This window comes from Haplochromis burtoni, unplaced genomic scaffold (genome assembly GCF_018398535.1).
Source record: "Haplochromis burtoni strain Fernald_Lab_line unplaced genomic scaffold, NCSU_Asbu1 Contig_91, whole genome shotgun sequence".
Taxonomy (NCBI): domain Eukaryota; kingdom Metazoa; phylum Chordata; class Actinopteri; order Cichliformes; family Cichlidae; genus Haplochromis; species Haplochromis burtoni.
Genome location: NW_024582452.1, coordinates 17416 through 130171, shown reverse-complemented (window position 1 = coordinate 130171; position 112756 = coordinate 17416). Strand labels below are relative to the sequence as shown.

Here is a 112756-nt window from a genome sequence, read left to right as displayed (position 1 = left end):
GGGAGCTTTAGTCTCTGTTTTATGTTACTTAAATACCCAAAACATTTCACAGAGGGACCAGACGCTGGCTACAGATAGAAAGGTTTAATCTTTCCTTATCTTCCAAGTGCAAATTAAAACGCTTCTCAGTGGTGGCTCGTTTGAGCTCCATGTGAACTGACCAGATCGTCTATAAATAATGATTATAATGACTGCTTCGTGGAAATATCAGTAACAGTCACATTCACATGATATGACAAGAAGTCCTTCTTGCTGCTGCTTTTCAGTTCTTCACCTGGTCGGTTTAAACAGATTAAATATACAGTATAAGTATAAACGTGAAAAGTGATGACATAGAAAAAGTAAGTATGCTCTCAGAATGGATGTACGAAAGTTGACTTGTGATGAGATAAATGTATTTTTTATGCAAACTGAACAGAAGTTAAAACGTTCATTTTCAACTATGAACAGGGAAAGCAGCATCTATAAGTGTAATTAATAAGGCGAACAGGGTAACAATCTCTTAAAATTAGGTAGTTGTAGGTCAAACCTTGCATTGTAAAGCCAGAAAGTGGCGATGTTCAGCGCAGCTCTCAGCTCAGACATGAGAAACAGAGTGGTTCCCCCAGCTTACAGCTGGATAAGCTCTTATCTTTCCGACTGCTCCTCAGCCTCCAGAATATCTACACAAAATAAACACAGCTGTTACTTTCTGCTATTTGTGATTATTTCTGACATAAGTGTTGTATATACGGAACATTTTTATACACTTGATGACATGATTTACCTGTTTCCGTGCAGTCTTTGCATTTCCTTTCACCGTAGTTTTGTTTAAAACAAATACCTGGCAAACTATATTTCACAAAAAGCCATGTGCATTTAAAAGAATCTGTAGGATTCTGTAAGAGCTTACAGCCATACTCGTGTCGCTGTTCAACTTTTGCTTCATTTTTAGCAAAAAGGCTCCACTTAAAACCAACTTGTACAGTCTATACTAGCACACACTCACTCCTCTAGGCCTTACTGTATATATGTGAGTGTTCTATAATATATGAGCCCGTTCAGCGTTGTTTTAATCCAGCAGTAAAGCTGCGACTTTGCTGATGACCATCCAGTGTTCGTAGAATAAAGACATGCTTCACAGACTACTCGTACTTTCTTATTGGACATTCAGACCAGATTCAGGGCCAGACGAAACACGAGGCCCCACTTTAGACAACCTAACTGACCTTTAGAACCGCGTTGTTTAGATAACGCAATGACATTACAATACTGAATGTTAATGACTCACAGTTACACAGCAGCAAATATATCAGTGGTTTGCATCAGACTTGGCTCCCCATTAAAATGCAGTTTATTTGGGGAAATAAAGGGGCTTTGGCCATTAATTGTTACCTGGTCCACTTGTCTTGTCCCTCTATTAAATGGAGGGAAAACATTAACAAACAAGATTGAAGGAAGAAAGAAGTATTGCACTGCTGTAGTCCGACCCTGATTTCTGTTTTGGTTAAGGGACATTTAATCTCACTCTGGACACTGCCTGACCATGGACACATGCGTGACGGGACGCTCCGACAGAAGCCAAACTATTGTCCTGCAAAGGCTAGAAACACAAAGATGAGAAGCAGTGTTTCATAAGAGTTATCCTAATGCTATTCAAGTCCAAGTGTACATAATGTAGTATTTGCTTGAAGCTAAAGAGACAAAGTTAGCCAAACTGTAACTGTACAATTGGAGCTTTTTGCATGTGTCTTTTTTATAATGGACAGATGAGTTCTATTACAGTAACCATACTACATTTCAAAAAGTGTTGCAGCCCGCATGACAGGCGCTGCAGTCCAGAAGGCATTCTGGTGTACCATAGTCACATTGTTTCAAATGGAGGAGATTAAAGAAAAAAACTTAAAAAAAATTGCACAGTTATTGAGTCAAAAGACTTCTTTTGTAAATTGTCAACAGCACAAATATTTTGTATTGTTGTTTGTACCATTTTGTAAAAAAAAAAATGAAGAAAAAAAACAACAACCAAAAAAAAACCAAAAGGGAACGAGTCTGTTGTTTCAAGCGTGTGTTTATAGTGCCACTGCAATCTTGGTTTCCAAATACCTTACAGTACATGCGCAGCCTTGCAGATCAACCTTGTAATATAGACGCTGAGCTGGAGATTCCCTGTCAGCACCATGTGTTATAAATAAAATTTCCCCTCCTTGTAAGAACACTGCCTGTTGTCTTTTCTTTGTCACCCGCTGATTCCTGCACAGGTCGCCTTTCCTCGCACTCATCTTGTTTTTAAAGTGCTAATGTGCTGTGAAAAGACCTTTATTTTTTTGTCTTAAATAGTACAGTGAAAAGTTTTTCTCGTACGCATTTTTTCCACGACAATAAATTGTCACTCTTGATTGTTTGTGCAGATAAGAAAGCTATATAATTTACACTAAACATTAGGACAGTGATATTCCTTAATGTGCATATTTTCACGTAAATGACAGTAAAGTCTTTTTACAAAGCCTTTAATGTAATTTTGAAAGAAGAAAAAATAAACTTTGCATGTTATTTGCATGGAAAACTACTGGAAACAATTCAACAGACTAAGAATTAGAATCAAAGAGAATTAGAAATGATGATGTGCCTCGCCTCACATCCCTTTATACGTTGATGATTGAATGTTGTGTTTCAAATTAGGTTTAGTGCCAGCGCTGAAAAAAATGTAAGCTAAAATGATCAACACAACTGAGGCTGTTCATTTGTCAGCTGCGCCTGACAGAGCCATCTTCCAAGGTGAAATAATGAAGTATTTCCAAGCAGAAGGGAGATGAAATGCGGACAGGAAAAACACAAAGAGCTTCATTTCATTTCCTTTATTTCTGGCATTGCATCTTGAAGTAATTATTAATATTTCCATTGTAAAAAAATCTGCAATGATGAAGTCTATCAGGCCAATCGGAGGTAACGTAAAAATAGAAATACAAATCGGTTAGCAATCAATCCGAGCAGTCAAAGCAGCATGAGGAACGGGATGAGATGACCCTTACTTGCTCTCCTTTTACCACAGCAGTTCAATGAACCAACAGCAGACTGCATCTCCTCATTGATTGACCTGTCAGAGCACGCCAATGCACACGCAGACAGAATAAACCCTGCTGTTACACACTGCTTACACAACAACGCACGAACACACAAATCTTCTCTGCAAACTACGAGAAAACTGATGGAAAAGCGAAACCCGCTCCTGCTCTCCCACCAGTCAGGCTGCTGGGCTGACAGGTTGACTTATCTGACTTTCTGACAGGTAAGTCAGAATGGATTAATTCAGGCAGGAGTCACAACACTATCAGAATTGCCTCATGCTGAATTTTTACCCTGTTTGGATTTATACATGTGTGTGGTTTACATGTGATATGGATCGGAGCTGCAACTTGCTTTTACATCCTTAGCTATTATTTTTTTCCAGTCAGCACATTCCCCGTGTCTCAAAAGAGATTAAATGTTCATAATGTTACACTTGACCAAAAGAGATCTTATCTCAAATTAGTTCAACATTTCAGGAAATGTCCTTATTTGCTTTATTATCAAGAGTCAGATGAGAAGATTGATCCCAGTCTGATATCTGCTCTTCAGTATGCTGGTGGTTAGATTGGCTTGCCCAAAGACTGCAAGCTCTCCTGGCTGAGATAATAGATTCTGTATATGAATATGTAGCACAAGCAAATAACATGTTCCAATACTTTTTAAAGAAATTCTCTACTAACATATTAATAAGTAAAAATATAAAACTTTGTCCCTCCCTGTTAGTAGCAGAGAGAACATTTGTATGGTGAGCATCATCACCTCCAAGCAACAGGTTTCTGTGTTCAACTTGCTGCTGGAGCTTGCATTGGATTTTCTCTGGGTACCTGAACAGGCGTGTTAGGTTTGAATGCTTGTCTGTCTTGTAAAATCAGAATATTGCTTAAATTATCAGTCACAACTTTTGGAATTTAAAGTGCTATTTAACGTGATCAAAATACGTGGAAGGTATAGATAAACTGTCAGGTCCTCAATATATCTGTAATTTTATCATACAGTAAATAGCTGTGTAACACATTGAGGAGAACTGTGGGCAATGAATGGCGCCTTATTAAAATACTATAGTTAATTACATAGAAAAAATGTGATATCCTACACTCAATATTCAGCCAGGGGATCTATTTTAAGTCTTAACTCATGTGTGAGAATATATGTATGCTTAGGTATGCTAGATAAAGTAACAAAAAAAAGCAACAGGCGCAAGGCTCAAAGAGATGGAAATAAAATCTAGTGTGAAACTAAGAAGACAAAGAAATGTAGAGCTAGGCGGAAAACTTTGGTTCCCTGAGTCTCTAAAATGAACCTTTTGTATAAACTTTCTTCTAAGGCCAAGATCAAAGCGAGGCATGCAAAGTCAGATGTGAAACCTTTTCACACAGCATGGAAAACTCACTTGTTGACGTTCAACTGAAACACAAGTGGGTCCGCAGTGAAAATGCTTCGAAGCATACAGTACTGAAATTAGGGTTGCCAACTCCCTGAAAAAAAAACAAGGGACACCTTGTGGCCAGGGCTGGGCGACCCAGTTGTCTTAACCCTTCCCAGTGTGGTGAATTTTCTAGCTCTTTTTTTGTGTATGTATTAGTCATCTATTTGTTGTAATCATCTATCCTTGCAGTTGTTTATTACACAAAATAAATTATATTATCACACTTCTGGCCACATAGCGCTGATATTCACTGCACACGCCCATATTAACCTTAACCAGAGGGTTTAAAAAAGCAAACCAGTGTTTACATACCATATCTGCTTCTGGTTAAGGGTTCCCCAAGCTTTGACGCCCCTCATGTTCTTCATGTGCCCACCATTAGAAGCATGCCTATGGAAAAAGTGCGCCGGCACACAGTGCAGTGCGCTTTATAGGTGTTATCGTGCATTTTCCCAGCCAGGTGTTTTCCTTTTCCCATTCCTCCCTGTACTTTTGCAGCCTTTTTTTTCTTTCTCTGAGCGAACAAACATTGCTGCTCTGATGCTGGGCTTACACTGTGCGATTTTTGGCCCATTTTGAGACGTTTTTTGAGTCGTGCGACCGATTTGGTGATCGGCCCGATTTTGGCCCTCATCGTGCATCGTGTAGTATACGTGGGGTAACGAGAAGCGATTAACACCTCACGACCAGCTCCCGATCATCAATCGCTCGTGAGGGTGTCACCGCAGCCGCTCACACTGCTCACGCGCAAACACGTAAACGTCGGTGAAAAACACGGAGCAGCACGGCTGTGCAGCGTGTGATCTGGACACAAGCGATGGAGGCACAACTTGACTTTGGAAAGATCATCCGAGCCTTTTCGATGTGGCCTCACAAAATTATCACGACCACAACAACCGTGAAAATAGTTGGATTTACATGCTGCTCAATCACAGCTGCCTGATCAATGTTTTTCATTAGCAGTTTAGCAAAGTTGATGGTGGTGGTGTGTCTGTGTGAGTGAAAGACAGAGAGAGAGAGAGAGAGTGACAGAATTTCTGTTATAACCTTCATGTTATGGAAGCACAGTGTGAGCACTCAGGTCGCATCAGAGCATCGGGCGGTATAGTGTGAGACCCTGCATCGTGACCTACCAACTTCTAAGCCCTGCGAGTCAATCGTGCAGTTTGAGCAGGAGCTGAATAACGTGACTGAAAAAATCGCACAGTGTCTGCCCTGCTTTAGGTGTACTGTCGTCCGAGACTTGCACCGCAGTGTCGGCGTTTGTTTCCCTGTTGGCCATGCTTCTTGTTGTGGTCATCTGTTGTCTTCCGGTATTTTCTCCATAAGCGACCTTTCCTCGACCAATGAGATGAGCGGTAATCTGAATTGTCATACTCGAATTGTCATAAGTGTGCTGTCAGCTCATTGGTCACAAAGCAGGAGAGGGGCTGGGAATTATGTTTTCCAACAAAGCGTTAATTCCATAAACATTTATAGACTACTTTTGATTCTCACTGTATTACGGGACAAAGTGCGTCCCTTATTAGCTCAATACGGGACGTGTACTTTTGTTTCTAAATACGGGACGATTCCGTTTTTTAAGGGACGGTTGGCCCTAACTGAAATAAAAGCACTTAGCCTCTTAATTGCACACGCTTTTTTTTGTGGTCATAGCTTATGGGTTAAACTGATTTGTTTCCTATCAGATAGCCTTATTGTTTACAAAAATGCAGATAGCAGTTTACACCACCTAGCAAATTATTCAGCCATTAATTTTCCTCCCACTTGTCAAATCCAGGCTAACCAAGAGGTCGGGCATACTGGACACGTTGCCAGTTTGTTGGAGGCCTTATTCAGAGAAAGACAGGCAACTATTCACATCTACTAGTTAAGAATCACCAGTTAAACTAACGTGCATGTTTTTAGTCTGTAGGAGGAAGCCAAAGCAGGCACAGGCAGCCAATGGATTTACAATCAGGGCTCTTTTGCTAGGAGGCTAACCACAGCAGTGCTAACCACTACACAACACAAATATCAAATTATGATTTTGAAAAAAGTCAACTAAGTAATGTAATCTATATTTAGGAAAAGGTAAAATATAGAATGAACAAGATGAATTATCTGGTCCAGTTTTATTCTGTTAGGCAGATTTCTGTTAACTTTAGCGCGAGCTAGGCTATGCTCTTTCTTCCCATTCCCATTTCTGCCTTCATTTAACAGAGAAGCACTAGATGCATGTTTTACCATATCTTTTATTAAAAATACCTTAAATGAACAGCAGATTCTCTCTCTCTTGATACCACCAGAAGCTTGATTTCATTCATTAACAACATACATGTAAATATAAGTCCCTGTCTGGTTGGATTTCTTTTTTGGCTTCCGTCCTCCAGCTCATTTGAGGGAGACACACACATAGACACACACAACTGCTAATGGAACTGTTGCCAGGAGGAAACATGTCGTCATAAAAAAATGTGGATGAGATTAAGCACTGTATGTTCCACCACTGATCACAGCATCTCATGACGTTAATGCGACTGACATCAACAGTAAATGCAACCTTTTAAAAACAGAGTACCTGTATGCTGGACTTAGAGGTCGCAATGAGCTAATCTTAACACTCCATAAAAGCACGAATGAATCATCTCAGGTGCTTGTTCAGCAAATAGGCATAAAAACACTGGAAAAGCAATTTATTGCTAAACAAATATTGCTTTGAAACACTTTTGTTTTTATGAAAGCAACAAATATACAAAGAATCCAAAGCAGTGTTTGGTGATGAGTCTGAGAAACCATGCAGTCTGTAAAAGTATCAAATAAATTGCCTCAAATTGGTATATGACTCATCTATTTTTTAACCTTCTCTCATCCCTGTGAGTAAAATGTTTTGGTGTGTTGATGACCATTATAAATGTCATCTGCAATTATTCTTCAGAGATTTGTCAGAAACCATGAATGCTTTGATTAAAAAACCCTGTTACCATGAATCAAAATGAAAATTCAAAGCAAAACAACGTTGAATTTGAGATATTTGATGTCCTACCATAATCCCAGTGATAGGCCAATTAGACATAATTTATACTAGCATTATAGTTATACTAATGGCATCATAAATTAAGGTAATTAATGCCCTAGCATTCCTGCCAAAATACTTATCTTCATAAAACACTTGGATGGCTCTTTTTAAACTTCATATTTAAAAGTTGTGACACTAAACTTTGTTGACTCACACTTTGTTGACTTATTAATTTAAGGTTTTATGTGTCAGGACAATAAAAATCATCTGGTTCTTAGCAGGTCTTAAAATTGTTCAAATACAACCTCAGATGAACAACAACGCATGATATATTACTTTGTGTCATTGTTTATTTATCAAAAATGAAGCCAAAACATCGAAGGTGTGTGTTACTACTTCCATAGAAATTAAGTGGGTAAGTAGCAGCCAAGCATTGCGAATCACAAGCACTTGATTAAATAATCATCAGCAACAGGAGCACAGCTATAAAAGTGAAGGGTTATAGGATGGTTTCCAGACAAGCTGAAGTCCATCATTCTGCAGTGAGAAACATTATTCACAAGTGGGAAACGTTCAAGACAGTTGCCAATCTTCCTATGAATGAATAGCCCACCAAATTCACCCCAGGGTCACATCGTGCAATGCTTAGAGAAACTGATGAAATTTGTCAAGGTGTTTATAAAGCTGAATATGAAATTACCATGTAAAACAGGTTATTCTGTTTATGCCCTTTCCTAGCTAGTTAGATGCTGAAGCACCACCCAGAAAAACCTTATTTACATCTGCACCGTAAATGCATCACAGGGTTCAGAAGGAAAAGTGTTGGAGATGTCATTTTTATTATTACTGAGCAAGTATCTACATCCTGTCACTGGAAGCAACACCAGGCTGCAGCACAAGAAAAATCAACTCATTCAATAGTACTATGCATTAACCTGTCTATCCGATTTAATTACTCATTAACTGAAGGCGTGCCAAAAAGTAACTGCCAGTATTTGCCAAAAAGTGATTGCTGGGTTTTAAACTGCTGTAAATGACTTGTTGGCGGCCTATAATCAGTCAAACATATCTCTTATGAATGATATCAAGTCATTTTTAGCTTCCTGTCACAAGGTAGAAGCTGCAATCAGTTTTTGGCAAAGTGACTTTTATATATCCTTTATTTAACCAGGTTAAAAGGGTCACCGAGATTAAAAAAATATAATCTTCAAGAGAGGCCAAGAACACAGCATAAAACGTAAATGGTGTGACATAAGCCAGAAAAGGATTGGAACACAGAAATAATGCAAAGTCATACAGATACTTGCAAAACAGATCATTTCTTTATTTCCTTTTGATTACAGTTTATCACATAAAAACAACCAGATAGAAACATCAGCAGTCAAGTTTTGTCACGTCACGTAGGTGAATTTAATTTTTCACACGCTATTCATGCTATCTTGTGATAGCATGAATTTATATGGTGCCCTAACCACGATGGCTGATAACCCACTAAGCTACGGAAATAATGGACTCACTAAAGGTTTTGGTGAACTAACAAATCCTAAATGGCCGAACAACAACCGTTATGATTGAAATTTTAATTTCCTGAGCAGCACCGCAGGGGATTTTCCATTAGAAATTAGATTAGAAAGCACATTTCTGCGACATTTCAGATTGTCCATAAAATCTACTTTAAAAAAAAAATCTTCTTTAGATCTCAATAAACCATCAAGCGCCCAACAGCATCACAGGTATGCACAAAGTGTCAAGTTTTTTGATCTAACGTTCAAAGAAGCTGCCGTTTGCCTTGATGATAGCACTGGAAATATCTTACTGAGCTGCTGTTTGTCACTTGGAATGGTTTTCCACTGATGCTGCTTTCTCACAGACCTTATTATGGTCACAGCTGATCATGATTTAGAAGTAATAACCCATGAAACAGCATTACCAACGTGGCATCATGAAGACAAAGAGCCCGTTGATCAATCAAAAATAAATCTGTCGCCAGTAATTGCATGAAATTTGTCCTTTGTGAAATTAAAGAAACATCCTGTATCATCACAGACCCTAGCGTTCATGCCTGTGGCTTCGGTTCATCTTGGATTTCCGCTACTCAGCTCACACTGGAGGCAAAAGGGGAGGAGAGAGGAGGTCCCTCAGGACAGAGAATCAACCGTTGCCTATATTCTCTGCGCATAATTGAACAAATTAGCAATGAACAGCTGTTACCTGTTAAAATGACCCGCTTTCATTTTATCACCATGGACAAGAGGTCTGATAGCATCTGCATGCTGCAGCTGTCAGCCATTCTGATTAGGTTGCCAATTCCGGCTTTCAATATATCATGACAAACATAATTACCTCAACATCTCTTTTTATGGATTCTACAAATCGCCTGGCGCACAGAGCATGCCAAGTGACCATCAATTACAGCCACGGTCTGCTGGTAGCACGTCCACTTGGCTGCTTCGACTTTGTCAACCTCTTTCCTTTCGGAGAAAAGATGGTCTTTAATGTTACTGTAGCTGAAAGCCTATTTCACGTTTTTAAATTAAGATAATAGCGGGTGCACGAACTTAATAGTCTGACCTCAAAGCCTCCCTGCTATGGACTTACCAGTGGTACCACCTCTTGCAACCCCATGAAGTAGAAAGAAACTACTTGCTGTGACGTCATCCTTTTGCTATTCAGGGAGTTCAAGATAGAAGACCTGAGCAATAATAGCCATTTATAAAGTTTTGGCATTTATACTGTTGCAGTTAAGTGGCTGTAAAAGAGTAGTTAGAATCAAAAGAGTACAGGTTAATTGCCTTAAAGTGAATGAAAAAAACGACCCCATGGTGATGGATTTTAAATGAGGGTGGAAATATCTGTTGATTGTACAAAAAGAAAGAGCAAAGTGAAATAAAAAACAAAGAAAGTTATAGTCACGATTAGATTCAAGTTCTAAAGAAACAAAAAGGTAATCCTCTTAAATATTATACTGCGAGAAAAGACAAAAAGGCGCTAATTTCTTTCATTATAAAATGAAGAAAAGATTGTGGAGGCTGATGTTAAAGGAGTCACTTGGTCACATGGGTATTATCAACGCAAGCTCCCCCTCTGTCTGTTACAGTATTTACTCTATGTTAGCTTTAGGTCTTTTTGGCTTGTCAGGAGTTGCTAGAGAATCAGCCCTTTTATACACGAGTATCAATATGAAGTAGCCGATGCTGATTCAGTTCAGAAAATGGAATAACGTGTTATTTTCCACACTGGCATCATTTTAACCCTTGGATGCACAACCTACCAATACCTACACTCTTCCACGAGTGGGGTCAAAAATGACCCCAAATAAAATCAATGCATTTTGCTATAAACTCGGTTGTTATTTTTCAAAATCTTTAAAACAAAGAGTTGTAATATTTTCATATTTGAGGTAGCTATTCCTCATAAAACATGTTTGTGCCATGAGGCCCTTTGCATTTTTATTGATTTATTTCGTTAATTTTAAGAAATTGCAGTTTTGTATCACTTTTCTATGCTTGCTCGGCATATACTGCAGAAGCTGGGTCTTCCCTCTGAAAGGCACAAGTTGTTCATCCACTGTAAAACAATCACTGAGGATGAATTTCTGCCTGCAGTTGACCAGGAACAGGCCCCATATGTAGCAGAAAGCTGCCATGTGGTTTGTTTTCAGTCTGTAGGTTCTGGTCCTCTTGTCATCAAAGTGCAAGAAACGGCGAATATCTTCAAATCTTTGAATTGACATAGTGGCCTTGTACAATGGGTTATGCAGAGGACTCCCGAAAAACACACCAACTGGTACATCCCAGTTCTTCTCACTTCCTGCAAGAGTGGTCAATCAAATGAAGGCCAGGAGCTTATGTTCGATTACATTTTTCCACTCTTTTCCCCTGTCTGTGGCTACTCTTTGTGCCTCCATGTTTGTGCATGTCAGCACCTCTTCCATTATATTATCAGACATGAACATCTTCCATGCATCTATTGGGGAGACAGTACTAAACCCAGGTGCAAGCCCTGGCCGACTAATTCAGAATATTGTGGCTAGAGCAGTAAGAGGGGCTCATTGTGTTAGACTCAATATCCATTTCCTCTTCAGAGGACTCATCAGAGGACTCCTCTGTATCTGACTGGCCTTGTTCAGAGGGGGGGACAATAGTCTGGGTCCTGTATATCTTAGATGTCAGATTCTGAGTCAATGCCTCCGATGGGCTCTTCATCCCATCCGTCCTGGATCATTTGTAGGGCAAGGTCCACAGGGATCCTAGCTGGCCTCATAGCAGCCATGTTACTTTAGATATTTAAAGAAAAAAAACATCAGAAAGAACAATATTTGAAATGCACCGAAAACTATAAACAGGGCTGCACATAAGTGGTCCACAGGTGTGCAATCGCTGTTAAAATAAAAGACGCGCACCAGATAAGAAGTTGGAACGTGCGTTTGCGTACATTAAATGTTCTGGAGGAGGACAGACATTTCTTCAGAACTCTTAAAGATGTCGAAGAACCAAGCTCTGTAAGCAATTACTTTGGTGTTCTTCCACGGCAAAAGAAGCGCGTGTTCTCAGAATTTCCGGGAATACTTTTATTTTGACAGCAAATGCACACCTGCGGACCACTTATGTGCAGCCCTGACTATAAATCATGTATGTTAATGTGTAAAAATTAATTCCTGATCCATCAGAAGTGTAAGTGGGACAGTCAGAGTTGCTAAGAATGAAAGTTTCATAGAAGATTCCATAGGAACTGCTTGGGGTCATTTTTGACCCCACTTGTGGAAGAGTGGGGTAGTGATACAAAAACTGGATATTTTTTAATTAATGAAAACATAAATAAAAATGCAAATGGCCTCATGTTACAAACTCATTTTATGAGGAATACCTGGAATATGAATATATTGAAACTTTTCATTTTAAAGATTTTGAAGAAAAACAACCCCAAGGGTGCATCTAAGGGTTAAAAAAGATCTTTGCGACACATTCAGTGATGGAAATACAAAGAACACTTGTCTTTGTTTTAACTCTGCATTTCCTCTGAATTCACATTAAATGTCGAACACCTGCCTGTTCAGCATTATTACTGCAATTTGTAGTTTACAATTAGCTCGACAAAAGCTTTAGACAAATTCCTACAGACCTCAGCGGGTGTTATTTTGTGGGTACAAAGACATCAAAATGTGACATTTCTAATTAGTTTCTGTATGAATATATTTTAAGTAACACCTTTATCGTTAGTTTTCCTTGACGACAGCACAAGAAACATCCTATGAAGGGGAAAAAAACATGCGCTGCAGTCAGCTTCAACCTTTGAAATACTGGACATTATTCCACGAGCCAAACGATGTCTCATCTTAGAGGCATCTTAAATCCTCCTCCTCCTCGATTATGTGGTCACACAGTACACCAATCAACAGCTGACCTTTTACTGTAGGAACAGACATAAACACAGCAGGAGGAATGTGGGTGTGATATGTAGGCTAAGCAGTCAGGGAGAAATGATGAAGTAGAGAGGATTGGTTATCTACAGATTGTCTCATTTGTGCAGAATAGTGATTTGGAATAGATCTCTTTTGGATCACAAGCCTTTACTTGGAAACTTCCAGCTCTGGACGGCAGCGATTACACAAAGCATCAAGAAATTTAGTTAGAAGAGCTAAGTGGTAACATAAAACAAGCCAAAGGAAGATAGAGACTCAATTAGCTAAGTCCCCAATAAGGTACACTGTAAACTCTTGAGACCCTATTTTTGCGGAAATGAAGAAGATAGAAGATTTTCAACCGAGCAAGCGAGCGCTAAGGGGATTTAAATGTAAGGCATTTCACACCCACCAAAACCATACAAACACTTTTTCTGTCGAGGGTTTTCTCAGACAGCCTAGTGTAGCTACTTCCCCAATTCCCAGTGCAGCATCTTCAGATTAATACTTCATATTTTAGTTATGAAAGCAAAGTGTTTATTGTTTCATAAAAAAATAAAGAAATTTCCTGAACATGGATTTTTTTATTTTATGTTATTGTGCAGATGTACAAAAGGATTTCATCTGAAGATTTTATCATAGGATGCACAAATAACTGCTGTCCATGGATATTAAAATATTTGGGTTTGTGTGTATGTGTTGTGAATGCAATTTCAAACAAAGCATGCACAGAGAAAAAAAAAAATACACCACAGCAGTAGTTAATACAGCAGCTCCATCCAGGGCCATATCTTGAACCTGAGTGTAGGTAAGTGCTGACAGGCGGTCAGATTGTGTTGACAGTGTGTGTATGTGAGTGATAGATAGCTACTCAGTGAGGAGCTGTGGAGCATAATATGATTTAAATGTAAGAATGGAATCTAAATCTGATTTCAGATAGTACTATGGGCCCAGAGCTTCTCTCCTTTACCCCCGTCCCTCGCCAGCCATAATGCGGTCAGCTGCAGCTGTTTTCTCCGAGGTGTGGTCTCACTGACCCGGGAGGACAGATTATCAGTTTCAATCTCAGCCTTTAGATGCCTCTTTGAAATGAATCAAAACACTCCACCTGCCAATGGTGTGTGATCTCGGGTTCTTAGAAAGCGTGAAGCGACTACATTCTGTCGATGCGGTGACTTGTGGAAAGGAGTGGAAACTTTCGTGATTGTTTCCCCTGCGTGGTTTGACTGTTTGAACCCGCTCTCATTTCTCTGGAGATCCCACTCCTCCCCTATGGTGCATTCATTCTCTGAAAGGATTAGATGAGGAGTTCACTTCAGGGGCATCAGGCAATCTGCATACAATAGTCCACCAGAACTGTGAATAAATCAACATTGATGTAAGACAATAAAGTCAATGCGGTGTGGCTATTTGTTTATTCTTATTACACTATTACACAGAGCTATGCACTTTGGATCATTCGGAGTAAATGCATTACTTAAAGAGGATTCAGAACACAGACTGCCTATGCCATCTCTATTTCACTCAATGCGTGCTCCATCTGTGTCCCCAGAGGTGGTCCGGCAGTCCACTAAAGCAGCCATTAGACGGATATCCAATCAGACTTGGGCCATTCGCTTCTTCCAGCATCTTCTTCTGTCTGCCACATCCTCGGGCTATCATAGAGGAAATGAAAGTCACTGATGGAGAATCTGAGGTAATGGTATGGATAGATAGATGACTGGTCTGAGTGTGTTTTCAAAGCTCTCTTGGTGTATATATATATAAACACTGACATGACTGAAAAACCACAGGATAATCACGCCTGCTTTGCGAGGAGTAATGTCATCGAGTGTATAGGAAAATTGCATCGCGGGAGGATGGTTATCAGTCAAGGTTGTAATGTTATTGTTAGTGATGAGAGCTTGTCTAGGTTTGGATTGATTTAATGCCGGAAAGTTTCCCAGCACAGGCTCACCCTGACCTTTCAGGGGAAAAATTAGATTTTGGAACTTGCCTCCCATGTAGCTGCCAAGTCACTGAGGTACTGTTAGTCCAGACCCACAAAACCACTCCAACCAGTCAGTCATGAGGGGAAACAGTCAATTCAATGCTAATAGGTTCAACGCTAATGCTAAATTCTATTTTTGTCAGAAAAATCATAACAGAAGCCATAACAGTTTTCTTGTCTTCAGCTAGCACTTTGATATGTGCAGTGGAAACTTATTTGTCGAAATCTGCTGCAGATAAATTGGTGCTGTAAAACAATGCACATACACCTGCAATTAGAGTAGATAATTATGGCTGCTGCTTGTTTCACCTCTTTGAATTCTTTTTTCCAAGATAACTTTGAGATAGCAGAGAAACTTGAAAGCAAAATTACCTCTGACAAGCAACTTTCTCGTGTTGCCATTCATAGACATGCATTTGTATGCATGCACAGTCACACATTCGCACACACTGTACTGTAAAAAAGAAAGAAAGAAAAAAGCAGTAAACAGTGCAAGTATTTAAAAACCTGAATGTCTCTGATAATAATCCTAAACCAAACCTTTCAGATCTGACAGCTGGAAAATGTCAAGACAGACGAGATTCCCCCCCCCCCTAAATTATTAACATAGAAATGGAACTGGCATTTCCGATTCTGCAAGATAATATGTAATCTTGACATTTATCTGTTTATAGATTCAACATCCAAATCCAATCTTTGATATTTGCAGGCTTTTGTCTTTTTTAGTCCCCATAGGAAAAACATTTCACTGCTGTGTTAGAATAGACACAGCGGGTAGCTTTAAGTGGAGTCCCATTTTCAACAATTGGGATGCTGTGAAAAATATAAATAACAGAATTCAATAATGTGAAAATCTTTTATACCATATGTTTAATTAAAAAATTGTACAAAGAAAAGATATCAGATGTCCAAATCAAAAAAAAAGGGAAAAATGTTGAATTTAATTCCAAGATTGAACAGATTGTCAGTTGGACATGTCTCTAACAGTCTTTTCAGCTCATGTGCCGAATGTTATCAAGAATCGTGTCCTAACCTGGAAATAAATAAAAATTGCATAGCCTTTGATTTTCTGACCTTTTAACTTAAAATCTAATAATAATAATAGTATCATAGGCTTTGATTCCAGACCTTTTAACTATAATTTTGCTTTATTGTTGGTGTCTTGATGTTTTAGAGGCCCATAAAAAAGCTCCTCTCCTATTGCTTGAACACCTCAGCATCTCCTCCAGTGATGGGAGCAGGGTTCAAAATAAAAAGCAACTCACAGTTGTAAGACCCAAACGTCCGTCAGGCAATGCCTCTCAAAAACACAAACAAACTCTGGCATCAGACTTGTTGGAGTTTTTAACTCATGGTGAGTTTCAACTAAGCAGGTGCACATGTTGCTGTTTTTCCACTGTTGCTGTGGGGCATGCTTATTTATCTGCTCCGATCCCTGTGGTAAAGTTGGTAGCCAGCTGTTTAACAGTGGCCCATCACGCTAGTTATTTATTTATTTATTTTTTGTATTGTTCTGAAAGCACACTGTTGAGCAGACCAGCAAGGGAGGACTACAAGGAAGAATTAGCTTTAAAGGCTGCTGCTACTGATGATGAAGTTTGGTGACAGAGTTTTACAGACGTATGACGATATGCTGGGAAGAAGTATTTTTTCCCTCAATTCTTCCCCCCCCCCCCCCCCCCCCCCCCATTTGTTACACTTACATGTTTCCAATCGCCAAACATAATTTTAAAAGGAAGTTGTATAATGATCTAATTTATTAGCAGAAAAATGGTATCCAAACCTAACTGGTCTTACGTGAAAAAGTAATTGCTCTGCCATGTTAAATCATGAATTAACTGTGATTAACTACATTTTTTGGAAAGCAACTCAAATTCACTGGCCACACCCAGGTCCGATTACTGCCAGACCTGTTCAATCAGGAAATCATCTAAATAGAACCTGTGTGACAGAGGTGCAGCGCAACACATCATACCACAATCTCAAGAACAGAGGAGGAACAATAGTCACTGACATCTATCTGTCTACAAAGCCATTTTTAAGCCTTTGGGACTGCAGCGAACCACAGTGAAAGCCATTATCTACAAATGGAGTAAACTAGCGGCAGTTGTGAACCTTCCCAGGAGTGGATGGCCTACCAGAATTACTACAAGAGTAGCATCAATGACTCGTCCAGGAGGTCACAAAAACCCCAGAATAGCATCTAAAGGTCTAACTTGTTTCATTTAAAGTCAGTGTTCATAATTCAACAACAAAAAAGAGACTGCCCCAGTGTCCGTGGCAAAGTAGCCAAAAAACATCTTGATGATCCACATAACTTGTATGCCGTGGACTGACGAGACAAAAGTTGAAATTTATGGAATGTTTGAGTCCCGTTACATGTGGCATAAAACTAACACACCATTTTATAAAAAGAACATCATACCATCACACCTGGTGGTAGTGGGGCAGATATGTAGGGGGGGGGAAGCAGAAAGAGGGGGAAATACTTTTTTCACAGCCTTGTGGCTTTTAATTTATTTTCCAGGTTTGTTGAAGAAACACGATACATGTTAAGAAACCGTTTATTTAACAGAAGCTGTTTAGCCGCAGCGTCTGACTCGAGGAATGGCAGTGTCAGCACTGAGCCTGTCTGCCTGTCCGCTGTTTTGGCCACAAATAAAATGTCCAACGCTCACTGCAAAGGTTCCCATGAAATTTGGAACTGATTGTCCCCCGAGGATATTCCTCATATTTTTCCCATTCCCTCTTTCACGATAAAGCTCACATCAGTGGTTTTAAGTAAATTGTCTCACCAACTATGAAAAGGGAGACATTTGAGGCACAATTTAATGCCCCTACTAGAGTTACCTAAATTTAGCACTTTTATGACTTTTTGCCACATGTCATCAACAGGTCAAAACTTGCTTTGCAGCTGATTACAAACTAAACTGGTGTCACCCCTTCATCCTTGGCTATACCTTACTTTAAGTGCTAAGTAGCAAATATTAGCAAGGTGGCACCCTGTTAAACATTAGTATGTTAATACATCATTACAGTATGAGTATGTTAGCATGCTGACATTAACAATGAAACGCACACGTGCTCATTCTTGATGAAGTTTCAAAGTACATGTGAAAGTCATGCATAATCACCTCGGACAGGTGTCCACTATATTTAAACCATATGCAAGCAAGTTCTACTGGGGATCAAAGGAGCCCTGCTCACCACATTTTTAAGTATGTATACTGCACTTCTAGAATATATCAAAATATGTGAAATATATTCGCTCATCTTCATAACTGTCAGTCAAAGACATTATCCTGTGAGCAGCCAGCAGCCTCTCATTATGCAAAATCAAACAAGGCAGTGGAATTGAGTTTGGTGTCCCAGAGTAACATAAGCAAATATAGCCTGACAACTCATATTGGAGAAGACTTAGAAGTCTGCCTATGCCTGGATATCAATACAACAAAGACAATGGTTTGGGCACCTACAGGCATGAGATACCTTGTCTGCAGAGGGAACAGAACAAACAACTCTGTAAGCCCCAAATCCACCAAATCTGAAGGAATACGGGGAAGTGCTTTGGTATGATCCTTCTACGGAAATGTCCATCTGTGTGCGAGTGTGTGTTTTTGTGTATAAATATCCTTAGATCTTCTAAACAGCTAAAGTTATGAAGTCAGTGCTTGTATACAATGATAATACAGCTGTTATCCTTACAGACCAATGTTACACAGAAACGCATTCCCAACTTCCTGTTTTGATGGGTAAGAGTCTCTTTCATTTATTTATTTTTTAAGTAACATGTGGTGATAAAAGATATATATTTAATTAGCGATCAAACAAATTCTCAGGTTCTGCAGCTGTCAGAGATCTCAGTTCTAATGTGGTGCACCAGTGCCCTCCTGTGGAGCTCTGCGCTGCACCTCGGCTACAGCTTGTATCTGCTCTCTTCACTGCTACTTGCTAAAAAGAAAAAGGAATGCTGAGGCATTAAAGTAAGAAAAGAAACAGTGTCCTGGCTTAATAAAGTGCCATAAAGTGAGGAAATGGATGTACGAAAGAGAACGGTAAACAGAATTTTAAGGGGCGAAAAATGTAAATCAGTTTGTGAATCCATTTTCTTTTCTTTTTAAAATAGATTTTAATTAGTGTAATTACTTATTTAGCTCTCAGCTCTTTTTTTTTTTTTTTAAAAAAAGGTTTTTTATTAAATGTTTCATGTTATTTCTATATGTCATTTTTATTGATAAACAGTTCATTTTGGAAATTATTGTTTTTGTTAAAATATCAAATAATGAATTTTTTTTACAAAGAAATTTTTAGATAATTTATTATATTTGTTTAGACATTAATAAAGTAAAGTTTGTAAATGAATTGACTATTGCATAATATTATTGTCCAATAAATCATTAATTCATGAAAAGCATTATTACAATTACTTTTCCCAAGGGGCTACTTAAGTAAGATGAACTCCACTTAGTATTCATTTTATCTCTTTATGAGCTAAATGGTATGGACTTCCACAACAATACCAGTTTTCCATGTGGCCCCTTGGGTTTAATTATTCCCCACATCTGCTCTAGGTCCTCAATACACAAGGACAGCTTCAGGACTGTGGACTGTAAATAAAAGATGGCTGCAACCAAGCAACATAAAAAGAAGACATTTTCCTTTTTTTCGCACATCTATTTATGTGAAATAAAAAAGGAGTCAAGAAAAATGTTGAAGCTTTTTTTATATGAAGGTACATCACAGTGAAATGGTGTAGCATGTAACTTCAAGTGTCAAAGGTTTGTAAACCGTACTGTATCACTTCAAAGTTTGCATGATGTAACAAAACTTTTCTTTAGTTTTCCTGTTGTGGTGAATGAATAGACATTTTGGACTGAAAAATAAGATTACAGTGATGGATCACTAAACCTAAACCTCTTCATGACTTCTGGTCTTAACTTAATCTAAAGACTGGCATTACCTTTACTGTAGTTCTTTAAAGAAGTCAGCAAGAGGTTGGGAGATTAAAAGTTGAAGTTTTATTCTGAGCAAAACATCTTTTGATAACATTTCAAGGTTGGAGGGGAAATTAATTCTTAGTGTTCTACTGTAACAGGCTTCTATTTATGTGATTTTGTGGACCAGGACTCGTCATTCTTGTGCCTAATGGGTGCAGAATATTAGAATTTTTTTAACGTGGAAAGAGAGAAACCACTAAAGGCATGTTATCCTTTTACATCACATTTGTCTTTTTCTGAGAGGACATTTTCCTACCTATTGAAAAGCATGAACAAAAAGCACTGTGAGGAATCATTTTAGAAATATAAAAGCTCCTTCTTGAGTTGAGCACGTATTTTATAATTTCTACTTCATGGTCTACTTCTTTGATGTATCTGAATAGTTTGAAAGCTATTTACTATGAGCTGTACACTTTCACACCCAGAAGATGGAAAATTCAGATGTTATGATTGGACAAGACATAATGTAGTTTGTCAAATCAATATTATGAATTACAATCAGACAATGAAACAGTCCACCTTCTAACTTCATTAGGACTTGACCACGAAGCTCCCAGCACCAGTGTTTGTGCTGACGTTAATGCCAGAGAAGATTTGGAAGTCTGCAGTCTTGAATCAGCAGAGGGTTGCTAATGTTTTCAAATTTGGATAGGGGCTTGATTTTATGCCTCTTTGGTAATGGGACTGAAAATGTCTGAATTCCAATTCCACATTGTGAACCTGTCAGAAATTAAGACCATTAAGACAGAAATAGTTGTTTATGTTTTATTTGGAGAACTTTTTCTCTCAATCCATTATAAAATAGCAATTAAAAACCTTTTTGTTTGAAAATCCTCTATTTACATATAAACAAGTAGCTGTGCAAATTTTACAAGATATTGGCAAGAAAGCATAATATTTTTGTCTCCTTTTGTCACATAATTGTACAAGAAAAATAAGACATTTTTTCGTAATTCAAAATTGTCAAGTAAATCTACAAAGAGCAACTTAAGTATATACAGTAATAAAACTTGCTGATAAACATCTTGTCATAAAATGCTAAAGGTATAAAGACAAAAATTAGTATGTGCACAAAAATATAAACAATTTATAGAAGGTATGTTCATTTGATTGATTAGTTTTAGAAAACTGATCTGTCAAAGTGCAGTTGTTGCTCTGCATTTCACGTTTACCCAAAATAACCTCTATCATTCATAAATAAAAAAAAGTGTGGACATTCAACTTATTGAAAAAAATGTAATTCACTTAAATCGCTGAAATTAGTAATAATATTAGAATCGATTTTAAAATTGACTTTAAAAATCACATTACAGTAAAAATACCCCCAACCTGGCTATGTTAAATTATTAAGAGCCATTTCATTTCCAAAATCATAACAACCTAGTCTTACTTGGTAAGTCTTTAGTTCTGTGGGTGATATTAAATAAAGGCATCATAAAAAACAAAAACAAACAAAACCCGGCTTATTTATTTGCGACAATTTTCAAGAAAAGGAGTAAAATTACCATTTTTGTTTTCAGAATTTAAATTTTTCATTTTTCTCTGCTCTTCTAAATATGTGGACCGTGAGCTCGCTTCCACTGCAGAAAATCTGCCGCTAAAAGTTTACACCGATGACTGCAATCACACTGTGATGAATAACAATTTCTTTGGAGAGGATTTTCACTGTGATTCAGTTCTTGACGTAAATGTCATACTGACATCAGTGAAGAAATGTATTAACGCTACTAGCAGCTGGAGATGGGAAAGGAAATCTCAGTACTAAACAGTTGCAGTCAAAGTTTTGCAGCTCCACCCATAACAGCGTATACCCTCAGTATGCTTTGTTTATCATTTCTACATGCACAAGTGCAACAGAAGTCACATTCTGTTGTTCAGACAAACTACAGATGACGGTGGCAACCTGCTAGCAACTGCAAGGAGATGTTCAGTGCAGCACCATATACTTCTAGGGAACCAACTTCACATTAGAAACAGCAACAACCTCAAGCAAACATTCACCAATCATTGGCAGAATACATCCTTTTCCCTGGCAACAAGTGGTTACCAAGGGTCACTGACCAGCCTAACTGCTGCCTGAATGGACCATAAGAAATTTATTTCACAGTAGTTGCCAGCAACCTACAGTAACTACTTGCAACTGGTTGGAAAAATGCGCATTTCCCCCTTCTGACTGGCGATTACCAGATGGTTGCCAACCGATCTCTAGGCTTGTATGTGGTGGAGCGCTCCAGAGGTTTAAAAGGAGATGGCACAAATTTAAGTCAGGTAAAGCTGACAGGTAAAGGGTGGAGTCACGATACCTTATGAGTACATCTTACCTAGTTGCTTTTAATTACTGACGAGCGACATAAAGTATTTAAATTCTCTGTAGAAAATACAAGACCCTAATTAAAAAGACTTCAAAATTTGTGCAAGAACTCTCACCATAAATCAGAAATCCTATGACAGTGAGCTCTAATACCACCTCTACACTGCACACAATACATGACACATAAAATATCATTGATTCCAATCACAGACAAAGATAAAAAAGAAATAAAACAAAACAACAGCCAACCAACAACAACAACTGTATCCCTAAAAAATCCTCTCATTCTACAAATCTGGAGAGAAGTGTTGGATATATAAAATTCCTTGATCAACACATTCTAATCCATATGGCTTAAACTGTTAAGAAGGCAACTCAGCAGATGATAAGACCGGTTAAGATTAATCTCTGTAAAACGATCCACAGGCATTGCTAAAATATAGTATAAATGTACGATAAATTAAAATCTCTGTTAACGACTTAAATAAACAAGAGTGTCTGCCAAGCACTTCAAAGAGATTTGCTGCTACAGCACAGACGCCACTGACACACGTTTTAAATCTGAAGTGTTCGGTTTGGTAAAGACATTGTTCTTTTGTGTAGCATGAGGCAGTGCATCTTCATCGAGTGTGGTTGGTTGTAACTGCAGAGCTGAGAGGCGCACTGAATTCAGGGCCAAGTTCCAATATTTGCTCCATTTCTCCACTGAAAATACAAAAGTCCTTTTCTTTAAGAGGCTTTTGAAAGCCAAGGTCTCTTCAGCATGACTCCCACAGACAGATGCCTCATAATTCAACAGTGGGTGATCAAAGGAAGTACCGGCAGGAAGGGTCGGAGCCGATGGTCCACTCTGCCTCCTTAATGCCACTGAGTGAAACTAGTCATTTTAATGCGGGTGCTATTTGAGGAAGCCTTTATAGAGCAGGTGTGAGTGACTGGTTCCTCTTTCATTCTCCAGACAGAAGAGCAGGTCCCTGAGGTTGACTCTAGTGATGCGCTGTCGCATAAACTGTCTGGAGCCTGTTCCACCTGAGCCTCCAGTCTGAGAGGGACACGACCCTGATCCCTGGAGGGTGAAACAAAGCAAGGACATTCAATTTTTCATCAACTGCTTTTGTGAATCCAGAAAACTTCAAAATAAGCACATCCCTACTTTGGGTTAATCACACCTCACCTCTGCATTGGCACCTCTACCCGGTGAGTCCATTTTCCGCTTTTTCCTTGGGCCGATTGCTGCCAGCGCTGTTAGGTTGGCTTCTCTCTGCCTGATTTGAGCCAGCTCCTGCTGCTGCATCTGAAATACAAGTAGTAACACATACATTCAACGTACAGGCAAACTCATAACAATGCTTCAAAAAGAAAGCAATCACCCAGGATATTATTTTAGCATATACTTACTTCTTTGGCCTTCTGTTTCAGTCGGAGTTGCTCCGGGTCTTCTTGCCGTGACCGAGACTGAAATAATATCGAGGACATTTTAATATTTCAAAAAGGATATGTAGAATTTATTAAATGACTTGTTTTATTCATTCACTCTCTCAGTTTCCATGTCTGGCATTTGGTGATGGCAGGGAAAATGTATATTAATGACAATGACCCAAGAGCACTCACTTGCCTTCTCTGTATAATTATGCATACAAGATTGTTTCTGTCAGTGATACCGTGTGTCCTTGTTCGAATGCTGTTACCTTGGCAGCTTTCAAGAGGATCTCTCTCTCCTGCTCTTCCTTCCTTTGCTTCTCCATTTGATCCAGCTGCTCAAAGAATTTGAGCTGGGTTCGCACATCGCTCGCCTGCTCATACTGTTCATCTTCCTGGAGTTGGCATGAAAAGCGAGGACAGACAGGAAAATGAAACAAGAGATCTTAAAACACAGTAGTGAGTGGGTCTCCCCTACTCTACAATTGCAATCAATTATCACCTTAAAAGTCAAGTTCTTCTGCTGTGCAACATGCGACACCTTTTCCAGTATGTCTTGCAGGCGTTGCTGTGTGGCATGGGAAATGTAGTTGATCACATCTGTGCCCAACTCACTGACACTGAACTTCTTACCTGTCGCAACAGGAGTGAGTATGGATAAAGCTTTAGACGGTGTCAGCATACTGAGGAACATGCTGTGCATTTTCTCGACAGTGTACATCTCTCACCAATGTCCAGAACTATCCGGGTGAGTAAAGAGGTGGAAAGGAAGGTCTCGTCCTTACAGGAACGAGTCACCATGCCAACAAGCTCGGAGTTGGTTGCTAAGATACGGGCACTCTCTTCTGACAAGTTGACTCCTGCCATTGAGGCCACATCGTTGATATCGTCATCGTCCCTGGAGAAGAGACAAAAACAGTTTTCTTACTTTTTGTGTCTTAAGCACATTTATACAGAATAAATACAACATTAAAAAAAACCAACACAACACACACAGAGTACTTGGCACTGTATGATGACAAAGAGAGGTGTTATCCTTAATATGAGTATCACAGGTGTACAGCTCTGGCTGTGGTCCCAATCACCTGTAATTATAACCTTCTATTCATGAGGCAACCAATTGGAAGCACTTGTTTAACACAGTTAATGAACTAAGGAGCTGCACAAAGGATAATAAAGTAAATAAATTCAGTTCTGAATTGTGAAAAGCTACTCTAATAGAGGCCAAGACTGAAAATATGGTGCTGGAAGTCAGTATGACAGGTAAACTTTAAGATAAAAGTAACAACAGCAATAAACTGCATCAATTTATCTTACGGTTGGCACATAAAAAGTTATGACATCACGTAAGTTTCTATTAGAGATGGACCGATCCGATATTACGTATCGGTATCGGTCCGATACTGACCTAAATTACTGGATCGGATATCGGAGAAAAATAAAAAATGTAATCCGATCCATTAAATATCACGAAAGCACCTCACATACGCCGTAACTCACCTCAGAACGTTAGCACGTCGGAGCAGTATGCATCACGTGATAGAGGGCTGTGGCATGCGGGACCTGTCGGTGGTCTGGATAGCATTTGGAGCTTCGCTAGCAACCTGGCATTTCATCTCCGACAAAGTTATCCCCGAGAGAAGTAAAGCAAGTGTGTAAGTCCATCTCTGAATGTTTGTAAAGCATTCCTGCGTTAAGCTTAACGAGCGACTGCCTCTCGCTCTCCGGCTGCTACTTCAATCGTGAAACTGCTAATGATCAGCTGATCGGCTTTTCTGTCGCGAGTCTCTCTTGTTTGTTTTTGGTCCACTTTGCGCCAGAAAGAGGAAACCAGCGGCTGAACAACAGCAGCACGTTTAAGCTTGATAAGCTGTTGTTAAATTTATTTAATATTACTTTCTACACCAGGATCGTTTTCTACGTAGCTGACGGCTGGTAACTGTGCAGGGGCGGATCTAGCAAAGTTTAGCCAGGGGGGCCGATAGGGCATTAACGGGAAAAGGGGGCACAAAGACATACTTTTCTTTCTTATTCTCATTTAAAATGTCTAGCTTTTAATAAATAATTATCTGACACCCAAAGTTTTAATTTGATGTAAAATGAATAGAAGTCAATTACTGTATATAGTGACTATTAAGTCTAATATATATACCCTAGTAAGCTATAGTACTTTTTCCTTTGGGAAGGTACCATCTGTGCAGTCTGCAATTTTGTTGAAGAAAGATGTTGAATCTATTTAATATTTCTTGAAAAATAATTGATTTCTGTGCATTTTTTTCACACTGCATCAAATTAAGGTTGATTACGTCGATTAAGCATCATGAGGTGGAGCGTGAGGGGTGGTTCCCTATTTTTTATTTATTTATTTTTGTTGTTGCTGGGAGTTGGAACCCTATTAGTTAGGTTGCTTAATATTTACGCTAAGTACTCTTTAAAATACCAGAATAGGGAGGATGGTGTAGGTTAAGTTTATTAGATTGATCAGTATTGCTGAACTATGAAATTTTTTTTTGTATACAGGTATAACAGAATAGCTTTAGTGTAGTTGTTGTTTTAAACTTGAGTATGAACTTGCAGACTTGCAAAATGCAGCAAGATATTTTAAAAAAACAGTTTTGTTGATTAAAAAACACTATATCGGATTCATATCGGTATCGGCAGATATCCAAATTTATGATATCGGTATCGGTATCGGACATAAAAAAGTGGTATCGTGCCATCTCTAGTTTCTATGGATACTTAATTATCTGTGAACGCATATACAGATACTGGTATTTAACAGTGAGTTGGATTTCTTTTTTTTTTTGGTCTCTCGTACCTGAAAGTGCCTCCTCCTTCCTTCAGCTTGTTCTTCTGAGCTGCACCGAAGGAAGGCTGACTGAAAGCTTGTATTCCTTTGGGTGCTGGAGCCAATGTCTGCTTCACTGCTGGTACTAAAAATCATAAACAGGAGCAAAAACAGGTTTTCTGTAGTGAATTTAGACTAATGAAAGGCAGCTGCACCTAAAACTATTAGAGCACGCACTTTGGACTTTGTGTCTTGCAATTACAAACAGTAGCCACAAGGTGGTAGCGCTTCCATAGACGTGTTAAATGCATTAAAGAAAGAAGCTAAACTGAAGCAAAACAGCTGCAATTTAGTGGATTTTAGTGATGCTATTGCATTAGTGGACCATGGGGATGTTTTCATGGATATCCATTTGAAACTGTATGAGGTACTAAAGTAATGAAATACAACACTGAGACTGAACATTGAAACTAACTGTACATTGATCAGTGATAAACCAGTAATAAATATCAGTTAAGCATTAAACAAATATTAATATGACCCACTTGTTTGTAGCTGTTTGATAACCTGTGGCTGGCCCACGATGATGCGACTGTGAGCTTGTCCTCTCAGTGTTACCACGGCAGACTGAGCCAGCGTCACCGGTGGCCTCACAATGGTCCCCTGTTGCTGGGGTACTATCTGTGCACATTCAGAAAAAGACTAAGAATGAGAAACCTAAAAGAAAGCACACAAATGAAAGAAGTAGAGACAGGCATATATTCAGAAGCGTCCACTTGTTCATACATGTTCATCAATATATTCCGATACACGTAATAGCAAAAAAACCCAAAACATTACCAGTCCCGGTTTACTGTGAGGCGTCTGTGTAAGGCTGATAACTGTGGTTTTGGTTGTGGCAGGGCTGGTGGTTGTAGTGATGGTGGTGGAGAGAGGAGGTCGCAGCACCACAGCAGTGAGTGCTGTGGAGGCTGCTGCTGCAGGCTGAGGGCTCAGCTGAGGCAGCAGGCTTTGTTGGATGAAGGCCTCTGAATCTGGGGTCATCTGGCGCAGCGCTGGAAGACTTCTCTACAGTCAGAATGAATGAAGTGTGTATGTATTCAGTTCATAATGTGAATGAGTCAGTTAGTTGTGGTTATTGTGCTGGAGTCTTGGCCAGAGTACTCTTTAAAAAGAGAGGTTTTTACCTGGATAAGTAAAGAATATAATAGAAAGAAATCTAACAGAAGCAGCTCTTAGTGATAAATGATTAAATTTCTATCATTTCTACACATCACATAGTACTCTAAAGAAACTGCAGTGCATAGAATTTAGTTTATGATGTAAGTGAAGTTCATTATGTAAGTGGAGTTCAGAAAAGTTTTTTTCTTTTTCATTTCTGTTCTTTGACTTTTCAACAAGAAACTATTGCAGAAGCTATATGAAACAACATGCTTTAGAGATTTTTAAATATTATGAAATAGCTTTATTGATTTGATTATGAAAGAGAAATGCAGAGAGAATAAATTTGCCCCATCCTTTCTAGATTTTTAAAGCTACCTGTCTGGCTACTACATCACCATGTCAGCCAGCAGAGCAGATATTTCCTCTAGTTTTTCAGTAGCATTTAAGTCCATGTGTGACAAATTGCTATAGCTTTTGGCCTGGTCCTGATTAAGGCTGCAAATCCTCCGCTCACCTGCACTCTAATCTCTGTCATGGAGTGGTACATGTGTGCGAATGCACACCTAGCAGTAGAAGTCACCAACCACTGGCTTCTTTTTGATACAGTGAATTTTAGGATTAGCGTTAACTGCTGCCTACAAAACAGGTAAAAGATGGCTTGCAAATTTTACTTTCCAAAATGCTGTTAAAAAATTGGTCAAGGTGAAGACCAACACAACCTTCAGATAAAGTTGCATTTGTTTGGCAGGAATGCAAATTAAAGTCCCATGTGACCACAAAGGAGCTTACCTTTATATTGTGGAGCATCTACATTATCAGCTTTCAGCCCAAAATCACATGATAACAATTGACAACACTGAGTAAACTGTTAAGGGGGAAAATATTCTGCTTTGAGGCTAGAAATAAGGTTTCCATGAAATATTAATCAATTTAAGCAAAAATGCTGCAGTGATCCTAAGCATGCCTCAGAACCATTATTGAAAATCTGTGGGCAGATCCTAAACATAGCCAATGGACAAGATGTGCAATAATGTGAGAAAATTCTCTAATCAAAGACAAGAGTCTTGATGGCTTTTAAGTTTGTGAGTAATACAGTGTTCAAATGTAAGTCCCAAAGTTACAGAACAATGTAATAACTTTGGTTTTGTCTGCAGGTGTGTCACTAATCTCACCTTGAGAAAAGGTACAAGGTATGGCTGCGGTGATGAGTTGAGCTCCTGGTATAACCTACTGGTAAAATCTTCTGGCTCTATCTTTGCTTCCTGTTACAAGGAAAAGAGAAAAAAAAAAACATGATGGATGAGAATACATCATACATAAATAAACTTTGAAGGAATTTCACCAGGAGAAAGATTAAGTGTCAACCCAGAGAAGGTAAGAGGGAGAGAGAAGTACCAGTAGGTTCTTGACGAGCTCCTTAACATTGGCTGTGGTCTCAGACGACTGTTTCCCGCTGGATGCCAGCTTGATCAGTGTCGACAGAAAATTTCTACATTTTTTCACATTCTCCAGCGTCTCCTGCAAGCACACACAAATATTTTCTCTCAAATATTTACATAATACATGAAAAAAAAACATTAAATAGGGTGTAGGGAAAAAGGTATTTTTTGCTGTTCATCAATCATGGTTAGCAATTCTCTCTTACAGCTGTGACAGGTGTCGGAGTGACAGGGGTTGCAGTAGCTCCAACGGGCCCCACCCTCTGTGCTACTGCTGTGGAGGCGGATCCGGGCTGCACTGTGGTGGCGGTTCCTAGCGGCTGTCCTGCGGTGGTAGCAACCCCTCCCAGCATGATGGTGTTCTGTATGTGTCAGTGAATATGCACTTGAAATTAGACCCAAGAAAAATGATGAGGTCAGAAACAGCTTTAACACGAGCAGGCCTGTTGAACAGTGCATTTCCTTTTTTTCACATAACACTGGTGTTCTATGAATTTTACTTTTTATATACACAAACGCTTTAGAGCTTACTCTAAAAGCATGATCTGGGAAAAAAAAACTAACAAGGTTTAGCAAAAATATATTTAAGGAATTTCCATGGCAATAAGGACAAAAAAGATGAATAGAAGCAGCAATGTTTTTAAAAGTGAGCAAACAAGCCAGCCAGAGAGGAACTGAAAACAACTGTGTTGACCTTGTTGCAAAATCCCATCCTTTCATGCCACCGTTTGGCAGAAAAATTGACCATATAATCTATGAAACAGATTCTGTGCTTGTTTTTTTAAAAACCATCTCACAGTAGGAAATCAGTCTTAACGAGTTCATGGAGGATACATTCAGCTTTTACTTGAGCAACAGTAATAAGAGTCTTACTTTAATATTCTCATATACCAAGAACCTTCTGCACAGCTGTTCTCAGCAGGTGTACAGTAACAGGCACACATTCCCTGACAAATAGAAAAATTATGAAGTGTAATTCATTTCGAATAACAACACTCTGCAGACACTTCAGACACACCGCTGGCAATTCTAACTGAAGCAAATGTCATGTAAGTAGCAGCATGAGTTAGACTAATTTGGGTCAACTGTGTGAGATTAATGGAAACAGGATGTGACCGAGATCATAGTGAGGACCACTTGTCCAGATGTGGAAGATGAGAGAGTAGTGGTTTTAATCCAGGTCACAAGGGGGTATGAGAAACAATGACAATGAGATTTGTTTGTTTTTTTTCCTAAAAAAAATTCCTTAATGTTAAAGATGATTGGAAAGATGCCTGGGTATGGCTATATGTAGGAACTGTTGAAAACAAATTGGGAATGATTCAAAAACTACACAGGAGTTTACGACCAAAATTACATGAAACCATTCAAGGTTCAGAGAACTTGGAAAAATCTCTTCACACAAGGAATGAGGCCAAAATCCAGCACTGAATAGATGTTATGTTTGGGCTGTTAGGCAGACCTACATTAAAAACAGAGATGATTCTGTAGTGAAAAATCACATGAGCATGAGATTGGAAAAGCTTTAAAAACTACAGTTCATAAGTGCATCTACAGGGGCAATTTAAGAAAACTTTTTAAGATACTCTTTCCCTTGGTTTTAGTCTATTGTAGGGTCTCAGATCTATACATTTTTCTAAAAAAAAAAAAAAACTTTTTGAAATTTGATCATTTGATTTACAGGTGATTCTATTCCTATTTTAATAATGTTTTACACAGCTTCGCTCTGGACAAGCGTATGCAATGCCTGGGTTCAAACCAGGCCAGGATGTTTAACTTAATCCATTATGAAAAAACAAAGCTTCCCCAGGTAAACCGCAAGAGCATAGGGGGAAAATGCAAACTGAGCCTATGGGTTACACTTGGTGTTATGGAAATGAATCATTTGATTTAAATATAGTGAGAGTTTACCTGCAGAACAGGAGGCCTCTGTAGTGCGGTGGTAGCTGTCACAGTGGTCTGAACTGTGGAACACTGTTTAATAATGGTGGTGGGAGTAACAGGACGAGCCAGCAGTGGTGCACCTGGTGCCTGCAAGGACATATAAAAGAAGATGTTACGCTTTTGGCAGACAGTGGAGCAGCAAGGGTTTTTCGGACACATGCTATATTGCTTAATAATAAATAAATAAATAACAAAAATCAGAAAATATTCAAAAAGTTACATATTAGTAGTAGTATATAGTATATGTTTTTAAGTTGGATGCAACAGTTACTCTGTGGAATGAAAATTAAATCAGAAATACTTGTTTTGTAAATGTTTACCAAGCAGAGGCACAGTATTTATGTTGAAGCAGTAACCAAAACTTAATTATAAACAGAAAGTAAAATAGTGATTAAGTTTATCCTTACTTTGAAGTTACAAGAGAGGTGTAATGTGAAAGAAGTTCAGCACAGCTTTCTTTGCATTACCTGGCATGTCAAAAACTACAACCCCTGCTAGAAGTGAATGGGTATCACTTCAGTGGTTATCTACTTCCAGTGTTAACGCAGGCTTTCTGCCTCAGGCTCTGTGGACGCTCACAAAAAAAGGGGGCATTTTACGCATCACGAGTGCCGCCTACTTCGATCAGATGACGATAAAACGTGATAAAAATCTATAAAGAGCATAAAAATTTAACATGCAATATAAAAGAAAGGAAAATGCAACCCCATTACAAGTAAGATAGGAAATTAATGCAGCAGAAAATTATTAATCTCGGGATTTAGCGCACTGAGGTGTAAAATAAACATTTCTATTTGAGTTAATCATTTTAATGCCGAGTGCACTCTCAGTCCTGCTTAGTTCTAAAATGACAGCTGCATGTTAGAGCTCTGAAACTTTCAACTGGACACATTTAAACATTAAATGGTACTGTCCCAAAGCCTGATAAGGGGACTGAAAATCACTTTAGTGAAAATTCAGTGAAAATGTGACAATTTACAGGTGACTTTAAATTAAAAACCCTGAGCACGGCCTGCTTCCAACCAGGTTATGTGTTTAGCATAAGTTATCACTGTGAAAACCAGATAAAAAGGAACATATTTATGTATATGTAGCTTTAAAAATGATATGTTAATGTTACTGGTATAGACAGCATTGAATATGTCTATGAGTCACTGTAGATGGGATGTGGATGACCAGAGAAGAAAAAAAAAAATCAATAAAAGACAACTAATTTGAATTAATATAACTGATGTTGGGAATATAAACAAGTTTACTGGTTTTGCCAGACTGAACTTTATTTCAGTAAAAATTCACTTGTACTCTTTTACTGTCAAAGACTAATAAATCAAATGTGAATTGGGAGGAATTACCTTTTTTGGGTTCTGAGAAAAAGTCTGAGAACCAACTGTTACAGAAGGCTTACAGAACTGTACAGGTATCTGAGTCATATTTTCTGCGTTTGACTGTATCTAGCAGATCTGTACCTGTAGGGATGTGATCTGGACAGGTGGAGTGCTTGTGGGAGCTGGAGGTCGTGGAGTCATGGCGCTTTGTGACTGCGACTGAGCTTGCATTTGAGCCAAAGCCTGCTGGGGAATCATCAGCAGTTGCCCACTCTCACTGCGAACCAAGACCATTCCTGTACGTGCCAAATATCCAAGGAGTTAAAATATTAAAAGGTCATTATCTTCCTGTCCCAATGAGTCACCAAAAAAAAGGATGTATGCACGCATGTATGCATCAATAGTGAGCCCTATTTAGTCCTAAGCCACTCAGCAACTTGTCAAACCAAAAAGAGCCACAAGCATGTTAGCAGAGTCTGACTGACATATGTGACAATATTAAAACATTTATTTTGTTAGGAGTATAATGCAGGAGAGAGAGACTTGGGGCAATAAAGGAATAGTTTATACAGAAGAACAGCCCCATTTCAGTCTTTACAAAACTCTGTCTGCAAAAGAGCAGAGCAATCAATGATGCAGGGATGAGCGGCGTCTTCAAAGTAAATAGAACTAATAGTAAAGTTAATAAACAATTACCCCACCATTTTCCTGTCTCAACATAACTCTTAAATGCTTAAATACGTATGCCAGTATACCCATATTTATTATTATTGGAATTTTATATTTATAAAAAATTGATATTACCAGAAAAAAACATTATCAGTCAGGGTCTATATGGCAGCCTAAATAAAAAACATAAAACATTCTTGTTTCTGCTCAAAATAACATGTCTTCTTGCCACCAATTTATTTTTATTGTATGGCAGTGTAATACTATGCACCACAGCCTTATGTCAACAGTGTCTGTTAAAGAGGTGACAACATGACTCTACTACATAATAATAACACAGACATTCTAAGACTGGCCAAATAAATGGCCAGAGGTGTTTCAGCAAGGCTACAAAGTGGGAATACCTTGGAATCAGAATCAGAATCAGAAGACTTTATTTATCCCCAAGGGGCAATTAAATCTGCCATGGAAGAAATCTGCCATTAATACAGTGGCCTACAACAAAGAACTATATCCTACAGAGAGGCCACAAAGGGGATTTTCCATTCTAAATTGCAAATAGATGCATTTGTCAAAAATGATGTTGTTTGTTTTAGGTCTGTATTTGATCTGGATTCATTTTCTAATATAATAATTCTTTATTTTATGCTATACTGAGCACAAAATAGAATCACTGCACTTCTACAAAACCCTGAAATAACAGTTCACAACTGAGACAAAAATGCTAACCTGAAGACTTTGCATACTCAACACATGCATCCCAGAAAGTTGATTCAGTTCATTTGAACGTGGCATTATCAATCGGAGAAATGTTTCATTATGCATTCAAGTGACTTTATCAGTCAGTCACTTGGATAAGTGATGAAATATTTCTCCCACTGAAAACAGTGCATTCAGATAGAGGGAATCAACTTTCTGGGACTTCCTTACATGCATTATTGAGCATGCATCAATACATTTTAACACATGCATCCAAACACACATAATGCTTGAGCGATATCCTGTATATTTTATCCAGCTGGTGCTATTATAATAGGATGTAATCGTCTCAGACAAGACAAACTAAAAAGAATCAATAGACTGGAATGGACAGCTACATTGATAAACTATATGAAGAATGTGTTGGCTGAGTTCCACTGAATCCTGCTTTTAATCTGCTACAGAACCCTGGCCACCTCTAAAGTTGCTACTAAGCTACTACAATGTGTTTCAAATCATCTATTGCCTGCAAAGGCATCTCGGGAAACCGTTAAAGTTAATAATAATCTTCCACATGCTCTCAGACTTTACAACTCAATTACCTGGAGGCAGCTGAATGTTTTGGATATTTGGGGCGTTTTGTTGAGGCTGAGCGAGTCGAGGAGCTAACACCTGTGGAACAATAGTTCGTATTCCACCGGGAGGAGTTGCAGCAACTGTTGAAGGTACTGAAGTCCTCAAGCCCTGCAAAACAGTCGGACTCCTCACTGTCGCTGTCGTCCCTGTAGCAACAACTGAAGCCACGACGTGGGCACCAGTAGGCAAGATAACTTTTGGGCAGTCAGTTTTGCTAGCAGGAGAGCCAGTTGTGCTGGTAACACTGACAGACGGTGATGTTAAAACTGTGGTTGGACTGCCTGTACTTTGTGAAGGGTTCATGGATGTTTGCATAGGTGGCCTCACCAGCGTGATTGTGGGAACAGTTTTCACAGAAGGCTGGGACGAGATAACAGACGAAGTCACAACATTTTGCGCGTTCAAAGTAGCTCGGATAATAGTACTAGGTGTTCCAGGCAGACCTGCTGCGCTTGGTTTGCTCACAGAAACAGGTCCGTTGTTGAAGAGTGTGACAGCACCGGGCTGCGAGTTGTTGCTGTCAGCGGGTCCGCCTGCGGTTATTTGACAGTTCATCACCACGGCACCTCCATTCAGTGTTTGCGCATCGGTCGCTCCAGGTCTGCCAGCGCCAGCTGTTGCATCTAGTGTAACCATAACAACTCCGCTGGCTGCGTCCGACTTGGACTGACTCTGAGTGGCTGTCACACTCGGTCCTGCCGTCGATGTGATCCCTGCTGCCCCATCCATGCTTGAACCCAGGGACCCCGTACTGTTACTGACACCTCCTTGCGCTCCTGTCCCTGCAGCAGCGGAAACACATGAAAACAAGAGGAGTGTCGAGCAACTCTCCGATTCGCTTTAGTTTCGGGACACAGACAAGTGAAGCCAAATAAGCTATAACCAGCTGAGTAACGTGACCAAAATTAGCTAATGTTAGCTAACCGGAGTGCGCAGCTATCTTACCTGCTTTAGCAAGCTCTTGTTGTGAAAGTCCCATTTTGCTACCCTGAACATTTAAACTACTACCTAGAGCTGAGTTTCCGCCATGATTTTCTGCAGACGGGGCCCTAGCGGTTGTGTTATCGCGCCTTGTTTCTGTTAGTTCAGACTCCAGGGATCCATCTAGGTCACTAACTACTTTTTCGTCCACCTCTGTGCTCAAGAAAACATCACCCAGCAAATCGGAGCCCGCCGCCATCTTTTCCCAGCTACGCTCGTTCGTGAGACGCATGCGCCGATTGGATGCATCCTCCGTGACGCGACCTTAACTCGCCTCATGATTGGCTGTTGGATAAAAATAAAACCTGGAACAAATGTTTGCGAGCTGCAGTGTAAAGTGCCACCGCAGTCGGACTATTTCGTTGGAAACAAGCGACACCGCTCACAGAGCGGTGCCTTGTGGAGCATTAGCACATCGAATAAACTGTCAGATAGTTCTCATGCACTATCACATGATTTCAAAGATGTTTGCATTACACTATTTTACTCTCTGAACAATCCAAAATGGCTGCGTTGATGCTATTTTTCCAGGACACCCGCAGTAACCGCCTAGTGCTCACAGACAGTAGTGATGTGAAACTACCTGGATAGTAAACTTTTGAGAGTGCAGATCAGCACTTAGGCAGCCAGTTTGCACGGTTGTTTGTGCATCACAGGACTCAGCCTTTTAACGCCGTGACTGTGACTTTTGTTGCAACTTATAAAAATTATCTAAAAAATGTTTTTATGAAAAAAATATGTACCATAAGCACAATCATAATTATTGATCGAATTCGTAACAAATAATAGATTACGAAAAAATTCAAACGAATGGGTCACAAGTGAGTTAAATCAAGCCGTGGTGATTGGCATTCATTTTATTGCCATCAATGATTGCCAGGTGCTTCAATCAGGTCAGCTGTGTACGCCTATAAATTGTTTCCGGTTTTACTAGGACTCGAAATGTGCCGTGTGATGAGTCTTTATAGAAGTTTATAGCAACGGCCCCGGATATTCTCGAGCCATGGCTTCGAAGCCATACATTGGCTGTAAAGTATCACTCCTCTCAAAAGCCCAAAATCGTTATGAAGGGATTTTGTATACTATTGATGCAGCGAACAGCACAGTAGTTCTGGCAGAAGGTGAGTTATTTAGCTATCAGTGTTCTTGAAAATCTGTCAGCGTTTCAAAAACTTGCTTTTTAATTTTTTTCTCCATTTCTAGTTATTGTTATTTAATCTTAGCTGCTGGCAAAGTTTCTGGGCTGCCTTTCCTCATAACAGCCATCCCTCAAGAGTCTCTCCATCTAAAGCAATGCATTATCAGGGACTGTAACATCTAGTCATTTTAACTGAATTGGAAAGAAACTGGGCAAGTGAAATATGGGTGGAACTTTCCTAACTTTATCCATTGTTTTTCTTTTCACTAGTCAAGTGTTTTGGAACTGAGGGACGGCCAACAGATAGGCCAACGTCACCCAAAGATGATGTCTATGAGTACATTACTTTCCGGGGAAGTGATATTAAGGATATTACACTGGGTGACCCTCCAAGGTATCACCATGGCCTGCCTCAGGATCCTGCAATAATACAGGTGTACAAAAACTGCTTGGTTACACCCTCCTTCTAAAAACAGACTAAGTATGTATATGTGTGTTTAAACATTAACATATTTGGTTCATCCAGACCTCCAGTTCAGGCGCTTCAAGCATCCAATCTACCGTTGGATCACTCAGCCCTTTAAGGATGCCTGCCTACAACCAGGTTGCTGCTAGCTCTCTGCTTAATCAGCAGTATGTTGCAGCTCTCGGCCTTGGTAAATCAATGACAGCAAGTTTCTAACAAGTTAATTGACTAAAAAAAAAAATTTAAATGGGTTCTTTCTATACTACACACTTCATATCCTTTACCCAGGGCCTTTACTTCAAGGCTTACTTGCTCAAAGAGGTCCCATGGTGGAAAAGGCTGTTCAAACCGTCAGTGTAAAGACATTTAGGCAGAGAAGAGGTGCGAGTGGATCCCAGCAGCAGGAGCAACAAGAAGAACAAGGACAGCAGCAGCGGAATAGGAGGCAGCCCAAGGGGACGAGAGGAACAAATATTCAAACCACAAGGGTCACTGAAGCCACCAGTGAGTAAACAATGTTGCAGCAATGAGAAGGAAATGCTGTTAAAGTACTGTGATGTTTCCCAAGTGAAACAGGTTGATTAACTGTGGAGGAGTATGTATGTTTCGGGGAAAATAATGGGGTATTTTTCTAGGCAGCTACATGCACTTAAAACTAAGTGTAGCTGTTGTGGGTGTCTTTGCAGTGCAATCAGACCCAAGTGGATCCACTTCTCAAGACAGTCAGCAGCAAAATGCTGAAACCAGGCCACCTGCTAGAAAAAGACAAGGTATTAAACATGCAAGTTTCCAGTAGACTTGAAAATCAGAAAGGACATCCTTGTATACAAAACAAACTTGAGGTGCACTTAATAAAAAATAAATAATAATAATCTTAGGACCTCGACGGCGCAGGAACCGCAGAAGAGGCCAGCTGATGGTGGCTAATGCTCTATCTCCCACCCTTAAATTTGACACAGACTTTGATTTTGATTCCTCAAACGCGCAATTCATTAAGGAGGCGCTTGAGGAGAAGTTCCAGGAGAGGCTGACTCTAAAAGGTTGGTTTATCAGCTGGAGTTGCCAACAATGCACCACTTTTTTTTTTTTTTTTTTAAATCACCTGCTTTGTCAGTTAATTCTCTTTGAAGGAATGCTGTCAATTTAAAGATAGATAGATATCTATCATACTTTTTTTTTTTTTTTTTTTTTTTTTGTTTTTTTGTGTGGGGTTTTTTTTTTTTTTTTTTTTTTTTTCTTTTTTGTAAATAAATGCAATAGCTGAAAACCAGGGAATTGGTCTGTCCTTCCTTCCACTGTCAGTACTTTTTTCTGTTTTCAGATGGGAATTCTGACGGAAGGGAAACGGAGGGGTTGCAGCTGAGTTCAGGGGAGGATTGTTTTGGTCCAAAGTGCTACTATGACAAAGCAAAGTCTTTCTTTGACAACATCTCATCTGATAATGGGCTCAGGTAATCAACTGACTGTCTTTGTCTTATATAAAAGCTGGTCTTTGTACAGATATGTGCTCATGGCTATTTATGTACATCAATGGTTTCAGACTGACGTGGGCAGAGGAGCGAAAGCGCAATCTGGAGACTTTTGGTGTCCCTGGGCGTTTCCTGAGGGGCCAAGGATTCAGAGGTGGATATACCAGAAGAGGACGAGGTGCTGCTCGAGTCTAACTCAAAGAAATGCAACTGGGCGGCTGTACAGATCAGTTTCATACAAAGGCAGTAGAGTAAAGCCACCTTGACTGATTTCATACCCTATTTCTGGAAGGTACTGGATCCCCTGTAAGAATCTTGCCCCCCTTTTCTTGACAGACCTTTTGATGTTTAGCACAGTGAAGAAATCACAAGAGCAATAATGAAGGCTGTATTGCATTTGGAAGAGGTGCTATGCTGTGCATGTTTGTTTACAGTCTGTTTACTGGGATACATGATGGAACTAAGCCATCATTATTACAGCTGTGCTGTAACCAGTCAAAACGTCTGTCATTAAAAAGTTTAACATTATTTCTTTGACATTTGACCTTGTTTTTATGTGGGTAAAATTTACTCCAGCTTTTTTTTTTTTTTTGTTTAAAAGGGGGAAACCATGAATGCTTGAGTTTCTACTTTTGTTTGCTACTTGCACATTTGTAAATTCTTGCTTTTGCCTTTTGGGAGTATTAATCAGATTTGTCCATTCAATGTTGCATAGTATTAATATAATGAACTAAAGGAGCTTTCAGACTTAAGACTTAATTTGGTATAATCAAGGGAATGAGTTGAATGTAAATAAAATGGATGTGCTGATACACCTGTTATGAGACTAAAAGACATTTTGTTGCACAAGTAAGCATTTAAAAATTCTTAGTTGTACAATCCCAATTCTAAATCTGGGATAGTATCTGTTTTCTATGGCTGTTTCTTTGTCCTTTTAAGAAGGATCACTCCTTTAAACAACGTTTGCAATATATTCAAGATTCGATTATATAAACTGGCAAAAAATTTAAAAAGCGTAAATGTCACACTGAATTATAAGATTACACGTTCCCTGATTCAGCACTTGAGGGGCAAGTGCTGTTGTTAAAAAGTAAACACTCCACAGTGAACGGTGGGATTCCCACATTTCCTGAAATGCTGAAAGCAACTTTGGCTACAGCTGATCCTTAAAGGTTTTGCGCACTGAGCAGCGTGTGCTCCAAGCAGACTGCTTTCTTGAATCAAACGATACCCCGTCTACAGTGAGGGGAAAGTGGTAGGCTACTCACTGCCTGGACTATACCAAAATCTGAGGGAGAGGGATTTGTCCCTTACCATCATATCCCTTTATATGCATGTAATTATTTGCACGCAGATAATAAATAATAGCTTAAAGGAAATCCTGTTTAATGCCATTCAGATAAGTCAAGTGTTTTCTAATTTTCCATCTTTCGCGACATGGCTCTGGTTTGGTCAGTACCCCTATTCCTGGTAATGGAGAAACTATGTAACCAAATAGAAGGCTGCGCTCGAGATAATAAATATTGGAATAAAAGCGGCTCTTTTATTTCCCATATGACAAAATGTCGGTGGCGTTTTCATCGGCGCGCCCCAGAAGTAAAGGGGAGGTGACACAGCAAACCATTCAAAAGGTAAAAAAATCCTAAAACGTCGCGACATTTCTATTTAGATATTCTAGCATGGGAGTATGTGATCCCCCTCCAGTGCAGAGAAAGTAGCCAGTGGTGAATATCAAAGAAATGGCAACTGGTATTGTAACGTTACAGTCAATTGAAGGTGCGAACCAAACAAAGCCATCGCGGTGATGTAGACGAGCGCTCGGCTTAACGCCGGCTGGATCTCTGCTTTCTTGGTGATGCTGTCTGTCATCCTCGCAGATATTTTGAGACGAATGGGAATATTTTTGTGTGAGAAATTGGAAATCAGTTTTATTTCCTCGCAAGATGGTTAACAAGAATTCTCAAAGCAGCAGCTCTGCCCTGGTGTTTAATTAAGTAGGCTATAGATTGAAATTGAAGGCAGGTGTTACAGTATATGTCCTAGGGCACCGCTTTTATCCTTGATTGAACCGTTTAGCGCGAAAGTAAAACGTAAACCCTATCCTTGAAAGCCAGACTTTCAACCGGCGTCCTAAATAAAGACAGTGAAAAATGAGTTCTTCTTTTGGCTCTGTTATATAAAAGGAAAATGAAAAAGATGACCCAGAAAAAAACACTCAAGGGCTGGATAAAGTTCTGAGAATCAAGCACAGCACTGTTTTAATAGAGTATTTGTTAGTTAATAATTTACTATACACTTAAAGGACTTCAGATACAGTGGAATGAAGTTGTTTTATTATTTTCCAAAGATGCTGGATGAAAATCATCATTTAATACAGTGCATAATGGATTACCAAAGCAAAGGCAAGACGGCTGAATGCACACAGTAAGTGGTTTCGTCTTTCCTCCCTGACCAGTACCTGCTAAATATCAAAGCACAATTAAGACTGGTTTTCTTCTTCTTCTTCCTCCAGGTATCAGCAGATCCTGCACAGAAATCTTGTTTACTTGGCCACAATAGCTGATTCAAATCAGAACATGCAGTCATTACTACCTGCGGTAAGTGTGATTTGTGACTCCAGTAATGGCAACTATGAAATATAAGTATACACTGTGTCCACTGAGAAAATAGAACATTAATCGAAAACAGAAAATAGATGCATATAAATACAGTGTGAAAAAAATGAACTGCATATCATTTATGACTGCCACTACTTAAATATTACGTCTCTACACCTTTAGCCTCCGACTTCCAGTATGTCTTTGGGTCCTGGAGGGATGGGCCAGAGTGGGGGACATGCTCAAAGTAACCTCAATGACAACATGGGACCAGCACTGCCCCCGACATCAATGATGCAGAGCCAAATGAGTAATGGTGAGAGTTAATTGCATACCTGCGTTTTACAGATAAGCCCTGAATCACTTATTTCGGCCCAAAGATGCCTCCCGATTTTGTTGTCTGTCCAGTGTCTTGCTTGCTCGTCTGATTCTGACTTAGTTGCATGTTTGTCTGCAGACACAGTACCATGTCTTGTCTGCCACAGTGCCCGCACTTCTATATTGCTTCATTGCCTTTAAGTATCTGTGGCTTTAAGTTCAGCCAATGAGTCAGATTGTTTCACAGTTATGTTACTATATTCCCTCTTCTTGTGAAAAAAATATACACACATCCTTAACGTGCGTTACTCTACCTTTGTTCAACCATGCACGTCTCCTGTGAAGATGAACTGAATGTGGGGCCGTGGTTAACATGATATGGCACCACAGGGGAATGTGTGGTGGCTGCTCTGACTGTGCGTGTGTGTTGTCAGGGCCCAGCCATGCCCCCATGCAGCAGCAGTCTGGTCAGGTGCAGTCGGCTATTCCCTCCACCTCCCTCAGCCTGCCAGCAAGCAGCTATGGCAGCTCGCTCCCTGGGTACAGCCACGCTGCGCCCTCCTCCCAGGGCAGCATGATCCAGGGCCCTGGGCCTGGTTATGGCTCTTCCTCCTCTTCTTCCTCCACATCCTCATCCTCTTCTTCCTCCTCCCGCAGCAACCTCAACATGCATTCCAACCAAGGTGAGCCAGGTATCGTAAAGCCCAGTCGTCAGGAATTGGTCTCTAAACCATCATGATCTGATAGTCAGGAGTTACCATCTCTCGAGATGCAAGATGCCGTACTTGTTTTTTACTTGTTTATGTGTATTATACAAGATTTGGCATTTAGAGGATGGGAATGATGAAAATAATCTTTTCAAGTTTTCAGGGTGAAATACTGTACATGGTAGCTGTGCCCCTTTTGAGCTTGCATAAAAAACATGCTTGCATGCATATCTTAAACTTTCCTCCTGTGTAACAGACAAATACGAAACACATTCAGTTCATCAGTGAGGTGTCCTGCCTCCCTCCTTCTTCCCTTTGCTTCAGGTTTAACTTCTCCTACTTTTTGAGATGCACCCCTTCTTTCCCTGGATGTCCGTGTGTATTTATCGTACTTCTGTTAAAGCGCCGACTTCGCTGGCTTTGTTTACACTTAAAGCAGCATCTTGAAAGCATTTCTTTAAAGATATTTTTTTAAAAGACCCTTGACTGCTGTATGCTATGGATCCCTTTTGGCTTTCCCCCTGTGTCCTGATTGCCTTGGACCTCCTCCTACATTTGTTTGTTTGTGTAACTATACACATTTCTGTCAGGCTCAGATCTGGAAATTCTGCTTATGCTCCAGAAGGCTGTGCATTCTGAAGCATAAGCAGGATTTATCAGCATTATAGATGAAGTTTATCTCTATATATTAATGTACAAGATCTCCCCCTCCCCCCAAACAATCCCACCTCCTCCACAGTCTCCATGATGCACCAGCAGTCTGCCACACCACACTACTCCTCAGCCCAAGCTGGGGGGCAACATTATCAGGGACAGCAGGCTATGGGCATGATGGGTCAGGGCAGTCAAGGAAACAGCATGATGTCTCAGAGGCCCATGGGATCCTACCGCTCTTCTCAGCAAGGTAGGTGGCAAGATTTCTTTATGCTGCTTTGGTATGGCTGTTGTTTCAGTGAGTTTATTTGGACTGATTTGTGTACTTATGTACACTTGTGTGGGTGGTTGTGTGTGAACACCTGAATGTCTGGCGAATAGTTTTCCAGGTCTTCCAAGTGTGACGGTGGTTGCCAGTATCTAAGTTTTGAGATGGATTGAGATGAAAGCCATAGTTGCTGCAAAAGCCCCTGATAAGTAGGTAGTATTGGTAGTATGATGTTCCAAGATTATAAAACGAGAGTGATATTAGACATCTGGAATTGTGTAGGCTCTAGTTGCCTTCCTGTAACTTTAAGAAGTAGCCTGGAGATGTATCACTTGTGTCACTTTAAGTTCCCATCTCTGTAAATCACCTAACTTGCAATGTCAGTGCGTGCCTAATAATAGCTCCACTCTGTCCCTTTGTGTCTTTCAAAGGGTGCAGGCTTTGAAGGCATGTAGTAACTTAGATTTAGAAGAAGCATGTGATACTAATTCCAGTGCAACAGGCCGTACCCTATTGCATTATAGTGTGAAGTGCTTCTAGATAGATGTGTGTTACAGGAATATTGTGTCCATGGTTAAGCTGTGTGGATTTCCCACCAGCCTTTGGTTGTGCAGCAGCTGGAAGGGATATTTTGATTATCTATAGCTAATTGGTCATATCTGGAAGTGCAAAAGACATGTACAGTTGTGGTGATAAGTTTATATGCACTCATCATGGACATGGATGTCATGGTAATCTGGCGTTTCAAATGATTTGAATGATTTCTCTGAACTGTTCTTGGAATGATTGTACAGCAATCAGTTGTCTTTAGTGCACTTGTTGTTAATTTAATGAAACTGAAACCAAATATTAGTGTGGATGTATGTATATATTGTAACCTGTCTGAACCTGTGTGAATCTGAATTTATTGAATTAAAGATGTATGTTGTACAATCATTCCACCCCAGAAAAATCATCAAAACCCTGAAATTTGCATGACATCTGCCCATGGTGAGTGAATATAAACTTCTGACCACAACTGTATGTTTTAGATTGCTTTGGTATGAGTGCGTTCTGTGATTCTGCCCATCTTTGTATGGAATTTTTGGCTTTGTTGTAGATTGAAGGGAGATTAGACTATGCTGACTTTTGTTGCAGTTTTCAGAGTACTTGTTATTTTGTAATTTTTTTATTCTCTAAGATCCAGTTCAGATAAAAAAAAACAAAAACGGAAGTGGAATCTGGAGTTTCTGCACACCACCACCAAACAAATCCTAATTTTCCAGAATAACAGACCTTCTGTACTTCACACTTTATCTTCAAAAATTGCATATCATGCATTTTTCATTCAACCAAGCAGTGCAATTGTTTCACTTCAATTACTAAATCTAAAATTTGGATAAAAAAATAAATCTTCCTTCATATTATTTTTTATTTAATATTATCAATTTAATCTATTGAAAATCATTTTCAGTGACTTGTACAGTACTCTATTTACACATAAGTTATAAAACATCATTACTGTAATATTAATTATTTTTATTTTAAGCTATTTTTAGTTCTCCTGGCCACAGCCATGTCCAACACATGGCCAGTTGGTTTGACCAGTTGTTTAACCAATCATGGTCTTACCTGTCTTGCAGGATCTGCACAGCAGTACATGGGACAAGACGAGTTCTACGGAGAGCAGTATGGACACACTCAGAGCTCCAGCGAGCCCATAAACCAGCAGTATTACCCTGATGGTAATCGTGCACATCCATAAACTTCATACACACAGCTTTCAAACACACAACCCGCATTGTAGGTCATTCCATTTCCCTTTAGCACTGTCCTACAGGCCTGAGCCAGATTTATTGCTGAAGCTCTTCCTCCCAACTTTTCACTGTGGGAGACAAAAGTAATGAAAAAAAAATTGAAAACTCTGACATTGGTCTATTTTCTGCCACTGTGTCTGTGTCCATACTGTCCCCTTTGGTGTGCCGAAATTTCAGATTTCAGAGAGCGATATAGCAGCGTGTCACAGAGAGAGCTCAAACTTCATCTGGGGTGGTTTTTTAAAAAAAAATGCTTTGTGTAATACGTTGAAGTGAAAAGGCTGGCAAAATGGTGTTCGTGTGAAAATTTGTTGACAGACATTTATTATGAATGTTTCAGCTGCAACCTGCAAATAATAACTTATCTTTCGTCTGTCACTGGATTTTGCCTTAGCAGAGGAGTTTTTGCATGTGTTGAATCGTGTTCTCTGCAGGTCACGGGGAGTATTCATATCAACAGTCCTCTTATGGGGAACAAGGGTATGATAGATCATTTGATGAATCCTCACAACATTACTATGAAGGAGGTAATAACATTTCTTAATTTAAATTGCATTTCTATATTTTATTGTTTAAATAAATACTTAACTATAGTAATGTGCATCTGATATGTCTACCTCCAGGGAACTCTCAGTACAGTCAACAGCAGGCCCAGTATCAACAGAGCTCTGGCCAGCAGCAAGCCTTCAGCCAACAGCAGTACTCTTCTCAACAAGGCTACAGTGGACAGCCCCAGGGATATGGTGAGAGTGACTCATACAGTCGTTTTTGTGCATCCAGGCAAATTTAAACACGCACATAAAATAACTGAAAACATCCACCTAATTGAACTCCTGTGCTACAGGTCCAGTCCAGGGAGGATCGTCTCAATATTCTCAGTATCAGCAGAGTCAAAGCCAACAGTATGGATCCTACCGATCTTCCCAGGGAGGCCCTGGAGCGCAGACGCAGAGGCCGTTCTCCTATGAACAGGTACATGAGATGTTTTAACTTAAAGCAAAATGTATGTATTATTTAGGTATAGACATACTGTCACAAGTCTGTGCACGAAACAAGAGTAATAAAATAACACAGGACCTTGCTAGACCCCCTTTGTCTCAAAGGATTGTAATTGAATTTGACCATGATCTAAAACACTGTTTCCTGTTTCCTTATATAATTACACAGAGCAACAGAAAATCAGATTCATGTAGGACCAGTGAAGTAAAAAAAGATGTTGTAGTGTGTGTCTGTTTTAGTACTAATAGAAACATATACTCTGAAAGCACCATGCAGACAGTTGTGGTCAGACGTTTACATGCATTCATCATCAGCATGAATATGGTGTAACTGTTCATTTCCCACGGTGGAGAGCATGCATCTTTAATGAATAACTTGTTCTTATGTACATGCTTCTTTAATGACTTAAAAACCAAGAATTGGGTGCACATCTTTGAAATTATTTTTGGGTTTTCTGTAATCCACACAGGCTCAAAATGTTATATACAGACTAAAATATATACCTACATCTCCAGTAGTATTTGGTTAAATGTTATTTAGCAATTTGCACCTCAACCAGACACTTCTAGTAGCCATCAACAAGCTTCTGACATAATCCAAGTTCAGTATTTGGCTGCTCTCATTGGCAGAACTGGTGGAGTTAATTTAAATTGGCTGGTTTCCCCTTTGAAGCATAGTCCAAAGATTTTCAGATTTGCAGATTCCAGTTCATTTCATGTTTGAACCTTGGGAATTCCCTGGGTTGTTTCTGAATATCCTGAACAATTTCCTCTCATCTGAGGGTGACATTTTGGTCTTCTTCCAGATCCTGGCAAAGTAGTGACACATCTGAATAATTTATATTTATGTAATTTATGTAAAGCGCTATATAAATACAGGCCATTTACCATATTTATTTATAATTGTTTGAATTAATGATCCTGGAATCTACAGCTGTTTTGAATTGGTTCTAAGAGACCGTCCCAACTTGATTAAATCTACCATTCTCCTTTTTAGATCTCCACTTTAGAGTTTCCCAGACATTTCCCATTGTTTTAAGTATCGGTCTACATCTTGAAGATGTATGTTAGAGTCATTCCACCAAAAAGAACAGTTCAAAAAATAACTAAAAACCAAATATTGTCTTTAAATTGATGCCCATGATGAGTATATGTAAATGTCCAACCACAACTTTAAGCAGTATATAAATAAATAAATAAATAAATCCAATTAAACATATATTTTTTCTAATTTCAGGGTCAATATGGAAATTATCAGCAATGAGGCAGCACAATGTTTTGCTGGTGGAAGAAAATGTGCGATGGAACATTCAACAGTAATGAACTGGGCTCAGCTATGGATTAGATCAGGCTGCCATCAGATTTATTATCCTCTCATTACTCATCATTCTAGCTAAAATAATTAATCCAGTCAAATGTGATGCTTCCCTCCTCTGTTTTAATTTCAACAGGGTTGTAGCTGGTTGTGGTGCTTGCAAAACCAAGGCAGTTAATGTAACCATTCTATACAAGCTACTAAAAAGGGCGCTGTGGAGTTGTCACATGCACCTCAGCCACATGCACAAATAAACTTGTTCTCTGTCCCCTACCTTTATTGTTTTAAGAGCTTTTGATGTTATTTTATTTTTGGTGCACAGCGCAAGTGAGACTGTGGGAGTACAAAAAAAAGCTTATTAGCCTTGAAGAGAATATTCTTTGATATTTGATAGAAGACTATAAATCTTGCTCTTATTCCTGGTATAAACACTGTTATATCTCATGGTACATCCTTAAAAAAAGGTGAAAATGTTGGTCGTTAAACCTGACTTGATCATGGGGTTTGTCTGTGTTAGTCAAACTGTGATGTGTTGCTGTGTGGTATAACATTATGTGTTTTCACTCTCTACATATGTCTTGCTGAGGTAATCGACATAATAGATAGTTGACAGACGAAAACTTAACAATGTGTATCATTGTCCATGATAATCTTACATCGTGGTAGTATTTTTGACACTATATTTTGAGTGGCATCGCTCTGCGCCGGCTTATAGCGTCTGTGCAGAGGTAAGGAGTGTTGCGCTCTGATGCCATAAAGTAATGATTTTTACATAAAATTGCATTGCCACTTTGTCTGCACTTTATTTTACAGTGACAGTGTATGTATTGTCTAATATTTTGTATCGTAGCGTGATTCAGGCTGTTTTTAAGAGATGATACTCAAAAAGCCAAAGTAACACAGGAACAGAACAGTAACATGTCCTGCACCTCAACTTCAATAAGTGCAATACACTCAGCTCCGTCAGTCATGTTGAGGTTGGCTCTTACGGTGAACTTTACGTGATTATATGTAGTTTTTTTTTGTTTGTTTGTTTGTTTTGTTTTTTTACATACAGCTGTGATAAAGACAGAGATCGTTTGTCTCAAGTTATTCAGTGTTATGTTACAGGAAAAGAACAGAATGTGATAGACTATTTAAGAATATTACTTCTTTATTTACGTGACTTAGAGGCAGATATGTGAATATATCAAACATAAATCTTACTACTTTAGCAGTTTTTTTTCTTTGTAATTTTTTTTTATTGCTATTATTTGTATTAGATCAAGGAATTCATGTAAGAAAAATAATACAATTGTTGCAGCAGTATAATTTTTGTTCATGTACAAGAATTTACCTTTTTCATATTTATTATCGATCGATCTATCTGCAAGTTATTTCTTTGTTTATTTAGTTAAAAAGAAATCAGACAACTTTTTTTTTTATTTCTGTGGTTGTGAGGGTCCAACTTAGCAGTATTCTGTTATAACATCTTGTTGTAACTCAACTTACCTCAGAGGGGAAGAATAACACAACAACTGTGGTCATTCTGCAGGGGTTATCAAGGATGGGAGATACCTGGCTGTCAAACAGCTGATTAACTATGTACCACTCAACACTGACAATCACAGGCGTCTCTAAATTGGTATCAGTTTCTCATTTTTACTGTGAACCAAACATGTGCGGCAAGTTGTTTTCCAGTTCTACGTAGTGTGTCATCACTCATGGGTGGTATGCCTTGTTAGTGTGCGTGTCGGTGTGTGTGGATGTGCGAGAAGGAGAGTTTGATGTGCATAATCCAAATATGAATGTTATCTACTTATCTATTGTAAGACTGCATCGCCTGATTTTTTCTGCTGTCTTTTGTTACTATTTGCTATACAAAAATAAATTGACATTCACCTTTTGTGTGTCTGGATTTTGTCATCTGAACGTGAGTCAGAGATTCTTTAATATTTCATTGTATGCTCATTGGTCACTTCATTAGGCACACCTGTTCTTCAGATTACTAGGCAATAATTTAGACAACTTATTATGCTCAGGTTTAAGCCAAGCATCAGAATGAGGAAGAAATGTGATTTCTTTACTTTGTAGTTGCTGGTGCCTGGTGGGCCATCTCTAGGGTTTCCAAAGAAGGGTCTCAAAAAGAGAAAATATCCAGTGAAGAGCAATTCAGAGTAAAAATGTCGCCAGAGAAGAATGGCCAAACTGCTTTGAGCTAAGAGGAAGGCAGCTTCTTAAATCTATTCAAAGAAGAAGTAAGGCAATTTTAAAGGCAAAAGGGGGTTTCAACCTGGTACTTGTAAGGTTTACTTAATAAAGTCTCCATCATGTGTAGATTGCAACATGGTTAGGTCACAACCAAACTTCAGGAGCCCTTTTTTTGTTAAGGTAGACACATTTTAGAGTTTTGAGTTGAAAATATGAGTTCTTTGGCGGTTCAGGTATGAGGTTTTCCTTTCTTTTGTAGCACAGCAGGTGGCGGTAGTGGACCGCAAAGCAACGGCAAAGACTGATTTTGACCGGTGGGGCTTCCGTAGATGTGTTGGTCGTAGTCAGTAAACGTGTGATGGGTAGTTGCGATCGTTTTGAAAACGCCAAATAATTATACATATATAAGGGAAATCCATGAATGGACATTTAGATTTTATAAACCCTTACCTAGTTCCCCGATAGTTTCCTGTTTATCACGCTGGTGGAGATGCGTATTAACATAAACGGTCGACGTGACATTGACAGATCGCTTTTAGCTACTTTAAAACTGTAACCGGTGTCTGTTTGTTGAACGCTATAATGTTGGCAGCGTTGTCTCGATTTAAAATCCCTCGCCGACCATCCTCGGAATTACTTTTAAGATGTATTTTCGAACAAAAGGTCGAAAGAGGTGAGCTGAGCCCCCTCACACTCAGTTCTGTGACTTGCAGTAGGAAAGTCGGCGGTGTCAGAGATGTCAGCACCTCGAGTACATTGTGCACCAAAGTCCGCGGAAACTCCAAGAAAACGGAGATGTCTGAAAAGAAACTGGTATGTTAAGTTAAAGCGTATTTTACACGTCTTATTTCTCAGGATATTTGCATATTTACAAAGCATAAACACACCTGTCGTGGAGACTATCAGAGTCGTAAGCATGGTTCACTCTACTGTGAAATTGCTTCTTTTTGCGCCTCACAGACCCGTCACTTTGTGGACCACCGCCGTGTGAAGCTGGTGGCTGGGTCAGGGGGTAAAGGGGCCAGCAGCTTTCACAGTGAGCCTCGAAAAGAGTGGGGTGGACCGGATGGAGGGAATGGAGGTGACGGAGGAAGCATCATTATAAAGGGTAAGTTTGATTGGTTACAGGAATGTTTATTTGCACTATTTGCTATGTAGAAGTCAATATACTCTCAAGAGCAAACATACGGTAATTTTTCAATCTTCCGTTGTTCAGTTTCTGTGAGCCTGTGTGAATTGAAGCCTCAGCTTTTTGCTCTTAGCTGGCAGGAGTGGCGCCCGATGTAGTTTTTATGCTGCTGTAGCCCAACTGCTTCAAGGTTCAGCAGGTTGTCTTCCTATCAGCTCACCTCTGACCTCTGAAATCAACAAGGCATCTTCACCTGCTGAGAACTGCTGCTCACTGGATATTTTCTCTTTTCAAGACTGTTATGTATAAATCTTTGAGACCATTGTGCTGGAAAATTCCAGTAAACGAGTTTCTAAAATACTCACACCAGCCCTCCTGGCACCAACAATCCAGTCACATTCAAAGCAACTTAAGTCATGTTTCTTCGCCATATGATGCTCTGTTTAAACTTGAGCAATTGGTCTTGACCGTGTCAAGATGTTTTATACATTGAGATGTTGCCATCTGATTAAATATATGTTTTAATGAGCACCTGGTGTACCTAATGAAGTGGCCGGTGAGTGTGTATAGACAGGAACCAAAGCCAGGATCAAATGGACAATAAATTCTTCAATAAGAATGAGTTTCTTCATGCTTTTATACGTATTCCTTTTTTGTCTGCTTTCAGCTGACCGCTTTGTCAAATCATTAGCACAAGTAGTTCCACTTTACAAGGGGGAGGATGGGGAATCGGGAGGCAGCAAGAACTGTTATGGTCGGAATGGCAGCCCAACCTACATTCGTGTGAGTCCCTGCATTTCATCATAAATGGCACCCACTTTGATCATGAGTCTGGCCTGACCTTACTTAACCTATCCTGTGATGTTTTGTGTGTGTGTGTGTGTGTGTTTGCTTTTTTAAATCTGTAAAGGTACCATTAGGAACTGTAGTCAAGGAGCAGGGCAAAACCATACTGGACATGACTGAGCATGGTCAGGAGTATCTTGCTGCATTTGGAGGGGCTGGAGGGAAAGGGAACAGATTCTTTCTGTCAAATGAAAACCGTTCTCCAATGACAGCTACTCCTGGAATAACAGGCCAGGAGCGGCTCCTTCAACTGGAGCTTCGTACCATGGCACATGCTGGACTTGTGAGCAGACCCTGTTTCTGAAGAGAAAACTGGCGTCAGACTTTTCATCAATGCAGATGTATTGAAGTGTTTTTATTCTCTTTCATCCCATCAGGTTGGCTTTCCAAACGCTGGGAAATCATCTCTGTTGAGAGCCATCACCAATGCTAGACCTGCTGTGGCTGCTTACCCTTTTACAACTCTCAATCCTCATGTGGGCATAGTCAAGTACAGGGATCATGAGCAAGTTGCAGGTGGGTGGTTTTAAGCAAAGATTCTAATTGTCTATTGTAGGAGACAAAAAAAGGTTATTATTATAGTATATTACAGTATGATAAAGTTGAATGATGTTGTGATTTTTTTTTATCTTAACTTTATGCAGTTGCTGACATCCCAGGGATTATTCGAGGAGCCCATCTAAATCGAGGCTTAGGAATCTCCTTCTTGCGCCACATAGAGCGCTGCCGTTTCCTCCTTTTTGTTCTGGACTTGTCAGCTCAAGAGCCCTGGACCCAGCTCCAACATTTGCGTTATGAACTGGACCAGTATGAACCTGGACTGTCCCAGCGGCCTCAGGCTATCATAGCCAACAAAATGGACCTATCTGAGGCCCAGGAAAAGCTGGAAACTCTTAAAAGCCACGTTTCCCAGAGGGTCATCCCTGTTTCAGCTCTCACAGGACAAAACACAGAGGAGCTCATTCTCTACCTGAGAGAGTTGTATGATGGCTACATCCAAGGGGGAGGTAATGGGTGAAGGGAGATTCAGTGGTAGGAAAAACTGGCTACTTGCTTAATAGAAAATGTGTATGATGAATATTTATATTGGACAATTTAGTCAGTATTTTAATTTCTCAATAAATAAATAAAATAATAAATAAAACATAAGAGTTTGGTGTTTAATTAATGATGGTATTTACACATACAATATTTAAATGTATTATTTTATAAAAGATGAACAGCAAAAAAGATTTTCAATGCTGCCTTTAAGTTTTACTTGATCAATTTTTTTTAAGATATGATTTGTCAGGAACAAAGTTATTGAGAGTTGAAAGTAGATGGAATTCCTTGCTAAACCAGCAGAGGGCATGTTTGTCATGTTTTATTGAACCTCAGTGGTAGTTATGTAAATAAAGCTCCATGTAGTCAAAGTAAAGACATCTGAGGGTTTGTGGAGAACTTAGTACAGTTACTGTGGTGAGCAGGGAACTTCAATTGATTTTTACAAGCTCATAAAAAGATTGGTGGTTGTGTATGTGTGTGTAAATCTTTAGAAAGTGGTGTCACTACAAACTAATATTTTGGGGTAAATCTAAATATGACTTGCAGCTTTCTCTCCTGGAGCTGATGTGGTTTCAGAAATGTGTGTTAAATTTTCTGTCAGTGAACGTTATATGAGTTTTGAATTGAACAGAGTAAAATAGCCCATTATTGTCATTGTACGTTGTGGGTACACCGCAGCAACTGTGCAGGAATAAATAACAAACAGGAGAAATATATACAAAATGCTTGGTCAGAGTAGAGACTATGTCTGAAAAGCCCAGGGGAAGAAGGAGTTTGAGAGAGAGATATGTGTAAAATGCTAATTATAAAATCAGTACAGCCAGTTGGATAAACGTTGTTGTCTATCTGAGTTTATAATTTATAATGTTTATAATTTGATTATCAAGTCTGGTCCTCCTTTCATGTGGAAGCAATGGGCCACATTCCTAGCTAATATGGTATAGCTCTTTGTGCACTTTGCGCAAAACAAACCATGTTAATAAGCCATATTCATTTTGTAAGTCTAAATGCGGTTTTTAAATAATTAAAAAAGCTTTCAATTACAAAGCTGCACAATCACGTTCCTCCACCAGGGGGTGAAAGAATCAACAAAAAACAGCCCGGATGCGCTGCAACTTTTAAAGTTAAATTTTAACAAAGGATTTGATAATGTTTGCAGGCACAAATAATAATTGCCATATCATTGTAACCTGTTTCTGGTCAAAAGATAAATAGACCTTCCAACTCAGGTTTGTTCACCATCATCTGGAAAAAAAACAAAGATTTTTTTTTTCTCTTTAGCTAACAGCGGTTTTCTTCACGAGCTAGCATAATAAGTGTGTCCTGTTTGGTGTTGTAAGTCAAGGATCAAGTAGACCGGAATTTCGCTATATATGATCTTTTTTCTTAACCAACATGAGGTTAAGAAGTCTGTAAAACCTCATAGCTGATTTTATTTCCTTTTTACTTTATCTCTGGATAAGTTAATTTAAAACAAAAATGTAACCCAGGCAATTCGATTTAAAGGAAGAGGACACTCAGCAATTTCTCCACTTTTAATTAAGTGTAGGGATGAACCTTTACAAGAGGTACTTACATCACTTTCCAGAATAAATTTGTTCTTTTGCTGGTCTCTTCAAATAGGTTATTTGAAAGAGCTGCAAAACACTATGCTTGATAGTTGGTATGAAGCATTTATGCTGATGCTCTCTGTAGTTTCCTCTTAAGACCAGACTTGGTCTGGTCTGTTCAAAGGACATGTTCCAGAAGGGTTTGTTCAGATACAGCTTTGTAAACCTAATCAACACTGTCATGTTTCCAGAGAGAAAATGCTTTCTCATTTCAAACAATTCATAGGTTTTCTGTCTTTTTCTTATTGTGCTCTCATTAACTTTAACATTTAACAAGCTAATTGAGGCCTACATAGTTAACAATTGTGGCATTCTGTTAACATACGCTCCCATTCTTCAGACTTGAAAACTGCTAAAACCTCTGCCTGCACTTGCTGATCATAACAGAAACATTTTTTAAGTTGTATCTTCAGGCATTTTGTTACTAACAGCCTGTCACAAAAACATAATTTGTTCTGATTCCAGGAGTTTATTTATAGGATTGTCGGTAGATTAACGGCATAAAATAACATTTTTGTACTAACAAGACAGGAAAGGATTCACAGAAAGCAAGTAAACTTGAAATTTAACCATAGGAAAAATTAAAACTATGCCTTAAAAACTGTTGAGAACTCAAAATTAAAGTAAAAACAAAGTAAAAAGCATTTCCCTGTTATGACTGTTGATAACCACATTCACTATCTAACCACTATTACTGTCTAATGATATCTGCAGTGAAAGTAGCATGTGAACCATTCTCATCTCTAAAGTCAAGTTTTCTTTTCCCATAACCCAGACCCCATCATATCATACTATCATCTCACACAATTAAGCTATACTCTGGCTTTGCATTTTGTTAAGCTAATATTTAGATCAAGAGCAGCCATTTAAAATGCCTTACTTTTCATAATATTGTAATATACACTTATGAGACATATTAGAGACTATGAGTACATTTGAAATTAGCGGGCTTGTTGATCAAGGCCAGAGTACGGATACCCCAGGCCATTTCAGGGTCAAAGGAAACATGAGAAACTGAGCTGGCACTGAGCTCAAAGTTGTGATCTGTGGAGAGCATCCTGCTGGAGAGTATTCAAATTCTGAAAAAATATAGACAAAGGGGTGAAAAAGAAGAGATAATACATTAATAACAGAATCTAGCTGTTTAGATCTATGTTTGCTGGATTTAATACTTTTTTGCTATTGCCTTATTTAGTAGAATTTTTAGAGAATATAGACAGAATCCCATTCAAGTCTTGAAAGTTAGAAGTAGAAAGTTGTATGAATTAGCTTGTTTCAGATGACTTAACAATAGCAACAAAAGTCTCTGTAAAAACCTTTCACACGAAAAGGTCTCATATTGCTTTACCCCAGGCTTAGGTTGTCCCTGCAGATGTCTCATTGCCATGTTTGAGGACGCTTCCAGTGGCTGGAAAAATCAAGCATTTAAATGTTAATAGTTTTGACCAGGTTTGCAAAAGTCTTAACACCTGCTTTTAAAAATCTGACAGATTTACTCAGTTATAATAAGAATGATTATTATAATAATCTGTACCATGCGTAACATTTTCATGACTAAATGATTGTGCCATTGAGCCTTCCTTTTGGGACTTTGAAATCAGTGCGCAGATTTCGGATACTCCAGGTACGGCTTTATTCATCACCTGAAAAGAAACCAAACAAAGAAATGTCAAACGTAATGTAATATCCAACGGTGCAATAGACTCACAATACTTGAAATGTGCAATTCCCTTGTATTCTTATTCCTATTTATTCTATTTATCCCTTTTGTATACTCTGTATTTATATATGTCTCTGTATTTATATATGTGTATATATGGTATATTTCTGCTCACATTCTGTAACTTCTGTCGGTGCAGTGCTATTGGAAACCAGATTTCCAGAAGGAACCCACCTGAGGGATATTAAAGTTTCATCTAATCTAATCTAAACCATGGCAGTATTTCATGTTTGAAATACAGTTGTCATCCAAGCCCATCATGCTAAGCTGGCTTGATGTACTTTTGTAGTTAATCTTGGAAAAAGACAAAATTCAAAAGTTTTGACATCTTCTGTCCAAATTTCCAAACCTATATGTGACTTGGCTATTCTTAATGAAAATGTAAAAAAAATAAAGACCTTTGACAAATAAACACTTATTTTCTTGGAACTATGTAGTTTTATTAAAGAGCAGAAAAGAAAACATTACACAAGCAGGAGTAAGTAGCATCTACAGGTGCACAAAACACCCGCAAAAACCTTTAAATGGTCTCTCAGTCTAGTTCCGTAGGCTACACAATCAAGGGGAAGACTGCTTACTTGACAGTTGTCCAAAAGACAACCATTGACACGTTGCACAAGGAGGGCAAGACACAAAAGGTCATTGCAAAAGAGGCTGGCTGTTCACAGAGCGCTATGTCCAAGCACATTAATAGAGAGGCAAAGGGAAGGAAAAGATGTGGTCGAAAAAACTGTACAAGCAACAGGGATAACTGCACCCTCGAGAGGACTGTGAAACAAAACGCCTTCAAAAATGTGGGGGAGATTCACAAAGAGTGGACTACAGCTGGAGTCAGTGCTTTAAGAACCACTACGCACAGATGTATGCAAGACATGGGATTCAGCTGTCGCATTCCTTGTGTCAAGCCACTGTTGAACAACAGACAGTGTCAGAAGGGTCTCGCCTTAACCCTAACCCTTGCCATGTCATCTGCTGGTGTTGCTCCACTGTGTTTTCTGAGGTCCAAAGTCAACACAGCCATATACCAGGAAGTTTTAGAGCACTTCATGCTTCCTGCTGCTGATCAACATTATGGAGATGCAGATTTCATTTTCCAACAGGACTTGGCACCTGCACACAGTGCCAAAGCTACCAGTATCTGGGACCATGGTATCCCTGTTCCTAATTGGCCAGCGAACTCACCTGACCTTAACCCCATAGAAAATCTATGGGGTATTGTGAAGAGGAAGATGCGATTTGCGAGACCCGACAATGCAGAAGAGCTGAAGGCCACTATCAGAGCAACCTGGGCTCTCAGTGGGGCGATTGTGGCTCAAGAGTTTCGTCTTGTAATCGGAAGGTTGCCGATTCGAGCCCCGGCTCCGACAGTCTCGATCGTTGTGTCCTTGGGCAAGACACTTCACCCGTTGTCTAGTGATCAGAGGGCCTGGTGGCGCCATGTCTGGCAGCCTCACCTCTGTTAGTGTGCCCCAGGGCAGCTGTGGCTACAATGTAGCTTGCCATCACCAGTGCGTGATTGGGTGGATGACTGAATGTAGTGTAAAGCACTTTTGGGTCCATAGGGACTAAGTAAAGCGCTATACAAATGCATTTACCGTTTACCTGAGCAGTGCCACAGACTGATCAAATCTATGCCATCCCGCAGTGCTGCAGTAATTCAGGTAAAAGGAGCCCCAACTAAGTATTGCGTGCTGTACTTGCTCATACTTTTCAGTTGGCCAAGAATTCTAAAAATCCTTTCTTTGTATTGGTCTTAAGTAATATTCTACTTTTTTGAGATACTGAATTTGGGGTTTTCATTAGTTGTCAGTTATAATCATCACAATTAAAAGAAATAAACACTTGAAATATATCAGTCTGTGTGGAATGAATGTAACCATTATACAAGTCTCACTTTTCAAATGGAATTAGTGAAATAAATCAACTTTTTGATGATATTCTAATTATATGATTGGCACCTGTATTTAGGACAGTTTTGTGTTATTTCAGGTTTAATTTTTTTTAACAGGATGATATGTGTGTAATCAGCTCAAAGTAAATTGCGGTCACTCATTGTTTTGAGAGAACCTGTGAGGTAATAGTAAAAAATAAGTTCAATGGCACAGACGATTAAGACACATTATATTTGGATTTATGTTACAATGATGGCACCTTGTATAGCAACTGCCTGCTCCTTTTGGGCTTTTCACAAGATTTGTTGAACATACAACCTAAAATATCACAAGAACAGTTTTATAATTTGTCCAGTAGTGATAGTTGATAATAAAAGTGTCCAATGCCAATTTTTATTTGGACTTTGTGACTTTTGCAGGAATTAATTTTCGCACATGTCATACTCCTCTAAGTGGCCATGCATCACAGTTGAATGATTTGTGACAGGCTGCAATTCAGAGCCACTCATTAAAAAAAAAAAACAGCTAAAAAATTGTATTATTACAAAAATATATATTTTGCAACACTTACTGGATTCGTTGTGACAGTTTTAACGTGAGATATTTCTTGCATCTGGTTCTCTTTTTGGTTCCCGACACCTGCTTCAGAAATAGTAATAGTGTTGTAAGTTTTTCCACCAAAACCAGTCACAATTAAGGTCAAGGTCACCGAAAGGTCACCGAAATGCAAACTCATCTGAAACAATAAACTGTAATATGTGTGTAGCAAGTGAAAATAAAATAAAATAAACAATAAAATCAAAGGTGAAGCAAATAGACCAATATGGCAAGCCGGGATGGTCCATTTGGTAAAGTAAATCCGTTGGGTATCTTTCTTTGCCTTTAGACAATAATTCTGATGGCAAAAGCACCAAACGGGACAGGCGAAAAAACGAAAAGCGAAAAGTGCTTTAATTCATCTGATTTTTTTTTCCATTTTATAAATACATTCTTAAATAAATACACCTGATATAAACTTTTAAGTCAAAGCTTGAAAATTTTATTTTTGAGCTCATTAACAGCTGTTTATTTGGAGAGATGTAGTCCTTACTGGACAGCCAACACAAACATATGATTATATATGTAGTACATGATGCACTACCCGAGATTAAACAGTATCTCCAAAGTGTTGTGATTTACAGATTTGTTTGCTAGGCCTCTTTGGGTTTTTATAAGGAAGGGCATCCAGCATTAAAATGTGTTGGATCAAAACATGCTGCTACAGTCTGTAGCGACCCCTTGTGGATATGGGAGCAATCAAGTAGCACTGGAGGTTAAACAGAAATATTTAAAATGAGCTCAACCATAAACAACTGCATCATTAATACTGATTCACATAACACTGTAAGTACTTTTTCATTTGATTGAATTTATGTACAGTTTGGCATTAATACAGTTTTATGTGTAATATGCTATTGTTACTTTTGCTAAGGGATCTTACATGATTTCTCCAGCACGTCATTGTGAGCTCAAGGAAATAATTAGATATAAACTTTATAATATTTCAGCCAGTTAGGTGTGCAGAACAGTGGTGATGTAAGACTTTTGCACAGAACTGTACTGCAGCCTTCCCTGTTGAAGTTGATGTGGTTTTAGAGAATTCTGTGTCACATATTCTTGCAGTGGGCATGCTGGGGGGTGCCAATGCTACCCCTCAGCCTCCTAGTAGATACAACTGTGGTATCAATTTCAAACTCCTTGTCGTCTTGTTCTCAAGATATTGCATTCACAGAATTTTCAGAAAACCTGACCTCTGACCTGGAGGTCAAGGTCACCGAAATGCAAACTCATCTGAAATTTTTAGTAGCTGCACCTTTTGTATGAAATTCAAAATCCTATATCACCTCATTTTGTGGTCAAGGTAACTGGGATTCTGACCCTTTTGGGACCTGTACAACTGCAGTGAAAACTCTGGCTGCACTGACTGTCCCAAGTCTGATATTAGATGCATATCTAAAGATGCATGTGTAATTTACTTTTTGTGAATAAAATGTTGACAGAGGCAGCCAAAAGCAGCACGATGAAAAAAATGACCCCCCCCCCCCCCCAAGGTTTATGATTATGGAAGTTGAGACATGCCATAATCAGTGGCGTAACCAAGCTGATGAGTAAATCAGATGCTATCATGTGAAATACGAACTACAAGCCATGATTCCATAGTTTGTAGAACCACCGCCAACAAACTGAAATCTAAAATGGTTGTGGAGGAATTTTGTCCCATGTCGTTGGTTCTGTTTTATAAGGTTTGCAGGTTTTTATTTATGCAGAGTTTTTGTAAAGTCCTACCACAACGTGATTCGTTAGTTTTTTTTAGCTATTCTGTTGTAGATTTTCTGGTGTACTTGGAACCATTGTCCTGTTGCGTGACCCTTTTTTGGCCAAGCTTTAGTTGATGGACTTATTATGATTTATTATCAGTATTTTTCTGAACAAGTGGAGCAATAGAAGTTGACTGCTTTGAGACTGCTTCCTTTTTACTTACAGTTGTTTTTATCTCTTTTAGGTTCAGATTTCCATCTGTTGCAATAGACTAATCTTTACTAAAAGCACATTTTGGCATCAAATATGTCACCCCAAATAAATAAAGCTTTGTCTACAGAAAAGTTTAGGATTTTGACTTTAACCCATCTGACAAATCTAAAGCTTTGATAAGAAACCTGAGAGTTATTTTACTCATCTTTGGATGTTTTTTAATTAGTGAGAAAAATGTGCAATGACAAAGCTTACAAGAATGCCATTTAGAATGAAAAACTAATTCAGTCAGGCTTGTGTAGAAGCTTCTGACAGATTTAGACATTAATGAAATGTGAGTAAGTCATTAGATATTTACTAAGTTTAGTAAATATAATTTTAATGCACTTCCCAACATTACCTTTGCTGGTATGAGTGTTCAGAAGTATTTTTACTGTATGAATATGGCTTAATATAACTAGGCACAAATACAAATATAACAATTTCTTTGTAAAACCACAAGGAGTCAGTGTTTCACAAGAATTAGATTAATAAACATGATAGTGATAGTTTTATAGTGAGAATCTTGTTTGAGAGGTTCAGATTAACACGTTTATTAGTATTACCACTATACAAACATTTGATGCACATAAAACATGGTTACAATGATCCTTAGAAGCATATTAACTAGTTTATTAGATGCACCCAGATGCTCAGACAGTGTGGGAGAAGGCCGACCATCCTCCTCACCGAAGCAGTCAGCAGACTTACTGTCCTGCATGTACAAACATGAACACACCCATACAACCACAGATACCCGAGAGCACGCCCATGCCAGCTCCTTTTGATAACGTGGAGTCTAAACAACAAAATGAGAACAAGTTTGACAAGTTTGTCGTGCCAAAATGGAAATACCGTGGAATTACATTACAGCGGCAGTCATCATTTATTCTGGAGAAAGCTTTTACTTGCACAAGACACACCTGCATGCCTTTAAGATTCATGCATTCAAGCTTAACTCTGTTTTTTTAAAGGCCTGACAACCTCTAATGGACAAAGAAAACAGTTCACACGCTTGAAATATATTATTTCGCAATAGAAAAAGATAAAAAAGTGACCTTAAAAAACACTTTGAGAACAGAAGCTCAAGATAAACCAAACGAAAGTAGAAAGCATTACCCTCTTAGTACAATTGATCGTATGTTTCCCAAAGTGCAAATAAGCAGATTTGATAAATACCATATTCACCCCTCTGCATTAGTTTTTGCATTACCCAGTCTTTATTGTAAACATTATGACATGACACTGCATCTTACCATACCATGCTCCCAGACAACTGAATAAATATTTATGACTTTTCATATTGGACCTTATACTTGAGGTCTAGTGACTTTATTGTGAAATGTAAACCTCATTTAATGTGAGTTTCTGCCAGTTTAGTTCATGGCTTTCCTCTTGGAGAAGAGTTGCTGTTTGGATTTTCTGTATTGTGGTGACATCACTAGGCATGCAGACTGAGGCCAGAGTAGTGAACTTGTCACACAGATCCATTTCAGGGTCAAAGGAAACATCAGCAATGGAGATTGAATCAAGCTCAAAGTTATGCTCTGTGTCTCCCTCCTCATTATATACATGAGGCAGATAATTGCCCAGTTCCTTTCCTTGTTCCTGGAGAGCATTTATCCTTTTTGGTATTACCTCATTTAGTAGCTGGTTTCGGTGGTCTAGTCCCATATAAATCTTAAAAAGTAGAAACAGGAAGTTGTATGAATTTTCTTTTTTGAAATATTATTATATTAGAATTTAAATAGGAATTAAGGTAAGACAAGACTTTGTAGTTGACCATAAATGACAAAACTGTAGAAAATGTTGCTTTACCCCATGCTTAGATTGAACCTGCAGATGTGCCGTTCCTTTGTTGGATGATCCTCCGAGTGACTGAAAAAATCAAGCATTTAAATAGTTAAGCAAAATTCTTAACACCGGACTATTTAAATATGACACATGTACTTAATGATAACAAGAGTAAGTACAAGTTTTATAAGAAAAATCTCTGTACCATGCGCATAAAGCTTCCACGAGTAAAACCTTGTGCCATTGAGCTTTCCCTTTGAAAAGCTGAGATTATTGACCCGGTTTGTGATGCTCCACGTACGGCTTCATCTATCAGCTGAAAAGAAACCAAACAAACAAATGTCAAAGCATGACAGCATTTCATGGTTGAAATCATTTTAATTATGATTAGGCTTGTCCTCCAAGCCTATCATACTTGGATCATGTTAGAGCAAGGCTGTCAGTTGATACTGTACTTTTCTGTGTTTAAAACCTTTTAAAAATAAAAGAGCAAGGGACTAAAGAAGAACACATTACACAAGTTAAACCAAGTAGCATATATTATGCTACTTGCATGCTACTTGCATAATAATATGCACACACAGTGGCTGCTCTCTGTCCCGACAAAACTGTGTTCCCATCTTTGACTTGAATTAAGGATTTTTATCAGTTATTCAGTGTTTTAATGAGTATTTGGCAGCAGGATTATGTGTATATAATCATCTCCAATTATGTAATAATGCCAATATTCATCTTTATTATCTATCCTGTAATATGAGGCTGTTGTTACATCGACAATACCTGTTAACAACAAAATTTGTTCCATAGTAGGAATTGCATGCAACAGCCACTTCATTAGGAATAACTGTTCAACTGCTCATTAATGCACATTTCTAATTAGCCAACCACATTTCCATAAACTCAGTGTTACTGGCAGAGGGGTGATGGGGAGACAGGTGAACAGCTTTGAGTTGCTAGGATGGCAACAGTAAAAACTACTCGATCCTCCCAGGGTAGGCAGAAGTGCATCTCTTAATGGAAACAGGGAAACCTGAAACCAATGGGCTACAGTCTTCTTATGGCTCCTTCCAGTAAAATAATGTGCAACACCAAAACTGGTTTCTTGAACATAACAATGACTTCGCTATACTCAAATGGCATATTTTAATTCACAGTCTCCAGATTTCAATCCAGCAGAGCATCTATGGGATGTGGTGGAATTGGAGATTTGCACTTCTGCAAAATTTGTTAAACACTATCATATCAATAGGAACCAACATTTCTGAGGTATACTTCTAGCACCTTGTTGAATACATCCCATTCTGACGACAAAAGGCTACTTGCAAGGTATAACTAACGAAGTGGCTGGTGAGTAGAAATTATAAAATTGTTCTGGAAAATTTAACATCAAAAGGACTCATGTTGCTTTACCCCATGCCTGGATTGCCACTGGAGATGTTTCATTCCACTGTTTGATATTGCTCCCAGTGACTGGAAAAATCAAGCATTAACTGGTTAATACTTTTGAAACTTCACAGAAAAGCAAAATGTCAAGAACCAGCAAAATCCTTAACAACCACTTCGTCAAACAGATGTACTCAATACTACTACTACTACTAATTATACTAATACTAATAATAATCTCAGTACCTTCCGCATGATGGTTCCACGAATAAATGCTGACCCTGATCCTTCCCCCCGGTACTGTGAGGTTAGTGAGTTCATTTGTGATCCTCCATGTACTGCTTCATTCATCAGCTGAAGAAAAAACCGCAAAACAAACACATCAAACCATGACATTGTTTCCTGGCACAAATGATTTCAATAAGAATCCATTTGCTAAAGTCTATGATAACATACAATGTAAAAAAGCAAGGCCAGCAGATTGTTCTGTGCTTTTTTAGTTTTCAATCAATCTCATAAAAAAAGGACCAAAAGAAATAAAGACTTCATTTTTTGTTCTAAGGCTAAACAGTTTCTTGAAAGAGCAGGGGACTAACCCTACATCTCAACTGTGAAGCAAATGGGCTACAGCAGCAGCAGATGACCACACTGTCACTCTTGTCAACTAAAAACAGGAAACTGAGGCTATGTTTTACATAGGCTCACCAAAAACAGACAAGAGAACATTGGATGTATTGGCTTCTGTTGTGAAGTATATGATAGGAACAGTTGCATAAACAACATCTAAGCACAGGTTCATCCATCCTTATAGAAATGATTCAATCAGGTGGGGGTGATGCAATGGCGTGGGCGATATTTTCTTGGTATACTTTGGACCCCTTAAGACAAAGTCAACATCATTTAAATGCCACAGCCTACCTGAGTATTACTGCTGACCACGTCTGTCCCTTTATGACCACAGTGTACCCAAATTTGGATGGCTGCTTCCAGCAAAATAAGGCACCATGTCACAAATCTCAAATCATTTCATGCTGGTTTCTTGTAGAATTAAGTCAGTTCTGACAGAAAAGGTGGTCCAGCACTTTCAGAAGGTTTCATATGAAAAGAAATATTACATACCCCACTCACAGATTGTCCCTGGTGATATCCCATTCCCACGTTTGATCCCCCCTGTGACTGAAAAATCAAGCATTTAAATACTTCTGAGATTTGATAAATTTCATAAACAGAAAATTATGATGAGCAAAATTCTTAACTTCTACCTGTTTAAGTATCACAGGTTTACTTAGTGATAATAACAAATAAAATAACAGTAATCATAATATCTGTACCATGTGCATAAAGCTTCCACGAATGAAAGGTTGTGCCACTGAGCTTTCTTTTTGATATTTGAGGAATTCTGTGCTGGTTTCTGAGTCATTTAGAAGAAACGCCTGAAAAACATCAAATATTTCTCACAATGCATGGTATATTACAAAAATGCTCTTTACAAACTAGTTATTACAATAATATATATTTTGTAGCACTTACTGGACTCATTTTCACAGTTTTAACTTGAGATATTTCTTGCATCGCATTTCCATTCTGATTCACAATGGCCACCTTGACAAAGTAATGATGTTTTAATGTTTTTATACCAAAAACGAGAAGTTATGTTTACATAATTTCAGTCATTACAATTGCTGAAGTAGGGATAATTACTTTTAAAAAGTCAGGCAAAATGAATCTTTAATTTAAAAACCAACAAATATCTGTGTGAGTGAGCATTTGAGTGTGTGTGTAAGTGTGATTTATGATAAATGTATTTACCGAACAGTCTGTTCCTGGATTCTCAGTGTTAGACTTCATCAGTTGTTGTTCAGAAGATAAATCCTCTTTGATTTCCAAGATCTGTTTTTTGCAGGACATCAGAAGAGCCAAAAGTAGCAAACCTGGAGCATAAAGACCACACACACAAATATATGACATACAAAACATGCTAGATGTTTATTGCTGTTATAATTCTGTTATTTTGTCGTCACTTTTACTTTAAATAAATATTTAAAAAAACTGTTTTTCAAAATCTTAACAAGCATAAAAATAAGTACTTAAGTCTAACTGAAAAACACCCATCGAAAACTCATTTACATTTTTTTCCTGAAGAAGTCCAAAGCTTATTATTAAAGTCAAAGTTATTTCTTATTGTTAGACCTTTTTTATTATTACATTTTAATCGTTTTTAAATAACAACAACAAATATAAATGAGGATATCTTATTTATAATGATGGAAATATTTGAAACATGTGTCCAACCTGTAATCAGCAGCATGGCCAAAAAAATCATTCCCACTCCCCCTGCTCCTAGTGTGGTGCCAGATGTCCTCACATGACAGTTTGGGGTTTCTGAGTCTAAGCAGCTGCAAACAGTAACTGACAGGTTGTGGAAAGCTGATTTCCCCTGTTGGTCAGAAACTTCTAGCGACAGCTCATGGTGATTGGAATGAACTGTAGGCTCTTTAACCAAGTTGACTGAATAACCTGTGTGTCCAAAATGAATACATAATCAGATGTATAACAGTCATTGTGGCAGTCTATGTATATACTACTTATACTTTTATATAAAGGAGGCTTAGAAGTATATTTAATACAAGTGACATTGTTTTTGTGAGTAATATAAGGTTGAGTATCTGCAGACTCTAAAGCTTACCAGTGACAGGGTCAATCTTCCACTTGCCCTCAACATCTCCATGGAGCTTGAAGGTGAAAGGGCCACTGTAGGGCTCAACATCTGAGTCTAAGGCTGTGATGTTGGCAAAGGATTGTCCGTCAGATTGGCACATTTCAATTGTGCTTACAACCAGGTATGGAGTATGATCATTGTCATCTCTAATATAGATACTAAGAGTTGCAGTGCTTGTCATTTGTGGTTTCCCTGGTGATGAAAAAGTATTGCAACTTGTTTAGAAATGTAATGAGGAAATGTAAATGAATAATTGGCCAAATATGTGAATACTTGTCGATTCATACCATCGTCAACAGCACATATTGTGACTACATAAATGTTGTCTTTAACAAACTCTGACTCTCGATCCAAGGGCTTTGATGTTGTTATGTTTCCAGTGTCAGGGTCCACTTTAATCCAACCAGCTGGATCGTGTCCTATAATGTATCTGAAATGGTTTGTTAGTCATTTTCAAAGTGTCTACTGATGTAGTAATGCTGTATGTTTTTGTCTTGTAGAAGTGACATGTAGTTGTATAGTTGTCAAGACTTACTTAAATGTGTTTTTGTTGGCAACATCAGGATCTTTAGCTATGAGTGTTGCCAGGTATTGGCCTTCCTTAACATTCTCAGTGACCACAGTTTCTATGGAAGTCTTGTCAAAAACTGGAGGCTCATTGACATCCTCAACAGCCACGATCACTTGACGGCTGGATGCAACTGTTCCAGCCACGAAGCTCATTGCAGACCCAGTAGCAGCAGAACCAGATATGGTAACTACTTTCCAAAGATCAGTGGAGCTGCGTTTTTCCACTTTGCATGAATAATAGGGGATCTCATTCTCTACAGTGATAGTTATATTCTTCAGAGCACCATCTTCGTAGTTTAAAGCCTGTAAAAGAGCATAACTGTTGGAGTCAAATTGTTAAATGTTGTCATTGTGTTACTTAAATTTGTAAATCATGGAAATAAAAGGCTGCGAGGAAGGCTGTTTATTTGATTCTGGCTAGGAGACAGGTGAGGAGTGTTCAGCTCCCACCGCCAGTCTCCCTTGCTAGCAAGTAAAAGCTGTTCATCTTGCTTCCTTGCTTGACGTTAACGGGAATAGGTTTCTAAACCAGCGGGGCCTGTGGAAGCGCAGACCCAACAATAACTTATCATATTTTTCCAGGGCTTTTTAAATCATAGCTTTGGTTAAAACTGTTTGCTACCCAATTAAAATTGCTTTTAGCTTGAATAAAGCCATATCGATTTGTTAAAATCCCGAATCGATTTTTAAATATAAATGTACTTTGCCAGAAATGCCAGAATCTCACAAAACTATTTCAGCAACCACAAAACAGCTAAAACAGTAAATGAAAGCAGGTAAATGGATTCCACAAAAAGACTCACACACAGAGCGCGGACCCGATGCATCACAGTGAGTGAGATTTCGGCTTTCTTTCACATAAACAGTCAGTGCTGAAAGTCGACAGCTCACAGATTCTGATAGGTCGGGGCTGCGCTTTGTGTTTTTGTCTTTTTTTGCACTAGATTGTAAAGCTGTAGGTTTTGTCCCTCTCCAACCAAAATAAACTGAACCAGCAGCAAAAGAAGATCAAAACTATGCTTCGCCACTTCACATTTTCACTTTACATAAACATCGTCATGAATTCCCTCTTACTTTTGCTGTTTTGCTTCCACTATGATAAAATCACACTTCCTGCACAGCTCTCTCTCTCTCAGTGCACTTCAAGAACAGTTTCCCCATCTCAGATCTGTTTTCTGCATGATTTGCTTGCTTATTTCCAAGCAGTCTACTGTTGTTTACAGCACTGTTGGTCACTGCTTTTTTTTTTATATAAATGACTTCTGACAACAAAGTCTCATTTCTGCTGTTCAATACTGAATAAATATAAACTTTTTAAACTTATGCGAAATTGCAAAACGCTTGGCTGTGTCTAATAAAACCACTGTAATTTTGTTCTGCTTCACTTTAGCAGCATCAGGTATGTTCATATGCTGAGTCATGGTTTTCTTCCATTTTTGTTCTACTTCAAATTATTTTTAAGGTTATCTGTTATAAAAAGCCAGGCCAGGAAAATCTCTTTCATATTTTTCTGTGTTTTATATACTAATTTTTGAAGATAAAAAAAGAGCTTATGTTGGTTAATTTAAAAAATGCGACAGGGTTTTTACCACATAGACTGTTTTCAACTACTTAGATTGGAAAGTTTAGTCTACTGTAAACATAATCACAAAAATACCTTTTCCACATGGAGTAGTCCATCGTTTGTCTCAGGATCTGTAGTTATTCTAAAGTTGTTGTTTGTGTCTCCTTGGATTGTATATTTGGCTCTCCATGCTGGGGTTCCTCTGGTGTCTTCATCATGAACTTGTATACGTGAAACAAGAACATTTGTCTGTCCTTCTTTCACTTTTTCTGGGCCCTTGGGTCACAAAAGAGGAAGATGTAAAATAGGAAATGATTTTCATTGAATAAATTATTGTGACTGAAATAAGTAACTGCTAACTGTTTGCTGTGTGATGACAGGAAGGTGATTATTTCCATCTTCTATATTGATTATGATGGTGCAGGAGGTGGATAGCGGTTTTTCTCCATTGTCTTTGGCCTCCACTATAATGGTGTATTTCTCAGCTGTCTGATGGAGAAAAATAAAATTTTGCTCATCTTGAATGTAAATGGATGTCAAAAATATTGAATTTAGTTGTACTATTGAAATTTGAGGAGATTCATGTTGAAAGATTAAAATGGAAAGTTTTAATTTTTCAAGCAGTAATTTCTCTCACCTCATGGTCCAGACATCCTTTAAAAGAAATGACTCCAATGCCTGTCTCATCGATCTCTTTGAAGTAGAACTCAAGATCCTTAGGTTTAGGTTTGACTGAAACTATGTTAAGGTCAACTTTGTTATATATCTCACTTATGTCTTGATCTGTTGCTTGAATTCTACCCACTTCAGTGCCTGTTAGTATCAAAAGGAAATAATGATTATTCACTGTCACAAAAAACATAATTTTGACACCGTAGCATTAGTAATTTAAATAATATTTCTTTCCAAATGAGAAAATTACCCTGTGATGTTGACTCTTTTATGGTGAAAGTGTACTTTTCAAACAGAAATTTTGGAGGGTTGTCGTTTGTGTCCAAAATCTCTATATAAATCCCGAGCTGTGTCTCTATTTCATGTTTTTCTCTGTCAAGTGCTTTAAATTTAAGCTGCAATGGAAAGACAAAATAATCAAACTTCACTCCATGCATAGCTTTTACTTTCCATTTAGATATATTTTTTAAATTTCTTCTTACCTTAAGAGTTTTATATTGTTCGTAGTCCACCGAACGGAGGACCTTTATTTCTCCTGTATATGAATTGATTTCTAACACTTGCGTTGGTTCCTCATCGACACCTTCTCCTTGTATCATAAAAAGAACGAGGTCCTTCTCAACCTCAATCTGTATCAAACATAAGACACACGAGCAGTGAATTTTGGAATTATCTTTCCTTATTTCATGATATGTGTTACATTTTAAGGCATACACTCACTTTGCCCAGTGAATATGGGAAAGGTCCCTGATAACCTTCATCAATAGTAAAGGAATTAATGATCCAGTTTCTTTTTTGACGCAGCAAAAGTTGTGAAGATGATCTGTGGACTCCCCAACACTGCAAAAGATTACACTGGAAACATTTCTTGCAGTAAATGTGCAGCACAGCATATTTATGAGTATCATATATATTATATATTATATTATATTCTTAGCAGATTTTTAATCTTTAAACACTGGCTATAACTCAGTATAATGTTGACAGACATAATCGTCATAAACACAATTAGTAAAACAATTAGACATATTTTTAAAATATTTGTGTTGAAATTTATGGCAGAAGTAATAAAAGATTACATGTAGTTTTACATACTTAAGCCTTACCAGAATCAAAAGTAGAATTGGGTGTATTAGTTCCATTTTATATCCACAGAACGGCTAGTTTTGAAGTGAATTCATTGCAGACGACTACTTGAATGCACTTGAGTAGAAACTCAGCTGCATGCCAATGTGAGCTTTGGCAGAGAGATACCAGTGGGAGGGATATCTTTATAAATCAGCTGTATACGTCTAGCCATGAGGTAATCGTAATCTTTATCTGTATCTGTATGGGTGTGTACAGTTTTCACCTTGACTAACAGTACCCGCTTGCTTGAAAACCTATAATGATGCTAGAAAAGAAAAGAAAAAAAACCCAACTAAAAGCCACGTAAAATCACATTTAAAAACATAATTAGTCTATGATATTATATTATGTATTATAATATATTATATAATATAGAATAGAATAGATAGAATTGTATTGTATTGTATTGCATCTGTGTGTCTGTGAGTATATGTATTTGTAACTGTATCTTGGGCAACTTTTATAGGTTCACTTAAATACATTGGAATAGATTATGGGTTTTTGCAACAGGCTACTCACCACAAAATGTCTAAAGGGACAATTTAAGATTTTTTGCTCACTTGTCTGTGTGCGCACACAACACACACCTTGATTTAGATGCCTTTTGTGATTGAAGCGGCTATTTACAGAAAGGCAAGCAGACATGGTCGCCCCCTCAAACCACACAACAACAAAAATATATAAAAATATATCTACAATTACCAAATATGTTCTGTTAGCTGACACAAGTGGTGGAGGCATTTTTGCAAGGTCAGTGTTAAATGGTTTAAATGAAGAAAATCCCCAACACACAATTCTCTTCTAAAAGATTTAGAAAAATTACAAAAATGTCCAAATATGAAACAAACAAAGGCTGGCTAACGATTGTTACACAATACTGATTGTATTTTAATACAGACAATTTAAATGTTGACAATAAAGACTAATACATGTAGTCACAGCACTGATTCAAAGGGAAGGACAAATGCATTGTTTGATTTGCTCCGGATGTCACACGTTGGAGTAACCTCACTCCAGAGTTAACTGCATTCCATTTGTAAAGTTGGAAAAGCAACTTTTTAAATGCTCTATGTCAAGGTACAATCATTCATCAATTACCATTAATATAGTACAAGGCCTTTTGTGTGATTAAAAAAGCTTCATATTCACAAATAGAACATGGCTAGTGTTCTGTGTATGCTTTATTTAGTGAGTCTCAAATGCACAGAAGTAGCTGTACAGATTCCAAGTTTTACAGGTTCCCTGCTGTTTATATGCAAAGCTGTTATAGGATTGTGAAATCTTGGTTGTATGGCTTCGCTGACTTTATGAATTTTATACACAAATTCAGAATTTCCACTTCAAATCAAATGCAGCAAAAAATACAGAGGCTACACATGACTTATTTGTTTCATGGTGGTAACCCGAGCCCTTGCGTGCACAAGTTAGCACATGATACAACATTATTAGAATTGCAATGTTTATTTTTTTCTGCTATACCAAGATGGCAAAAGTTTTGGGAGATCTTGCAAAAGTTCATCTTTATTTTTTTTTCTCCATTGTCACTTGCGGGGCTCCGTACAGGTCAATTATCCAAACTAAGTCTAAAACGAATTGTATTTTTAAAGTTTTTGTTTTAATGTTTTTAATCTAGTGCTTGTTAAAATGTTTACCTAAACACATATACAGTAGTCCAAGAGTTTGGTTGAGGCTTTCAGCACCTTTTTGTCTTGAAGTGTACCTTTTCTCATTGTGTCCAGATGTTCTAAACCTTATGAGACCACAGCAGGTGTTTCCAAAATGCGCCTGGCATGTTCAGACTTCTAGTGGAAGTCAGTTACAAGTATAGCATGTTGGGGATAGGCTACACAAGCCTTTCAGTGTTTCAGGTCTTACAGATCTTTCCAAAGCTACTTGACAATGCTTTTGTTGCAATTGTGGTAAAGACGTGATGAAGTCATTACAGAACTAAATGAATAGAAACTCATAGTTTCCCATCAGTTAATGATGAATGATTTGAGTGCTTTATTGTACACATTTTTATTTAGAGTTATATAGCTTTATAGATATTCTTTCTCAACCAAGAAATGAAATGGTGTTTTCTTTTCGGCTTTTGTGGTATCTTCATTTAGAAAGCATTTTTGAAAATTGTACCAAAAAAGCACCCCAAGAATCAGATTCATTCCCTTCAGGTTTGAGATGTGACTTTTATTTATAATACAAATTTAAAACACAAACTAACCCAAGTTCTGTCAGCAGAAGACAAATTAACTTTATGCAAATACTGATAATTTTTGTAGTAAAAATGTTTGTGACTAAAAAAAAAAAAAGAAAGGGATTAAAATTGGGGTAAATAGCAGATTTAAAATACAATTTTGTTCTTCATAACACATATTTTCATGACTAATAGTAAGCTCTACTGTTATTTACATTTTTTATTTGTGTTTAATTTTAAATTTTAATTTTAATTAACCCTGACAGCAGAAGTTGGCAGCTTTTGTTACAAACTGTAACACTGTATAAATATATAAAATCTTGAAACTCTGACCTACTGAAAACTTGCTAGAACACAGAAAAAATAGTAAATAGTATTTGCTGATGCCACAGTCAGTTAAGTCAAATATTTAAGTCAAATAAATAAATCCCTTTAAAATTTGAAACCAAATGAGAAAGAAATTAGTTGTGGCTCAAGACTTTTGCATTTAGTAAAAAAAGAAAGAAAAAAAGGTGAGACTAACATGGTTTATGTCCACTACCCTGCATATTACTACAGTCTTGAGGACAGAAGGAGTTAAGGACTTTTAATCTGTTGCTTCAGGTTTGGATTAATCTGTATCTCTTCCCAGAAGGTGGAAGGGTTGGAGGAGGGTATTGGTAATGTCCACAGTGGCTCATAATAATAATAATAATAATAATAATAATAATAATAATAATAATAATAATAATAATAATAATAATAATAATAATAATAATAATAATACAGTTGTTTTTTTAAGTGATTTGATTTATTTCATTTAGCCATTGAGCTGAAGGACCTAAGCAGGAACTTGCATACTTATCTGGAAATAATAAACAATTACACCACTCCTAACTTGAGGCCCTTTTCTCAAGAAGTGATTTGATTGCTGATAATAAAAGCTTTCATAGTTGTTTCGCTTTCTTTCTAACTAAGTGACAGAAATCTTTTTATGTATTTTAAACACATCAAATTGAGTAGCAGCAATAATTTGATCCTCTTTAAAACATTGTGTTCAAAGCGTTGCAGTCAAATTCAAATAAAGGAAACCCACACGCCATGTCATGGGAAAAGTAAAACCATCAGTTTTGGGAAATCAAACCAGATTAGATGTCAGCAATTTGAGCCTCCTTACAGAGTGACGGGTTAAACTTATTTACCCCTACAACTGCTGAAGTTTGTGGTGGCACTGTGCAGCTATGGAGATCTCCAAAACCTTCAGAAAAAAAAACTTTGTCAATTCCTCTGAGTCTGGTAGGGAAAGGGAAGAAGATCGCTTTCTGGAAAATAATGTACACAGGAGAATATACATTTTCAGTGACTTACCAATTTGTCTATGATTTGCCTATTTAGTGATCAGGAATAGAGCCCTGGCTCCTGTCTGCTAGGATTTTATTTTATTTTTTTACTGTTGGGATGTTCCTCTTTATTATTAAAATAACTATTTTATGGCCTGAAGCAAAACAGCCTTTCAGAGCCTTTACCAGCAGCACTGATGAAATCACTTCTTCAGAAAACAGATAAGAACTGTTAATGAACAACACCCTGCGTGGGAAGATCATTGCCAAAACCACCCCATGCAAAAAAAACAAAGTAAAATAACTAAACAAACTGTTTTTCTAAAACAAGCAGGCTTACTTTAAAAAAACACAGAAACCCCCTATGCGTTCTTGTATGTACTTTAATCACTTTAACCCAGTCATTCTCAAACTTTCCTACTGTAGAAGCTAAAAAAAGGTTTTAAGAAAAAAAGTTTGGAATAATAAAAGTCAGCAAAAATGCATCAACAAGTTCAAATTTTAGTTTCCTTTTGAACCATGATCTACCGCACCTCACTTACACTAGCCAGAAGAAATGGAAAAAATGAAAGTGAACTTTAAGATTCTTTACATGTCTTTAATGCCCTTATTATCGCCTCATTCGATGCCTTCATCTGTCTGTTTTTGTTTCATATTATGTTTTATTATTTATAATCCATGTTTTGTCTTTTTATGAATTCTGGCAATTCATTTGCACTTGTAATGGAGAAAGGTTTTTAAGTTATGCATGTGGCGCAAACATGGTCATAGATTTGTTTAGCATATTACCGTCTGTGGCTCACCTTGACTACCAGTATTTTAAAAAACAAACAAGTTCAGACACTTGCTGAAAGAGCTATGACTACACGGCTTACAGTCAGCACAACACAACAAAGCACATTGTTAAGGAGCTGTCACAACGTTTTACAACCGAAGCTCAAAACTTTGCACAAGTACAGACAACCCAACTCAGTGTTACAGTGATATTTCTATGCAGTGATGTTTTTGAAGCCACACTTTAAGTAGTCGGGTTAGAGGAGCATTGTGCAAACATAAACTGAATAAATATAATTAATTGCTGTCAAAGTGTAAAAAAATCTTTGTATAATTTTAAAAAGTTGAAGTATTTCAGCCCAAAAACTACAATCTTTATTTTAATTCCTAACAAAGAAAGTATTTTTTACAAATATGCACATTTGCTCTCTATTCTATACAGTTTCCAATTTTTCTATCTTACTTGTAAATCACTTAAAATCAGTGTTTTTATTGTTTTAGCCCCCGGAACAAGTCTGTTACGCTTAGATCAGCTCAATCAGTCCAACCATCCAGTAAACTCAAAAAATATACCTGTATACACTTGCTCTTCTAAAAATAACATTTCATGATGTATCTTGCTTTTTTTGTTTTTTTTAATTTCATTTTTATTTTCATTTTTTTTATGTCATTCATTTTATTATGTATTTTATAAAAATGTGTTATTTTTGTATTGTAAAGTATTTAAAGAACCTTGTGACTGGTTTGGAAAGGTGTTATAGGAATAAAGTTTGTTATTTTTGTATCATGAAATGCAAATACGAAAACTAAACATTAACATTAACGTTTTAATCTTGTAGGATATCCAGTGTTAATTCCAGACCAGTATGTCACTCGATCATCAACCATAGGCCAAGGACATTTCTAACTTGCCTGAACAATAACCCATTATGATAAGCCCTGTGTTCTCATCAAAAATCCTTTACAAAACAGTACTCTAGAAAAATGTGACTAACAGGAGTCATCTCAGTTTCAACAAAAGAAGTTCTATTAAATTTCCCAATAATACTGCCCTGACAAAGCAAACTAAAAAAACAAGAAAACACACCTAATCCCTTTCAAGTTATTACATTTCACAAACCACTTGTGCGTCACTAGCTGTCCAGTGCGTTAAATCCATCTTAATGCCAACAAAATATATCTGGCTTAGGATGAATTAGATGTTATAGTCCATAATCTTTAAGTAAAAATATCAAAACGTAGTGGTGTATCATCTCTGCTCAGTCTGTATTTTAGGGAGCGAAACTTGGAATACAATTTACATTTCAGCAGTGCCTTTTAAAGCTGTACTTTCTTTTTTTTAATTGCCTCATCATACATCTGTCCCAAAGTCTTGAACTTTGGCCCCAAATCATCCAGATACTTAAAATCCTCTCCCATGTCGTGGAATGACAGTTTATCCAATGACTGACATATGCTGCCATCTCCTTCAAAGGCATAGCTGTGGGGTTGGTATGTTGGGTGGTCAACAACATTTCCATCAACCTCGTTACATCTCTGTGGAATTTAGAAGTCAAAAATAAATGGCTTGGCTTAATTTGTAAAACAAACAAAAAAGAGACATCACTCAGTATAGCGTTGAATTGCATTTGGTACAGCATGACTGCAGCCCTTCCACACATCATTGCTGTGCAGTCAGTGCAGTTTAATGAATGTGATCGTCAATAAAATCAAGTGCATTATAAGCCATATACAAGGCATGCTTTGTGTGAAATAAACCTCTTACCCTGTTGATATGGTCTTCAATGCGGTCAGCCGATCGAAGGCTGAAAGAACGTTGGTAAATTGATGAGCCGGCCTGCTTACAGAGAACAGGGTTGTCAGATTTTATTGCATCATATAATGCAAGTGCTTTGTTAACATAATCACTGATTTTCAATGTTTTGTAAAATATGAAGCCACATAAGAGTACTCCTTACCCGATAGGTGTTCATTCTGTTTGAGTTCCATGTAGAGTTCATCCTCTAAAAAAACCAAAACAAATTGTTCACTGCAGACTTAAATTTACTCTGAAAATCTGTGTATCTTTTCACACAAAATTATTTTTTAACTGCTTCAGCATCTACCCACTTTAGTAATTGAGTAATTAAATACTGAACATATAATAAAATGAAGCAAAGCTGCCATTATGTGTGTTTGTTAACATAAGAGTAAATCTGTGAGTATATTTATAAATGTTGTATTTTAATATTATATTTAATATTGGCAGTATAGAATAATAATACTTGTAATCAAACATCCTCACTAATGTTTCACTTTCTTTAAACTACTTTTAGTAGTATTTGTATGTGCGTAAAAGCTAACAAGCTAGCATGAGTTAAATATTTTATCCAAAAAAAGGTAAGGCAGTATTTTTTAACATAGGGGTTCCAGCACCCTCTTGTGGATCTAAAGTGGTAGCATGGCTATTCATCATAGAGTTTACCAGTGCCTAGTACAATTCTTTTATTACAATATGATATTATTATTATATTATATATTAAAATAATTTTATCTAGAAAATAAATAGGGTAAGGTAAACGGTTAAGAAGGAAAAGTTATTTTTATTACAGCCATTGAGACTTACCATGCTTCTCATGCCATGGCTCCTGTAGGTTTCTTGTTGATGCATGCCTAGTGAGTGGAACTGTAGGAAAGACACAACAAAGCTAAATAAAAAAACAACAACAAGCCCTGCTCCTTTGGTCAGATTTGTGCCTTAAAGTTAAATATTTATGCCCATAATTAGGGATATATATTGTTAGGATTGTATTCATATGATACAGACACTGCTTATTGTTTACCTTTATTTATCTACACTTTTGTTGATGCTACAATGAACATTTTATTGTAAAATTAAAAGATTACATTGATAATAGCTGCTTTTAGACACTGACAAGTTCAGCCGGTCTTCATACTCGAGAGCTATGCTTGGCCCAGCATAACCATGGGTAATACCAAGTTGTTTACCTGTGATTGGCAGGACAGCTCACACGAAGTTTAGGATAGGTCAAACAAATTTGTGGTACACACTCTTGACTAGACTAGGGGTGAGTTGGCTATCCTTTATAAATGAGTTTACAAGGGTCTACAACGTTTCAGGATATGTAGCAAGTCTGTCTCCATACAGGTAGCTTTTTTTGTAAAACACATAAGGGGTGGATGAAAGCGGTTAAAAAAAGATAACTTTTCTACATGTTGCTTAATGGTCGTGGAACACATACTGTGATCCAGAACCACCTTTTTCACTTGTAAAAGGTTTGATTGTGCTCACAGTAACAAGAGTAAATGTTAATTCCCTAAAAATGTTCTCTTTCAGTCCATCAGTTTGTCTTCATTGCGGCACCTCTTGTCTGTCAGCTACATGCCAGTGAGTGTCAGAGAAGACACACCTTTCTATTCTCACATGATGTTCTTCACTCGGCAGTTACCAGGGTGTCTGCTAGTCACTCACATCTGTTTTATTATACGAATGAAATGGTTGTCATTGCCTTAACTTGCATTCAAGAATGAGTTTGATTTGGCTGTCAGATCTCCAGTGAGAGCCACGTTTAAGACAAGAAACTACAGTAGACACGTTTTTTTCGGATATAATTCTGATCTACTTAGAGAACTAAAAAATCAAAAATACACGGTTCACTTCAAGATTATTGTTTCAATCCTTATTCAACATTCCTCTCACTTCAAGTAAATAAGCAATGTACACTGAACATATAATAAAGTGCATATATTATATAATTAAAAAATCTAATAAAGTATTTGCAGAATATAGCCAAACATCCTCTACTTTTTTTAACTTCACCTTTTTCCATAAAGTCAGCACATACATGACTCTTCCCACCCATTGCACAACTCATTTTAACCCCGACTTCTAAGCATTTAAAGAAGTGCTTAGAATTGATGCTTGTTCTGAGTTTATGAGATAATTTGTGCTAGAGAAAAAATTTGAATGCTTTTGGAAAGAAGAGAAGATGAGCTTCATTTTTGGTGTATCACGGTATAATAAAACATTTACAAAGCACTGCTGTCTGGAGACAAACAGAAAAGTGAGCTCTGCATAGTAGATTTTACCATGTGCATTTTACCATAATTGCTCAACCTTTTTGGACCTTTTTGGGCTATAGCGGAAATTCAAAAGCTTTATCATCAGGGAGCAATAAGTAATTTTGTCAAGGGACTTGTAATTGATGCTATACTTTAGGACCAAGCAGTCTGACACAAGAATCTGTTTAATAATGGTCCTCAGTACCCATCCCAAAGCTTAATTATCATGTACACTTAAAATAAACAAAAGAAAATATTTTAAAAAGCTTTACTCACCATGGTAGACACTGAGCTGTTGTACCTATTTACGTCATATGGTCCTTCCGTATCAATCTGGGATAGATAATTGAGCAGAAGAGGTTAATTAAGCATTGAATTCAGAAAATATTCAAGTTTTATAAAAAATGTTTTAAGTTGAATTACTTTTCAATTAAAAACATCTCAACAGATTTGAAAATGAAAATGTATCTATAGCACCTTCTTCTAAATAATAAAACTTTATGCTTTCTTAAGTGCTCACAAACTTCCCAAAACTGTATATTCATGGGTACAGAAATCAATTCCTACCTGTAGCTTACACTTAAAGACCACCATAGAGATTCACAACTTAATGCAGCAAATATGATCAGTACATCTAAAAATGAAGAAGCTGTTCCAACTTGTCTTCTCTATGATGTGCTCACACTTTTTAAACGTTTACCTTGCAGACTGTATGCAAACTTTTTCCTGTATACACAGCATACATCTTAACCACTGCCTTACATACCTGTCTGTCATCAAAGAAAAATATGATAACAACTGGATTATAGCTGCCATTCATTTTAAGCAGGATTAACTGACACATTTTGGCTTCTCTCCTGATGTCTTTAACTACACTATGACTGTGTCCAAATTGGCACAACTGATGTCTCCTTTGGAAAAAAAAAATCCTTCACCAAAAAAGAAAGAAAGTGTCAGAGTTGAGAGGTTGATCACCTGCATGGTATCCATCTGACCATTTGTCACTGCCATAGTATCTACTTGTGACTGGACGAAATTGGGCTCGGTCTGAAGGAAAGAGAGAATATTAAAAAACATGTTTTGCTTGGTGGAGAAATATATCACACCATTGTCTTGAATTTACACGCACAGAACATGACAAACCCACCATGCATGGAGAGCACCCTCCTTCTTGATTGTACTGGATTAGAGTCTGATTGCCCTCATCTTGTGGCAAAATCTTATCTGGTCCAAACTTGCAGAAAAATGCAATTAGAAGCACTGCAGACACACATGAAACAAATGCTAAGAACACAGTGTGCATCTTGTCTTTGTGTTTTATTGAACTGTCATTGCCATGGGTACCAGAAGGTCTCCCAAGTACATTAAAGTTGGTTGGGAAAGCAGAAGAGCCGAGTCTTCCTTATGAACAACAGATGTGACTGTGGTTGTACTAAGGAGTTCTAAAAGTGTAACTGTCTGATTGGGCTATTCCTAAAAATTAAAGCATTTCTTACAGTGAAACTGAAAATTGAAAACAAAAAGGTTTTGCGGTCAACACTTGTGTATTAATGCTAATACAGATTTTTTTTTTACCTTCAAAAACACAGGAGACTATAATCTTATTAGAATTTATAATAGCTCAGTTTTGTCTTCTCACTGATTTTAATACTCACACAAAAATGCAAGCAATCCTATAATAACCAACCCAATGCCAGCTGGTCCAAGACGGGTTGTAAGCGGCTCTCTGTCGCGACAAACATCATTTTCATCACACTGACACACGGTCAATTGCAGAGTGTCATGTCCAGCTATGCCCTGTTGGTCCATAATCACCAGGGGAATGGAATAGTTAAGATAAGGAAGTGTCTTCTGGCTAACAAGAGATACTTCCTCACCTGTGTGGGGTGAGAAAACAGCATGGGGGTTTGTGGCTTTTTCCCAGAAATGTTTGTTTAATATAGAAATGAGGGTTAACATATATCTAAATGTACCAACCATAGTCAGGTTCTATTTTCCACTGTTGCTTTTGTGTTTCATCCCCCAGAGTAAAGTGGAAGGGTCCACTGTAAGGAATGGCATCTAGGTCCTTTGCACGCACCTTGACCTTGTTAACCTTGTTTCCACACATGACAACGCTGTTGTTGACCAGTTTAGGAGTATTGTCATTGATGTCCGTCAGGTGGATCCTGACAGTGCATGTGCTCGTGGCTGGAGGCTGACCTTTGAAACCACAGCAAAATAAAAAAAAATTGCTTTGTTATTCCAAAGATTTGTTTAAGAAATTATCCAATTTATTTTAACAATAGTAGAGCTTCTGTGTACCATCATCTATGGCAGCTATGACGACTGTGTAAACATTCTCGTCATCAACAAATCGTGACTCTCTGTCCATCCTCTTAGTTGATTTGATTTCTCCTGTTTTGGTATCAATGGCCACCCAGTCAGCTGGATCTGTTAGGAGCACATACCTAAAGAGTAATCAGAGAGTGGTGCAGAACATATTAGATGAAAATATTGAGTTTTAGCTTGTGGAAACCAAAGTTGTAGCTTTTTGTGTACTGCAGTGCAAAGGGCGTTACTCCCTCAGTAGCCATTTCTCACTTAATCATGTTATGCTTCACTGTGACACCTACTGGCCTTGCTGTGGTAAGGCCACTGTTGTATAGGCTTATTTTCTGATAATCTATATGACCAGGTGTCGATAAAGACATGATTAGCTTGGGATAGCTACCATTTCTTGTTGCTTATCACGCTTTGCAGGATCTGTTTTTTTCTTTCAAGAAAGAAGAAGAAATAAAAGGGTTTAAATAAAACCCTTGTCAGTCTCTATTTTATGTTGTAGCTTACAGGCAGAATGAAAAATCTTGGATTCACATTAGACTCAATCAATGAGATTATCATGAACTACAGTACAGTATAACTCAAATTAAGTCAACTGACCCAACCTTTATGTCAAGAAGTGTTATTGCTGAGGAGATTTGGGCCACTTGGGGTTTGTTCTATAAACATAGCAGATTTAGTCATAATTTAGTAACTGAGTATTATCAATAATCAATGCCGCAGAGTTTTACTGGCACAAATGCAATTTTATTGGCCTGTAAAAAACGTATATATATATTATTATTTGTAAATATTAATGCAGTTTTATTAATATTTTATTTTATTTCACTTTAAATCAGAAAATGATGTTACGCAAGCCTTGAAATATGCTTCTAGATATGTTTCTACTGCAAGTCTATTCTTAGGCACAAATGTGGGTGAAGCACTCAGGTTTACATGGGGACAACTGAGCGCTACACAGCCGAGTGTTATCAAAGAAAAAATTTGTGTTGAGGATTTTTTATAATTGAGTTATTCGAATGACTCAAAGAATCATTGCAGCCCTTATATATTTATGTCAATCAAAATAAGCTTTGTAGAAAGGTTGTAGACACCCTACCTGGTAATATTAGAGTCGACATCATGAACCTTTGGCTTGAACAGCACCTTTCCTGGCTCTGCTTCCTCCTTCAAGTGCATGTCATCTATAGCTTTTTCAAACTCTGGTGGATCGTTGGTATCAATCATTTTTAGAGTGACATTGGCTCTGTCTGTAGGTGGATTTGTGCCAGCACAAACAAATATGTCTTCAATGTTTTTTACTCCAATCTGCAGGTTTATTGAAGTTGTGCGTTCAAAATTTTTTTTCTGAAACACACAACACGTACACACACAAACAACTTTTATTAAATGCTGATACAGTTTTTGTGATAAAACATTGGTGGACTAGTTCTTCCCAGAGTAAAATAATAAAGTTTTTAATCCAAGTGAGAAAAGCAGAATTACCTTGACAATACTCAGGACACCCTCATTTGTTTCTGGATCAGTTTCAATTTTGTAGATTCCTTCTTCATTCCCTGCAATAATGGAGTACTTGGCACGCCATGCATCAGTGTTTGGAGTGTCTTTATCCTCCACAGCAACTCTCAAAACATTAGCAATGGTCTCCATTTCTATTGCTTCACCGTTGTACTAAAAAGAAGGAAAAATTTCAAACGTTTAATATGTGCGTCTGTTAAAAAGCACTTTTAGTAAGTAAAATAATTGGTACCTGTCTCTGCTTAAATCTTGGTTGGTGAGTGTTCGCATCGACAATGTTCAGGGTAACAACAGCAGTAGAGGACTGAGTCTTTGGCTTTGTTCCACGATCTTTTGCTTGTAAGACGATGGTATACTTTGTTGCTTTCTGAAACATATAAAATATATTTGAGATATTTGAAAATTCTACATGTTTATTTGCATGTACATTAACTTTTCAAAGATTAAGCAAGAATATCGCAATAAATCTCACATCATAGTCAAAGCATCCTTTTAAGGTGAGTTTGGCCAGTCCTCCTGGAAGTTGCTGCACAGCAATTTTGGGCTCTGCTGGAGTCTGTGAAACCATCGTGATGTTAAATTCAGAGTTGGCTGTGTTCTCCTTATCTTTGTCTGTGACCACCAGGGTAACTGGCAAAAGGCCTGAAGTTGGGTAAAGACAAACAAGGAGAGTTGGAGAGTAAATGTGGGATAAAGAAAAGGTTTTCAGTCAGGAAAACATAACTATAGAACTATGTAGTATGATTATAGTAAGATGAAATATGAGACTTTGGTTTGAAATGATTCTATATTCTCAAAGAGTCTTAATATCATTTGTTTTATTTTTTTAGTGTTTGAAATAGAAAATGTGCACACTATGAGTTATTTACCACACCGTATACTCACTTCCTTGTATATTTTCTTTTACATTAACTGTTACTTCAGGAAAAGAGAACTTGGGTGGATTATCATTTATGTCTTGTATTTCAACATCAAATGCTAGTTCCTTGTCTAGTTGTTCACCCGTATTTCTGTCCAAGACATCAAAGTTAATCTGTGGATAAAAAAAGACGCATCACTTAAAAAGCATCAATATCAGTTGCATTTATTGTCAGAGGAATTTATATTCCAGTATTAGCTCACATGGTAAAGTGGCTTTTGCTCCCTGTCCACTTTTTTATGTGCAAAGACGGCTCCAGTGTTTTCATTGATGGTAAACACGTCCGGCACACCTTCACCACTTAAACGGAACCTAAAGTCTTTCCCCTGAGTCTTGTCGTTATACATCTAGTCAAGATACAATCAGGCTGTTAATTTTTGCATATTAGATTTGTCTATAGTCACCAGTCATATCATTTATCAGTATCAGTTATTTCTTTCATATAATTTCCTTACCACTGAAATCTCTATGGGGTACTGTGCATCCTTCTCTTCTTCTAATTCAATTGTAGATAAGACCCATCTTCTTTTGGAACGCACCAGGAGATCCTGATAAGGCCAAAATATGGACCAAACTTTACACCAGCTTTGTTTTCTACAGAAAGTTATTTTACAAAAATAGCCTTAACAAACAGATAAAGTAAAAATTATGTTTACCCTTTTGGAAGGGCTGCTGTACTTGCTACCATAACAATCTGCCACGGCTGCTGCAGCAACCTATATGCAACAGGAAAACATTGCTGTGAGATTCAGTTGCTGTAGCAAACTTCAGTGTGCACTGGGACAGAAACTCAGGTCTCCCTTCTATCACAAAACAAATATACACAGGAGTCCCTTCACACATATGGGGAAGTCAGTTTCTTGTTCAAATTAATCTGCATGTTAATAAGAAAAACAGAATCATTTGTACAAGTATTGGAGAAGGAACTCATGATGAATGTCTCAGTGAATAATAAGATGTTGTTTTTTTATGACAGCCTGATGACAAATTAACAGTAATGAGTGGGAAGTGATCATTATTTAATCAACTCCTGCAATTCTAACATAATTCATGAAGTATAATTGCATTGAACTAATGATTTTCAGGTGAACATCTCTAGCATTGTGTAACTGCGGGCCATAAGTGACTTGAAATGAAACCTTGTCTCTTCTTTCTTGCTCTCTTCCTTCCCTGCCTTTACAGACTTCCTCTGCTCAAAAGCCATTGCTAAGTTACTGTTAAGGGCACATATAGACAGCTAAAATAGTAAATAAATCATTAACTTGAGCACAAACAGCAGTCCCAGTGCTTAATGTTAACAGTTATAATCCTAAAGTTAAGACAGGTCAAAACAGGTTAATGATAAGGAGAACCTATAGTCCTATGTCGGGACATGCAGAGATCTTCACACACAAAATAAATATCATCAGAGGTGGGAAGTAACAAAGTGTAAATACTTCGTTACTGTACTCATGTACAGACTACTTTTTACTTTTACTGCCTGCATTTTTAAACAAGTGTCTATACTTTCTACTCCTTACATTTTCAAAGCAGCTTTAGCACATTTGGGTGGGTTATTATTTTGTCTCTGTGACCCTTCAAACATCAAACCGATTTGACCCTAAACAGAAACACGTGAGTGGCAGTCCTGTTCATGCATTAATCACCAGAGGATGTTGCATAAAAAGAGATGACGTGTACCAAATTTACGGGTTAAAAGTAGACCGGTGCTTTTTGTTTTTGTTTTTGCCACAACACTGGAACAACAGCAGATCTACGGAAGTCATGTTTGTGGTACTTTGGCATCGAAGCTAGCCCTACAGAAGAGGAGTGAATATACAGGGAGTGATTTTTGTGTTTTGTGTCTTTGTTGGTTGCTCTAATGTGTTTAACATATCTACAAATGAATACTGACATTACTTTTATAGAGAATAAAGGTGACCTTGGTTCTTGCAACCTGTAGAAACTATTACACAGCCTCACCATATGGCTTAGAACAAATGACATTTTTAAGTATTAGTTTAGTTTGGGTTGTTCATGATGCTTATTTTCACTAGGGATCACACACAAAAACAGATGTCTCATATATGGCAGCATCTGAACAGGGACTCAAACAAACAATTTGCAGATTACTAGTAAGGTGTACCAACCTCTGGTCTTCATCTTGTTCAGGTTGCTGTGTAACTGCTATAGTTGCACAAGCTGCACACCCTAGCACACAACCATGAGCCCCACGAAAGTGTATAAATCCCCAACAACTCTGTTACAGATACTGGCACAATACACAGTATTTTACTGAGAGATGACAGGAACTGTTGGGTGGAGCTGGCAAGAGGGGAGCTCTAGGGTCACTGCATACTACCTTGACCAAAGCCTTTCAATGAGGTCCTACTTATACATATATATATATCTGTATCTATCTATCGATATATAATCAAAAGTTTAAGACCACTTGAAAAATGGCAACAACAAAAAAATTGCATGGCTGGATCTTAACGAGGTTCCAAGCAGGGCTTCAACCAGTGTTGCCAACTCCTCAGTAAGGAAAATCACTATTGGCTGTCCTAAAAGTCGCTAGAAGTTGCTAAATTACGTCATTGTCATCTAATTAGCATAATTGGTCATGCTAATGTAATTGTAACCTGTTGGAGAGAGAAATAACATCGTGGAAGAGACATAAAGTCAGTAAAAAAAGACATAAAGTCAGTAAAAAAACGTCTTAAATGCATTTATAATTTATTTAGAACTACAAATTAAATTTCTTTTAGCAATTATTGTCAGTTCTTCTAGAACTGACTGCGTTACGGTCAGTGCGGGAGCAGCGGCTTGGCTCATGCGCGATTCATTTGCAGTTTGGACGCATAGGTGTGAACATCTCCTGCCCTAATAGCAGCTGGGGGAGGGCTATCCTCGGCCTGTGAGCGCTTTGGCACGGGCAGGGTGCCCAAAAGTACCCAAAATTTGTTGAAGTCATTTATATCAATATTTTCTGGATTTTTTTTTCTGAATGAAGAATAATCATCTGACAAACATGCAGTATTATAGCATTTAGTTTACCAAGTGCAGATGACAGGACATATATTATGTTATTAGCTACTAAATAAAATAGTAAATAATTAAATGAGCTTCAGACAATAATAGGAAGGTCTGTAGGCTAGTACATATAGTACGATGGATGAACCAGGGAGTGAGCATATAGGTGTGTGAGCAAATAGCTTCTTGATTGACTGTTTTTCCCACAACAGAAACTAAATATACTGCAAAGTAAATTTAAACACCTAAAGCACCTGAGCACCTAAAGGCTTATTCACCGAATACACTGTGTTAAAGTTCATAGTCCACAAGCTGTAACAACACTGCATAGAACAAGTTCTGCTTGCGTTGCTCATCTATCTCTTGTGAACGGATGGGAACTTATACATTAACAGAAGCTAAATGCTCTATGCAGGTTAATGTAACCTGAAAATATCATTAGATATAATACAAATAAACATTACAGAAAAAATATCAAACATTGAAATTGATGTTTATCTTCAGTGGTGAATACAATTATCTTTTTTGGGTTTAACAATAAGAATAAGAAAAAGAATAACAATAAGAATTTATAAGACAATCCCTTATCAATACTGAAGATTATTAAAAAGGTTGTACTCACCAACAGAAAAAGGGAGATCCTCATCTTGCTCTACACTCCTTGATATCCTCTGTTGGAGTGCTCTAAGTTTCAAAAACAGCTTGACTAGGAGTGCGGGAAAGCCCTGCCCACAGCTGCTGTAGAGAGCAGATTGGCTGACTTTCCAGTCTACACAGACCTGTGTCTTCATGCTGTACTATTTGATGTATCAGGGTGCAATAAATGTATTTTTTTTCCAGTTTTGTGCAGTAAAAGACCAGTTGGTTTTGTATTATGCATCCCATAAATGTGCCTGTATAAATGTCCTTCATGAGAGAATGCATAAGCTACTGTGAGTTTTTAGTCTGTGGGTGTGCTTCGCAGCTCAGGTGTACATCCCTCCAGCTCTACAGCTCAGGTTACCGTGTTTTATTTATGCGCGGCCTACATCATATGCAAATGAAGTTTGACTCCACAGATCCTTCAGCTTAGTCGCTTTGAGAACCTTTTAAGCACACAGGTAAAAGTAGCTTCACTCATACTCAGTCAGTGATATGTTACACACACTCTGTATGTGCCTTCTCTACCTGCGTATTCCTATAATTCCTAAATATTTAGTACTGAAGCTTTGCAGTTCTTTTCAGACTCAGAGTCAGTGGATTTGAATTGTAATTAACAGTTATTATCATATAATCCTTGACTAATGGTAACTGTGTCCACCTTGCCAAAGGCAATGCTTTTTGGCAGGTTTTGGAGGTATTAGTTTTGGCTTCCACAAAGTTGCAGGTAAACAGTTCCCACTGACTAAGCCTGGTTATTAAAATGACGCATCTGTATTTAAGGAGGTGAGCCACATCTAAAAAAATAAATTTGGATGGTGATTCACTACTTTAACACGGAATCAAATTACTTCGTCACTGATGTTTAACACATAATTTATTAAACTGATATATGAATACTGCTATATTCTTGAATACTGTTTTCTCTCTCCCATGGGCTTTGTTTTGTCCCGTCTCCCTATATATGTATATTAAGGGTGCAACGATATTCGTATCGATATTGAACCGTTCGATACAGTGCTTTCGGTTCAGTACGCATATGTATGAACAATACAAAATTTTTAATTTATTTTATCAACTTTCCTTCTGACGATGCTGTCTGTGTTGAGCGCTCAGTGGATCTGCGCTCGACAGTGCAGCCTAGGTGGAGTAATCGAACGCAGATTCACTGAGCGCAGGGCAAGCTAGCGAGACAGGAGAGATGTGGTGTTGGAACTATTTTGGTTTTCATGTGACGTATGACCCTGAAGGTAAGCGCGTCATGGACTAAAGTAAAACAGTATGTCGGATGTGCCACGCAATGCTCAATTACATTGGTGGGAACTACTGCGTTAGCGCAGTTAGCTCGTTAACGTGTTGGCTGTCCAGCCCCAAGCACTGGGCGATCCGCGGTAGCTCGTTAACGGAGATTTGCCGTGTTGTGGTGTTAAAATCATTTCATATTAACGCTGACAGCACTAGTGGGAACAAAACGAATGTGACTGCACATTTACTCCGACATCATCCTAGTGCAAAGTCAAGTGGAAGCAGACAAAAACAACAAGCACACATGGTACAAACTTTACCCGAGTCATTTAGACAGCCGTTAGCACATGATTCTCCTTATGGGGACCTGATATGTTTAATATGCTGCTGAGAAGAAGCGTATAGTATAGCTTTTATTTTGGAAAGAGCCATTTCTCTGTAATAAACTCTCTTTTCCAAAGATGAGTGATTCCTCAATCAGATAGATTTATGATTTTATTACTTTGTTGTTTCGGCAACATTAAATTTAAAAACTGTACTTTTGAGTTAAAATATATATTTATAATTTTAATAAATGACAAATTAAAAAGGCATGAACATTTTTTTTGTATTGAAAAAATATCGAACCGTGACACCAAAATATCGAACCGAACCGTGAATTTTGTGTATCGCTGCACCCCTAATGTATATGTATACAAACTTGAATTGAATTGAAATTGAATAACTCTGTGTACTTGTACTTGTGTTGTATAAATTAAAGGGATAGAGAAGCTAAATCAAAAAAAAATTACATTAAATGGGCCCTAGTGTAACTTGACCACGACATCCCACATATAAAAAAAAGCTTCCAGGTGTTTTGTTTCTTTGTTTTTTTTAAAAGAAAAATATTTTAAAAGTACACAAAATGGGCAAGTGCAACTCATATCCTGGAGCCTTCCTAAGCAACATAAAGAAGGTTCAAATTGTAAACCTTAAAACTCAGTAAAAAAAGTAAAACTACCAAGCCTAAAGGAGTACATTGATAGACTGATGCCACTACTAAATGACACGTGGCCATTAAAGAAAGAAAACTAAATTCTTTAATCTCTAAAATCTATGGAGGAGGTAAAGGTCTGGCAGCTTTTACTATCAGAGTTATGATCTGAATGCACTAGTTGTGCCAAATACATTTTGCTTTTCCATCATTAGCTTTGTAAATACTCTATAGGCTTCTCTTGTTAAGATGTTTGTTTTATCTGTTATTTCAGTTATTACGTAGCAGTATGACAATCTGTAAGACAGGACAGGCTGAGAAAAGAAACGCCACACTCTTGTTTATTAACCACTTTCAGTTAATGTCAGTTAATGAGTTCTAGTTCTTTCTAACCTGTTTCAGTACACCGTGATGGGAGGGGAGGCTTTGTTTCTGTGGAATGCAAGTATGAAAGTATCTGCAGGGTTTGACACTAGCGAGGCCTGGCCCAGTGCCAATAAAAAATAGAGAGCTGCATAAATCAGTGGCTGTTTGGGCCTCCTACTACTGTTTGTAGTAGGATTGTTATGATACAGATAGTCACTATACTTGTCTGTAGAACAAAAAAATACGGTGATAAGGTGTATATATGATAATATATAAATTAAAAAAAGACCAGAAGTAGAGTATCTTTTCTATCGTTCCATTGTGTTCCAGTTCTAGTGACTTGGCATATTTTATACTGATCAAATGCACCTCATCATGGTGATCATGTACACCTGTCTGCAGAGCTTCAAGATGACAGTGATTCACAGGCATTTAAAATTTCACATTTTTGCATTTTCCATAGATGAGTTTTCAACTGTAAATACCCATTCTTACATATTTATCCCTATATTTGTTTGATAACAGGAATAGTGATGATAGCGTCACAATGAGGAGGGCAAACCCAAAATCTGAAATAAAAACCTTTTTTAAAAGTTGACATCTTATCTTTTTAACAGTATGTGAATGTGTAAACCTTCCCTGAAGAAACCAAATATAGTCATTTGTAAAACGACCTGTTCGACAAGCTTAAACATGTGGGAAAGTAATTTGCTTATTTTCATCTGCTTCCTTGCAGCCTCCACTATTTTCAACACAACCACAGCGTGCTTGCTAGGTTGTTGAACCAGATAAAATGAATTCTGGCTCTATGAAGAGTGTTGGCTGGTTAGTTGACAGATTCTTGTGGAGTTATCTGCAGGCTTACAGTAGTTGCCTCCAGAGCCTGTATATGTGTGTGTGTGTGTGTGTGTGTGTGTGTGTGTGTATTTGTGGGAGCACAGTGCCAAACCTCTCCAAAAAAGTTATAGTGTAGTAAGTACTATCTTTCTAACAATACCCTTACCATTATATCATAGCAGGAAAAGGACCATAGGTGGAATGTAACAATATTGTTTACTTAAGTAACAAATAATTTACTGCAGCCCCAAACCTTTGCTTGAGTGTGAATTAATGTTAATGTGTTAAACAAGAACCACATAGTTTAGGTGTATATATGTATTTAACTTTTATGATAACATTTAGACCATTTAATGTTATGGACATTTAGTTTTTATGTCGGTGTGTCTTTGCTCTGTATCTTGAAGTTATATTATAAGTTTATGTAAATGACATATCAACCTCCTGAGGGCTTTTTGGATGGCGTGCCATAAAGCTGTCAAAATGAGCTGAATTGAGAGAAATCCTGCTGAGGAGCTTTGTACATAAATTATATACAAACAGCCTTCATCTATGGAAAGACAGGGATATATTCTGCTCACTGCCTCTCATGATTTCTCTCTCTGAATCACACACATAGAGGTTCTCTAAACACTATATATACATTAAAGTTGAGATAGTAAGAGAAAAATAAAGCAAACAAGGAAAAAATAAATAAAAAAAAAAGAATTGGGAGTTGTAGGAAAAGCTTTCTCAATAACCAATTCCAATGAAGACTCCATTTTCAGTGAGAAGGTAGTGTTATTGATATTTTTCTTGGCATCAAAATAGTGTTCACATTTGCTTAACGATTGCACCAGAGTAATTGATGCCTAACACTGTTTATCCATGGAAGAAGTTGCCCATAGTTTGGTTTTTCCAAAACCTCAACATGAACAAAGCAATCCAACAGTGCAAACAAATTAGTCACAATCATTTTCAAAAATCTGCATGACTTTTACCAATCACTACATGTAGCACCTTGTCACACAGAGATTTAGTTAGGTGATTTTTCAAAAATGTTTCCCCACTGCAGAGTCAGAACATAAAACATAAAACTCTTGGCACAAAAATGAGCTCCTCCCTTTAGACCCAAGTAACCTTAAGGCTTTTATGTTTGTCACGCAAAGATGGCTTTTACAACCTGCTGTATTTTCATGATGTCACGGTTTGCCGGGGCAAGCCGTGTGGAGGTGGAGAAAGGACCCAAAAGGCGGCAGCTCTGGTGCAGGTGAGTGTTTATTTACAGCAGTGGGTACAAACAGCAACGGGGTGTGAACATGAAACCGAAAACCTAAACTGGGTAAACTAACAACACAAACCAGGAATGACGGTGCAGGGAGATCCGGGGAAATACACATGAAGAGACCGAGGGGAAACAACACAGACGAACCAGCGATTACTAAGACAGAAAATACAACTTAAATACACTCAGAGAACACAAGGAGATTACACACAGGCGGGAGACACAGCTGGGAGTGATTAACATGACGAGACCAGGGAGGCAAACTGAAAACACTCACATAAGACGCAGACCTTCACAATAAAACAGGAACACATGGGGGGGGGGGGGTAAACACCGATTAGAGGAGAACAGAACCAAAATCGCGAAGAGAAAACACAAAACGCTGGGACAAAAGGACCCAGGATCATGACACATGAATTGTTTTTTTTTTTGTAGTCTTCTTTTTAGTTATTTTCTCTGTCAATGAAGTTAGCTTTCTTTTTGTAATTTGTTATTTTTTCTACTATTCTGTCACTATTCTGTGACTATTAACAAATTTAACTTCCCAAACCCACCTGATACAGTACAAAATTGTCGATTTTCTGATAATAATTATTGTTTGGTTGATAAGAATTATATTTACATTATCTTAAAAAAGGAGTAATTAATTACATGTTCTTTAAGATTTAAGTGTGTTACAATTATGGAATTATTGGAAGAAACCACTTATAGGCTGTATTTTTGGTGCTTTCACCTATTTAGCTTCTTTCACTAAGTTGCTGAATCAGTGGATATGGTGCACAAATCTGCAGTTCTCATTTTAAAACAAAATAGGGTTTAAATTTGAACTATCTGTGATTCCTTGACATGATATTCAAAGCAAATTTTCATTGCTCTGGTAGTAGCCCTGCCACAAAAGATTATTTTGATAGTCGACTAGTCACCGATTATTTTTGCGATTAGCTGACTAATCAGATCATGCATAAATTGGAAGTAAAACGTACAGCTTATTGCACCAGCATGCATCTGCTCTTATATAACTATCATTATCTTACAGCTTGAAGTTTTTAAGGTATGTGCTAACTAAAAATAAAGACAAGATGACAGTTTATTAAACTTTTAATGAAATTGGCAAATTGTCTTGGTGGAGTTTAATAAACTCAGCCGTCTGCTCCTTGCTATCTAAAATATAACAGGACACCGGAGTATATTCTCTATCATCTCACACTTCAGTTTTCTGTTTGATGTTTATTCAGCTGTGTGAAAACTATAACTTTAATCTCAGCCAAACTGATTTACTCAGGAACAAATAAAACACTGAAAAAAGGCAAACAATAAGATTTTTTACGTTATCTAAGTGACTTATATATCGTGTTTAACTGAAGTAGCAAAAGACCGCGGGGGGTGTTCTTGCCAGCTCTAGTGAGTCTTGAACCCTGGCTAGCTATCGAGCTGGTGGGTAACAGACCTCTCCGAAATTGTCAGAGCACTTTTGCAAATATGTGATGTCTTGATAAATCGAGCAGATATATGAAGTTTACACAGCTACATTCTTGCCTGAAAATATGTTAAAAGTTTATTTTGTGACCCAGAAAGAGTAATATTAAAACTCAGTAGCTGCCGCCATTGTTGGAACATGAAATTGGCTGGGCTGCGCTATGAATTCTGGGATAGGTTGGGCCACGAAGGATACACCCAACCCATCCTTCCAATCTGGAGAAATGAAGGACGCATTTGTCGGCTGCGTTTGAAGAAACCTTCAAATTTGAACAGCCTTTGTCGCTTTGCTGTAACGTAATTGGCCAACAAATGCGGCCTCCGAAGGATGAGGCCCGTGAATTTGGACACAGCTACGATACCGGAAACTGCTTCTTCTTCTTCTTTGGCATGTAACTGCAGCTGGCATGTTTGTATTGCATTGCTGTCATCTTCTGTTTCGGTCCATTATTACACTCTTAAATCCAACTACTTAGTCCTGCATCTTTTAGGATCTTACAAAGCTTCAAACAACGCGTCGACTATAAAAGTTGTCTTCGATGATTTTGATAGTTGACGTAATCATGATTCGTGATGACTGCCAGATAGGCAGCCCTATCTGGTAGCCATCTCTGTACTGTATAACAAATCAGGAATTTAACAGATCAAATGTTTAGAAGTCAAAACTTGTTTAAATGATTTTGTTTATACCGGCATTTGAGCCAGCCAACTTGACTGGAGAAGCTGGAACTTAATCAAGAGTAAACCTCGAAAACTAGTTTTTGTCTTTCAATTTCAGTAAATAACTAATTTGGCATTTGGATTCTAGCTTTACTATTCTTTTGTTTGTTTTTTTGTACAAAAACATCACTTTGAAAAGTCATTATAAAAACAACAATTATATTTAAGTATTAAAAATATTATTTCATTATAGTGCTTGAGCATAAACCATAAGCTGGTGGTTAAACCATTACAAAAAAACAAACAAAAAAAACCCCAAAGAAATCTTAGGTCATAACCTAATTTAAAACATACATGCATCTATTTTCTTCTGCTTATATACAGGGTTGCTGGTGGGCTGGAGCCTATCCCAGCTGCCAGGGGGCAAGAAGCGACTTAAAAAACTGACATGAGTATTGCCTATTGTAAAGTGCCAGTTACAATATTGTGTTTGAAAATGAAGCAAAGTGCACACAAGTTCAAACCTGCATATTAGGTTCAGTACTTGTACTTATTACTGCTATACCTGCCTCTAAAGTAGGTTGATACTGTATGAAAGAACCTGGCCTGACCTTGTCAGTTAGAAAATAGTTACACAAGACAATGCACAAATAATAAATATAAACACACAAAACTGTTTTAAGTGTTAGTCAGTGTCAGTTTAGTGAATGAAAGGTGTGGAAACAGGTATATTTGCAGCTGGTTTTATTATATATGTATTTGTAGGAGATTCCTTTTTTGAGCTCAAAGTTTCAGAAGGAGGCTTTGTAAATGAAGCACACACAAAAAGGGGTTTACTAAGGTTTACAGCGGACATTTTGCCACAAAGAAGCATGTCTTACTTTGTACCTGATGTGGTTTTGATAGATGATAAGTAAATGTTTATTTATTTGGAATGGGAAGAGGAGATGTAAGTGCATAACTGTCAAAGATGGATGGAGGCTATGGCTTCAGTGCCAATAATTTGGCTCTGCCCTGTAACTCTTCATTGAGTCCTCACCCTGCATATTCAGAGCCAAGCCTAGCATATCCGTGCTCTTCAGTAAGTAGTGTCCCGATGAAGCAGACCAGAACCTACCTGAACTGAACGGTGTAAGAGAAAGGAGGGGAATCCCCTCAGCCTCACATAGTTTCACACAGCCTGTAGAAAAAACATGCACATGGCACAGTAGTGATATCTTCATTAACATATGGATAAGCTGAGAATTAATGGTAAATGTTATATTTTCTTCAAGACAACATAAAAGTCAGCTATTACAGACAATTTAAGGTTTATACCGTGGAATAGTTTGTAATAACGCAGCTCCTCTCTTAGTTTATCAGGAGAAGATCCAGATGATTTACACAGAGGACAGCAGTCCCCAGCACCTTTTAAAAAAGAATAGTTATCCTTATATCAAAAACGTTGATTTACCTTCAGCATCTTCTTGTATATATGATTTGTCTGTATTTCTTTTGGCGTGCTTTTATGCATTCATTTTGTTAGTATGTTACTCTCGCCAAATTTGGTCTATTCATTTTTGGCTGTCTTCGTTACTGGATCACCCACAGAACTCTCCACTCCCATTTGTGAAACTCAAACTAGCAGCAATTTGCCCTGCTTTGAAAGTGTGGCTCCTTAAACTCTGGGCAGGAGTTAAGAATTTTCCCTAAAAGTGTGTGACGTCTGTAAAAGCTGGTTGAAATGGGCTGGAATGAGCTTATTATATTATATTATTATAGCCAGTATTGGAAGTCAGAACCTGACTAACAATGTAGTGGGTAGAGGGTGTTTTATTCTTATACATTAAAATACGTAATTTAGGTTGGTGGTGCATTGAAGGCCCGCCATAGCAGTGTTGTTGTTAGTCTACTTAAAACCCACAGGGTATTACACAGAAAACATGAGCAATGGATGGAGTCGACAAAAGTAGTCAGAATGTGGTTAATAGTGAAGGATTGACTGTGATTCCCACAAGCTATGTGGTTTACAGCTACATGTTATAGTGTGTTGCTTTTAAGCAGTTCAGCAAAAACGCTGCTTGTCACGATGATGGGCAAAACAAAGAAGCCACAGATAGCAGTTGCTTCTATGAAAGGTGATCCAAAACAAATTTGTCAAACTGGTTGAACTAGAAAGCTAGCTGCTGGGCACTAAAGCAGCCAGTATATTATGGAACTTTAAATCTTTGTGAGTTGCCATTAAAATTTTTTACATGTAGTGAGGTTACTTCTCTTGCAGTCTATTTATTTATGCAATGCTGGAACATCAGAAACAACAATGAAGCAAAATCCGCAAAATCTGAAGCAAATGAAAATACTTCCAACTGTTCCAACTATTATTTTTATTTTTATTTTGCAATAAGATGCACACATCATAGGAACACTGTATAAAGGTTGATTTGGAAGTAGTCACAGGGCCAAGCTGGGGAATGCACGAAACTTTTGGCATCTGCGTAGACACACATTAAACACTGAGCATTCACACACAAACTGCGTTCACCTGAGTCACTGCCACTCCTTCTAGCTATAAATATGCAATGTCCAAAAAACACGTCAAATGGAGAACAGGTGCCACCTGCATAGTTCAGTAATGCAACACTAGTAGTACTGAAAACATATGAAGTTGTCACAAGAACAAAACACCATGCATTTGTAAATACAATATTTCCATTCATGATTCTGTAGTTTCCACATGCATAAAGCAATAATTTATAAAATCTTAAAGAAATATAGGTTTTGGCAGAAGGAGGAGGGTATTCACTGTGACTCGTTTTGGTGACTCATTTCTAATATTCTTCTTTTTATCTTTCCATCACAACGAGGAGAGTTCCCTGACTTTTATTGTGTATTTTCCACTTTGAACTCTGTATAGGCACATCACCCTTCGAGCCAGATGCTGGCAGATTGAACACTTGCACAAAGGCATTCTCACACTTAGGACAAAGAAGTCACAGATAATGGACTAAACAGCTCATTCTAACTTTTCTTCTTTTATATCGACCACTGAGGTCTCAAGGTTAAAAGTGGAGCTTCACTTAGAAAAATGTTTTCACTTACTTGTTTTCACTTTAACTTTTATCTTTCTGTGCTGGATAAAGACTTTGTCCTTTCTAGACTCTCAGAATTACTTTCTCTTTCTTGAGAGGAAGAATGAAGACAGTGACGTGTTGTTTTAGCCTTGCTTAAATGTGTACACATATACATAGCAGACATAAAGTTAAACATAAATGCACCCTTCTGGAAGTCTAAAGTTAAGAATTGAGCTGTATTATGCAGCTTTTGCATTTGCATTAAAAGTCTTTCCAGCACATTTTAGGTCATGAGATCTTGGTTTCATAGTCACGGCCCTTTGAAATGAGTCACACCTTCATAGAGAAATCTGATAACTTGCATGATGGGAATAGTATCTGTTGCACTATAATTGCCAATTAAGAGGGAAAATATGATCCAAGGTGCCCAGAATTTTTACGTTTCAGTGTGAAACGTAAGGAAGCTTTATATTATTACTACAGGTCTCTTGAATTTCCTTTTTCATGTATGCAAGCCATATACAAAGATTTGTTTGCTCAGCAAATGCAATTTCAGTTCAGTTTTGTTCCTCACACGGCTGCTTGGAACCTGTAATTTCAAGAATGGGGAGGAGGGAAAATTCCCTCTGGCAGTAAGAGGTGTATAGCTTCAACTTTAAGCCATTTCCTTTCAACCAAAACAAGTTACTGCATGAGCATGGAATGTCCCATATGGAAATTTGCATACAAGCGCTATTAGTGACACAGCCCCTAAAAATTTCAGTTAGTAATTAATTAATTAAGTATGCCACAGTTATTTGGGTGTACTCTAAATTCCAACTGAAAGTTCTGGATAAGTACACTTTCAAAAAACATTGAACTTTGCCACTGGGCCAGCCATGCTGGGGTTTGCATCCATGTGGAGGAAATTCAATTACATAAAAAGAGAAAGAGACACAGAGAGCGATTTTTGCTCCTAAGTGATTCAAATTTAGGCTTTATCATGATTAGTCGGATGGTATCTTTCCTCAGCTTCTTCGTCGTCTGATTCTTCATCCCTAGTTTGGGGCGCAGAGGTCAGCAGCAGAGTGTCTGCATGGACTTCTTCATCATCCGACTGGATCACAGGTGTGTCCACGCCACTCGCGCTGCTATCACTGGAAGCAGACGATGTAGACGAAATGCGAGACTGCGAGCTACGGAACGGCTCATTTTGTCGTTTCAGAGATGCACACTCCCTGTAGACAACCTCGGCATCTTCATCGTCTTCATCGTCTTCCTCACCCTCTGCAATTAAAGTCTGTTAGAATATGTTGGTACCTGTCACCATGTTTAAAGTCTGAACAGGGTTTGATCAGGTTCACCCAAATGCCCCTGAATGTCATATAAAGCCTTTAACTTTTGACCCAAACTGCCCTGCAGTGTTATTGTTATTCAAGTGAGTTTTGTCCAGAGAAGTAACAAAAAATGTCAGTACACCTAAATATTAGAATATATGAATCAAGACAGTATTTCAGCACAGCACTGTGTCATTGTTTGACAAAATATAAAAACAAAACAAAAACATTTTTGTAACAAAATGTCCTATTTTGAAAACAACATTTTTTTTATGAAAGAAATGTTAAAAAAAAATTCATCACCAAATGTACACAGATCTTGAAAGGGCCAGAGTAAGTGGTGTGCTTAAAAAATGTCTGCATGGGAAATCTATGTACAAGAATAGCTTTTGAATAGTATAGTGCAGGGGTCAGCAAACTTTAGGACCCAAAGAGCCATTTGGACCCGGTTCCCATGTAAAAGAAAACGCTGGGAGCCGCAAATACTTTTTGACATCTAAAATGAAGATAACACTGTATATATTGTTTTTTACCTTTATGCTTTGTGTGAACAACTAAGGTGTGTTGCTTATGAAATCCATGAAGTGCTACAGACAAAATTACATTTTATTTATGTAATTAACACATTTTGAACTCTTAAAGAAATATAACAAAAGGAAAGATACCCAGCTGAACTAAAATGATCCAGCAAACAAAACCCTTATATCGCCTTTGGGCTTTTGGAGCCTTGGCCTGACTTTTAAAAAATAATTTAAAAAAAGCACTATGCTGCTGAAAAAAGAAAAATAGATATTTGCAAAATTCTTCCTAAATATGTATTTTACCTGGTTAATGTGTGTGGCGGGGTGTGGTCTGCAGCGCCGCTGCAGGGGAGGTGGACGCACCTGAGCGGCACCCGCAATCACGCCTCGCCGCCTTAAAGTCTGTGCCATCTATGCTGTTGTTGGTACGTGTCGGGCTGTGAGCTGAAAAGCTACAGCTGGCTGTATGCGTACAGCAACCGTGTGTGAAAAGTGGTCAATAAAGAGATGCTGAAAAGCATGTTCATGCAAACATCGTCGGGTCTGCCGTGGTACAATGAGACTTCTGCTCCTGAACCTCTGAACAGCAGGACTGTAAGCTGTCATCTGTGAGGCGTGAGCGGTGTTTGTTTTTAACATAGTTCACGGTGGAGAATAGCTGCTGACATAACGTGGATCCGAAGATCCATAATTGGCCTACCTGGGGTTGAAAGTCTCGATAAATGCACGGCGTTTCGGCAGGTACACCGGCCTCCGCGAGTGTGACGCTTATTTTGAGCAATGAAAAAATAATATAATATAATTTTATTTTTATATTTCAATATCACAATAATCTTCCAATTTAGAACTACAGTACAAGTTAAAAAAAAAGAACTAACATAAATAAAATACACTTCAGCTAAATACTTGTTTATTACTAATTTATTTTCCCAAACCACACAGAGCCGCACTATAAGGACTAAAGAGCCACACGCAGGTTGCCGACCCCTGGTATAGTGGCAGCAGATTAATTGTGCCCGAGAGGCAAACGGTGCACCTGGAAGTGGAGACGCCAGAGCTCCCTCATCTGCTTCTGAGCCTGAGTTGAGGAACACATCAAGGGCTTCATGATCCGATACATCATAGGTCATTGCTAAGGTGTCATATTACTATGAGAAAGTGCTCGTCCAGTTGGCTCAGATATACAATATATTTTTATATATTTATTTATATATATATTTATATATATATATATTTATATATATATTTATTTATATATATTTTTTATTTATATATATCTGTATTGATTAGATTATATTTACATATACTACTACATAATACATAATACTCATATTAGTTAGGGGTTAGATAGATTATCACTCACGCTTCCTATGGTCAATCTGCAGTTGGGCAGTAGGTAAGTCATTATCCATGTCATGCTGGTAGACTTCTTCAAAAAAGCGCCGTCTCTCTTTTAGTTTTAGGTGTTGAGCAGAGTCATTGTTTAACAGCTTCTGAGTCTTGTCTGTCTCAGCTGATCAAGAAAAGAGAGAAAAAGACAAGAAAGCACATTAAAGCACTGGCTTTACATTCCTTTCAATGTAACGCTGTGTTATACTAATAACTAGGAACACAAGGTGTCTCTTTTCTAGAGTACAAAATGTGGGTTTCTTTTCTTGATACATAAAGGCTCTAGAAGGGCAGCTCTTCTGAGTGCAACATAATCTGTTAGTCAGATAAACATAACAACATCCTCGCCCAGTAGTAGTGGAGTAGTTTCATAAATCAACCTAAAAACGTGCTTATAACCTTATATTTTGATTCATTCTGTTCGGCCTTTAGATGGAGTTAGGTTTAAACAGCTTTTTCATGAAAGTTGGCGAACAGGAGAAAGGTCAAGGGATCACGTCACCTCACATTCCGTTTCATTGTCTGCATCTTTAGAAACGTGTAGCCACCCATTCCTTGGTAGTTGAGGTGTGTTATATACCTCATATGAGCTGCAGTACAGGATTAATTTTTCTAATGCTCGCCTCATAAAATCAATAAAGAAATAAAGGGACAACAAAAGTTTCTTTTCATTTTTTTGTTCTCTTGAATTCAAACTCATACCATGAAACAGATGACATGGGCCAAATTATTTCCAGAAATGTGAGTGTAACCTACTGGTCAGACTGGTAAATAATAATACGTTTCTTTTAATGGTAAATAATAACTGCGCAACCGTCATGCAAATAGAAACAAGTGTTATGTTGTTTCTGGATTGATTCAGCTGTGCTTTTTTTTAGTTTTGTCAGTAACTTTCACATTGTCCTTTAAGGCTGTGTGAAAGTCATTGGATTTGTGGTGTAGTTCACACCTAGCTATCATGCCAAGAGCTGAGTAATAACAAAATTCTGTAAATGTTCATTAAATATGGAAGGACGCAGGACAACAAACACAGCTCAAAAATGTATCTCTGACAGCACTCAAAATTGTGTTAGTCTAGTCACAAATTTTGTGTCTGATACGTTTAATGAGTAACTAAAAAGAATGGATCGTTTGCTATTTGGAAGGGCGGTGATTCAATCCCTTGTACCTTCAGTCTATGTGATTTTCAATAGCTTGGACAAGATACTGAACGTTGTTTCGCATACATACATTGTGCGTGTGTGTGTTTAAGTATTAGACAAAATGTTTAAAGGCATAAAATGAAAGTGTTGTATGAGGCTTGTAGGAGAAGGTGCTTTGAATACTCAGCTGGAGTAGAAAAACACTATAAGTAGCAGTCAATTTACCAATGTTTTCTTGCAGTTATACGAAATCAGTATCCTACTTTAAGTCCCCCATTCACTTCTTAACGTTACACTACTTTGTACTAACAGTGAAACTCACTGATATGGAGAGTCTCTATTGAGAAATTGTCATTTTTGCTTTTCCATACTTTATTCTTTCCTCTTCTTCTTTCTTTATTGCTCTCTTTCCATGTTTGTTTCACTCAGCCCTTATGTAACTTTACCTAACGCAAAGAAATGATGATGCTGGTCTGACCTCTAGTGTTCACAGTCAGACTCACATATAGTTGGTGAATCGGTTCAGTGAAGTCTGCTGAAGATTTTAGGGAAATGGAGCTATTTTTAAACTATTATTATGAAAAATAAGAGAGTATTTGTCCTCAATTCTGCCACATGCATTGTCCTCTACTGGGTCGACAGGCTGTGATTGTGTAATTGTGCTACATCTTCCTCAGCAAACACAGGGCCTCTTTCCCCCCCAGGCACCCTTAGCTGACACTTTGAGTCATGTCATCATTGTTTTGGGGATATGTGTACATGCATGTATGTGTAAATCTGAAAGTGGCAGCATGTTCACATGACTGAGTGCTTATGCATTTATGCTATTTAGTTTGTATTCTGTCACTCAGTGAACTCAACATGCTTTTGATGTCAGCACATGAAGAGAAGTATTTACTTTTCTACACTGAGCATTAATGTTCTCCTGCCTGAAAACAAAGACAACAGCCCATTTGTGTCACCCTGGGTCCTCCTTAATTTCTTTCTCTCTCCAGAGACCTTGTTAGTCTGCCGGGTACTTTTTTCTTCCCTGGAAGATGTGTCCACTGTCATCCATGAGTGATAACCCAATATTCTGTCATTCAATTGGTCTGAAAAGGAAGTTCTGTCCCTTTGCCTGCCCCTTTAAGCAGTTGGTGGGAAGACAGTCATTGGAAAAAAGTGTACTGTGTTTTTAAGCATATACCAGTGCCAGACCATAGATGTAATAAATGAACATGTCAGTACTACACTAGCTTAAAAATACAAATATACTCAAACCATCTGACAAACTCAACTGTTCAAAGATTTAAAAAAACAAACACTTGAGACTCACTTGAAGAATGACTTTCATGTTAAAACGGGCAATGTCAGAGATATAATTAACATGTATATATGTTAAACAAACCATAAAGTGGTTGCTGGATTTTGCTGCCAGTTGTTAGGTGAAGTGGATCACAGAAAAGGGCTTCACCAACAGCTTTCTTGTAATTAATTTGGTCACTATCAGATTGCTGTGATCACCCATTTAGTATGGAAAAAATGCTAACTTCTTTACAAACACTACTACTGGCTGAATGTCAGTAAAGCTTGAAAAAATGTTGACTTTTAAAGCAGAAGTTGGGTCTCACTGCTGCAGACATCACTTTTACTTTGAGTCTCACTTCAAAGTAAAAGTGAGTCTCCATTTTGGATTTGTGTCACACTGTTTGGAGTATCACTCCTACTCGGAGGGCAGCTGGTGTGTGTTTGCAGGTTACCCTGCGTCTTCCATGCAAACGACCAAAGCAATTGCACTTTCACCTAACGACTACCACCATCCGCCTGCAGCCTATGGCCAGCTAGATGGCAAATACACATTTTTTCATTGCGACTAGTTGTTTTCGGGGTTGCTGACAAGTCAAGTCAAGGACTGTGTGACTGGGGCCTTAGCTAATGATTTAGCACTCCAACCCCTCTGATCATTTCTAACTCCAAAAAATCTATATGTTGACACACATAAAGCAAAAGCGAAGGCCTTCCTGCCAATAGTGCAGTGATTACATCTGTTTTTCATATAGAGTTGCTAAAGCTTTAAATGACATGGCTTTATTAGACTACACTCCAAAACAAAGTTGTTCAAATCAACAGTGAATTGCAGGAGAAATAGTATGAAACTTAATATGATCTTTGACTAAATAATGATGGAAATGCAAACTACTAAAATCACCCTTCCACCATCTTGCCACCTGCCAGTGTCCATGAGTATTTTAGAGGAATCATTTGGCAACAGTGAAATTATTGATACAAATTAAGTACTTACTTACTTAATAATGATGAAACTTGACCATGATTAAACTGAACAGCTTACATAAAGTTTGCCCCTTGGCCATATGGAAGTCTCTTTCTCTCTCTGTATCTCTGTGACTCTCTTGCCTTCTTCCTCTTTGTCTGTTTATCTAAAAATCATATTGCATTACTAGTTGAGTTGACCAATGGACATGTCCAACCCACACACAGTCTCAGCCGCATGTCCCCATCTGTCTGCCCTGACGTGGGAGAGAAACATATATGTAAAAAACTGACTCATTCAGATAACCTTTGGGTTTCCTGCCACACTGCTGTGGAAGACGTGTAGGAGGTATCCATGCAAACTGGCTAAGGTTACATTACTACCAGGCAGAGGTCATAGCTTCTAGAGGGAAATCTTGTGCTTTTGACAGGGATTATTATTGTTACTAAATCCCTTATTTAAACAGGTTGTCACTGAGATCAAGATATGTTTTTCTTGAGAAACCAGTGAACAAAAGACAAACTAAAGAGTAGACTGACTTGTAGACATGCAGACAGATGATAGAAACACACATTGTATACACATGTATACATTACACAAATATACAGTAACTTTCAGGGACTCCTATGTACTAATGAAGAGGACCTAACCTGTTGTTTGGTGTTTTCTAGTCAGCATAATGACATCATACTATATCATGCATGATTCCAGATTTTATAGATATAAATTAGATGTTGTATTGATAATACCATCACCTGTGATGGTATGATAGTGCAGAATGGAATTACTACCTTGCATATCTAGAACAACAACATCAGGGCATATACAGGTTTTAGAGCAACATGTCCTCGCATCCAGACAATGTCTTTTTCAGGGAGGGCCTTGCATATTTTAGCAAGACAGTACATTAAAGTAGCAGATGCTGCATGGTGGTAAACATGGCCCTGTCACAAATTCTGTGAGACATGTTGCTGCAATTAAATTCAAAGTGATTTACTTTTTTTTTTCTTGAAATAGTAAACTTTCTCAGTTTAAGCATAGATATGTTTTCTATATTCTGTTATGACCAAAGTGGAGTTGTGAGATTTTCAAATCATTTTCTGTTTTTATTTGGAATTGGGGGTTGAATAAGCGTTACAGCTAATGATAAAATCTCTTTTGACCTGACATTGCGAGTACTGTGTGTAAATGAAATTAAAGACCAGAGTTAAGCTGGAAAGAGAGCCCTATAGATAAACACCAGACAATTTTCAAGACTGATAAAATAGTCGTAAATGGTGGAACACATCCATTTCTGTTCACACTCTTATATAAATGTATGCAGCACAATACAGGTCACATAGAAAGCGCTTACTAAAGGTGGGTCAGCAAAGAGAAAGCAGATGATGTGTGAGTTTTACTTTGTTTTGGAAATGCAGGCCTCAGGACAGGAAGCTTATTAACAATACAGAAGAAAATAAAATCGAGAGAGTAAACGAAAGGAAAAATACAAGGCTACAAATATGTGGGTTCCAAATTGATTCATCATATTTATTGCAAGTGTTACTGTGTGTTAAAACACAGTGATATAGTTACAGTCACTGATTGAACCAGAAGAAATACTTATGTATAACTGATGTGTGCAAGAACCACCTTCCATCTCAAACTCATTCTGCAGATGATTATCCTGGAGCTGTAAATGTGCTGTTATCCATAGTGCTGTATAATAAGATCCATTAATTAGAAATTGACTCCCAATTAGAGGTAAGTAGGTGGTACGCTAATAAGCTAGATATGGTATCTTTTGAATTTCACATCAAACCAGAAAAACACATTACATAATGCACTTTTGCTCCGGTGCTTTTGATTTTGTGCTGTGCAACCAATGCTTCTTTATATTTTGCTAGGAAAATGAAAATAGCAATTTATTGAAGTATGTGCAAACTATTAAATTAAACCATTTCAATATAAATGCAGTATATAAGACAAAACACAGCCTAAACTATCTTGCAAGCTTTCTTGTAATTTATTTAAGTAGTCTCCAGGAATACTGCTGGCATTCAAGGATATGCTGGAGAGATCATGTCTCTCGGCTGGCCTGAAATGCCTTGGTGTTCCCCCGGACAAGCTGGAGGAGGTGGCAAGGGAGAGGGAGGTTTTGATTTTTCTGCTTAGGCTGCTTCCCCTGCGACCCCGCCACGGATAAGTGGGAGAAAATGGGTGCATGAATAGATGGATGGATGGAATCCCACGATGCTTGTGATCTTGTACATGACGTGTTCCCATCCCCTACCCTGACCCCTCCAGAAATCCTTTCTTGATCTCAACCCACATCATATATACTTAGATCTTACTGTTACATAATACTTGTACCATCCTCATCTGCACACCCTACACTGGACTCCTACTGCATGAGGACTTAGTTCAATGGTTTGATTGCAGTGTATATTAATGTGTGCAGCCAGAAAAAGAGAATGAAAGAAAGTTTTTCAAAGGAGGTTTTTCAAGGAAAGCTGATTGTTGTTCTGCATCCTGAATCTGCTGTGCATTGTCCCTGGTTAAAAGTAACTGTAGTGTCAGTGATTTGAGGATAAAGAGCTTTTTAGGTCTGCTTAACTCAGCTACACCTCTTTCTGACAAATACAAAGAATGCAGTGCCACCATGCATGTTTGATGCTTTTGTTATCTGACATTGCATAGAAATAATAGAGTTTGCAGTAATATGGAAAGTTTTCCTTCTTCTTATTCTTATCTACATTCCACATTCTTTTTCTTTAAAACATTTCCGTGCATGCATTGATGTTGATCCGTTCTCCAGTGAACACAAAAGGTATTGGTGATGTGTGAGTTTCTGAGCTTGAGGATATATATGAATTCCAGGGCCAGAGGTGACAATTAAGCTGAAGCACATGATTTTCTTTTCTTCCTTTTGTTCCTCTAATCACCGGGGCATGATGCAGTGTCCCCTTCAGCTGTTCTGCTTCTGATAAACTGCAATGCTTGGCTTTTATTATTGGATATAAGTGTCTTTTCTGTGATAACAACATTCATCTTTCAATATATGAATATGTGTTATTGTAATGGTGCAGCTGTATATCAAGAGTTCTCTGCCACTGCACTAGGCGCTGGAAACAAATGTTCCTATTGAACTGGAGAGTCACATGGTGTAACATGCAATCCCCTTGTGGCAAGTGGAAAGAAATCCCATGATCATCTTTCCATTTTCAGTGAATAGAGATTGGGCGCTTATGTGCGTAAGAGAGCTGATACAGCAGTCACACTGCATGACCAATAACGTGTGACAGCCCATCCATCTTAAACCCTATCCTTTCTCTCCTACATCTCCTAATTCCCCCCCCGGAGACCCCCATCTAACAGCAGTATACAGCTTCATAATTTTTAGAAATTACTACTAGTATTTACCGAGCCAACCACTCCTTTCTCCTGGCTTTGTAGCAACAGTAGTCCATCAAGCATAAATCATTTATGAGTGAGGTCACTGCACCACAACAGCCACCTCCCCCGATGTGGTTCCTCACTCCTTTCGCTGCCCACACTCACATATCCATTAAACACACAGCCATGTGGCAGATAGTAAATCAAGACTGGTCATTTACAGTATGCTCTTACTATAACACCCAGCACCACCATTATACTAGCCTATGTTATACTACAAGAGACACAGCCTGAAGCCTAGATTCAAGAATACTTAACAGTACATTAAACTACAGTTTAATACATATGTGGCATCACTCTTTTATTTATTACTTAACACTTTTTAATGCTTCTTAATACTTTATTAGTTATCTCTCATCTCAAACTCCTATGGTAAGATTATATGTAAACCTCCTCTGACCACCCACTCTCTATATGTCTGATCAAATTTTCTGTTCCCAGGCTGTTCCCATTCCCAAAACCATTAAAGCACTTCACTCACAGCTGAAAACAAAGATGACCTCCAGCCATGCCATATTTAGGCCAGTCTAAACAGTGCTTTTATCGGACATACATTTTTATTAATCTTCCTGTGTACAGTACTGCCCATACACAACCCCACAGACAAAGACATTTTAAAGAGCACATTAATATAGCACATTACTCTGTGGACACTTTAACATTACACTGGTTCAATTATAAATCTGACTGTGTTTCCCCAGAAAGTAAATCAGAGTCAGCAGATCTTTCCTGTTACTATAAGAAGAAACTCTAAGAAGTAGTTCTTATCCTTTCACTGTGATTAAACAACATCAGCATTACTCATGTTGTACTTCTGTCCAGCTCATTTCGCAGGAAGGAAAAGTGGGATCATATAAACTGATAAATGAATCATGGGTAATAATTTATTACCAGATTTCAGTAACAGTCTTTAAATAAAGTTAACATAACATGCATGTCATACCTACTGTCTACCTACAAAGTAGAGTGTATGTTGTTTTGCTATCTTATAAAAGAGCTTAATGATGCTAAATGAAAGATGTCATGTGAAGGAGATGTCAAATATATTTTGAGGCTCTGGATGTTGGGTTGTGAGTCATGTAAGACTGTTGCACTAGGAGGAAATTAGAAATCTCAGTTGTATATTAAGACTTTCACTGCCTGGAATATTCTGAAATGTGCTCTTGAAAGCAATTTGTTAAATTACCCTCGTAAACTGAAAAAGAGCTACAATACTAAAGCTACTAAATTACTCTGCAGAGTAATTTCCAGTGTGGGTCATAAAGTTATGCACTGCAGGTCTGTTTACGGCTTTGTTTTTCTAACTACATTTCTGTTAACTCATTTACTTACATGCCTGACGTTTTTTGAGGTTAGTTGACCCAGTAGACGACATGGTTCGATGGTGTGGGACTGGTCGAAGAGCCTTTAGAAGCCTTTGAAGGTGTTGAATTTGTCTTGTCCCCTCCTGTCAAGGCTCCAGGACAGAATGCTGGTGTGTTTGTAGAGGATGGTCATCTATCCATTACATCTCCTGGCTTTGGTACGGGCGTTATTAAAGATGTAACATTCACATTATCTCCCTTTGCTCTTTTCTGTCTTTTCTTCTGCTCTGCCTTTCCTGCTGTGCTCGCTGACTCTTCCTCTCCCCTCCCTGTCTGATCGCCTTTGCTGTTTTTTCTAGGTTTTCCCTCTCACTGCTTCACACTTTCATCTTGGCTGCCTCTCGGTGTCTCGCACGCACACACGCAGTCTTGCTCATTCTGTCAGACAAGCTCAGTTGTGTTGTAGGGTGGCGTGTGTGTGTGTGTGTGTGGCTTGAGGGGGTTGATAGTGGGCTAGAGCACTATGGCCTGTACCAACTGCTTATGAGGGGGGTCATCAGGACATCTGGATTAGGAGTATAGTCTTTTTACATAACACTGAGGAGTGTACCAATTTATTATTTGCAAAATTAACACAGTTTTGTTTTGGAAGTGAACTCAAATAAGAAAACCATATGAGTAAAAAACCCATGACTGACTCTATCATGTTCTCACAGGGTGAAAAAGCTGGCAAAAGTCAAAATATCAAGGTAACATTAGACATTATCTCACCTTGTGACAGATGTGTGTTCTGCTTCCAGTAAAGAAAACAAAATAGTGCTTTTTCAACCACAGTACCACCTTCTGGCATTAAGGAAGTGCAGTCAGACATGGCAAAATGCAAGGTGTGACTAATTTGTCTGCTGGGAGATTATTCTTTTACATCGTTGCTTTAGAAACTATTTGTCCCTGAGTATGTTATATCTGCTTCTGTTAGTGTGACATTTTAAGTTTGATAAATTGTAGTTCAACCTAAGTAATTCAAATTTGGTCAAGTGTGGAGTGACGGCATTTTCTTCTACGTTCATTTACAAACATTTGGACTGTATAATAAATGGGAACACTTAAATACTTATGTAAACATACTATTAAAAAAACAAAAAGAGGATAATCAGTTATGTGAAGCTTCAATAAACTAAAAAAAGTTATGCCCTGCTTTTATTGGAAAAGTTCATAGTGTGCGATATCTACTTACAGTAGCTTTGAAAATGGAAACCCGTTGCAAGGACAGAATATTGTTGACTTTTCAGGAGTTCTGGCAACTTAACTTACCTTTTTGCCTAACTTGAATATTCCTTTGAGGTTAACAGTAAAATGAAAGCTTCAGTGGCATGCATTTTTACCTTCAGAAACACAGAGGTTTCTGTTGTCATGTAAAGAATGAAAAGGTCATTAACCCCTTAGCAGTCCTATTAGTCCCCTAAACCATCCAATGTCCCGTGGGCGGTACGTCCGACTGCTAACAGTTTAAAAAGACACGCGTTACCTAAAATACTTGTTTAAAAGCACACATTCACACTTCATACGTGGGAGATGGAGTTACCAGGCACTTAGGATCATTGCTGGTCCTCACTCTCCCTTTCTCAGTAAGAGTCTTCAAACATTCAGTTGCATCACACTTCAGCTGCAACTAATGCCATGGAAAACAGTGCAGACTTTGTAAGGAGAAGAACAATAAGATACGACTGATCATCTAGTTTTTCTATGAAATCTGAAGTTCTCAGTATATTCTTAAAGTTGCACAGCTCAACAGACAATCTGTTTAGATTTATAACTGAAGGCACTCCAACTCAGCAGTGTCCTGTACAGCCTGACTTTGGGGACTTACAGTAACTCTTATGGTGGCTGATGTTTCTAAAAAGAGAAAGATTTTGCTCTCAACATATAAACCCTTATCCACTTAGAGTATGTTAGCCTACTTCTCAACAACTCACAATCCCTCATTTGTGAGTTAATATTGGCACCTGCAGGTGAAGACTGTGTATTACAGCTTATTTTAGTTCACATATCAAAAGAAACAGTTTTTTCAAAAACTCAGTTTCTGCGTTTACATGTGAACAATGAAAAGAGAGATTTTTATTAAAAATAAATTGCTATTCAAAATATCACATTCTGCTGTGTGAGGATATTCTGAATAATTTGTATTTGTATTGGAAATTAAAATATTTGTGAGATATTATGCATTTTGTGCACATGTACTCACACACACATAAATGTATTGTGTTGTCCATAGGAGAGAGTTTTGTTATACAAAGACTGGAAAGCAGAATAAGTTTTTAAAATGTGGAATGATACCTGAAATGTTACGAATATATTTACATTTATTGATAGACATAATAAACAACTTTTAACTTATTGGGCCACAGTGTAAAGTTGAAAATAGTATCAACAAGCCCAGGAGAGATTTGCATGCTGTTGCTGATGCAGCAGCATGGAAGGTAGGTAAGGTAAATGCTTGCACATGTAAAAACTGAAACATGCTCCTGTAATTGCACTATAGGCTATATGCTGGATGGGAATTACTGAGAGCAACAATTTGCAGAAAGGAAGATAGGAAGCAGCCATATGTAATGCAATGCAGGAACAGCGACTCCTTTTATTATAGAGGAGAGCTTCCAGAATTGGTATCATGATGGGATCGTAGACGACACTGTGTACAATCGAAGTGATTGACAAATGTAACTAGTAGCAAGAAAATGACAAAGACTTGAGCACAATTGCATGAAGTTATTTACAAGGAAAATTACAGGTGAGCAGTGAGATTTCAAGTATGCGGTGTGAAGACCGACTGACCTGAAGAAGTGGTGAAGAAAGAATGTCGGACTAGACCACTGATGCTGCAATAAGCTTTATATCATAGGAGAGTGGAAGCGATGTAAAGGTTAGATGAGCCACCAAACACCCGGGAAGCAGACAGATGTGTGACCACAGATCTTCCTTATTCAACTTCTACATAAGCTGCCTTTGTTCTACAGTAAATTGGACTAAGCAACATAAATGAGCTTGCCATACTTTTTTTGGTACGTTAAATGTGTGTTTGAAACTAATTAGTAAATAAACATCCTCAGTTAGTTGGCTAAGGAAAAAGCTAGCTATCAGAAAAAAAGCTGGTGTCTGTTCACTTTAGACAATTTTCCATGCAGATGAGTTAATTTACCCTAACCAAAGAATTTCAGTTGTACTTGAATGTTCATTAAAAAATCACAGTCACTAACTGTATAGGCCTCTGTTACTGTACTTTTATTAAGAGCATTAAGCCTTAAGAACAACAGGTAGGACTCTTTCAACTCCTCCGCTGAGTTTAAATTATTATTAAACAGGATTATGTCTTTTCTCCACATATGTGTGGACAGTAACAGTAAAGTAAAACATTTGAGTCAATTAAAAAAGGGATCAGCAATTCATTACTAGTGTTAACTGAAGAAAAGAAGATTGAAAAGACTGAAAAAAGACTGATATACCAGTATATCATTACTGATGCAAATTCACTGAAATGCAGCTGACATACTGATAACAGGGATGGTGCCCACAAAACAAAACTGGGTTTAACCAAAGCTGGCTGGTTAAAAAAAGGCTGTCTGTGTGGAAGCGGTTTATCTCTGTTTGTAACAAACATTAAAACTATTTAAACTCTGGTAAACGGTCTGAAACAAACCCGCCTCTCCTTGAATTTTTCATCTTTGTTCAGTTGATGTTAAAATATCAAGTTAATTATACCACTACTGCTTTTACTCAGCAAAACATTAGAAAATATAGCAAAGCCTAAAACTTATGAGTTGAAAGCAAATGATGATTTTAGAAATATGTTAATAAGTTAAAATATATGCTTAATTTCATTTGAACTATGGCTCTCTTTTTTTGGTTTTGATTCTGTATAGCTTACATCTTTTGAGAGATAAAATATGAAACATTAAAACACTGTTCAAAGCATTAAAGGAATTTTAATTTTTAATCAAAGTATAGCATAAAGCATCATCAAACAGGATATTGATCTGGTCAGATAAATAACAAAAGGTGTTGTTTTGGTGCCAATTAAATTAATCAATTAAATTAACAATAGGTTCACTTAAGGGGCAACAATGAGAAATCCCCTTAAACAAGAACGTTACTAGCAAAATTCGAAATAATATAAATTTCCATAATTCAAAATGCTGGGTTAAAAGTTTTCACCAACATGAACGTCGACACCTGGTCAGGCGTGGATTATCATGAAAATAAGCCTGTACAACTGTATCACCACTGCAAGGCCAGTAGGTGTCACAAAGGAACATAACAAAAAGTTAGAAATGGCTACTGAGGTAGTAATTCCCTTTGTATTGCAGTACACAAGCAAACAATTCAGCATTTTCACCTAACATGTTCTCCACCACTCTCTGATTTCTCTTTATGTATGTACTCCTAGAAAAACCAGCTGAGAGGGTGGCCACTGATCATGTCAGCTAAGAAGATGGACAGAGAGTCACGATTTCTTGATGATAAGAACGTTTACACATTCGTCATAACTGCCATAGATAATGGTACGCAGAAGCTCTACTGTAGTTAAAATAAACTGAACAATTTCTTGAAGAAAGGCTTTATTGTGTTGTGGTTTCAAAGGTGAACCTCTAGCCACAAGCACATAAGCTGTCCAGATCCATCTCGCGGAAATCAGTGACAATACTCCAGTGACAATGCTCTATCAGATTTTATGCCTTAACAAAGTATAAGACTTTTTACTGAGAATAACTTTTTTATTATTTGTATTTGAGCTATATTTAAATTTATGAAGACTACTTAGACTATCATTTTTCTTTATATGTGAAATATATATATATATATATATACGGTATATATATATATCGTCACCAAGCAGCTGGATAGCGTAGTGGTTAGACTACACGCCTTTGGAGCAGAGGATCGCAAGTTCGATTCCTGCCTGGGGCGTCTGTATCCAGTAAGGGTCCTAAGGCTAGACCCC

At 37.9% G+C, this 112756-nt stretch overlaps 7 protein-coding genes across 11 annotated transcripts; 3 read left to right on the top strand and 4 right to left on the bottom strand.

The window, feature by feature from the left end:
- Window positions 1-20611: 20611 nt before the first annotated feature.
- Window positions 20612-35481, bottom strand: LOC102290589 (transcription initiation factor TFIID subunit 4). Its single transcript, XM_005926151.3, has 16 exons — window positions 35200-35481; window positions 34221-35036; window positions 32392-32546; window positions 30893-31012; window positions 29188-29343; window positions 28938-29060; window positions 28715-28804; window positions 27219-27446; window positions 26924-27059; window positions 26409-26523; window positions 24319-24488; window positions 24093-24223; window positions 23860-23985; window positions 23570-23626; window positions 23346-23465; window positions 20612-23237 (listed from the first exon to the last, which is right to left on the bottom strand). The coding sequence occupies exons 1-16, from the start codon at window positions 35465-35467 to the stop codon at window positions 23070-23072; spliced, it is 2979 nt and encodes a 992-aa protein (XP_005926213.1). The 5' UTR covers window positions 35468-35481; the 3' UTR covers window positions 20612-23069.
- A 620-nt stretch (window positions 35482-36101) lies between these two features.
- LOC102289391 (protein LSM14 homolog B) lies at window positions 36102-39127 on the top strand. Its single transcript, XM_014334815.2, has 8 exons — window positions 36102-36356; window positions 36644-36807; window positions 36900-37029; window positions 37128-37343; window positions 37526-37609; window positions 37718-37879; window positions 38161-38290; window positions 38380-39127. The coding sequence occupies exons 1-8, from the start codon at window positions 36239-36241 to the stop codon at window positions 38501-38503; spliced, it is 1128 nt and encodes a 375-aa protein (XP_014190301.1). The 5' UTR covers window positions 36102-36238; the 3' UTR covers window positions 38504-39127.
- Window positions 39128-39217: 90 nt separating this feature from the next.
- LOC102289689 (SS18L1 subunit of BAF chromatin remodeling complex) lies at window positions 39218-49277 on the top strand. Of its 3 annotated transcripts, XM_005926146.3 has the most exons (11): window positions 39218-39939; window positions 40656-40732; window positions 40821-40905; window positions 41089-41221; window positions 41658-41906; window positions 42670-42834; window positions 44475-44576; window positions 45083-45175; window positions 45272-45391; window positions 45493-45620; window positions 46884-49277. In XM_005926146.3, exons 1-11 carry the CDS (start codon window positions 39871-39873, stop codon window positions 46908-46910), a joined length of 1248 nt encoding a protein of 415 aa, XP_005926208.1. In that variant the 5' UTR covers window positions 39218-39870; the 3' UTR covers window positions 46911-49277. The 3 variants fall into 3 exon arrangements, with proteins under 3 accessions (XP_005926208.1, XP_005926211.1, XP_005926210.1); XM_005926149.3 differs by lacking the exon at window positions 41658-41906; XM_005926148.3 differs by lacking the exon at window positions 44475-44576.
- A 204-nt stretch (window positions 49278-49481) lies between these two features.
- On the top strand, window positions 49482-52466 carry mtg2 (mitochondrial ribosome-associated GTPase 2). The gene is made up of 6 exons (XM_005926144.3): window positions 49482-49964; window positions 50112-50259; window positions 50948-51063; window positions 51191-51409; window positions 51504-51642; window positions 51771-52466. Exons 1-6 carry the CDS (start codon window positions 49734-49736, stop codon window positions 52142-52144), a joined length of 1227 nt encoding a protein of 408 aa, XP_005926206.1. The 5' UTR covers window positions 49482-49733; the 3' UTR covers window positions 52145-52466.
- Window positions 52467-60480: 8014 nt separating this feature from the next.
- Window positions 60481-70046, bottom strand: LOC102288550 (B-cadherin). Of its 2 annotated transcripts, none has more exons than XM_005926143.3 (20): window positions 69751-70046; window positions 69365-69484; window positions 69127-69273; window positions 68895-69039; window positions 68610-68785; window positions 68333-68461; window positions 68066-68248; window positions 66374-66711; window positions 66126-66268; window positions 65806-66030; window positions 65412-65636; window positions 64929-65050; window positions 64650-64721; window positions 64451-64552; window positions 64239-64295; window positions 63366-63473; window positions 63147-63206; window positions 61942-62052; window positions 61761-61820; window positions 60481-61622 (listed from the first exon to the last, which is right to left on the bottom strand). In XM_005926143.3, the coding sequence occupies exons 1-20, from the start codon at window positions 69784-69786 to the stop codon at window positions 61275-61277; spliced, it is 2907 nt and encodes a 968-aa protein (XP_005926205.1). In that variant the 5' UTR covers window positions 69787-70046; the 3' UTR covers window positions 60481-61274. The 2 variants fall into 2 exon arrangements, with proteins under 2 accessions (XP_005926205.1, XP_005926204.1); XM_005926142.3 differs by having other exon boundaries at window positions 69365-69499; window positions 69751-70045.
- A 2691-nt stretch (window positions 70047-72737) lies between these two features.
- On the bottom strand, window positions 72738-86894 carry cdh26.1 (cadherin 26, tandem duplicate 1). 2 transcript variants are annotated; one of them, XM_005926140.2, is made up of 19 exons: window positions 86515-86894; window positions 83537-83596; window positions 83336-83428; window positions 83084-83227; window positions 82847-82994; window positions 82434-82603; window positions 82194-82328; window positions 81929-82114; window positions 81543-81790; window positions 80426-80571; window positions 80099-80323; window positions 79777-79998; window positions 79269-79381; window positions 79097-79168; window positions 78398-78454; window positions 76665-76724; window positions 76018-76062; window positions 75825-75899; window positions 72738-75595 (listed from the first exon to the last, which is right to left on the bottom strand). In XM_005926140.2, the coding sequence occupies exons 1-19, from the start codon at window positions 86536-86538 to the stop codon at window positions 75377-75379; spliced, it is 2442 nt and encodes an 813-aa protein (XP_005926202.1). In that variant the 5' UTR covers window positions 86539-86894; the 3' UTR covers window positions 72738-75376. The 2 variants fall into 2 exon arrangements, with proteins under 2 accessions (XP_005926202.1, XP_005926203.1); XM_005926141.2 differs by having other exon boundaries at window positions 75825-75896.
- Window positions 86895-95700: 8806 nt separating this feature from the next.
- On the bottom strand, window positions 95701-99371 carry LOC102313961 (dysbindin-A). Its single transcript, XM_005926139.2, has 2 exons — window positions 99276-99371; window positions 95701-97668 (listed from the first exon to the last, which is right to left on the bottom strand). Exons 1-2 carry the CDS (start codon window positions 99367-99369, stop codon window positions 97373-97375), a joined length of 390 nt encoding a protein of 129 aa, XP_005926201.2. The 5' UTR covers window positions 99370-99371; the 3' UTR covers window positions 95701-97372.
- Window positions 99372-112756: the final 13385 nt, after the last annotated feature.

Excerpts from the sequence above, each read along its gene's own strand:
- LOC102289689 (XM_005926146.3), top strand. The coding sequence starts at position 39,871 with ATGTCGGTGGCGTTTTCATCGGCGCGCCCCAGAAGTAAAGGGGAGGTG. Across the intron at positions 40,733-40,820 it reads AAGACGGCTGAATGCACACA|GTATCAGCAGATCCTGCACA; the intron begins GTAAGTGGTTTC and ends TTCTTCCTCCAG. Across the intron at positions 41,222-41,657 it reads GCAGAGCCAAATGAGTAATG|GGCCCAGCCATGCCCCCATG; the intron begins GTGAGAGTTAAT and ends GTGTGTTGTCAG.
- LOC102289391 (XM_014334815.2), top strand. The coding sequence starts at position 36,239 with ATGGCTTCGAAGCCATACATTGGCTGTAAAGTATCACTCCTCTCAAAA. Across the intron at positions 36,357-36,643 it reads CACAGTAGTTCTGGCAGAAG|TCAAGTGTTTTGGAACTGAG; the intron begins GTGAGTTATTTA and ends TCTTTTCACTAG. Across the intron at positions 37,030-37,127 it reads TGTTGCAGCTCTCGGCCTTG|GGCCTTTACTTCAAGGCTTA; the intron begins GTAAATCAATGA and ends TCCTTTACCCAG.
- mtg2 (XM_005926144.3), top strand. The coding sequence starts at position 49,734 with ATGTTGGCAGCGTTGTCTCGATTTAAAATCCCTCGCCGACCATCCTCG. Across the intron at positions 49,965-50,111 it reads AGATGTCTGAAAAGAAACTG|ACCCGTCACTTTGTGGACCA; the intron begins GTATGTTAAGTT and ends TGCGCCTCACAG. Across the intron at positions 51,410-51,503 it reads CCATGGCACATGCTGGACTT|GTTGGCTTTCCAAACGCTGG; the intron begins GTGAGCAGACCC and ends TCATCCCATCAG.
- LOC102290589 (XM_005926151.3), bottom strand. The coding sequence starts at position 35,467 with ATGCGTCTCACGAACGAGCGTAGCTGGGAAAAGATGGCGGCGGGCTCC. Across the intron at positions 32,547-34,220 it reads AAACATTCAGCTGCCTCCAG|GAATGGTCTTGGTTCGCAGT; the intron begins GTAATTGAGTTG and ends TGGCACGTACAG. Across the intron at positions 24,489-26,408 it reads GAAGGAGGAGGCACTTTCAG|GGACGATGACGATATCAACG; the intron begins GTACGAGAGACC and ends TCTCTTCTCCAG.
- cdh26.1 (XM_005926140.2), bottom strand. The coding sequence starts at position 86,538 with ATGAGGATCTCCCTTTTTCTGTTG. Across the intron at positions 83,597-86,514 it reads GGATCTCCCTTTTTCTGTTG|GTTGCTGCAGCAGCCGTGGC; the intron begins GTGAGTACAACC and ends TGTTGCATATAG. Across the intron at positions 83,228-83,335 it reads ACCCCATAGAGATTTCAGTG|ATGTATAACGACAAGACTCA; the intron begins GTAAGGAAATTA and ends TATCTTGACTAG.
- LOC102288550 (XM_005926142.3), bottom strand. The coding sequence starts at position 69,786 with ATGGAACTAATACACCCAATTCTACTTTTGATTCTG. Across the intron at positions 64,296-64,450 it reads GTGGAAGCTTTATGCACATG|TCACAGGGGGGATCAAACGT; the intron begins GTACAGATATTA and ends TTGATTTTTCAG. Across the intron at positions 63,207-63,365 it reads GTGGAACCATCATGCGGAAG|TCACTGGGAGCAATATCAAA; the intron begins GTACTGAGATTA and ends TGATTTTTCCAG.
- LOC102313961 (XM_005926139.2), bottom strand. The coding sequence starts at position 99,369 with ATGACCTATGATGTATCGGATCATGAAGCCCTTGATGTGTTCCTCAAC. Across the intron at positions 97,669-99,275 it reads TCTGGCGTCTCCACTTCCAG|AGGGTGAGGAAGACGATGAA; the intron begins GTGCACCGTTTG and ends CTTTAATTGCAG.